The following is a 141,330-nucleotide window of genomic DNA, read 5'->3' as shown; positions in this document are numbered from 1 at the left end:
CACAGTGCCTGGCTGCCTTGGTTTCATTAAACACCAGAGAAATGTGGCTTCAGACAGTCACTTCTGCCACCAACGTCACTACAGGTTGTAGCCACTCATGGCACACCTATGATATGTCAGATGCATCATTAATTCACACACTTTCTTGACAATTTTAAGCAAGCAGTACCATAGGACTTTGTGTACCAATGACAGAGCTGGAGAGAGAAAGCAGCACCGTTTTGCAAAACAGTATTAAGTGAGTGTAAGACAAGCCGAAGGATTGTATCTTGCTAGATAGTTCCTTCAGGACCCCTCTTACTCAACCTTAATTCCTTTTTTTTTTTTTTTTTTTTGAGATGGAGTCTCGCTCTGTTGCCCAGGCTGGAGTGTGGTGGCGCAATCTCAGCTCACTGCAACTTCCGCCTCCCAGGTTCAAGTGATTCTCCTGCCTTAGCCTCTTGAATAGCTGGGATTACAGGCATGCACCACCACGCCTGGCTCATTTTTGTATTTTTAGCAGAGATGGGGTTTCACCATGTTGGCCAGGCTGGTCTCCAACTCCTGACCTCAAGTGATCTGCCTGCCTTGGCCCCCCAAAGTGCTGGGATTACAGGCGTGAGCCACTGCGCCCGGCCGCTCACCATAAATTCTGTCCTTAAACTGGAGCTCACTCCTTCCACCCACTGGCCCCATCTAATGTTTCAATAACTCAAAAGATCTTTTTACTGGGCTGTTTCTATGAGGAGGCGGGGCCTGTTGACCAATGGCAGTCAATATTGACTTTCTCCAACCAGATGTCAAGCATACCCTCTGGGGTATGGCCCGAAGGAATTCTGGGGCAACCAAAATTAAATAACTGTATTAAGAAATGTTTAATAAAGCAGGGTGACAAAGTGATTAAGAGCCTGGATTTGGAGGCTGGGTGCAGTAGCTCACACCTGTAATCCCAGCACTGTCAGAGCCTGAGGCAGGTGGATGATCGCCTGAGGCTAGGAGTTTGAGACCAGCCTGGCCAACATGGTGAAAGCCCATCTCTAATAAGAATACAAACATTATCTGGGCAAGGTGGCTCACGCCTGTAATCCCAGCTACTCAGGAGGCTGAGGCAGGAGAATTGCATGAACCGGGGAGGCAGAGGTTGCAGTGAGCTGAGATCGAGCCACTGCACTCTAGCCTGGGCAACAGAGCAAGACTCCATCTCAAAATAAACAAGTAAATAAATAAATATAAAATAAAAATACAAAAATTACGGTGGCATGTTCCTGTAGTCTCAGCTACTCGGGAGGCTGAGGCAGGAGGATCACCTGAACCCGGGAGGCAGAGTTTGCAGTGAGCTAAGATCGCACCACTGCACTCCAGCTTGAGCAACAGAGCGAAACTCTGTCTCACACAAAAAAAAACAACCCAAAAAAACCCCATCACCACCACCAACAAAAAAAGAGCCTGGGCCAGGCGCAGTGGCTCACGCCTGTAATCTCAGCACTTTGGGAGGCTGAGGCAGGCAGATCACCAGGTCAGGAGATCGAGACCTCCTGGCTAACACAGTGAAACCCCGTCTCTACTAAAAATACAAAAAATTAGCCAGGCGTGGTGGTGGGTGCCTGTAGTCCCAGCTACTCGGGAGGCTGAGGCAGGAGAATGGCATGAACTCGGGAGGCGGAACTTGCAGTGAGCTGAGATCGAGCCACTGCACTCCAGCCTGGGCGGCAGAGCAAGACTCTGCCTCAAAAAAAAAAAAAAAAAAGAGCCTGGAATTCGACCCAGATGGCCTGGGTTCAAACCCTAGCTCCCCCACTTAGCCACTGTGTGACCTCAGATAAGTCACTTAACAGCTCTCTGTGCCTATATTTCTGTCTTTAATTTGGGGATAATGATATTTACCTAGGAAAGTTTAGCTGGCATCGTATATATATAGAGAGAGATATATACAATATTCGTGAATCCAGTTGTGACCTAGCATGGGGTAATGTTTACAGGCTTATTCTTTTGTTTTTACTTGGAAGAACTCCTATTTATCCTTCAAAACCCAGTAAAAATGTCCCCTCCTCCAGGCAGCTTTCCTGCATCTCCCCCCAGACAAAGCCCTGGCACACCTCTGTGTCCCCAACGTTCCCCTTCTGTTCCTCTCTCTGGTCCAGCCATGAATCCATGGAGCTAGAGTGTCTTTATCTTGCTCTGTTTCCACCAGCCTGAGGGCCTCCTAGGGATCAGGGCTTAGGGGCTAGGTCCTTGTGTTGTTTTTTTCTGCGTCCTGGTGCTGGCCTGGCACAGAGGAGGGTGCAAGGGTCTTTGCTGATGAACAGCTACCTAGTGGTAAAAGACCTCATGCTCAAATTCAAGCTCCTGACCCTGGCCTGGGAGCCTCCTCTACTTCCCCGCTACCCACATTTTAGACCTAAAGACATCCTTGCTCTCTCTCTTGCCTCTCCACACCTTTGCTCACGCTGTTGTCCTGCCAAGACCCCCCTTTCCCCAACTCCAGCTCCATTTTCCATTTGTGGTCACCACAAATACCCCCTCCTCCACGAAGCTCTCCCCCATGCCCCCAGAAAATCCCTCCTGCCACCCCGGGCCCCACTAGCCCTGTCCCTCCTTCTGGCCTGGCCCAGCCCCCATGTTCTGTCTCCTCGAGGGCTGAGAGGAGGGCTGAAGCTCTTGGGTCACATACCTGGGAGACCCTTGGATGGCCGAGGCCCTCGCTGTAGCTGTGCCAGTGCCTGCAGGAGCCTGGGTTTCGATTCATAGTCTGCACGTCAATGGGGCGGGGCTGGCTGCCCCAAGGCAGTTCCTGTTTCCTCAAGCAGGTGAGCCCTGGGGGCGGAACAAGGACAGCCCAAGTCACCCTGTCTGCAGTCCAACAAAGCATCTGGTGCCACAGGTGCAGAGACAGCTTGCTCCTGCCTTGCCCCCAGCAAGTTGTTATTGAGCACCTACTGTGTGCCTGCTCTTTGGAGGACACAGGGGTGACACGGAGACAGGTGCAGGCCCCCTGACTCCTGGCATCTATAATCTATCAAGCAGTGAAGAGGAGTCAGACGTCATTACAAAGGGGGAAGAGGGGATGAGTGCGGTGGCTCACACCTGCAATCCCAGCACTTTGACAGGCTGAGGCAGGCGGATCACTTGAGGTCAGGAGTTTGAGACCAGCCTGGCAAACATGGCAAAACCCTGTCTCTCTTAAAATACAAAAATCAGCCGGGTGTGGTGGTGCACGCGTGTAATCCTAGCTACTCAGGAGGCTGAGGCATAAGAATCGCTTGAACCCAGGAGGCAGAGGTTGCAGTGAGCCGAGATCGCACCATTGCACTCCAGCCTGGGCAACAGAGTGAGACTCCTTCTCAAAACAAAAACAAAAGCAACAAAGGGTGAACAGAAACTGGGTGCGGTGGCTCACGCCTGTAATCCCAGCACTTTGGGAGGCCGAGGCGGGTGGATCATTTGAGGCCAGGAGTTTGAGACCAGCCTGGCCAACATGGTAAAACCCTGTCTCTACTAAAAATACAAAAATTAGGCATGGTGGCGGGTGCCTGTAATCCCAGCTACTCAGCAGGCTGATGCAAGAGAATCGCTTGGACCAGGGAGGCAGAGGCTGCCGTGAGCTGAGATCACGCCACTGCACTTTAGCCTGGGTGACAGAGGGAAATTCTGTCCCCCGCAAAACAAACAAACAAACAAAAAAACACCAGCTGGGTGCGGTGGCTCATGCCTGTAATCCCAGCACTTTGGGAGGCCAAGGTGGGCGGATCATCTGAGATCAGGAGTTCGCGACCAGCCTGACCAACATGGAGAAATCCCGTCTCTACTAAAACTGCAAAATTAGCCCAGTGTGGTGACATATGCCTGTAATCCCAGCTATTTGGGAGGCTGAGGCAGGAGAATCACTTGAACCTAGGAGGTGGAGGTTGCGATTTGCTGAGATCGTGCCACTGCACTCCAGCCTGGGCAGCGAGAGTGTAACTCCGTCTCAAACAAAACAAAACCAACGAAAAAAAACAAAACAAAAAAACCCAAAAAACCCTAAACAAACAAAAAAACCCAAAGGGGGAACAGGATGTGGGAACAGCAGTTGCACAAACCCACAGAGGTGACCTAACTGACCTGGAGGAAGGGGCATTTGAGGGTGAGTAGGAATCATCTTGATTTGGGGAGTGCGCGGTGCAGAAAGAGTGTATTTTTTGTAGAGATGGGGTCTTGCTATGTTGCCCAGGCTGAGGGAGGGAAGAGCAGGCACAAAGGCCTTGAAACTGAATTGAGCCTGGACAGGCTGAGGTCTCATGGCACGCATAGGTCCACACCAGGACTTCCTCCATTACAAAATATTTAAAAATATTTTTATTAATTGACTAACTTATTTTAGAGACAGGGTTTCACTCTGTCACCCAGGCTGGAGTGCAGTGGTACGGTCATAGCTCACTGCAGCCTTGAACTTCTGGACTCAAGTGATCCTCCCGCCTCAGGCTCCCAAGTAGCTGGGACTACAGGCACACACCACCACACCTGACTAATTAAAAAAATATTTTTTTTAAAGATGGGATCTTGCTGTGTTGCCCAGGCTGGTCTCAAACTCCTGGGGCTCAAGCGATCCGCCCACCTTGGTTCAAGCGACTCTCCTGCCTCAGCCTCCCGAGTAGCTGGGATTACAGGTGCCCACCAACACGCCTGGCTAATGTTTGTATTTTTAGTAGAGACAAGGTTTCACTATGTTGGCCAGGCTGGTCTCAAACTCCTGACCTCAGGTGATCCACCGCCTCAGCCTCCCAAAGTGCTGGGAATGCAGGTGTGGGCTGCCGTGCCAGCTTAAAATTCTATTTTACAATTGTGTTGGCATTAAGATCGATGTGGTCCAGGCTGGATTCCTTATTATATATTTATTATTAGGATGTTCAGTTTTTTTTCTTCTGATTTTAAATAAGCTGAAGCCCTTTGGGAAGTCCTACACAGCACTTGGGTCCTGGGTGCAGGCCCCGTGTGCAGGCCCCGTGTGCCTAACAGACTGGCCAGCCCTGGCCGTGTGCTCGTACCCCAGGCAGACAAGCAAAACTACTTCCTCCTCTCCTTTCAGGCAGAAAGGACCCAGATCCTGCTGGGGGCCTCCCCACGGGCCTATTGCCCTGGCGCAGCTGGGCTAGATAACCCCAGGCTCACCCTGGGTGCCTCTCTCTCCCCGCTGCTCCTCCTCGGCAACAGCAGCGCCTCGTCTGCCCTCTGTGGTCAACAAGGTCTAAGCAGGAGACACATGGAGCCCTGCTTCTCACTCACCTGCTGTGTGTCCTAAGGTGAGTTGCTCAGCCTCTCTGAGCCTCAGTTCTGCATCTGTGCAATGGGCCTAATAGCCCTCCTTAATCATGTGAAGATGATAGGAGAGGCAACTCTCCAGCACAGCACATGGAGATGAGTTGGGAGTGAGGGAATCAGGACTCTTTGCTGTGACTTAATTCAAGCAAGGCCTTTGTGTTTGCCTGGGGGAGACTCTGGCTTGGGCCTCAGACCTCATGGGCTGAGCTGCCTTGGGCAACTCACTTCACCTCTCTGTGGCTAATCGATTTTTCTTTTTTCTTTTTTTTTTTTTTTGAGTAGGGTCCCGTCACTCTGTTGCCCAGGCTGGAGTGCAGTGGTGCAATCTCAGCTCACCACAGCCTCTACTTCCTGGGCTCAAGCGATCCTCCCATCTCAGCCTCCGGAGTAGCTGGGACTATAGGCGCACCACCACCACGCCTGGCTAATTTTTGGAGTTTTGAAGAGATGGGGTTTTGTCATGTTGCCAGGTTGGTCTCGTTCAAGTGATCCTCCCGCCTCAGCCTCCCAAAGTGTTGGGATTACAGGTGTCAGCCGCTGCATCCGGCCTTTTTCTTTTTGAGATGATGTCTTGTTCTATCGCCCCGGCTGGAGTGCAGTGGTGCGATCTCGGCTCACTGCAACCTCCACCTCCCGGGTTCAAGCGATTCTCCTGCCTCAGTCTCCCGAGTAGCTGAGGTTATAAGCGTGCACCACCACTCCTGGCTAATTTTTATATTTTTAGTAGAGACAGGGTTTCGCCATGTTGGCCAGGTTGGTCTTGAACTCCTGACCTCAAGTGGTCTGCCCACCTTGGCCTCCCAAAGTGCTGGGATTATAGGCCTGAAGTATTTATTTATTTATTTTTATTTTTTATTTTTTTGAGACGGGATCTTGTTCTGTTGCCCAGGCTGGAGTGCAGTGGCGCAAGTACAATTCACTGCAGCCTCAAACTCCTGGCCTCAAGCCATCTACCTGCCTGGACTTCCCAAAGTGCTGGCATTACAGGCATGAGCCACCGGGCCTGGCCTTCACTTCACTTCACTTCTCTGATCCTCCTGGGAAAGTCTGACCATCGGGGCTCTTATTTGCATGGGGTTTAGAGTTTCCAGGAACATGGGGGTACACTGGCCTAGCTCCAGCACAGCCCCCTAAGACTTCACCACAAACGGCCCAACCTTGCTTCCCCTGACCTGCTTGGGTGATGTGGTCTCCCACAAACTAACGTCTTCCTTTCAGATGTCGCAACAGAATCACCCCCACACCCCTCAGTGTCCGCAGGCCTCGGCCCACAAACGGACATGAGTCCCCCAGAGGAAGGAAGGGTGTGGAGGGGAAAACGAAGGTGCCCTGATGGGGAGATAACAGGGCTAGAATTCCAAGGCCCCCTCTCTCTGATATCAGGTTCTCCAGTGAGACAGATCTGGGCTTCTCAGCAGAGGCCGCAGCTGGTAAGTGGGCCATTCACAGACTCACGTGGGGTGGCTCTTGGGGGAGGTAGCCACAATGCCATCTTAGTGCCGGGAAAATGCTGGGCCCATACATGTCAGGGAGTGGGGAAGCCTTTAGGCTCTGCCAACACTGGGTTTGATGCAATTCTTTTTAGAGACAGGGTCTCACTCTGTTGCCCAGGCTGAAGTGCACTGTGCCATCATAGCTCCCTGCAACCTCAAACTCCCGGGCTCAAGCGATCCTCCCGCCTCAGCTTCCCAAGTAGCTGCAATCACAAGCTCACACAACCATGCCCGGCTAATTTTTCAATTTTTATTTTGTAGAGACAGGGTCTTGCTGTGTTGCCCAGGATGGTCTAGAACGCCTGAGCTCAAGCAATTCTCATACCCCAGGCTCCCAGTGTTGGGATTATAGGCACGAGCGACTGTGCCCAACCCTGGGCTCGATGTAATTTTATGGTTTTAGCTTCCTACAATGCCTTCATTCTATTCATTCATTGATCTCACAAACACTGGCTGAGCCCCAGCTCTGGATGGGCACCATGCTAGATGCTGCGGATGAAGCAGAAGGCAAGGTCGGGCCGGGTGCAGTGGCTCATGCCTGTAATCCCAGCTCTTCGGGAGGCTGAGGTGGGCAGATCACCTGAGGTCAGGAGTTCAAGACCAGCCTGGCCAACATGGGGAAACCCTGTCTACACTAAAAACACAAAAAGTAGTCGGGCGTAGTGGCTCATGCCTGTAATCCCAGATACTCGGGAGGCTGAGGCAGGAGAATTGCTTGAACTGGGAGATGGAGGTTGCAGTGAGCTGAGATCATGCCACTGCACTCCAGCCTGGGTCACAGAGTGAGACTGTGTCTCAAAAAAAAAAAAAAAAAAAAAAAAAAAAAGGCAAGATCGGCATGGTCCCCACCCTTCTAGAGCCCACAGTCTATGAGGAGACAGATGCTGAATGAGTTCACATGCAGGACAGTCAGGCAGAAAAGAAAATAGCAATGGCAGGCTGGGTGCGGTGGCTCAAACCTGTAATCCCAGCACTTTGAGAGACTGAGGCAGGCGGATCATGAAGTCAAAGGATCGAGACCAGCCTGGCCAACATAGTGAAACCCTGTCTCTACCAAAAGTACAAAAATTAGTTGGGCGTGGTGGTGCACGCCTGTAGTCCCAGCTACTCGGGAGGCTGACGCAAGAGAATCACTTGAACCCGGGAGGCGGAGGGTGCAGGGAGCTGAGATCTTGCCACTGCACTCCAGCCTGGGTGACAGAGTGAGACTCCATCTCAAACAAACAAACAAACAAAATCAGCAAGGGCAAAGGCCCTGTGGTAGGAATGAACTTGGCATGTCTGAGGCACAGATGATGACAGCTAAGGTGTCCAAATGGTGGAAACAACCCAAATGTCCATGAATGAATGGATGGGTAAACAAAACATGGTTCATCATCCACACCATGAAATATGATTCAGCCACAAAAAGGAAGGAAGCACTGCTCCATGCTACAATGTGGATGAGCCCCAAAAACATGATGCTGAGTGAGAGAAGCCAGACACAAAGGCCACCTAGTGCATTGATATGAAATGTCCAGAACTGGCTGGACACGGTGGCTCACACCTGTAATTCTAGCACTTTGGGAGGCCAAGGTGGGTGGATCACCTGAGGTCAAGAGTTTGAGACTAGCCTGGCCAACATGGTGAAGCTCCGTCTCTACTAAAAATACAAAAATTAGCCAGGCGTGGTGGGGGGACCTGTAATCCCAGCTACTCGGGAGGCTGAGGCATGAGAATTGCTTGAACCCAGGAGGCAGAAGTTGCAGTGAGCCAAGATTGCACCATTGCACTTTTCTTGGGGAACAAGATGAACAATGGTGATCATAGTAATAACAGGATGGGTGTGGTGGCTCACACCTGTAATCCCAACACTTTGGGAGGCTGAGGTGGGAGGATCACTTGAGGCCAGTTCAAGACCAGCCTGGGCAGTGACACACCATCTCTACAAAAAAGTAAAACAATTAGTTGGGTGTGGTGGTATGCACCTGTAGTACCAGCTACTTGGGAGGCTAAGGCAGGAGGATCGCTTGAGCCTGGGAGGTTGATGCTGCAGTGAGCCATGATCCCACCACTGCACTCCAGCCTGGGCAACAGAGCAAGACCTTGTTTCTTTTTTTCTTTTTTTTTTGAGACGGAGTCTCACTCTGTTGCCCAGGCTGGAGTGCAGTGGCGTGATCTAGGTTCATTGCAACCTCCGCCTCCCCGGTTCAAGTGATTTCTGGCTAATTTTTGTATTTATAGTAGGACGGGGTTTCACCATATTGGCCAGGCTGGTCTCGAACTCCTGACCTCAAGTGATCCGCCCACGTCGGCCTCCCAAAGTGCTGGGATTACAGGCGTGAGCTACCGCGCCCGGCCGGAAGACCCTGCTTCAAAATAATAATGATAATAACGATGATGATGGTGATGAGGACAGTAATGATGCCGATATCAGCTTACTCTGTCTCTGTACCTCCTCTGGGATCCACCATCTCCCTGGCTCTTCATAGCCATCCTATGAGGTGGAAACTATGATCACCCCTATTTTGCAAGAGAGAGGAGACTAAGTTCAGTTGGTGAGGGCATGTGTCCAAGGTTGTGCCATTGAAACGGCCTCATCTGGGGTAGATACCCGAGATTTGTCATCTCGTGGCCATGGAGAACAAGGACGTGGACACACAAGAGTGAGGTTAAGAGAAGCTTAATTGGCGAAAGAAAGAGAAGAGTTCCCTCCTGCAGAGAGAGGTCCTGAAAAAATACATTGATGGATGCACAGTGAAATGCAGGGGGTTTTATAGATGCCTGGTGAGGAGGTGGTGTTTGATTTACATAAGTTGTGAAAGATTGGTTGGACTAGGTGTTATATTTGCATAGGGTGCGAAAAACTGGTTAAGACTAGGTGTGCCATTTGCATTGGGTGCCAATTTCTGGCCACCCCTACCCTAATCTTTTATCATGCAAGCGGGTCCTCTACCTGAGCTGTGCTATGTTGCCCATCCCTTTACTGTACACGTGGTAATAAAAAGAGGGAAGATGGAGTCTCCACATTGGTCTTACCTGGCTCCCAGGCAACTCTTTTCTATAGACGCAGCTGCTGGCATCTCCCCATGCAAGCTTCTAGCTTGCTTATCTGTTTGCAGCTCGATTTCTCAGACTGCTTTTTGTTAGAAAAAATAATTTCTTGGGCTGCTTTTTGTTAGAAAAGAAATTCCGCCAAGGACTCTGGTGCCCTCACTGTCTGCCTAAATAATTTCTTTCTAGCTCCTCTATCACCGTGGGTCTTGAGTGGTGCTGGGATTCGGGCCCACGCAGCTCCCTCTTATCCGTGACCCATTAAGGGCTTAGAAGAAAGCCAGGCACAGGATGGGCTCCCAGTCAGGATCTGCTATTCATTGCCATTGGCTGTCACTCTCTCTGAATTTTGCAGTTTTGGACAGAAACTGCAAAGTTTCGTGGAAAGAAAGCAAGTTTCCCAAAGTGGCCGTTTATCAGGCATCCCTGGCAGGGGGTGACTTTGAGTTTTACTATCAGGATTCAGGGTCCTCCTGAGTGGGTGCTTGGAGGCTCAAGGATAGAGACGACAGAGATTGATGGCAGCTAAGCCAAGGACCACCAGGGCAGGCCTCTAGCATGGTCAGGTGGGAAGGGAGTTTGTTGCTGGGGGTTCCTAAACCCATTGAGTTTGCAGTGCCTGGGGAGCTGCCCCCTAGGCTGCAGAGGCTGCAGGATCAACCCTGGAAGCTGGTTTCTTTGAGGGAAGAGGATGTCACCACCCTTGTGCTCACCCTAGAGGCCATTTGGGTGTCCTTCATTAATTCAGTGGGTTCAGGCCACACACAAGCACACTATAGAAGTCCCTGTCCTCATGGAGCTTTTGGGCTGAGTGGGGACAGGGTTGGCAATGAAAACAGGTAACTTCTCATAAATGCTATGAAGATGAGCTAGGAAGAGAGAAGGGCATGGCTGGGAGAGGTCTCTGCAGAGGTAGCCCTGGATAACCATGACATGATGGACAGTGGGCTTTGCACATTTCAGGAGACTGCAAGACTAGGGTGTGGCAAGTGCAAAGGCCCCGGGGCCTTCTCAGTGATGAGTGTGGAGCGAAGGAGTAAGGAAGGAGAGGATTGGAGTGGAGTGAGCCAGGAAGGGCAACCAGAGAAAGAGGAAGGAGTAGGCAGGGCCATGGCTACAGTGTGTAGAGGCTTGTGCCCCACGGTGAGGGACGTAAGTTGTATCCCTAAGCCCAAGGAAGACCTGGGGAGGTTTTTTTTTTTTTTTTTTTTTTTGAGAAAGGGTCTTGCTCTGTCACCCAGGCTGGAATGTAGTGGTGTGGTCACAGCTCACTGCAGCCTCCAGCTCCTGGGCTCTAGTGATCCTCCCTCCTCAGCCTCCTGAGTAGCTGGGACTATAGGTGCATGCCACCACACTTACTATTTTTTATTTTTTTGAGACGGAGTCTTGCTCTGTCACCTAGGCTAGAGTGCAGTGGCGCAATCTCAGCTTACTGCAACCTCTGCTTCCCAGGTTCAAGCGATTCTCCTGCCTCAGCCTCCTGAGTAGTTGGGACTACAGGCGCGTGCAACTGTGCCCGACTAATTTTTGTATTTTTAGTAAAGATGGGGTTTTGCCATATTGGCCAGGCTGGTCTCAAACTCCTGACCTCAGGTGAACCACCTGCCTCAGCCTCTCAAAGTGCTGGGATGAGGCGTGCACCACTGCACCCGGCCGATTTTTTTTTTTTTTCTTAGAGATGGGGTCTCACTATGTTGTCCAGGCTGGTCTTGAACTGGCCTAAAGCTATTCCCCTGCCTCAGCCTCTCAAGGCACTAGGATTATAGGCATAAGCCACACACCCCAGCCCCTGGGGAGAGCTTTAAGCAAGGAGGTGACACTGATTTCAGTTTCATAAGGACACTCTGAAAATAGTTTGAAAGACAGAGGGGAGGACCAGAAACCCATGAAGAAGTGGTCACAGAGGTCCAGGTGGTCGTGGCTACAACTCGGGAGGGGTCAGCTGTGGGCACGATGGGGAAGGCAGGGATGGAGTCCAGGGTCAGGGCTGTGTTATGCTTAGGGTGCCGATGAGACATTCAAATTGGAATAGAGAGTGGCAGGTGAAACCCAGACTTGGGTCTGGCCTGGATTTGCAGCTTGAAAGCTACTGGCCTATCTAAAAGCATAGTATGTGCAGAAAAGAATGAACAGATCTGAGGCTGCTTCCCGAGAAAGGCCTGCTGGCAAGGTGGGCCTGCAGTTGGTAAAGTTCCCTATGGATATAAAACTTCCCTACATGCGTGGCTCATGACAGGTGCCTACACTTTCTGTACAAATGATGCAGTTTATGCTAAACCCCTGCTTTCTTTGTAGGAGTCTGGAATCCTGGTAAGTGCCAGGTAGAGGGTTCCTATGTGACTGGCCCCATAAACACCTGGGCACAGAACTGCCAAATAGTTTTCACGAGAGACACATTACACACATTACACATTAAGCATGGGGTGTGTGACCCCACTGTGAGAGGATTCTGGAAGCTTCTGTCTGGTTGCCTCTGGACTGCACTCTGCTTGCCTTTTCCCTTTGCTGATTTTGCTGTGATCTTGGCTGTGAGTACAGCTCTCTGCCAAGTCCTAGGGAATGGCTGGACCTGGGGGTGGTCTTGGGAAGGACCCTGGATAGAGTGGAAGGAACGCCCTGGCAAGCCAGCCACGAGAGGGCCCCTAGAAGGACCTTCCAGGGAGGCAGGAGGGACACAGTGGCCGAGCTGTGTGCCAGAAGCCAGGTGACGCAGGCTCTTGGGGAGGATGGAGTGCTCCTGAGAGCTGAGGGGTGCAGAAGCAAGGACTCAACTTGGCCAGATGGGTACCACTGGGGACCAAGGCAAGACAGTTTTGGTGGCATGATGGGGCTGATGTTGGCTGAGCAGGTCAAGCAGAGGAGTAAACAGCAGGGAGAGACCACCTTTCCATTTTCCTGCAAAGGAGGGGTGGAGGTAGGGCTGTGGCTGCAGGTGGGAAGGGCTGGGTTCTTTTTTTTTTGAGACAGGTTGTTACTCTGTCGCTCAGGTTAGAGTGCAGTGGTACGATCTCAGATCACTGCCACCTCAACCTCCTGACTCAAGTGATCTTCCTGCCTCAGCCTCCAGAGTAGCTGGGACCACAGGTACGTGCCACCATGCCTGGCTTTTTTTAAATTTTGTATTTTTAGTAGAGATGGGGTTTCACCATGTTGGCCAGGCTGGTCTCGAACACCTGAGCTCAAGTGATCAGCCCGCCTTGGCCTCCCAGAGTGCTGGGATTACAGGTGTGAGCCACTGCACCAAGCCAGGAGGCTTCTTTTCCCAATTTAGTCTTTTGATGATGGGTGGTATCTCCTCTGAGGTGGCTGCTCGATGGGGTAACCCATGGGCTCTACCATCTTGTCCAGACCCACCCCCAGCACCTAGCCATGTCCGTGTGGCCTACAGGGAAAATGTGGACATAAAAATCCTTGGACTTTAAGATGAGCTTTAATTTGTTTGTTTTCCTTAAGTGCATTTATCGATGTAAACAGAGCATGTTAGAGATTCCCGGGGAGAGCAGACTATTGCTGACATGTTGGTTTTAATTCAAAAGAAACGATGATGCCAATGGTTTGGATCGACAGCAGCTTAAGGAGAAAAAAAAAAAAAGAAAGAAAAAAAGAAAAGGCTGGTGACACCCCTCTGGCTTGGTTGACCTGGTCCCAATCATAGTCCCTGTGGGACAGCAGAGCTGTCAAAACAGAACCCAATGATGACGGCTGAAAATCAAGCCAGACTGCTATGCGGTCAGCCTGCCGCCGTGGAATGCCTCGTGTCTTGGCCATGTCCAGCCAAGGGTACAACGTGCTTGTTCCCGATCACCCAGGTTTGCCATTGGAAGTCAAAGACAGAATCGCTTCATGGCACTACAGATGTGGAAAAATTAAAATCTCAGCTAGAAAGAACGTCCAATTTGGAGACAGCGGGAGGACACGAAGGAGTGGGGGCCATTTTGGTGCTGAGAGGAGGGTGCTCCAACTTCAGGAGGACCATGTGACGGCTGTGGTTGTTTTCGGGGTCACTTATAGCACACACAGCGTCCCTTTGATGCTTGATGGGGACCGCAGACGGGCCTGCGGACCTAACCTCTGGCTGTGGACAGGAGAGGCTGCTCCAGGCTTCTTTCCTTCTCAACGCTTTACACAGGATTTCCCTCATTTGTGCTTTCCTTTGGTTTAACAGTTAAAAAAGAAGAGTGAGGGGACAAAATGGTCACTTGTCCAAAACTGAGAGAAGAGGTGGAAGTGGGTGCCAAATCTCCTGGGTGATGCTTCCCGGGCCTGGCAATCGGTTGCCTTGCTCAGGGTTTGGGACCTGTTGCTCCTGGAACCACCACTGGCCTTCTGGGACCTCGCTTCCGTGGTGGGGAACATGAACCAACCTCCTGGTGGAGCTTTGTGTTGCAGTGAGGCCACAAAGCAAAGGCCCAGAGGCAGAGGCCTGACACTGGCTATGGTCGACGGTCGCACCTTGACTCTCTCTCTCTGGATATACAACGTGTGGGTGGGCCCGTTCAGCAGACATTACAGGAAAAATAGCAAATTTTTAACTTATTCCATCTCCAAAGTTGAAAAAGATCAGACAGTTACTAAAATAAACGATTTCTCAATTGCATTCTGGTGGCCGTGGGCCCGGTGGCCACGGCATGGGCGGGGCGTTGGAGGTGGGAGGGCCCCGGCTGAGTGAGGGGCTCACTCAGAACAGGCACAGTCAGCTGGGCCGAGCGAGGCTCAGAGTAAGGCGGTGTTCCTCACAGAAGAACACATCGGAAAAAGCTGCTCCTCTTCTGCTGGTCCGGTGTGATTTTGACTCCCTGGTTGCTCCCCTGGGGGCTGTTGCCTTCCTGAAATCACAAGAGGTTTTCTGAGGTTATCACTGAGCATCAGCACTACGTCTCACAATCAACCAGCCATCCACCTAACCATCCATCCAACCATCCAACCAACCAACCAACCAACCAATCAAACAACCAAACCAATCAAACCAATCAAACCAACCAAACTAACCAACTAACCAACGAGCCATCCAACCATCCATCCATCATCTGCCAGGTCATCCATCCGTTCCCATTCCAACCATCCAACCAACCAGTCAGCCATCAAACCATCCATCCATCATCTGCCAGTCCATCCAGCTGTCCCCTTCCAACCATCCAACCAACCAACCATCCATCTATACCCTTTCAACCATCCATCCATCCACTCACCCATTCCCTTCCATCCATCTATCCACCTGCTTCCAACCAACAAACCAATCAACCAACCATCCATCCCTTCCAACCAAGAACCATCCACTCATCCATCCCTTTCCAACCATCCATCTTCTTCCAACCATCCATCCCCTTCCAACCAACCAACCATCCATCCCCTTCTAACCACCTCATCCAACCAACCAACCATCCATCCATCCCTTTCCAGCCATCCATCCACCCATCCATCTCCTTCCCCCCATCCACCCTCTTCCAACTAACCATCTCCTTCTAACCACCCCTTCTGACCAATCAACCATCCATCCATCCCCTTCCAAGCAACCACCTCCTTCCAACCAACCATTCATCCATCCCCTTCCAACCAACCAACAAACCAATCATCTACCTATCCAGCCATCTCCTTCCAACAAATCAACCATCAATTTATTCCCTTTCAATCAACCATCCATCCATTATCTTCTATCCATCCATCCAATTCTCTTACAACTGATAATTCGTTTTTCAAAAACAGATCTATTTTCCATCTGCTATATACCACCCCTTCCAACCACTCTCTCACTTATCCACCCACCCCATCATACCCTTCCCAGCACTTTGGGAGGCTGAGGCAGAAGAACTGCTTGAGCCCAGGAGTTTGAGACCAGCCTGGGTAACAAGTGAGATCCTGCCTCTTAAAAAAGAAAAAATGGCCAGGAGGGGTGGCTCAAACCTGTAATCCCAACACTTTGGGAGGCCGAGGCGGGTGGATCACCTGAGGTCAGGAGTTCAAGACCAGTCTGACCAACATGGTGAAGCCTCGTCTCTACTAAAAATACAAAAATTAGCTGGGCGTGGTGGCATGTGCCTGTAATCCCAAGTACTCGGGAGGTTGAGTCAGAAGAACCGCTTGAACCCGGGAGGCAGAGGTTGCAGTGAGCAGGGATTGCACCATTGCACTCTAGCCTGGGCAACAGAGCGAGACTCCTCAAAAAAAAGAAAAAGAAAAGAAAAAAAATTAGCCAGGCATGGTGGCGTGTGCTTATAGCCACAACTACTTGGGAGGCTGAGGTGGGAGGATTGCTTGAGCCCAGGAGTCGAAGGCTGCAGTGAGCTGTGATGGTGCCATTGCACTCCAGCCTAGGTGGCAAAGCGAGACTAAAAAAAAAAAATCTCTTTTTTAACTAATAAAAAAAACTAAAAGAAAAAAGAATCAAACCTTGACCACTATACTGAGGAAAAAAAATTACAAGAAAATCCCAAATTATTGTTGGTCAGTGCACTGGTTTCCATGAACTGTTTCCCATTTTGATTTAATGGCCAAAGAGCTGCTATTAAATCAATCGCATGCCTCATTGTTCAACTCACCGCATCTTAGAATTACAAAACGGATTTGCTTACATCAGATGTAAAACTTGAACGGCATTTCGTATTTTATGTGCATTCTCGAGTGACCAGACTTAACCCACAAATAGAGCGCCGTGTGCTCCCTGATTGGACAACCAATGTAACATGGCCGGGAAAGGGCAGTTGCTGGAACCAGGGCGAGGGAGGAACGGTCACTACGGTGTTTAGGCACTAAATGCCCCCAAAGTACAGGGAAGTGTTTGATTCCGTCAAGAAAGCACCATTTGATACTGAGCGCAGTGGACTAGGAAATCGCTAATGTGGCAAACAAAAAAAGCAAGAAACGAATGAGAGGGTAGATGGGTAGGGATTCATGCAGACTTCCCTGGAGGCCTCAGAGAACCCTGGGACACAATGAAGGTCTCAGAGCTGTCACAACTTGTAGCATCTGGGGCTGGGGTGGAGCGGGGGCAGGTTCTTGATCTGCCATGCTTGTCAAGACGATGAGCCAGCAGTTATCAGACACCAGCCCTGGCCCTGCCCAAGCAACCTAGGAAGCTTTTCTCCAAGACGTGGCTCTCTGTCCTTGCACACCGTGTTGTCTTTCTGGCCCTTCTCTTCAGTGGAATGGAAAGGGCCGTGTGCCCCCTGCTAGCCTGGGGATTCACCAGGCACGGCCTTGTCTGCTTGGGCAGCATCCCCAGGCCGGCACTGTCTGATGCTGATGCCCCAGCCACACCTGCAAACTCTTCCCCCTTTCCCAGCAATGTCCCATGGGGTCTGGCTGGGCCCTAAAAAGCAGGATCTAGGGCACGTCATGTCACTGCTGCTAACGACAATGGCTGGATCCCAGAGATCCACTCGGGGATCTAGGAAGGACACACACTCACCAATTTTTTGTCCATTTTTGCTTTGATGTCTCTGGCGAGAGTGAAAAATGCCTGTGGAATAAGCACATTGTGAGTCCTCGGGATGGCAGGACCCCGAGGCCTCAGCCACCTGTGTACAGCAGGTGTGGCGGGACAGCTTCCTAGGCGTGGGCCTCCCATTTGGCCCTTTGATGCCCGCCTCTGGCAGTGGGTTCATCTGGCCTGTCCGGCCCCAGCTCCTGTCCTTTCCCGGCTCCCTCTGCCTCCCAACCACCCTTACTCTCCGATATCAACTCTCACTTCTGCAGAGCACCTTAGCATTGACGGGACTTTACGCATGCGCCACGCCCCCTAAGCCCTGTGAGATGGGGCGACACTCAGTTGGCCAGAGAGGAAACTGAGGCTCAGAGAGGCCAAGTGACTTGTCCAAAGGCACCCAGCAATTAACTGACCAATCCAGAAGGATCTAGAAGGAGTGCCCAGTTCTTTGTCTCTGACTCCTAGGTTCTGTCAGCTCTGGCCTCCCTTCTGATGGTCAGGGAAAAAGGCAAGCAGCTCTGTGGCCAAACAAGCTTCACTCAGAGTCCTTGCCTCGCAGGGCTGGGAGCGGGAGCAGGTTCATCTCCCAGCACAGCCAAGGCTTGAGCTGCTGTCACAGCCTTGAGGAGGGGACATACACAGATGGCGGGAGGCGTGATCCCAACATACATCCCCATGATATGGTAGGTTCTGGAGAGGAGAGTGGCTTGGGGTGCAGAGGAAGGCCCAGGGGAGGCCGAAGGTGTTCTTGGGAAGAGGCCCCCTGGGCCGGGCCCTGACTAGAAAAGGGAACCCGGCAGGCAGAAAAGGGGGCACACAGGAGGGAAATGCAGTGATGTATTGGAGAAGGGAGCAGCCCAGGTGGCCTGGGGAGGGCAAGGCCCGAGCCCTGGGTGGCAAACACCAGCTGTAGCTGGTGAAGGAGGGCTTTCCATGCCAGGTGAGGAGTCTAGCCTTTGTTTTCACGTCAGCATAGAGACTTTAGGTCGGGAGTGATATGGAAGATCCGCTTTGGAAACATGACTAGGATGGGGAAACATCACAGGATCGGCCGCAGGGCTGGGGTCGCCCCGTGGAGAGGGGAGGGCGGCATGGGCCCGGGTCCCATCAGGGCTCCCTGCTGTGTCTGGGCTTTTGACAGGGGCCTCTCCAGGGTTAAGTGGTGTGGCTGAGAGGGTAAACACAGAGCTGGGTCTTTCTGAGCCTTAGTTTCCTCACCTGTAAAACTGTGCCTATTCCCCAGGGCTGCCCAAGAGCCTGTGAGATGCGTCCTAGGTGCCCTTTGTGGGGCCTGTCCCTGCTGATGGCACATTCCCAGGGGCTGCCTGTGCCTGGCACATGGCACTGCCCAGGAAATGTCCCTCAGAGGACTGACTGGCAGCCCTGAGCCTAAGGCTGGTCCCTCTGGCAGGACCTCCTCGGAGGACGCCAGCTCCCCCTTCAGCCTGAAGGGGCCAATCCTGCAGGCCCCGTGTCTCCCAGCAGGGCCCGGGACTCACATTTTCCACGTTGATGTTGGCCTTCGCGCTGGTCTCCATGAACTTGATTCCATAGTCGAGGGCCAGCTGTGAGAGAGGGAGGCACATGCATGAGCACACCAGCTGCTGGGCGCATCTGAGCTTGCCCAAAACAGGAGCTGAAGGCAGGGCCGGCGCCAAGAGGGAGCAGCAACGGGGCTGGGGCTGTGGGCGTGACTTCCTGGATCGCTCCCTCGATTCTATAGCGAATGCCCCTCCACAGGGCCGCACAGGGCATAGAGTGCTGCGGATGGCAGCTGAGATGGGAGGGTGGCGGGGACCTGCTGGGATCAAACCATGGCTCTGTTTCCCGCTCCTGTGGTCTTGAAAGCCTGGAGCGACGCCATGGTAGGTTTTGATGAGATGCCCGCGGAGTGCACCCAAGAAGCCCCGGCTGGGTGTGTGCTTCTGCCATCACAGGCACGTGCCCCACTGGGGTGACCAGCTCGTCCCAGGTCCCTGGGGCAGAGGAGGGACAGGGGAAGGCCTCCGCACAAGAACCCCAAGACCCTGAGGCCCTCTGCCCCTTGTGCCACCATGCCCACCTTTTCTCCTCGTTCCTTGGAAACTTGTCTCTTGTCATTCACATCACACTTGTTCCCGAGTATCATCTTTTCGACGTCTGCAGAGGCGTGCTGAGAGGGAGGGGGACAGACGGGGGATCAGACCGGATGACACAGGCCAGGTGCCTTTGCCAACACACAGCCTGTCCCCACAAATCAGAGCGGTGGGGTCAGGACGGCTAGGTACAGCCTGGTCTAAGGAACAAGCTGAAGCTCAGAGAGGCCAACAGCCAATGCCAGGGCTGGGGCCAGGGTTCTAGCTGCTACTCTAAGCAAATGCACATTTTCTGAAATGCTTTCTGGCAGCTTCTATGGCAATATCAATCAGGCTCCCGCACCTGGGCTGCTGGGCAGGTCTAGCCTATGGGAGGTGAGTGAGGCTGAGATATTTACCCCCCACCTTTGCTTTCCTCCCTCCCTCCCTGGTCCTCCGCAAGAGGCCCCAGCTGTTGACCTTCTGCTCTGACACTTTTTTTTTTTGTTTTTTTGAGATGGAGTCTCGTTCTGTCTCCCAGGCTGGAGTGTAGTGGCATGATCTCGGCTCACTGCAACCTCCACCTCCAGGTTCAAGCGATCCTCAACCTCCCGAATAGCTGAGATTACAGGCATCTGCCACCATACCAGGCTAATTTTTTGTATTTTTAGTAGAGACAGAGTTTCACCATGTTGGCCAGGCTGGTCTCGAACTTCTGACCTCCGGTGATCTACCTGCCTTGGCCTCCCAAAGTGCTGGGATTACAGGCGTGAGCCACCACGCCTGGCCCTGACATTTCAGCTCTTTTTGGGCTCCAAAAACAGGCCGTGCCTAAGGTGGTTGCAACTCGGGGCAGTCACCAGCCGCAGACACTTCACCACACTGTGTGACGTTGCCCAAACTCTGCCCTCATACCCAAAGGCAGCTCCTTCGTCAAGCCTCCCCAGGTCCCCATGGAGGGGACCACGCTTCTTGGAGGACGGGGACACTGGAAACTGCTGTCTTCTTCCACCAGCTCAGACTTGGTCTCTGGAACCTACTGCGCCACTCCCTGCCTCACTTCCCATGAACCAGAAGGTGGCTCCTGCCCACTGGCCAGAAACAGAGACTTTTCACAAAGACCAGGCTTTCCTCCTCTCCACAGATGAAGACAGCTTTCCCAGCTGGGGTGCAGCCCTGCACTGGCAAATTCGGCAGCACAGCCCTCTCAGGGTCACTGGGGAGGTGAGCCCAGTGCAATGACTCATAAACGATGGGGTGGCCTCTTGGCCTGGCCTGGGAGGTCCATGAGTCCTGGGTGGACAGTGATATGCCCTTTTGCTGTGGCTTTATAGATAGGAAAAGTTCTCTGGCTGTGCCTCCGACCTGAAGCCCCACCTGGTTAGTTATAGAAAGCTGCAGGTGCCGGCAGCCAGGAAGGCTTTGGGGGTGAGGTCAGCTCTTCGGGGAGCAGGAAGATGAAGATGCTGGCTTTGGGAGGGGAGGAGGGGTTGGCCTCCTTCTCACCCCTCTATGGTTCAAGGTCTGAGCACAGGTCGTTTGTACCAGGTCACGCCCTGCTCCGATATAGCTCAAAGTACAACTGACGCCTGCTCACCACACCCTCCAACTATAAGGGTCACACCTGTGCTAGACCCTTCCTTATCTAGAAAGCACCCAACACTCACGATGACCACAAGCTTGGATATCCTTTCTCTTATGACCATAACACTGGCCAGATCCAACAGCCTAGCTGGAGGGATGGGTTCCGAGGGGCTCTGGGGTGGGGCCAGGCCAGTGTGTGGTCCCTGGGGCCGGCTGACTGCATCTCAGTCCCTGCTCCCACCATGTCCCTGACTAGGAGGCTGTTGGCAAGTGGCCTGTATGTGTCTCTGCACCTTGCCCTTCTCATGAGTAAACCAGAGGGCTCCGGGACAAGGACTGAAGCAGGGACAGTGGGAGGAGCCGGCGGGCCTCACCTCCTCAATGTTGCGAATCCAGTTCCGGATGTTGTCGAAGGACTTCTCGTTGGTGATGTCGTAGACCAGCATGATGCCCTGCGTGGGCAGAGAAGACACAGGTGCCTGATCGGCTGCAGGCTCTGGAAGGGAGGCCTCAGCGGCACCAGAGAACAGTGGTGGGGAGCCCAGCACCCACTGCACAGCCAGGCCCATTAGCTGCCACCCTCCCCACCTCTGTGGAGCCCCGGAAGCCAGCCCCCTCCCCTCCATCCCTGTGGCCCTTCCTTCTGCTGGGTTATGGCACCAGCCTTGTCCTGCCCCGCCGGGCCGCTGAGGTGACCCTTCTGCCTCACAGGCCAGCCCCTGCCACGCCCTCGCTGACAAGCCCGGCTGGCTCCCCTCATGGCCCACGGGGTGGTGCAGCCTGACGGTGGGAGCTGCTCCACAGGTCCACTGCCAGCAGCACTCCCCTCACGCTGACCCTCCCCTGCAATCGGCCTCCTCTTCACCCCTTGCTCACCCCACGCTCTGCCTGAGCCACCTCCCAGGCACAACCGAGCCCAGGGAGTCCTGACCCGACATCCACACAACTTCCAGTGACCCCACCACAGAGGGAACCGGCTGTGTGAAGATGGAGCCGAGAGCGCCAAGGCCCTTGCAGTTCCCTAACCTAGACGTGAGCAACTGGGAGATGGCGCGTGGGTCCTGAAAGAGCTTCGGGGCAGCCCTGCCTCAGCCTGGGTCAGTGGACAAGGGCAAACATGCCCATGTGATGCAAGGGGAAACTGAGGCACAGAGACGTGACCTTTAAGATTCAAGCCCGGCAGGGGGAGGGCTAATTCCAAAAGCGCTGATGACACCTATCCTCTCAGCAATGTCCCTGGGCCTTTTTCAGCCCCAGAACCCACATGTGGGGGCCACCCTCTGACGGTCTGTGTGTGGTTCTCGATGTCCTTGTGGAGTGTCCACAGTGGGCCAGCCTGCAGTGCCATCACAAGTCCCCCTTTGTTGCCGGGCATACTGGGCTCCAAGGCACATGGCCTGCTCACGTCCAGGCCTGGCTTTCTTCCTTCCTCCTCGCTACCTGCTCCCCAGGCCCAGCCCTGCATCTGTGGCACCTGAGGGTACTGATGACTTCTGTTGCTGGCCAAGTTGTCTGGGGCCATCCAAGTTTGCAGAATAAGGACACGGGCCATGTGGTAATGGTGAGACAGGTGAGGGTGCAAGAGTGTGGGACAAAATGACACAGATGGGGCAAGAAAGTCACTGCAACCCCAAATCCCCCTGGGAATTCGGGGACATGAATAATGGCCTCACAGTCAGCCGCAACCATGGCGAAGAACCTCAAGGCTGCAGTGGCCCATGATGTCTGCCATGCCCCAGCCACGGTGGGCACACCCTGTGACTGTGACATGGTCAGGGACAGGGGGCGTGGGGCCCTTTATCCGGGGACCGGACCCTCTGAAGGCCCAGGATTCCTGCCTTCACCACTAAGTTGGCGACATGTGCCCAAGACTCAAATTCCTGGATTGTACCTATTTCAGGGAGCTGAGGGGAGAGAACCCGGACGTTAGTGGGGCAGTGGGTAGAGGTCTCTCTTAGAATCAAGCAGAAGCACCTGGAAAACACTGAGCCAGCCATCCTATTCCAGGTTTTCCTGGAAACGCCCCTCAGGGCTCCAAGTAACTATTTTCCAGGCCCCCGTCTGGGCAAACCTCACAATGGGTCTCTAGGCATCCAATGCTTCCCAAACTTGGGATTTTGAGGCCCAAGGGTCTAGGAGCATGCTGACAGAGATGAGGACACAGCTGCAATGGTGGCACTGTCCCATATGACTGCTATTGGCTACACAAGGCTCTAGGGCATCAGAAACATAGCTGCTTTGACCCAAGGAGCTGGATTTTCAATGTTTTTTAAAATTAATTAATTAATTAATTAAGTAGTTAAGTGACGGATTCTTGTTCTGCTGCCCAGACTGGAGTGCAGTGGTGCAACCTCGGCTCACCGCAACCTCCGGCTCCCGGGTCTAAGCGATTCTCCTGCCTCACCCTCCTGAGTAGCTGGGATTACAGGCATCCGCCACCACGCCCAGCTAATTTTTGTATTTTTAGTAGAGATGGAATTTCACCACGTGGCCAGGCTGGTCTCCAACTCCTGACCTCAAGAGATCTACCGGCCTCGGCCTCCCAAAGTGCTGGGATTACAGGCATCAGCCACTGAGCCTGGCTGGATTTTCAGCGTTCATTGGGTAAATTCAAATAGCCACATGCAGCCAGTGGTGGCATCTGTTCAGGTTGGCCTGGGTCTAGGGGATGGAAAGCCACAATCATCTTGGTGCTGGTTGAGGATGTGGGTGCTAGAGACAAACAGCCCAGCCCAGCCTAGCCATTTACCTGCTGAGTGAACTTCGGCAGGGCAGGCCACCGGGCCAAACCTCAGGTTCTTTGTTATAAAACAGGGATGACAATGGCGCCTGCACAAAGAGGTTCACAGCCAAAATGCAATGAGATAATCTGAGCTAAGACCTGGGCCCACTGCCTGATGCAGGGGAGGGCTTGGTGATCAGGGCAGGGTGGAAGGTGGCTATTTGGGCCCAGAGAAGATCGGGACAGGCCCCAGGTCACACAGTTTTCTCCAGAGGCTGAAGCTCCCCAAGACCCCAGTGCCCTGAGGCTGCCTGCCCACCCTCCACCAGAGCACTGTGAGGTGGGGGGAAAGAAATACATTAATTTTACTGAGGCACACTAAGGCTGCAACCCACACGAGTGGGTTTCCATGAGGTTTCGGATGCCGCGTGGGATGCTCTAAACACATAATGCCTCCATTCATCTCCACCCTCCACGAGTCTTTCCTGAGCAACTACTGCAGACCCAGCAGGTTCCCTGGGGCCAGGCAGATGGCAGGGACCAGGATGTGGCACTGCCCTCATCGTGGAAACAGGCAGCTGCCTGAGCAATTAAATGATGGGGTATGCCGAGGAAAGAGTGGGGAGCAGAGGGACCTGGGAATGGGGAGAGGCAGCCATTTATCCTCAGCACAGCCTGAGACACAGTGCTGTGCTCCGTTCCATTTTCCAAGTCAGGAGATGGAGCTCAGTAGGCAAGCCAGGGTCTCAGGCCAGGTCCAGGGGCTCCACCTCCTGCTCCCTCCACCCCTGAATGCCCTGCCATGTACACACAGGGCCCCTGACACAGGACCTCGTCCCATTCCTGGCCACCTTCTGCATCTAGTTAAGGCCTGGCCCAGAGAAGGTGCTTGAGAAATGTTTTGAGGGATGATGAGTGAGTCTTCCCATCACGTCATCCCGCCTCAGGCCTGGGTGACGGATATAACGGCCGACAGCCCAGGGCAGGTCAGCTCCTGGAAGATCTTCAAGCTTTTGGTAGCAAATTCCATAGAGACAGATGCAGGTCATGTGACAGCTCCTAAAAGTCAGGGCATGCCGGCTTTGACCGCACTGAGCTCACCTGGAAGAACTGGCTTCCTGTGTCTTCCTTCATTCCCCAAGAATTATGTTTCCACTTTATTTAAACCCTGCATTGTCTCTGCAGCCAGAAGGGGAGGTATGTACATGGGGTAGGCCGGGGCACAAAGCCTGTTCCTAAGACTAACTTGGGACCAAGGAGCCCTGAGGACTCGGGGCACAGGCGCCACAGAAACATCTAGGCTTCGGTAACCAATGCACAGTGACGCTCCCATGTTGACTTAAAAAGGAGATAAAAACAACCAAACAAAAAATCCCTACCATTGCGCCCCTGTAGTAGGCCGTTGTGATCGTCCGAAACCGTTCCTGACCGGCCGTGTCCCTAAACATGAAGAGAAGGGATATTAGCAACATTAAAGGAAAATAACTGTCCCCAGTAGGAGACAAGGAGCATCTACCCGGGATGCCTGGCTTTCTCACGGGTCAGCCGCTGTGATACTTTCTTCTGCTGAGGCAGCACTTTCTAATCTCCCTATTACTACAGGGAAGGCACTGTGGCCTGGAGGGGTTAAGGTCATTTGATGTGGCAGAGCTATGATGGGATCCCTGACCCATGCGCCTTCTCCTCTTCTGCACCTTTGCTTCCAGGGAATTCTCCCTGGAGTTTCTGGTTCACAGAAGAGCCAGTCATGTGGCTCAGGAACATAACTCTTGCTGTTGAGGGTGGCTGGGACTCAGGAAAAACTTTCAGGCCTGCCATCTTGGTTTGAATGATGGGGAAAGTCCCTCCTCATCTGCATGACAAGGAACACAGGGCCTATTGCCCGGGAGGTGATGCCTGGGTAAGATACAACCATGCCCAGCCCAGCTCCTGGCTTGAAGGGTACTTAGTGTTTGGTTTAAAGGTAGGTAACCTAACTGGCCGGGCGCAGTGGCTCACATCTGTAATCCTAGCACTTTGGGAGGCCGAGGCAGGTGGACCACCTGAGGTCAGGAGGTCGAGACCAGCCTGGCCAACATGGTGAAACCCCGTCCCTACAAAAAATACAAAAATTAGCTAGGCGTGGTGGCATGTGCCTGTAATCCCAGCTACCTGGGAGGCTGAGGCAGGAGAATCGCTGGAACCCAGGAGGCGGAGGCTGCAGTGAGCCGAGATTAAACCACTGCACTCCAGCCTGGGTGACAGAGCAAGACTCTATCTCAAAAAAAAAAAAAGGTAACCTAACTGGCCTGGTGCAGTGGCTTACATCTGTAATCCCAGCACTTTAAAGAGGCCAAGGCGGGTGGATCACCTGAGGCCAGGAGTTCGAGACCGGCCTGACCAACACAGTGAAACCTCATCTCTACTAAAAATAAAAAAATTAGGCGGGCATGATGGCATGGATCTGTAGTCCCAGCTACTTAGGAGGCCGAGACACAAGAATCGCTTGAACCGGAGGTGGAGGTTGCAGTGACCTGAGATCGTGCCGCTATATTCCAGCATGAGTGACAGAGTAAGACTCTCTCAGAAAAAAAAAAAAAAAAAAAGCCAGGCGTGGTGGCTCACTCCTGTAATCTCAGCACTTTGGGAGGCTGAGGCCAGTGGATCACCTGAGGTCAGGAGTTTGAGATCAGCCTGACCAACATGGTGAAACCCTGTCTACTAAAAATACAAAAGTTAGCCAGGCATGGTGGCAGGTGCCTGTAATCCCAGCTACTCGGGAGGCTGAAGCACGAGAATTGCTTGAACCAAGGAAGTGGAGGTTGCAGTGAGCTGAGATCATGCCACTGCACTCCAGCCTGGGTGACAGAGTGAGACTTTGTCTAAAAAAAAAAAAAAAAAAAAAAAAATTAAGGGTGACCTAACTGATTGGTGGCAGAGCCAGGGCAAGACTCTGGTCTTTTGTCTTCAAGCCCAGGGTTCCTCCCACGGCCCTGCCGGGACCCGGAGGGCTCTATACGTCTGGATTGTGCAGAAACACCTTGCTTGGAGCTGACTTTCTGACACCAGCAGCAGGAGACATGAGTGGTTAAGAACAGTCATTTTTGCCGAGTGCAGTGGCTCACGCCTGTAATCCCAGCACTTTGGGAGGCTGAGGCAGGTGGATCACCTGAGTTCGGGGGTTCGAAGCCAACCTGGCCAACATGGCGAAACCCCGTCCCTACTAAAAATACAAAATTAGCCAAGCGTGGTAGCAGGCACCTGTAATCCCAGCTACTTGGGAGGCTGAGGCAGAAGAATTGCTTGAACCCAGGAGGCGGAGGTTGCAGTGAGCCGAAATTGTGCCACTGCACTCCAGCCTGGGCAACAAGAGCAAAACTCTGTCTCAAACAAACAAACAAACAAAAAAAACCAGTCATTTTTTTTTCAACCACAGTCCTTAGAAGAGATTGCTGAGAGCAGAAGCAGGAAGGCAGGAGGAAAGTGAAACTTCTGCTTGCTGGTGCAGCGTCACTTTGGACTTGGGAACAAAGGGTGACATGGCACCAACGTGCTGGAAGTGGAGAAACTTCCATGGCTTGGAACTTACAAGGCAGCCAGAGCTTGACTTACTACCAATGTCTGCAGGATGGACTGCACGTTAAACCTACCCGACTCCCAAAGTCAGATTAAGAAGTGAACAGTAGGGCTGGGCGTGGTGGCTCACGCCTGTAATCCCAGCACTTTGGGAGGCCGAGGTGGGTGGATCACTTGAGGTCGGGAGTTTGAGACCAGCCTGACCAACATGGAGACACCCCGTCTCTATTAAAAATACAAAATTAGTTGGGCGTGGTGGCGCATGCCTGTAATACCAGCTACTTGGGAGGCTGAGGCAGGAGAATCCCTTGAACCCGGGGGGCGGAGGTTGCGGTGAGACAAGATCGCGCCATTGCACTCCAGCCTAGGCGACAAGAGCAAAACTCCATCTCAAAAAAAGAAGAAGAAAAAAAAGAAGAGGTGAATAGCACCTGCAGTCAAGGGTAGCTGTGGGGCTCCCTGAAACTGGCAAGTGGGGATGACCGGTCACACTTTGAGACTTGAGGGAGGATGGCTTCGTGGCCCATCTCCTGGCACACAGCTCCCACTCAAAGGCACTTGCCTGGTTTGGGTGACAGGGAAGTTGCACCATGCTCTTAAATGTGACTTCTCTTTGTTTTGCTCAGGGCCAGTGACTCTATGCAAGTGGCATGTGTGCAGAGCAGGACCCCACGATACCCGCCACCTGAACTCAGTCTCAGCAAACTAGAGTCAGGCCAGTGATGGCGACTTGGTGCCTCCCCACTTCCCTAATTGTATGTGCATGGGAAGTCACCCTTAGTTCTCAGGAATGGAAACAGGTCTCAACAAGGGGCCCAGCCCTCGGCTTAATTTCAGTTCGGGGTTTCGGTCTGCATGCTAGGAAGCGAGGCCAGGCCTGCCCCAGGAGAGAAAAGAGGAAGTGAAGTTCGACCTTTATGCTTCTGAGTGGGTTGAGAGGCTCAAAAGGAAACTCTCGGCTGGGGCATCTCACAGTCCGTGCAGGCGTCACCAGCACCTGGCACCGAGAGGGCTCTCTTCCCGTTCAACAGAAGCAGCCCACTCTGAAGCCCAGACCCAGATGGTGCCCACTGCGGAACACTGAGCTAGCCAGGGCTGGGCAGCTTTGTGCCTATGATGCTATAGGCCCTGGTGCCCTGCAGCCAGCAGAGGACAGCTCTCTGGGCCGGGTATAAACCTCCAGGAGCTTCTGGAGAAAGCCCCATGTGCCAGGACTGGGCACCAAGAAATGGAGGCCAAGGTCACAGGGACGGTGGAGGGAGAAGGCCAAGGGCTTCTGGCTTGAAGCCCTCGCCAGGTGGAGGGAATGACAGAGAACAATGACTCTTACCATATCTGCAGTTTAATTCTCTTGCCATCAAGCTCTATGGTCCTAATTTTAAAGTCAATTCCTGAAAGAGAAAAGAAAAAAGGCACGTCACTGTCAGCCCATTTCCCAAGTTGGGTCTGAGCTGGGCGCCACCAACCTATGCTGGTGACAGCTGTTGTGGCTTACGGAGACCCTGCCTGGCACTGGGCATGCAGGATGTCGGAATATTCAGATCTGGAAACACTTGGAGATACTTTCCCTCTCCAAGGGCCGATGGGAGCAGTGCAGAGCAAACCCAGGGGGCGTGGGTGGTCAAGCCCTGCTCTTGTCCCTTGCTGCCAGCCGAACCCGCCTCCCCCTCTGCAGGCAGTTGTACAGAGTGGGTCTCAACAGAGCCCTCTGCAGGCCTGAGTCCCTCGCTCCCCAACACCCTGCAGCTGACCCCCAAGCACACAGGGCCTTGGGCCCCACGATGCATCGATGCACATGGTCACGTTCTCTCCTGCCCCCAGCTTTTGTACACGCTGTTCCTTTTCTGTGGGTGGTCTGTGTCCCACTGGCCCGTCAGCTGGGCAAACTTCTCCTCCTTTAAGGTCCCCTTGAAGATCACCTCCTAATAAGCCTTCCTGACTCCATCCTCCTTGTCTCTCACCTCCTGCTTTCATCCCCTTTCCCCACGGTGACTTCGCAGCCACCTTGATGTTCCCCAGGCTCCCACTGTTCCTCCTCAGTCCCCTCCCCAGCCTTCAAAAATATAACCCTAACCATGTTACACAGCTAACCTCTGCTCCAAACTTTCTTTTTTTTTTTTGAGACGGAGTCTCGCTCTGTCGCCCAGGCTGGAGTGCAGTGGCACGATCTCGGCTCCCTGCAGCCTCTGTCTCCCGGGTTCAAGTGATTCTCCTGCCTCAGCCTCCCGAGTAGCTGGGACTACAGGTGCCTGCCACAATGCCCGGCCAAATTTTGAGTTTTTAGTAGAGATGGGGTTTCACCGTGTTGGCCAGGCTGGTCTCAAACTCCTGACCTCAAATGATCCGCCTCCCTCAGCCTCCCAAAGTGCTGGGATTATAGGCATCAGTCACCGCACCCGGCCCTCTGCTCCAAACTTTCTAGTATGTGCACCAACAGATGAATGGATGAACGAAATATGGTCCAACCACACAACGGAATATGACTCAGTCATAAAAAGGAACGGAGTACTCATCCATGCTATACAATGTGGATGAACCTTGAAGACAGGATGCTGAGAGAAGCCAGACATTAAAGGTCACTTAGTGTGAGATTCCATTAACAGACATGTCCAGCATAGGCTCATCCATAGAAACAGAAAGCTGATTAGCAGTTGTCTGGGGCTGGGGGGGACATGGGGAAACTGGAAGGGTTAGTATCTTTTTTTTTTTTTTTGAGACGGAGTTTCTCTGTCACCAGGCTGGAGTGCTGTGGTGCGATCTTGGCTAGGCTGGAGTGCAGTGGTGCCATCTTGGCTCACTGCAACCTCTGCCTCCCGGGTTCAAGTGATTCTCCTGCCACAGCCTCCCAAGTAGCTGGGACTGCAGGCATGCGCCATCATGCCCAGCTAATTTTTCTATTTTTAGTAGAGACAGGGTTTCACCATGTTGGCCAGGCTGTTCTCGATCTCTTGACCTCGTGATCTGCCCACCTCAGCCTCCCAAAGTACTGGGATTACAGGTGTGAGCCACTGTGCCACCGTGCGTGCCTGGCCTTGGGTTGGTGTCTTTTTGGCATAATAAAAATGTTCCCAAATTGCCTGTGGTGATGGTTGTGGAACTCTGTGAATGTACCCAAAGCCACTGAATTGTACACTGCAAATGGGTGAACTGTATGCGAATTCTATCTCATAAAGCTATTTTTTTTTAAAGCCTCTTTCAGGGGGTCCCTGCCCCCTTCCCTCGAATAAAGTGGAAACAGCTGCCCGTGTGTGTCAAGGTCCTGCCTAACCTGGTCACCTCTCAGCACTCTGGCTCATGACCTGCTCTCTCCGGCCACACCATCCACACAGTGATTTCCTCAACATTCCAAGCATGCTCCTGACTCGGGGCTTTGATGTTTGCTGTTCCCTGCCCTGGAAAGTTCTTTCTTCTGTGGCTACCTGGCTATCCCTTTGTTCAGGTTCCCATTCAAGTTCCCTCCTCAGGGGAGCCTTTCTAACCATCCTCATCAGTTCTCCCTTTACCTATTTATTAACATAGCTGACATACATTTATGTATCTGCTGCATGGACCTGGGCATAACACTTGCAGATCACAATGGCCCATGTGGATGAGAAACAGCCAGACCCAGCCTTTGCCACCAGGAGTTTGTTCAAATTCCTGCCGGAGAAGACTTAAGGCCCAGGCCTGGCTGGGCCTCTCTGAACCCAGGGTGGGGATGCTAATTCCATCCAGCCAGCCCCAGCACTGGACTTTCGCCCTCTCAAACGTAAGCTCCCTGGGGCAGGGACCTGACAAGTCTCATCCACTGCTATTACCTCCAGTGACTGAACACACAGGGGCTGAATACGCATTTGCTAGAAGCTGGTACCCCAGTCCTGCACGCACCTTGACTCACCTGCGTCCTCTCTGCAGCCCTCTTGCCAAAGCGGCTGCCTGGCCCACAGAAGACACGGGCAAAATATGGCTGGATCAAAGTATTAAAGCGCAACAGGGTCTATGCGGTGTTGAGCGGTTCACAAAGCACTTTCTCAAATGCCAACCCTCTCACTGGAGGAATCAATGGGCCCCTGAGGAGGCAGTGGCGCCGAGCCAGGCTGATGAGAACCCATTCCAGGGAGCTACAGGGCCAAGTTCACACCACAAATGATCGATGGGGCTTCTGAGAATAGGCTTTGGTGAAATGTAACTTTTGGCAAAATGTTAAGGATTGAGTGGCAGAAAATGAACAGCCACTAATCCTTGTCTAAAATAAAACCCAGAGGTACACTCAGCCAATATAGAATTGCTTTTTTTTTGGAGACAGAGTTTTGCTCTGTTGCCCAGGCTGGAGTGCAGTGGCACAATCTTGGTTCACTGCAACCTCTGCCTCCTGGATTCAAGTGATTCTCCTGCCTCAGCCTCCCGAGTAGCTGGGAATACAGGCAAGCACCACCACGTATGGCTAATTTATGGAATCACCTTTAAGCATTAAGGTGATTCTGCTTCAGGACTAGACAGCCCAGTGTGCCTAGGCTTCCTAAAACATTCCCCACTTCCTGTCACACGTGTACAGGGACACACAAAATTGAGGAGCACTGTTAGATTGGCCAAGCTCCACAGCAGCACTCCACCCCACACTCCTCTGGGTTTTATTAACATGCCAAATTTAATTAGGAAGCGTAAACTTTATGAGGCCTAAGAATTATGAGGCCTGAACTTCAAGGTCATGGTGAATTAGACTTTCCTAGAAGACAGAAGGCTACAAATGGAAGGAGGGGAATGAAGGGGTGGGAGGGAGGGATCTTGGGGTCAGGTGCCACCTCCACCTTGCTAGGTAACTTTCACCAAGTCACACCCTCATCTGCAAATGGAAGACAGCCTCTTTAAAGCTCACAGTAACTCTAAAGAGGGGGGTTGGGCTCGGCGTGGTAGCTCATGCTTGTAATCCCAGCACTCTGGGAGGCCAAGGTGGGCGGTCACGAGGCCAGGAGTTCGAGACCAGCCTGGCCAACACGGTGAAACCCTGTCTCTACTAAAAAAAAAAAAATACAAAAATTAGCTGGGCATGGTGGCGGGCGATTGTAATCCCAGCTACACGGGAGGCTGAGACAGGAGAATCGCTGGAAGCCGGGAGGCGGAAATTGCAGTGAGCCGAGATCATGCCACTGCACTCCAGACTGGGTGACAGAGCGAGACTGTCTCAAAAAAAAAAAAAAAGCGGGGGGTTTGTGGGGAAGGCTGGGAAACTGGGATCTCAGTGAATGCAAGCCAGTCTGCTCACAATTAACATCATTTCTTTCTTTCTTTCTTTTTTTTTTTTTTTAAGACAGGGTCTCACTCTGTTGCCCAGGCTGGAGTGCAGTGACACCATCACAGCTCACTGCACCTTGACCTCCTGGGCTCAATCGATCCTCCCACCTTGGCCTCCCAAATGGCTGGGTCTACATGGGGGAGCCACTATGCCTGGCTAATTTTATTTTATTTGTTGTAGAGATGGGGTTTTGCCATGTTGCCCAGGTTGAATTAACGCCACTTCTTGATTGGTTGGAGCACAAGAGTTACCCTAAAGTTTGGCCTTGGAGTGTGGGAGGGGGAAGAATTCAGAAACATCTGTCTTCAGAGGCTGGATGCTGTCACCGCAGGAGCCATTCATTTGCTTCCTCTAGATGGCCTCTGGTTGTGGTGACAACCCCTTATTGTCTAATTCTAATCCTCAACCACCAGGGCACTAGGCTGGGCAGACAGTGTCACTCCTGCTCTAAAGACAGCAGGGCTGAGAGAGGGGTAGTGCACATTCAAGGGCAAACAACAACTGGAAACCAGACGTAATGATTTCCAGTCAATTCTCTCTATTTTACATCTGGCATATAACTGTTTTATAAAGCACAGCTCCGCTGGGTGCGGTGGCTCATGCTTGTAATTCCAGCACTTTGGGATGCCAAGGCGGGCAGATCACAAGGTCAGGAGTTTGAGACCAGCCTGACCAACACAGTGAAATCCTGTATCTACTAAAAATACAAAAATTAGCTGGACGTGGTGGTGGGTGCCTATAATCCCAGCTACTAGGGAGGCTGAGGCAGGAGAATTGCTTGAACCCGGGAGGCGGAGGTTGTAGTGACCTGAGATCGCGCCGCTGGATTCCAGCCTGGGCAAAAGGGCTAGACTCCGTCTCAAAAAATAAAATAAAATAAATAAAGCACAGCTCCTGGAGGGGGGGCAAGAATAGAATTAGCACATTATCGTGGGGTTCAGGGAGATAACATGATTCTGTTGAACTGACACAGTAAAGCAAAGGCCATTCCCTAGGTTTTCTTGAGTCGGAATAAACTCCTGGACTTAGTGACCGTTCCCCCACTTTCCCCATCCCTAGCAGGGCTACAGAGCTCACAAGCCACTCAGATCGGTGTTACTCCCAGGTCAAAACTTTTCACTGTGGGCCAGGACTGCTTTTGTGGCACTGAGAGAGGTCAGCTCCACTTCTGTGGACGTCACAACTGAGATGCAACAAGCCAATTCTGTTCAACCACAATGTGGGCTGGCCCTACGGGAAAAGCTGTTCTAAAGTGACAGCCGAAGTCTTGGGCCCTTTGATAGGGAAGTCAAGGCTGTCTGTGGCAGTGGCTGATTTAGTTTCTCGCTGAGGCTTTTATCTTGCATCTTCTTGGGGATGACAGGTCCCAGGGCAGGCAGTGCTGTCACTTGCCATTGCTGTCATTCCTGGAGCAGGATGAAAGGTGGGCAGGGAAAAGGTCCTGACTCCTCTTATCATTCCTTCTAGAGGAAAATACACTTATGAGGGGAAGCATGGTCAGGGAGAGGGGCTCAACCTCTGAACGCTCCAGAGAAAAGAGCAGGAATGGTGTGGGTTAGAGTCCCGGCTCCAAGGTGCATTAGCTGAGCTTGTCATCAGCTGGGAGTGTGCAGTGGCATCTCTCTAGGAGAGCTAAGCCTGAAGTTTTGGGTTGAGACACAGCCAGGTTCAAATTCCATCAAATCCCATTCTCACCACCTACAGACTGTGTGGCCTTGGGCAAGTTCCATGCCCTCCCTGAGCCTCAAATTCCTCATCTGTGAGACGGGCTCATAACAGCACTTAACACCCAGAACTGGAGAGTGTGAAAATGCACGTGAAGCACTTGGCATATAGTAAATGCTCATTAAGCTGAGATCCACTGTCTTTTTCCCATGGCCAATTCCCCATGACTCAGTTTCCACTTCTGTAAGGCAGGAGCCTCAAAAGAACCGCTTCGAGGGCTGCTGCTAGGACAGATCGAGAGGACGGCGCGAAGACCCCAGCCCAAGACATAACACGCCCTAACGAGCGGGCTGAGGGTCCGAGCCTCAGTCTCCCCATCTGCAAAATGGGCACCTGGTCTCCCCCACCATGGCCCAGGAACCCCCGAACGGCGGTGCAGGCGACTGCTCTTCTCCCTTTAGGCCCCCTCGACCCTCTCAGCGCCCTCGGCCCGTCCAGCCCTGTAGATCCCTCAGCCCCAGCCCCTCAGGGGCGCGCCCAGCCCGGGCCTCCGGCGCCCCCAGCCACTCCCCGGTCCCGCTACCTATGGTGGAGATAAAAGTGGAGTTGAAGGCGTCCTCGGAGAAGCGGAACAGGACACAGGTCTTCCCCACCCCCGAGTCCCCGATCAGCAGCAGCTTGAACAGGTAATCGTAGGTCTTCGCCATATTACACTCTCTCCCCGACGGGAAGTGCGGCCAGCGCCTCTCCACTGGCTACCAGCACCGTCCATCAGCACTGAGCCCGCCCCCTATTGGCTCCAGTCCCGCTGCGCGTCACCGCGGCCGACGCCCGCCCCTGCGTCCCGCCAGTCGCGGGGAGACCTTTGGAGGGGGCGAGCGGAGCGCGGAGCCGGAAGCAGCCCGAGCGCACCTCCCATTGGCCGGCACTAGGGAGAGCACGGGCTCTGATTGACCAGCAGTGAAGAGTCGTGGGGCTTCAAATGGGGACGAGGCGGGGGCGTGGCATTATGTGGCCCCCGCCTTCCACCCCCGACTCGGGCGGCCCGGCCCCGCCCCACTATAGGAGAGGGAAGGCAAGGAGCGGCGCCAACCGCTCGCGCGCCGGCAGCCTGAGGGCGGGGCTTGGGGTGCGTGCGCACGCGCGCCCGGAGTTCCGTTAGGCGACAGCAGAGGGCGCACGCCCGTAGTTGGGGCGGGTATCTCTGGGTCCCACCCTCACAGCTCGCGCAGGCGCAGTAGGCACCGAGGCGAGCGCGGGAAAGCAAGGGAGCGCTCTCAGTCTTGTCTGCGGCCTGCGAGTCGGAGCAGTGGGGGCCTAGGGAGGAAGGAGAGAGGAGGCGCTGTATACTCGAAAAGTGACCCAAGCCGGGCGCGGTGGTTCACGCCTGTAATCCCCGCACTTTGGGAGGCCGAGGCGCGTGGATCACGAGGTCAGGAGTTCAAGACCAGCCTGGCCAACATGGTGAAACCCCGTGTCTACTAAAAATACAAAAAATTAGCCGGGCGTGGTGGCGGGCGCCTGTAATCCCAGCCACTCGGGAGGCTGAGGCAGAGAATTGCTTGAATCTGGGAGGCGGAGCTTGCAGTGAGCCGAGATCGCGCCATTGCACTCCAGCCTGGGCTACAGAGCGAGACGCCGTCTCAAAAAAAATAAATAAAAGTGACGCAAGACGAGCTCCGAGGTCTGTGGCCTAGCGACCTGCTTAGAGACACCCAAGGCCTCCGCCACCTGAGCGGCTTCACCGCCACAAGCTGTGCCCCGAAGCGCGCGCCGGCCTCCTCAGGGCCCGCCCTTGGCCGCCTTAGGGGTTGTCCGGGCCAGCCCGGGGGTTGGGGGGCGGGGAGGGGTTAGAGCAGTGAGGATGCTGGGTCCTATCTAGGGGCCAGGGGCTCTCAACATTGAAAAAACTGGCCGGGCGGTGGCTCCCGCCTGTGGTCCCAGTGCTTTGGGAGGCCAGGAGGTTGAGGGTGCAGTAAGCCGTGATCGCCCCACCACTGCACTTCGGCTTGGGCGACAGAGCAAGACCCTATCAAAAGAAAAAAAGGCTGGGCGCGGTGGCTCACGCCTGTAATCCCAGCACTTTGGGAGGCCGAGGCGGGCGGATCACGAGACCATCCTGGCTAACGCGGTGAAACCCCGTCTCTACTAAAAACAAAAAATTAGCCGGGCGTAGTGGCGGGCGCCTGTAGTCCCAGCTACTCGGGGGGCTGAGGCAGGAGAATGGTGTGAACCCGGGAGGTGGAGCTTGCAGTGAGCCGAGATCGCACCACTGCACTCCAGCCTGGGCGACAGAACGAGACTGTCTCAAAGAAAAAAAGAGGAGAGATACATTTGGAAAATCGGGCATGCAGCTGGGTGTGGTGGCTCAGCCTGTAATCCCAGCACTTTGGGAGTCAGCACTTTGGGAGGCAGGAGGATTGCTTGAGCTCAGGAGGTAGAGACCAGACTGGACAAGATAGGGAGACCCCCATCTCTACAACAAATAAAATTAGCTGGGCGTGATGGTGCACGCTTGTAATCCCAGCACTTTGGGCGGCTGAGGTGGAGGTTCACTGGAGGCCAGGAGGTGGAGACCAGCCTGGGCAACATAGCAAGACCTCCATCTCTGCAAAAGAAAAAAAAAAGGTTTTTTGGCCAGGCGAGGTGATTCACGCCTGTAATCCCAGCACTTTGGGAGGCCGAGGCGGGCAGATCACTTGAGGTCAGGAGTTCGAGACCAGCCTGGCCAACATGGTGAAACACCATCTCTGCTAAAAATACAGAAAGTAGGCGGGTGTGGTCATGCGCGCCTGTAGTCCCAGCTACTTGGGCGGCTGAGGCACAAGAATTGCTTGAATCCAGGAGGCGGAGGTTGCAGTGAGCCGAGATTGCGTGATTGCATTCCAGCCTGGGTGACAGAGCAAGGCTCCATCTCAAAAAACAAAAAATGTTTTTAAAAAGGTAGCCGGGTATGGTGGTGTATGCTTGTAGTCCCAGCTACTCAGGAGGCTAAGGTGGGAGGATCCCTTGAGCCTAGGAGGTCAAGGCAGCAGTGAGCTGTGATCGAACCACTGCACTCCAGCCTGGGTGACGGAGCAAGACCCTGACTTTTTTTTTTTTTTTTTGAGATGGAGTCTCCCACGGTCACCAGGGCTGGAGTGCAATGGCACGATCTCAGCTCACTGCAACCTCTGCCTCCTGGGTTCAGGCGATTCTCCTGCCTCAGCTTCCCAAGTAGTTTGGATTCCAGGCACCCACCGCCACGCCTGGTGTGGTGTATTTTTTTGTATTTTTAGTAGAGATGGGGTTTCACTGTGTTGGCCAGGCTGGTCTCGAACTCCTGACCTCGTGATCCGCCTGCCTCCACCTCCCAAAGTACTGGGATTACAGGCGTGAGCCCCCGCGCCCGGCCCCTGACTCTTAAAATTTTAATCCCAGTACCAGCCCAGCAAAATGACGTTATTGTTCTTTTCCCGTTTGATGGTGAGAAAACTGAAGCCAGAGGAGGTTAAGTGACTTTTTTCCCCTTTCCTGCTCAAAAGTGGGAATTTGGTATCTGAACTCAGAGTGCCAAGCTTCCCAGGCTGCAGTTTGATCACTAGGGCTCTCTGCTTCTTAGAGATGGTCCAGTCTGTTCTAGGTCACTCTGGGGCCTCCGGGGCCTTGAGGCTCACTTAAGGATCTGCAGAAGGAGGGCCCAGCCTTTCCTTCTCTCTTCCACTTCAGCTCATTCTTCTGCTAATCTAGCTCTGGTTAAAAAAGCTTCAACCAGAGGCATTGACCACTTTACAGGCCTCAGCCTCTGTGGTATTTGATAGTCTTGATCACCTCTGAATATTCTTTTTTCTTGGTATTATCCTCATTTTATTTATTTACTTATTTTTGAGACAGGATCTTGTTCTGTGGCCCAGGCTGGAGAGCAATGGTGTGGTTTCACTCACTGCAACCTCTGCCTCCCAGTCTCAAGTGATTCTCCCACCTCAGCCTCCAGAGTAGCTGGAACCACTAGCATGCACCATCACGCATGGCTAATTTTTGTTTATTTTTTGTAGAGATGGGGTCTTGCTATGTTACCCAGGCTGGTCTGGAATCTGGAATTCCTGGGCTCAAGCCATCCTCCCACCTCAGCCTCCCAAGTAGCTGGGACTACATCTGCATGCTACCATGGCAGGCTAATTTTTTAATTTTTTGTAGAAATGGGGTCTCCCTATGTTGCCCAGGCTGGTCTCAAACTCCTGGGCTCAATCGATCCTCCAGCCTCCACCTCCCAAAAAGCTGGGATCACAGGTATGAGTCACCACGCCTGGCCCTAAACCATTTTTTTTTTTTTTGAGATGGAGTTTCGCTCTTTGTTGCCCAGGCTGCAGTGCAGTGGTGTGATCTTGGCTCACTGCAACCTCTGCCTCCCAGGTTCCAGCGATTCTCTTGTCTCAACCTCCTGAGTAGCTGGGATTACAGGTGCCCGCCACCACATCTGGCTAATTTTTGTATTTTTAGTAGAGACGGGGTTTCACCGTATTGGCCAGGCTGGTCTCAGACTCCTGACCTCAGGTGATCTGCCCACCTCGGCCTCCCAAAGTGCTGGGATTACAGGTGTGAGCCACCACCATGCCTGGCCCCTATCCCTATCCCTTTTTTTTTTTTTTTTTTTTTTTTTTTGAGACGGAGTCTTGCTCTTTCGCCCAGGCTGGAGTAAAGTGGCATGATCTTGGCTCACTGCAACCTGTGCCTGCCGGGTTCAAGCGATTCTTCTGCCTCAGCCTCCCAAGTAGCTGGGATTACAGGTGCGTGCCACCACGCCTGGCTAGTTTTTGTATTTTTAGTAGAGGCAGGGTTTCACCACGTTGGCCAGGCTGGTCTTGAACTCCTGGCCTCAAGTGATCCACCTGCCTCAGCCTCCCAAAGTGCTAGGATTACAGGCGTGAGCCACCGCACCCGGCCCTTTTTTTTTTTTTTTTTTTTTTTTTTGAGACGGAGTCTCGCTCTGTCACCCAGGCTGGAGTGCAGTGATGTGATCTCGGCTCACTGCAACCTCCGCCTCCTGAGTTCAAGCAATTCTCATGCCTCAGCCTCCCAAGTAGCTGGGACTACATGGTGCACGCCACCAAACGCCCGGCTAATTTTTGTATTTTTATTTTTTGTATTTTTATTTTATTATTATTATTTTTTTTGAGACGGAGTCTTGCTCTGTAACCCAGGCTGGAGTGCAGTGGCACAATCTCGGCTCACTGCAAGCTCCGCCTCCCGGGTTCACGCCATTCTCCCCCCTCAGCCTCCCGAGTAGCTGGGACTACAGGCGCCCGCCACCACGCCCCGCTATTTGTATTTTTAGTAGAGACGGGGTTTCACCATGTTGGTCAGGCTGGTCTCGAACTCCTGACATCAAGTGATCCCCACAAAGTGCTGGGATCACAGACATGATGAGCCACTGTGCCCGGCCCTGTCCCTATTTTATTTGCTGGTTTCTTCTCCCTACCACCTCTGCCTCCCCTTCTTTGTTTTTTTTTTTCTCAGACCCCATTGCAGTCTTTTTGCGGGGCGGGGGGGATTCTGCCTGTCCCTTAGCATTTGTGTTCCTCGTTGTTCTGTCTCTGTTCTCACTTTCTGGGGGCTCCTAATCCATGCTGACCATTCTCAGTTTTTTATCCTTAGCCCAGCCGTCTCTTCACTTCCACCAGCGTTCAGGACGTCTCCTTTTGGATTTGTCAGATACTCCTAGCTCAGCATGTTCACAACTGAACTCATCAGCTAATACCCAGACTGGCTTGTCCTGATTTTCATTAGGAGTGAAACTTAAGCCGTCTTTGACAGCTGCCTTTCATCTCTCATTGGTCACATCCTGCTTTTTAAGGAGGTTCTAAATAGCTCTTGAGGGCCGGGCACAGTGGCTCACGCCTGTAATCCCAGCACTTTGGGAGGCCGAGGTGGGTGGATCACCTGAGTTAGAAATTTGAGACGAGCTTGGGTAACATGGTAAAACCCCATTTCTACTAAAAATTAAAAAAATTAGCCAGGTGTGGTGGGCACGTGTAATTCCAGCTACTGGGGAGGCTGAGGCAGGAGACTGGCTTGAATCCGGGAGGCGGAGGTTGCAGTTGAGCCGAGATCGCACCACTGCACTCCAGCCTGGGTGACAGAGCAAGACTCCGTCTCAAAAATAAAAAACAAAAAAACAAATAGCTCTTGAATTGTATTCTTCCATTTCCATTGCCACAGTGGAATCATTACATTTCTCCACTGGTCTCCCTGACCATTTTCTCTAACCCAGATTCCACCCTGTAGTGTGCTTATTTATTCTAAAATACTTTAGGCTGGGCACGGTGGCTCATGCCTGTAATCCCAGCACTTTGGGAGGCTGAGGCAACCAGGTTATTTGAGGTCTGGCATTTGAGACCAGCCTGGGCAACATGGCGAAACCCTGTCTCTATTAAAAATACAAAAATTAGCTGGGCACACATCTGTAGTCCCAGCTACTCGGGAGGCGGAGGTGGGAGGATTGCTTGAGCCCAGGAGGTCGAGGCTGCTGTGAGCCATGATCGTACCATGGCCCTCCAGCCTGGGTGACAAGAGTGGAACCCTGTCTCAAAAAACAAAAAAACAAACAAACAAAAAAACCACTTCCTTTAATAGCCATCTGTGGTCTCTGGGCAGGATAAAGTCCAAAATTTTCCTCTTAGCGTTTGAAATCCCTCACAATCTGGTTCTGACCTCATGCTGTGTTCCAGCCATACATCATGGCATTGGGAACTCCCCAAAAGTTGGGACAGGTCCATTGAACACAGTGAAGTGTGAAGTGCTGAGGCCATAAGCATGACTAAAACAGCATCCCGAGATGAGATTACAACCCAAGTGGGGAGGGAGGAGGGAGAAACAGACACACAAAGGGGAAACTGTGGTCAAATCATGGCAGGGCCTTTATTGGAGGGGGTGACTTTACTCATTCACATTCTCTGCACCAACCATCTAAATCAGCCCAGTGTCCGTTAAAAGGCTGGATTGGTCTAAAGGAAATGCTTTAATTGTATACTTTTATTATAACTGTACATTTTTGGTTATTTATTTTATTTATTTATTTAGAGACAAGAGTCTGTCACTCAGGCTGGATTGCAGTGGCGTGATCTCAGCTCACTGCAGCTTCCACCTCCCAGGTTCAAATGATTCTCCTGCCTCAGCCTCCTGAGTAGCTGGGATTATAGGCACCCACTACCACACCCAGCTAATTTTTATATTATTAGTGGAGACGGATTTTCACCATGTTGGCCAGGCTGGTCTCAAACTCCTGAATTCAAGTGATCTGCCCGCCTCGGCCTCCCAAAATATTGGGATTACAGGTGTCAGCCACCGTGCCCAGCCAGTTATTTATTTTTTATTAATTTATTTTTGGAGAATGGGGTCTTGCTATATTGCCCAAGCAGGTCTCGAACTCCTGGCTGGGCTCAAGTTATCCTCCCTCGTCTCTGCCTGCTGTTTTTTTTTTTTTTTTTTTTTTTTTAAGACAGAGTTTTGCTCTTGTTGCCAAGGCTGGAGTGCAGTGGCAGGATCTCAGCTCACGGCAACCTCCACCTCCCAGGTTCAAGTGATTCTCCTGCCTCAGCCTCCCGAGTAGCTGGGATTACAGGCATGCACCACCACACCCGGCTAATTTTGTATTTTTAGTAGAGATGGGGTTTCTCCATATTGGTCAGGCTGATCTTGAACTCCCAACCTCAGGTGATCTGCCCGCCTCGGCCTCCCAAAGGGCTGGGATTACAGGCATGAGCCACCGTGCCCGGCCTGTTATTTTATTTTATTTTGTTTTATTTTTCAGACAGAGTCTTGATCTGTTGTCCAAGCTGGAGTGCAGTGGCACGATCTTGGTTCACTGCCACCTCTGCCTCTTGGGTTCAAGCAATTCTCCTGTCTCAGCCTCCCAAGTAGCTGGAATTACAGACGTGCGCCACCACGCCTGGCTAATTTTTGTATTTTTAGTAGAGACAGGGTTTCACCAAGTCGGCCAGGGTGATCTCCAACTCCTGACCTCAGGTGATCTGCCTGTCTGTGATCTCAGATGATCTGCCCGCCTAGGCTTCCCAAAGTGCTGGGATTACAAGCGTGAGCCACAGCGCCCGGCTTGTTATTTTTTCGATAACAGAAAGTTGCCTGCAGACTCCATTAATGTTTTAAAGGCTTTCATTTCTCTTTCTGATTCACTGCCTCCCCTCCTCAAAAGAAGATCTTGAGGCAAAATATCAAAATTCAGGTAGTGAAACTGTAGTGATCTTTGACACTCTGTTCTAAGTTCTCTGCCATCCAGCGAGCTAAGTTTTAAGATTACTTCTTTCGAATCACTTCTTCCCTCGTATTTCATGGCAACCTGTACTGAATTATTGAAACCTTTTCCTAACTGGGCTCCCTGCCTTAGTCCACCCCAATGCTAGACCTTCTCGAAGATGAATGCTAAGTGGATTTTCCTAATGTATTGCTTGACTTGTTTCCTCCAGTCTTTTGTTTTTTTTTTTTTTAGATGGAGTCTTGCTCTGTCACTCAGTCTGGAGTGCAGTGGTTTGATCTCGGCTCACTGCAACCTCCGCCTCCTGGGTTCAAGCGATTCTCCTGCCTCAGCCTCCCGAGTAGCTGGGATTACAGGTGCGTGCCACCATGCCCGGTTAATTTTTTGTATTTTTAGTAGAGATGGGGTTTCACCCTGTTAGCCAGGATGGTCTTGATCTCCTCGTGATCCACCCGTCTCGGCCTCTCAAAGTGCTGGGATTACAGGTGTGAGCCACCGCACCCGGCCTCTTCCAGTCTTTTTAGTCTTTATTTTTTATTTTTGGAGACAGAGTCTTGCTCTGTTGCCCAGGCTGAAGTGCAGTGGCATGATCTCAGCTCACTGCAACCTCCAGCTCCTGGGTTCAAGTGATTCTCCTGCCTCAGCCTCCGGAGTAGCTGGGATTACAGGTGTGCACCCAGCTAGTTTTTGTATTTTTAGTAGAGACGGGGTTTCACCATGTTGCCCAGGCCGGTCTTGAACTCCTGAGCTCAAATGATCCACCTGCCTCAGCCTCCCAAAGTGCTGGGATGACAGGCGTGAGCCACCACACCCGGCCTCCTCTAGTCTTTAGTGGCTCTCCACTCCTGACTAAATTAAGTTCAGGCTGTCATCAGTGTGGGCTCAGCCTACCTTCCAGCTTTTCTGCTTCTGCTTTGCTTTATTTATTTACTTATTTTGAGACAGGGTCTTGCTCAAAGACGGTCCCCCAGGCTGGAGTGCACTGGCCAATCATAGCTCACTGCATCCTCTGCCTCCTGGGCTCAAGCGATCCTTCTTCCTCAGCCTCTCGAGTAGCTGGGACTTATAGGCATGCGTCACCACACCCCACTAATTTGTGTGTGTGTGTTTGAGACAGAGTCCCACTCTGTCACCTGGGCTGGAGTGCAGTGGCGCGATCTCGGCTCACTGCGACCTCTGCCTCCTGGGTAGCTGGGATTATAGGTGTGCACCACCATGCCCAGCTCATTTTTGTGTTTTTAGTAGAGATGGGGTTTCACAATGTTGGCCAGGCTGGTCCTGAACTCCTGGCCCTAAGTGGTCTGCCTGCCTCGGCCTCCCAAAGTGCTGGGATTACAGGTGTAATCTGGCCACTGCACCTGGCGAAATTTTTGTTATTTTTTTATAGACTCACTATGGGTCTCACTATGGTGCCCATTGCTGGTCTGCTTTCCTTTATATGTGTAACTCAGAAAGCCTTAGCCAGGCAGGTCTTCCTAACTCAGGCAACAGAGATGATCTTCCCTGCTCTTATCTCTTAAAATCCTATTCGTTCTTCACACCCTGGCTCAGGAAGGGTAGGGGATAAGGAAGGCCAGGAGTTTTCCAGTGACCGAGGCTGAGTGCTCTCGCCTGCAATGAGATTGTAATATCCTTGTATCATGAAGTCACAGCATAAAGCAAATAGATAACCTTGTCTACATTCTTGGCTCTGCTATTTTCCCTTTCCATCCCTTTAACATTTGTTGAACCAAAATGCTCTGTGTACCCCCACACATTCTAAAATTCACACAAATTGTAGTTTATGTAAAAATTTATTTGACCAAAATGTAGAAAAAGTGATACTATTACATATGATACAGTTGCAAGAATCTAAAGTAAAGTGTGGATTTTATTCCATTGCACAATTTGCTAGTGTATTTCCTGGGTAGTGTGGTGCTGAATAAATAGGAGTGGGGTGGTGGGGTGGGGTGGGTAAGGGATTCAGATGAGCCAGAAGCAGGGTGATTTTTAGTCGGAATTGTAAACTTTAGTCGGCCCCCACACGCTGCTGGGGAATGTGGAATGTTCCAGCTCTGAGATGTTAACTGAGAAAAGAGAAGTCAAACAAAGCCGATACATGCAGCCCTGTCTACAGAATCCTTCATTATCCAGTTTAATCAGGAGTTTCTTGGTCTTTTATTAACTTGGTCCCAAAGAAGGAATTCAAGTCCTAGATAAGTAAATCTTCAATTTGCTATTCCCTGAAGTATGGAAATGAAGTTGGGCCAATTTTTAATCTCTGCTGCCAGAGAGACCCTTTCTGCTAATAGATAAAAACTCTTTTGCTCAACTTAGTAATGACTTGTAGTCTTTTGGATATGGCTGATCTGAATTGGACTGAACTCCACCATATTCCTGCTGAGTGGGTCATTACTGGAATGAGACATTTGCTCTTCAGAGAACAACTTTATTTTTATTTTTTCTTGAGATGGAGTCTCAATCTGTCGACCAGGCTGGAGTGCAGTGGTGCGATCTCGGCTCACTGCAATCTCCACTTCCTGGGTTCAAGCGATCCTCCTGCCTCAGCCTCCTGAGTAGCTGGGACTACAGGCAGGCGTCACCATAGTTTTTGTATTTTTAGTAGAGGCATGGTTTCGCCATGTTGGCTGGGCTGGTCTCGAACTCCTGACCTCAAGTGATCTGTCCTGGCCTCCCAAAGTGTTGGGATTACAGGCGAAAGCCACTGCGCCCGGACAGGGAACAATTTTAGAATGAAGGAAATATGCAAAAGAACATCACATCAAGGATCTATTAATTACCATCTATTAATTACTATATGTGGGTAATTATGACTATTTCCCAAGCATTCTACATTGACTGCTTGAGAGGATGTTTGTTCTGCATGGTGGAGTGTGGAGAAGGGCCAGGATTCTTAGGTTAATCTATCTGTGGGTTATGACTTCCCACAATAGCCACCCCCGGCCCCCACCAGCCCTTTTATTGGCTCTGGATGGAAAATCCCTACCCATGTGATAGTCCCTGGTCTCTCCTATAGTTTGACCAACAGTTGACCCAAAAGGTTATGGTCTTCAGCGTTTTAATTATATCCACGACTAGATACTGGGGTCTGTGTTCTTCAAAGTGTGGGACTGCCTATTCTCCCAGGAACCAAATGGCCTCCATCTTAAGAAAGTATGCTTACTAGGAAATACCCTGCCTACCTTAGGAATAAATGCAACTTACGGAAAAACTAAGAGAGCTGAAAAAGCTGGTGCCATTTGAAAAAAAAAGGGAAGGAATGAGATTTAACTGGTGCTCAAAGCTTCTCTGATACAAAATATTTGGTCATGTATTCATAATTTGCTTGACATTTCCAGCAAAGCGAAGATGGCAATAACAAAAGGAACTTCTTACAAGAGAAGAGAAAGACCCACGGAGCTCCGGAGTTTCTGTTGGAACAAGACTCTTCTGTTTTGCTTATATACAGTTAAGTTCATTTAGTGTCTGATCCAGTGTCTGATGTAAGCCCACGTTCTCTTCTTTGGCCTGGGCAAGTTTCTCTGGTGAGGATTAAGAGTACGGGGAAAGATAAATTAATAAGCATCTTTGTCAAATGAAAGAAAAACAAAGATTTCTTTTTTTTTTTCTTCTTGAGACAGGGTCTCACTCTGTCACCCAGGCTGGAGTGCAGTGGCGCGATCTTGGCTCACTGCAACCTCCGCCTCCCAGGCTCAAGCAATTCTCCTGCCTCAGCCTCCCGAGTAGCTGGGATTACAGACGCGTGCCACAACCACCTGGCTAATTTTTGTGTTTTTAGTAGAGATGGGGTTTCACCATGTTAGCCAGGCTGGTCTTGAGCTCTTGACCTCAAGTGATCCACCCACCTCGGCCTCCTAAAGTGCTGGGATTACAGGTGTGAGCCACCATGCCCAGCACCCCCCAAAGATTTCTAAACCTGAAACTGCCAGGGTGAAAGTCACAACAGAGAAAGTACTTTTTTTTTTTTGAGACAGGGTCTCACTCTGTTGTCCAGGCTGAAGTGCAGTGGCGTAATCACAAATCACCGTAGCCTTGACCTCCCTGGGCTCAGGTGATCCTCCCACTTCAGCCTCCCGTGTAGCTGGGACTGCAGGTGCATGCCACCACCTGGCCAATTTTTGCATTTTTTCTAGAGACAGGGTCTCACCATGTTACCCAGGCTGGTCTTGAGCTCCTGAGCTCAAGGAACCCATCTGCTCAGCCTCCCAAAGTGCTGGGATTACAGGTGGGTTATAGCCGCCACACCTGTCCAGTACTTTATATTTTTAATTACAGCAGAACATCACAGAATACTAAGCAACAAGCATCAAATTTGGGAGTCACAGTTATAAGATAAAATGCAGGGTGCTCAGTTAAATTGAATTTCAGATAAACCACAAATACTATTTTAGTGTAAGTAGATCTCAAATGTTGCATGAGATGTACTTATGCAAGAGATATACTTATGATTAAAAAATTATTCATTGCTTATCTGAAATTCAGATTTAAGCTGGTGTCCTGTATTTTTCCTTGTGAACTCTGGTAACCCTTGAGTCAGAATACCTGAACTTAAGCTCCAGTTGTATCACTGAAGTAAGCATCTAACCTTCCTAGGTCTGTTTTCCCCATTTGTCAAATGGGGGTAACGATATCAATGTGTGGTATGAGGGTTATGATGAGGAATAAATGAGAAATACTTCAGAACCTATGACGTGCTACATGAAGATAAGATTTCAGTCCTAGATATGTGGGACTTAATATAAATTTCCACCCAAGTGCTAGTTAATTAGCCCCTGAGCCTTTGATAGTTAAATCTAATCCTGTAACCCATCTTTCCTTCGGAGCTTCTGGGAATGGCTGTTTAAATTATACACATAATTGTGTAACTGTTTACATATCCAGGAGAATGGAGACAAACCCCAGGTAAATGTGAAATTTAAGCCATTCTACAGGCATGTTATTAAGTGACTGAGCTGATGAAACAATTTAAATTAAAAAAGAAAGAGAGAGAGAAAAAATACGCCATTTAGAGCTATGCGTGACAGAGCACGAGAGAGAACTTAGTTTGCAGTAAGTGATGGCTGATAAGGGACAAGGCCAAGACTCATTAAAATGCTGGGGGAAAGCAAAATGCCTCATAAAATGTGATATCATCAACCTGGAAATTTACAGAAAGAAAAAAATGACTGCAGAAGATAGCAGCCTTTCTTATTTATTTATTTTTAAACAGGGTCTTGCTCTGTTGCCCAGGCTGGAGTGCAGTGGCATGATCATAGCTCACTGCAGCCTTGACCTCCTGGGCTCAAGTGATCTTCCTACCTCAGCCTCCCAAGTAGCTGGGACTACAAGTGCGCGCCACTACACCCAGCCAAGTCTTGTATTTTTAGTACAGATGGGGTTTCACCATGTTGCCCAAGCTGGTCTCATGCAATCCACCCACCTTGGCCTCCCAAAGTGCTGGGATTACTGGCATGAGACACCATGGATCCTTGATGTAAGGAGTTCGAGACCAGCCTGGCCAACATGGCGAAACCCCATCTCTACTTAAAAATACAAAAAATTAGCCGGGTGTGGTGGCGCACACCTGTAATCCCAGCTACTCAGGAGGCTGAGGCAGGAGAATCACTTGAACCCGGGAGGCGGAGGTTGCAGTAAGCCGAGATTGCGTCACTGCACTCCAGCCTGGGTAACAGAGTGGGACTCCATCACACACACACACACACACACACACACACACACACACACACACACACTGCACTCCAGCCTGGGTAACAGAGTGGGACTCCATCACACACACACACACACACACACACACACACACACACACACACACACACACACACACACACACACACACACACACACACACACACACACACACACACACACACACACACACAGTCAAGTGACTATGACCTGGGAGGATTCTATCAGACAGATCAGTGACCTGGGCCTATCCAGTCTGGGTGAGTAGATGTTAACTGAATGCTGACTATGTTGTACGAGCCAGTTTCTCCATTATCTCATTTAATCCTCATAACAGAGATATCACCTTTATTTTGCAGAAAACCTAAGCAGCTTGTTCACGTTGGCATGGTTAAAGTAGTAGAGCTAGGATTTTAAACCCTGGTCTCTTTATTTTTTTTTAATTAAAAAAATTTTTAAAAATAAAATATTATGAATAATTTTAGAGATGGGGTCTTGCCATGTTGCCCAGGTTGGTCTGAAACTCCTGAGCTCAAGTGATCCGCCTGCCTTGGCCTCCCAAAGTGCTGGGATTACAAGTGTGAGCCACTGCACTGGGCCTTAAACCCTGGTCTCTTGACTACAAATCCTGACTTCGCTTCATCTTGTCACTCAGATGCTTTAGCATCTATTTTGTTATTAGGTCTGAGATAAAATGACTTTCCCTGAAAGTGTTAATTGCCCTTGAGAATCACGACAAGGCTCAGACTATCAACAGATAGTGTAGACCTCCATAGCGCTAATTTCTTTTCTTTTCTTTTTTTTTTTAAGGCGGAGTCTCACTCTGTCGCCCAGGCTAGAGTACAATGGTGCGACCTTGGCTCACTGCAAGCTCCGCCTCCCAGGTTCAAGTGATTGATTTTCCCACCTCAGCCTCCCCAGTAGCTGGGAATACAGGCCCCCATGACCATGCCCGGCTAATTTTTGCATTTTTAGTAGAGACAGGGTTTCACCATGTTGACCAGGTTGGTCCTGAACTACTGACCTCAAGTGACCTGCCTGCCTTGGCCTCCCAAAGTGTTGGGATTACAGGCGTGAGCCACCGTGCCCGGCCATAGCACTAATCTCTGAAATTCCACTTATGTGCTTAGGTAGGTAGAATAACTGGATGGACAGGCTGCATAGTTACTTCAAAGGGTGGAGTCCAGAAATGCCTGGAGAAATTCCAGGGACAAACACACAGACTTCAAACAAAAACCAGCCCCCTACACAGTCTGTAATCTTTCCAAAGGCATATATATGGCAATGTGTGAGGGGAATGGTTTTTGCAGAAGTTCAGGATGGACGGCAGTTAGGAGCAGGGAGAGGCCGAGGGTGGAAAGGTGGAGGTGGTTTAGGGGAGGTGCATTTTGGAGGAATGAATGAATAGAGAGAGTAATGGGGACAGAGCTTCCCACCTGGACAAAAAAATAGGATGAGGAATAACAATGGATACCGAAAATTCAGGATCTAGTTGGAGATTTTCATGCCATTTCCAGGTTCAAGGGGTAGTCTGGAAGATGTGGCTTGAACATCTAAATGTCAATTATCTGTGATAATGTGAGGTGGTAGTGGTGGTAGGATGCAGGGGAGAACCAGATGGACTATTTGAAATTTTGGGACAAATTGGTGTGTTTTTGATCATTAGAAAAGCATAGCTTGGGCCGGGTGCAGTGGCTCACACCTGTAATCCCAGCACTTTGGGAGGCCGAGGCAGGTGGATCACCTGAGGTCAGGGGTTCGAAACCAGCCTGGCCAACATGGTGAAACCCTGTCTCTACTAAAAATACAAAATTAGCCAGGCATGGTGGCGCATGCCTGTAATCCCAGCTACTTGGGAGGCTGAGGCACGAGAATTGCTTGAACCTGTGAGGCAGAGGTTGCAGTGAGCAGAGATGGCGCCACTGCACTTCAGCGTGGGCAACAAGAGCGAAACTCCATCTCAAAAAGAAAAAAAAAAAAAAAAAGCAAAGCATAGCCTGGGCCGGGCACAGTGGCTCACGCCTGTAATCCCAGCACTTTTGGAAGCTGAGGTGGGCGGATCAGTTGAGGCCAGGAGTTTGAGACCAGCCTAGCCAACATGGTGAAACCCCATCTCTACTGAAAGTACAAAAATTAGCTGAGTGTGGTGGTCCGCGACTGTAATCCCAGCTACTCGGGAGGCTGAGGCATGAGAATCACTTGAATCCAGCAGGCGGAGGTTGCAGTGAGCCAAGATGGCGTCACTGCACTCCAGCCTGGGCCACAGAGTGAGACCCTGTCTCAGCGAACAAAAAAAAAAAAAAAAAAAAAAAAAGAGTGACCCTGTTTTCTCCATATCCCTCATGTCGGAAAAAGCATGACCTTTTATTACCCACAGGTCAATCTTAAGAGATATTCTAAACTAAAGCAAGGTTCCTGTTATAACTAACTGAAATATGAATGGAGATTGATGTTAGTGTCTCAGGCAATTTTGGAATTCGGGAAAGAATTCTAAATTCATTCCTTCTGACGTCACAGCACTTTCCCTGTTCACGGAGGCCCGTTCACTCCTTGTACAGTCAGTTTTCTAAGGGCAGGGCGTGGAGGTGAACTTCCTCCCAGGACTGGGAGCTGGATGAACAGTGAAGAGTGAAGCCACGGGAAGCCCCAGTCACCACACTCACAGTGTAACACAGAGAAAAGACACAAGAAAAGGAGGAAATGGAGATCAAAATGTCACTGCTGCTATTTGAATCTGTAGCTCAAGCCCCATTCAAGGGGAGCCTCATTTTTGACACAGGCTTGCTGGTTTTTCCAAATCCCTGTTGACTCTTAAGCTGCCTAAGCGGTTTATAAGGATGAGTCTCCATTCACAACAATTTCTATTTAAGGAAAAACCAATGGGGCTGGGCTCGGTGGCTCATGCCTGTAATTGCAGCACCCTGGGAGGGTGAGGTGGGCAGACTGCCTGAGCCCAGGAGTTCAAGACCAGCCTGGGCAACATAGTGAAACCCTCCCGTTTCTACAAAAAGCACAGAAATGGCCGGGCGCGGTGGCTCATGCCTGTAATCCCTGCACTTTGGGAGGCCAAGGCGGGCAGATCACCAGGTCAGGAGTTTGAGACCAGCCTGGCCAACATGGTGAAACCCTGTCTCTAATAAAAATCCAAAAAAAAAAACTAGCTGGGTGTGGTGGTGCATGCCTGTAATCTCAGCTACTTGGAAGGCTGAGGCAGGAGAATTGCTTGAACCCGGGAGGCAGAGGTTGCAGTGAGCCGAGATTGCGCCACTGCACTCCAGCCTGGGTGACATAGCGAGACTCCGTCTCAAAAAAAAAAAAAGTACAAAAATTAGCCTTGTGTAGTGGTGCACACCTGTAGTTCCAGCTACTTGGGAGGTCGAGGTGGGAGGATAGCTTGAGCCTTGTAGGTGGCGGTTGCAGTGAACTATGATGGTGTCACTGCACTCCAGCCTGGGTGACAAAGCGAGACCCTGTCTCAAAACAGAAAAACACTATTGGCATGCAGATGCTGTTAGCTAACAGCAGTATCTGAGAGCACATGCCCAGCTCGCTTTTGTTTTCACGTCTTCAGAAAAGCATCCTGTAGGCATAATTTTCTTTTTGTGATAAGCTTTTCATTTGTGAGGGAGAGAGGCTAACCACCCACTTTGTGTTTCAGGCTGTGGTTAAGGGCACACAGCTACAGCTCAAAGGCAGCAAGTGGAGAAAATGAGAATGAGGGGGCATGAAGAGGAGGACTGCCCGTCTTTATTTCGGTTGTAGAGTCACAGACACATCAGAAGGCTCTGACGTTCAAACCAGGAGGCAGGCCACCGGAGCTCCTAGAAGCCCACAGGGGCGTAGGAGGCACCATGTGAGAAGGACAGAGGGCAGCGACCTGGCTGCCTCTTAGAGAGAGGTCATGTCGTTGAGAGCGTGGTCCAGTTCCTCGCTGATAGCTTTGTACTTGAGCTTCTGAGCGTATAACTCATCTAGAGGGCGGAGGTCCCCAGGGAGACAGTTCAGAAGAAGTACAGGGGACAGAAGGCAAGGGTCGGAATGGAGTGCCACAGATGAACCACAAGAGGAAGAAAAAAAAAACGTGAGCAAACAAAGCACAGACTAGGAGAAAGTTGTGTTCCACGTGAAACAGATGAAGAAAACCAAAGATCTATGGAGTGATCTCTAAGTGGTTTGAGGTTCTGCAGGGGGATTAGCCACAATGAAGCTTCAAAACAGTGGTAACCAGAAGTGACAGAGCTTCCCCCCACTAGTCCCCACCCCTCAGTTTATTTCGGATTTCCAATGACGTCACCCTGTCCAAAGGTCGTATTTTGGAATGGGGCACTTTCCCTTATATGGGAACCTCACTTCCCCAAAAAAACATTGGAACACATGGTCTGAAGAATGTGTCCTTTCTGGGTGGGATGGGCAGTTTGGAAGATTCGATTTGAACCCCGAGATTCTGGAATTTCTGAGGCTGAATGTTAAACACTGGAACTCTTGAAGAAATTCTGGGAGATGTGGGCCCCAGACTTGCAGACTAGAGTCTTTATTGCAGTCCCTACACTTTCTGTATTTCTGTTTTTTTTTTTTTTTTTTTAATACTATGCTAAGCTTTGAGCTCCCTGGGACAGAGCTTCTGCAAAAATGCAAGGCATGTAAAAAAAAATGCAAGGCATCTATCAGAAATGAGCAAACAGAAGGAAATTGTGAAGATTTTTTTTTTTGAGACGGAGTCTGGCTCTGTCACCCAGGCTCCTGGAGAGCTGTGGCGTGATCTTGGCTCACTGCAACTTCCGCCTCCTGGGTTCAAGCGATTCTCCCTGCCTCAGCCTCCCTAGTAGCTGCGATTACAGGCGTGCACCACCACACCCGGCTAATTTTTTCTATTTTTGGTAGAGATGGGGTTTCACCGTGTTGGCCAGGTTAGTCTCAAACTCCTATCTCAAGTGATCCACCCGCCTCGGCCTCCCAAAGTGCTGGGATTACAGGCTTGAGCCACTGCGCCTGGCCTGAGAATTTTTATTTATTATTAATATTTTTTTAATGAGAGAGAGCCATACTTGTTTCTCTATACTTGCTCATGGGACTAACTAAGCAGAGATATTTTACCTCCTGAAAGTGGCAATTCAATTAGCCAGGTGTGGCGGCGCACGCCTGTAGTCCCAGCTACCTGGGAGGCTGAGGCAGCAGAATCACTTGAACCCAGGAGGCAGAGGTTGCAGTGAGCTGAGATGGCCTCACTGCACTCCATCCAGCCTGGGAGACAGAGCCAGACTCCATCTCAGAAAAAAAAAAAAAAAGGCCATTCAAGCCTGAATGATTTGCATTATCCTATTCCAGTGTTCCAGGACATCCAGATGTGACATCGCTACACGCTTTACTTTCCTAAGGCAAACAAGGCCCAACCCAGCCCCTCCACAAACATTCCCCAACTGTCCGTGGATGTGTCCCAGAGGGTGAGGCAGGGCAAGGCAAACATTTAGATGGTAACCTCATACCTTCCAGGTCATCAATTGTCTTTTCCAGTTTTGCAACTGTTCTCTCTGCAAATTCAGCACGGGTCTCAGCCTAGATAAGAAGAAAGGAGTTACTATCATGGCTTCAGGACCAGCCCCAGGAGAAACCAGAGCTCGTTGGGTGCAACCACACTCACCTCTTTCAGTTTGTCAGACAGAAGTTTAATTTCTTCTTCATATTTGTCCTCCTTTTCAGAATACTGTGGGAGAAACCAAAACACTGCTTTAAGAAAAGGAGGCCCAGCCGGGCATGGTGGCTCATGCCTGGAATCCTGGCACTTTGGGAGCCTGAGGCTGGTGGATCACAGGGTCAGGACTTCGAGACCAGCCTGGCCAACATGGTGAAACCCTGTCTCTACTAAAAATACAAAAATTAGCCAGGCGTGGTGGCACGCACCTGTAGTCCCAGCTACTGGGGAGGCTGAGGCAGACGACTCGCTCGAACCTGGGAGGCAGAGGTTGCAGTGAGCCGAGATCACGCCACTGCACTCCAGCCTGGGTGACAGAGCAAGACTCCATCTCAAAAAAGCAAAACAAAACAAAACAAAAAAACAAAAAAAAAGAAAAATAAAGAAAGAAAAGGAGGGCTGGGTGTGGTGGCTCTCACCTGTGATTCCAGTGTTTTGGGGGACCAGAGTGGGAGGATTACTTGAGCCCAGGAATTTGAGACCAATCTGGGTCACATAGTGAGACCCCGTCTCTACAAAGAATTTAAAAATTAGCCAGTCATGGTGGTAAGCACCTGTAGTCCCAGCTAATGGGGACGCTGAGGAGGGAAGATGGCTTGAACCCTGGAATTCAAGGCTGCAGAGAGCTCTGATTGGACCACTACACTCTAGCCTGGGCAACAGGACAGGACCTCATCTCAAAAAAAAAGAAGGAGGAAGAAGCATAAAAAGAAGTAAGCAGGCCAGGCACGGTGGCTCACGCCTGTAATCCCAGCACTCTGGGAGGCCAAGGCGGGTGGATCGCTTGAGGTCAGGAGTTCGAGACCAGCCTGGCCAACATGGCGAAACCCTGTCTTTACTAAAAATACAAAAATTAGCCAGGTGTGGTGATGGGTGCCTGTAATCCCAGCTACTCAGGAGGCTAAGGCATGAGAATTGCTTAAACCCAGGAGGTGGAGGCTGTAGTGAGGCCAGATGTGCCACTGCACTCCAGCGTGGGCGACAGAGCGAGACTCCATCTCAAAAAGAAAAAAAAAAGTAGGCAGAGTAGAGGCAGGCACCTTTCCCCAGCAGAAGAAATATGTGTGAAATGCGGAGGATGTGGGGGACAGTCCTCTAGGATGGTATTGATCAGAAGGCCTGAACTGATAACTTGAGATAAAAAGTATGGCGAAGAAAGGGAGATAACTGGGAATCTGTTACTCAAGGCCCCCTCTGTATTTCCAACCCCATTCTCCACCACCTTCCCCAGGGTGACAGGCATTCCCTGATCATAATCTGTGGACTCCTGAGTCCCAGTCCCTGTCTGTGAATGCACCCTTTAGCACGGAATGTTCCCCTCCCCATAATGACCCATCGGAAATTATACTTTTCTTTCCTATTTTTTTTTCTTTCAGACAGAATCTTGCTCTGTCGCCCAGGCTGGAGTGCAGTGGTACGATCTCGGCTCACTGTGACTTGCGACTTCTGCCTCCCAGGCTGAAGCAATTCCCCTGACTCAGCCTCCCAAGTAGCTGGGCCTACAGGCGCCCACCACCATGCCCAGCTAATTTTTGTTATTTTTAGTAAAGATGGGGTTTTGCCACGATGGCCAGCCAGGCTGGTCTCGAACTCCTGACCTCAGGTGATCTGCCTGCCTCGGCCTCCCAATAATAATTAACACTTATTATTAGCTGCTTACCATGGGCCAGACATAGTTAATGACATCACAGCCTGGTATCTGTAATCACATTTTATAGGGGAGGAAAGGGTCTCAGAAAGGTGAAATTATTTTGCCTATGGTCACATGGCTATTAAGTGATCAAGTCATGACTGAAGCCTGACTCTGGAGTGCAGTGGGGCAATCTTGGCTCAATGCAACCTCCACCCTCCGGGCTCAAGTGATCCTCTCACCTCAGCCTCCCGAGTGGCTGGGATCACAAGCATGCGCCACCATGCCCAGTTAGTTTTTGTATTTTTGGTAGAGACGGGATCTCTCCATGTTGCCCAGGCTGGTCTCGAACTTCTGAGCTCAAGCGATCATCCCACCTCGGCTTCCTAAAGTGCTGGGATTACAGTCATGAGCCACCGTGCTGGACCTACAGCTGTTTTAAATGTCGCCTCCTCAGTGACACCGTTCACAATCTACCAAGGTCCCTCTATTGTATTCCCAAAGCACTCTGTGACTTTGTCAATCCCTTCCACTAGACTAGACTCTGAGCTCTTCAAAAGCAGATGCCAGGCTGGGCACAGTGGCTCCCGCCTATAATCCCAGCCCTTTGGGAGGCCGAGGTGGGTGGATCACTTGAGGTCAGGAGTTTGAGACCAGCCTGGCCAACATGGTGAAACTCCGTCTCTACTAAAAATACAAAAATTAGCTGGGTGTGGTGTGTGCGCCTGTATTCCCAGTTACTCAGGAGGCTGAGGCAGGAGAATTGCTTGAGCCTAGGAGGTGGAGGTTGCAGTGAGCCGAGATCGCACCTCTGCACTCCAGCCTGGGCGACAGAGCAAGGCTCCATCTCAAAACAAAACAAAACAAAAAAAAGCAGCTGCCGTATTAGTGGTGTTACATCTATCCCCCTGGCCCGGGGCAGTGTCTGGCACACACACACCGACTGCATGCCAGGGCTGGCACATATGGGAGACAGAGGCAGGTGGATCACTCGAGGCCAGGAGTTTGAGATCAGCCTGGGCAACATGGTGAAACACCGTCTCTACTAAAAAAAAAAAAAAAAAAAAAAAAATTACACACACACTACAGATATATGCCAGGCACAACGCTAGTACTAGGGACACAACTCTGAACAAGACGACATGGTTCCTGTCCTTACAACTTACAATCTAGCAAGGAAGGCATGCAATTAATGGAGTAACTATAATAAATGTAAGAAATCATAATGCCAGCAAAAGTATAGACAGGGCTACACAGGAGAGAAATACCTAACCTAGATGAGAAATCAGAGAAGGCCTCTCAGAAGTGATGTTTAAGCAGAAGCTCAAAGGATGAATAGGAGGCCAGGCTTGGCGGCTCACGCCTGTAATCCCAGCACTTTGGGAGGCCGAGGTGGGAGGATCACTTGAGGCCAGGAGTTCAAGACCAGCCTGGCCAACATGATGAAACCTCATCTCTACCAAAAATTAGAAAAATTAGCCGGGCACGGTGGCCCATGCCTGTAATCCCAGCACTTTGGGAGGCTGAGGTGGGAGGATCACTTGAGGCCAGAAGTTTAAGATCAGCCTGGGCAACATAGACTGTGCTCTATGAAAAAAAAAAAATACAGTTTTGGAGTAGTGGCACATGCCTCCAAGTCCTAGCTACTCAGGAAGCTGAGGTGATAGGATTATTTAAGCCCAGGAGTTTGGGGCCTGCAGTGAGCTATGATCATGCCATTACACTCCAGCCTGGGCAACAGAGCAAGATCTCATCTCTAGGCCAGGTGCAGTGTGTCATGCCTGTAATCCCAGCACTTTGGGAGGGCGAGGTGGGCAGATCACTTGAGATCAGGAGTTCGAGACCAGCCTGGCCAACATGGTGAAATCTCGTCTCTACCAAAAATTATAAAAATTAGCGTGTAATCGAGAGGCTGAGGTGGGAGAATTGCTTGAACTTGGGGGTCGAAGGCTGCAGTGAGCTGAGATCACGCCACTTCACTCCAGCCTGGGTGACAGAGTGAGACCGTGTCTCAAAAAAAAAAAAAAAAAAAAGGCTGAATAGGGGTTTATCAAACAAAAGGAAAGCCACACCCAGCTGAGTGAATAGCAGGTGGTGGCTGAGGTGGGAGGATCGCTTGAGCCTGGGAGTTCAAGGCTGCAATGAACTATGATCATGCCACTGAATTCCAGCCTGGGCAACAGAGCAAAGCTCTGTCTCAAAAAAAAAAAAAAAAAAAAAAAAAAAAAAAGTAGGGGGTGGAGGTGATGGGAGAACAAAGAATGTCTGTGAAACTGCAAAAGCAGGAGCAAGAATGAGGAAGAGGCTGGGAAATTCAGTGGGGTTCGGCCATGGAAGTGTGTCCTTTGTTCCCGATGTAGCTGCCACGTAGCGACTGCTTTGGGTGCTGTTTCAAACTAAAAAGCCCAATTCCACCTCTGATCATTGCTATACCTTTGAGATGGTATTTCTGGAGGAACCAGGGGAATCAGATGAGAGGGAGGCTCTGTATTTATTTATACGACTATGCTCAGATCTCGCTAAGAAGAGCCTCATGTTCTATCTCTATCCTCCTGAGATGGATATCAAAGATGGTGCTCAGACCCCATGGAAGAGGACCCAAGAGTGTGCAGGAGAAATCCAGCTCTTTCTGTAGGGGAAAAACCCTGGCTGCCAGGCACCAACGCTACTGTTAAATAAAGGTCAGATTCCCCATACCCTGACAGGCTCCTGCATCCCTCGGGAGAAGAAAAGAACAAAGTCCAGCAAGCCACCCTCCAGCTCAAGCCAACCACCAACCTTTTCAGATGCAGCCTCCAGAGATTTCAGATTGTTAGTAACATTCTTGAGTTCTTCTTCAAGGTCACCACATTTTCTGCACAAAGACAAAGGATTTTTGTGTCTTATCTTCCCTTACAGCCAGCAATAATAGCAATCTCCCTTACAATAAATTTTCAAAAGGAGAAACCTACACAGCCCCCCCGGGGGGGCGGGGCGCAGAAGGAATGTGGGTGGAAAATGTTAATGGATTTTTCTGCAGTGCGATACTATGGGCTTATCAAAGCCTTATCATACCAGGCAGAGGCGAGGCGTGCCCGAAGAGTATTTGGAGGGCTTGGAAAACACTCCTGGTCTTCTGCCAAGGGTGAGGCTGCAAGGACTTGTGAAATCTATGATTGATGAGGCCGACTCCGGAAGGTGTAAGAATGGGACCGAGGGCAGAAGGCGGGCAGACAGCAATGAGAGTTTGCAGGGGACACTCCGGCAAGGAAGCCCGGAGTGGATTTGTGAAACCAGATCTCTCTCAGCACTCCGGGATGCTCTGTGGAGCTGAATTCCTCACCGGGGCCAAGAGGACAGGCGTTTTGTTTTTCGGTGCTTGCTTGTGGGATTCTGGTTAAGCTTCTCACCTTCCCCCCAGGAATGTGTCACGGCCAAACACTGACAGGAGCAAAGCATTTACATACTGACCGGGGGAGCCTGCCTTCTGGAGCAGGTCAGTGTTCTGTTAAGATGGCACAGCCCCCTGAGATATCCTTTCTGGGAAAATGGGACTTCTGGGCTTCCCTGCTGCCTCCTGTCTCACTCCTATTTCCTCATATCTTTGCAGAAAGGGTCAACACGTGGGCAGTGCTTCCCATGGCAGTAAGAACAAGTCACCACCTCTCTTTGTCACGGAAGCCAAGAGAAAGGATGAGCCATGAGCCCCTGATGCCCATCTACTTGAACAGAGGCCCCCGGTCAGAGCCAATTCCCAACACAGCCAGCTTCCTCCCACTCCGCCCCAGGAACCGAGCCAGCCTCGCTCAGTCCTGTTCTGCCACTCACAGTTCAGACACCTCCGCACGCTCCTCTGCCCTCTCCAGCTCACCCTCCAGGATGACCAGCTTACGAGCTACCTGCAGAGACAGAAAGGCCCAGCTGAGCCTGATCCCCACCAGTCGTGTCCTCTCCCACCCACTGCAGACAGCCCCCAATGATGCCCCACCCAGACCCCTAGACCAGCTGCAACATGGGTTTTTCTGGTGGTTTTTTTTTTTTTGTGGGGAGACGGAGTCTCCCTCTGTTGCCTAGGCTGGAGTGCAGTGGCGCAATCTGGGCTCACTGCAACCTCCACCTCCTGGGTTCAAGCGATTCTCCTGCCTCAGCCTTCCAAGTAGCTGGGACTACAGGCGTGTGCCACCACACCCAGCTAATTTTTGTATTTTCAGTCAAGACGGGGTTTCACCGTATTGGCCAGGATGGTCTTGAATTCCTGACCTCCTGATCCACCTGCCTCGGCCTCCCAGAGTGCTGGGATTATAGGCATGAGCCACCAAACCCGGCCTCTTTTTTATTTTTTTGAGACAGAGTCTCGCTCCATCACCCAGGCTGAACTGCAGTGGCTCAACCTTGACTCACTGCAACCTCCGCCTCCTGGGTTCAAGTGATTCTCCTGTCTCAGCCTCCCAAATAGCTGGGCTTACAGGCATGCGCCACCACGCCCGGCTAATTTTTGTATTTTTTGTAGAGACGGGGTTTCACCATGTTGGCCAGGCTGGTCATGAACTCCTGACCTCAGGTGATCTGCCTGCCTTGGCCTCCCAAAGTGCTGGGGTTACCGGCGTGAGCCACCATGCCCAGCCCCTTTTTATGTTTTTGACACAGGGTCTTGCTCTGTCTCTAAGGCTGGAGTGCAGTGGCGCAGTCAGAGCTCACTGCAGCCTTGACTTCCCAGGTTCAAGCGATCCTCCTGCCTCAGCCTCCCAAGTAGCTGGGACTACAGGTGCCCGCCACCACACCCAGCTAATTATTATTATTATTATTATTTTCAGAAATGGGGTCTCACTATGTTGCCCAGGCTGGTCTCAAACTCCTGGCCTCAGGTGATCCTCCCGCCTCAGTCAAAGTGCTGGGGGTTACAGGTACGAGCCACCGTGCCTGGCCTTTTGCTGGCGCTTCAACTCAAAGAGCCATCCTGGGGCCTGGAGGAAATCCTGATTCTCTTCCTCAGGCCCGAGAAGCGAGGCAGACAAGAGGCGGGAGGGAAGAGCCGAGCCATCGAGGGAGGCAAAGGAGGGCCTGAGCTTGCATGGTCTGAAACTCCATGGCTTGGGACCACAATCCTCCATTTTTGCCCAACTTTGCCAAAACTCCCAGCTAACGACACAAGTGAGCTGATCATTCGGTTTTCCCATTACGTTAGACAAGCGTCCGCGGCACTTTCTGGCATCGCGTGAGATAGTTTCCTAGCCAAGTGGTTGTCTCTGGACAAACATATGTTCACGCAGGAGGACAGCTGACCTAACCGAGAGCTTCCTTTCGTTGGCCCCGGCGTCCTGCCTATCTCAGCAGATGCATTTCCTCCCACCTCCTGCTGCGGCGCCATCTGCCAGCCCCACTCACCTCCTCGTATTTGCGGTCAGCCTCTTCCGCAATGTGCTTGGCCTCTTTGAGCTGCATCTCCTGAATCTCCATCTTCTCCTCATCCTTCATGGCCCGGTTTTCTATCACCTTCATTCCTCTGCAAGGAGCAATCTCATCAGGACGGCCGTTCACTCACACCCCTCCACCCACCTCTCATCTGTCTTTTCCTTCAGACGGAGTCTCGCTCTGTCGTCCAGGCTGGAGTGCAGTGGCACGATCTCAGCTCACTGCAACCTCCGCCTCCCGGGTTCAGGCGATTCTCCTGTCTCAGCCTCCCAAGTAGCGGGAATTACAGGCACCCGTCACCATGTCTGGCTAATTTTTGTATTTTTAGTAGAGACGGGGTTTCACCATGTTGGTCAGGCTGGTCTCAAACTCCTGACCTCAAATGATCTGCCCATCTCGGCCTCCCAAAGTGCTGGGATTACAGGAGTGAGCCACCGCGTCCGCCTATCTTTTTTTTAAAATTTTTATGGAGATGGGGTCTCACTATGTTGTCCAGGCTGGTTGCAAATGCCTGGGCTCAAGTGATCCTACTGCCTTGGCCTTCCAAAGCATTGGGATTACAGGCGTGAGACACCACCCCTAGTCCCATCTCTCATCTAAATCAGTCTCTGAATCTACTGAGCACTGTAACACACTGCCAAGATGGAACTCTGTGCACACATTTCCTTCATCTTGTTTTTTTTGTTTGTTTGTTTTTGAGATGGAGTCTCGCTCTGTCACCCAGGCTGGAGTGCAGTAGCGTGATCTCAGCTCACTGCAGCCTCCATCTCCTGGGTTCAAGTGATTCTCCTGTCTCAGCCTCCAGCATAGCAGGGACTATAGGCGTGCACCATCATGACCGGCTAACTTTTATATTTTTAGTAGAGAGGGGGTTTCGCCATGTTGGCCAGGCTGGTCTGGAACTCCTGACCTCAAGTGATCTGCCCGCCTTGGCCTCCCAGAGTGCTGGGATTACAGGTGTGAGCCACTGCACCCAGCCTCCCTTCATCTTTACTGACTACCAGGCACTTTTCCAAGTGCCTTCACTTTCACAACTGCCCTATGGAGCGGGTACATTACCCACATTTTACAAATGAAGAAACTAAGGCATAGAGAGAGGGTAAGTAACTTAAGGTTACAGAGCTGGTAAGTGGTAGAGCTGAGGCTCAGCCCTTGGCAGTCTGACTCCAGAGTCTGTGTCCCCTTTCTTTTTCTTTTGTTTTGAGACATGGTGTCTCATTCTGTTGCCCAGGTTGGAGTGCAGTGGTGCCCTGAGAGCTCACAGCAGCCTTGTCCTCTCAGGCTCAAGTGATCCTGTTGCCTCAGCCTCCTGAGTAGCTGGGACTATAGGTGTAGGTGTGCACCACCGCACCTCGCTAAACTAAAAAAAAATTTTTGTGGAGGTGGGGGTTTTGCTATGTTGCTGAGGTAGGAGGATCGCTTGAGCCCAGGAGTTCAAGGCTGCGGTGAGTCGTGATTGCACCACTGCACTCCAGCCTGGATGACAGAGCAAGACGTGTGTATTTTTTTTTTTCTTGAGACAGGTTCTCACTCTGTTGCCCAGGCTGGAGTGTAGTGGTGTAATCATAGCTCACTGTAGCCTTGACTTCCTGGGATCAGGTGATTCTCCCACCTCAGCCTCTTGAGTGGCTGGGACTACCAGCAGGCACTACCATGCCTGGTTAATTTTTAATATTTTTTTTGTAGAGATGAGGTCTCACTATGTTGCCCAGGCTGGTCTCAAACTCCTGGGCTCAAGCGATCCGCCTGCCTCCCAAAGGGCTGGGATTACAGGTGCGAGCCACCGCACCCTGCCAAGACCTTGTGTATTTAAAAAAAGAAAAGAAGAGGCCAGCCTGGGATAATGTGTCATTGATATGTATCATTCCCACCCAGCACAGGGACCATATGCTTCTTGCTGTCCAATAAATATATCCACATGGGGTGTCACCCATTCTCAGCTAAGTCTCAAAACACCCTCCCCCACCTGTACGAGGTCTCACCTTCTGCATGTGAGCAAGCTTGCTGGGTTATTTATTGCCCCAAAACCCCTTGTAGCACCCAAGAGATCAAAGTGACTTGCCCAAGTCTCCATAGAAAGTGCCAGTGGAAGAAGCTGACTCTAGATCCCCCAGCTTCAAGTATAGAATTCTTTCTACTGAGACACAGCAGTCTCTAACAGGGGTGTCACCAAAGGCCTCTGGGGACATGGTGCAAACAAGAGACTGGCCTTCGCAGCCTCTCTTGGTTTGCCAATATGGGGGCCCTCAACGTCAGCATCCAGCCAGGCTGGTCTGACTGTGAACAGCAGCTAACCCAGGCCAGAGGCACAGCCAGGAACTCTCGTGACTGGGTCCTTCCACTGCCCCGTGGCTGCCCGAGCTGCCACTCTTTCCCTCGATTCAGTAGCTGAAGCAGAGTCTGCAGTAACATCTGTTCCCTCTGCCCTGGCTGTTCCACTACTTGGGAAGAAATTTCCAGCTTGGGCAACATGCGATCTCCAAGATTCCCTAGCTGGTTTCTAATCTCTGGTTAGTGGTCACAACAGCACAATCAGAAATGCATCTTAAATTAGCCAGGCATGCCTGTAATCCCAACACTTTGGGAGGCCGAGGCGGGTGGATCATGAGGTCAGGAGATCGAGACCATCCTGGCTAACACAGTGAAACCCTGTTTCTACTAAAAATACAAAAATTAGCTGGGTGTGGTGGCACATGCCTGTAGTCCCAGCTACTTGGGAGGCTGAGGCAGGAGAATGGCGTGAACCCTGGAGGTGAAGCTTGCAGTGAGCTGAGATCGCGCCACTGCACTCCAGCCTGGGCGACAGAGACGCTGTCTCAAAAAAATATTAGCCGGGCATGATGGCATGTGCCTGTAGTCCCAGCTTTACTCTGGAGCTCTGGAGGCCATGGCGGGAGGATCGCTTGAGCCCAGGAGGTCGAGGCTGCAGTGAGCCGTGATCGCACCACTGCACTCCAGCCTGGGTGACAGAGTAAGACCCTGTCTCAAAAAAAAAAAAAAAAAAAAAGAAATGAATCTTTGGGAGGCATTTATACTGCAAAAGCATGGTGGCTGGCTCAAGTGAGAACTCCAGCGTGAATGAGGGGCAGACGCGATGATCGCTGGTCGGGCTCACACCATTGCCACACAAGGAACTCCTTTTCCACCACACAGAGACTGCTGCTTCTGTGAATTACACAATCTACCCTCAGTCTTCCAGAGAGCTGGGGCCAAGGCGTGCCAGAGAATGATCCAGCTCCCAAGGAGAAGGCACCCTACTGGTGGCTGGGATGCAGCACAGATACCATGAGGGGGCGAGGAACATGGTCAGTTTCTTTTTTGAGACGGAGTCTCACTCTGTCGCCCAGGATGGAGTGCAGTGGTGCGATCTCGGCTCACTGCAACCTCTGCCTCCTGGGTTCAAGCTGGGGGATCTTGCCTTAGCCTCCTGAGTAGTTGGGATTACAGGTGCCCGCCACCACGCCCAGCTAATTTGTGTATTTTTTAATAGAGATGGGGTTTCACCATGTTGGCCAGTCTGGTCTCAAACTCCTGACCTCAGGTGATCCACCTGCCTCGGCATCGCAAAGTGCTGGGATTACAGGCGTGAGCCACCACACCTGGTGCGTGGTCAGTTGCAAGTACATTAACCATGCTGGTTTGAAACTGTCCCTGAAATAGTTGTCACCGTCCAAAAGCCTAAAGCCTACCTGACAGCTCTGCTAACAATCACCTATGCATCCCAAGTTTTCTTTGCTCCTTTCCACAGTACTCTGCTTTTTTTTTTTTTGAGACAGAATCTCATCTGTCACTGAGGGTGGAGTGCAGTGGCGCAATGTTGCCTCACTGCAGCTTCAAACTCCTGGGCTCAAGTGATCCTCCCACCTCAGCCTCTTGAGTAGCCAGGAGTACAGGCATGCACCACCACACCCGGCTAATTTTTGTATTTTTTGTAGAGACAGAGTCTCACTAGGTTGCCCCAGTTGGTCTTGAACGCCTGAGCTCAGGCGATTTGCCCACCTCCGCCTCCCAAAGTGCTGGGAACACAGGCAGGAATCACTGCATCCGGCCTACCCTGAAATTCGATATCTAGAGAACACTGAGAAGAGGCACCGTGGCTTTCAGAGAAAATACAAGAAGCAGCGCTTTGCAAACCGACCACCATGGACAGTCATACTTGCAGTCTCACTTCTGCCCGTTCTGTTTGCCTTTCTGTCTGTCGGAAATTTCTTTTCATGGTTAGCATAAGGATAAACACCCCTCACTTTATTTTGAGATGGAGTTTCGCTCTTGTTGCCCAGGCTGGAGTGCAATGGCATGATCTTGGCTCACTGCAGCCTCTGCCTCCTGGGTTCAAGCGATTCTCTTGCCTCAGCCTCCTGAGTAGCTGGGATTACAGGTGCCCGCCACCATGCCAGGCTAATTTTTTTTGTACTTTTAGGAAAGACGGGGTTTCACCATGTTGGCTAGGCTGGTCTCGAACTCCCAACCTCAGGTGATCCGTCCGCCTCGGCCTCCCAAAGTGCTGGGATTACAGGCGTGAGCCACCACGCCTGGCCACGGATAAACATCTCTAACCACGGAGTGACGGTTTACAAAGTGCTGTCATGCATTTTTTTGTGGACACGTGCATGTCCCTGTGACCTTGTTTACTTTCACACCAGCTCTGCGAGGTCAGCAGCATAATCCCCATTTTCCAAAAGCAAACACGGATACCACCAGATTCAAAGCGTCCTTACCTCTCACTCTCATCTGCAGCTTTTTCTGCCTCCTCCAGCTTCTGCAGGGCCGTGGCCAGTCGTTCCTGAGCCCTGTCCAACTCCTCCTCAACAAGCTGGATGCGTCGGTTGAGGGCGGCCACATCACCTTCAGCCTGGGGAGGTCGGAGGTGCAGCCATGTTAAGTATCAGGCCAGCCACCAGTGGGAGCCTCCCCTATGTCCTGCCCTCTGTTAACCTGATTTTCCCCATCAAAGCCCACCCAGGAATCCAGGCCATAGGGAATTTACACTCATACCAAAATTTCAGTTTGATCTTCCCGGAAAATGTCCGGGAAAAACATCTACCACTCCATAGCAAAAGACGAGCATCGCCAGGTGTGGTGGCTCACGCCTGTAATTCCAGCACTTTGGGGGCCGGGTGCGGTGGCTCACGCCTGTAATCCCAGCACTTTGGGAGGCCGAGGCGGATGTATCACAAGGTCAAGAGATCGAGACCATCCTGGCCAACATGGTGAAACCCCGTCTCTACTAAAAATGGAAAAATTAGCTGAGCATGGTGGCACGTGCCTGTAGTCCCACATGCTCAAGAGGCTGAGGCAGGAGAATCGCTTGAACCCGGGAGGCGGAGGTTGCCGTGAGCCGAGATCGCGCCACTGCACTCCCGCCTGGTGACAGAGAAAGACTCCGTCTCAAAAAAAAAAAAAAGGCGAGTGTCCCAGTACAAGATGGGTAGTTGAGTCAACATAGGAGACAAACATACCATGTGCTTTGAGATGAATGTCAGTGCTGGTCTCTCCAGCAACACAATAGACCCAACGTTAGGCTAAGATCTAAGATAGGCTCTTCTCTGAAAAAGGCACACAATATTACCACATAGAGAGTTCTAGGGCTCACTGCGAGATTCCTAGAAAGCAAGGCCATCAGTCACCCGGCTCATTGTGTCCCGTGAGTTCCGCTCCCATTCACCTGAATGGCAAGATAAATGCAAGACTATGGAGCCCTCAGTTAAATGTTGGCCACGCAATTACCAAGGTGGGATGAGGCGGGGGAGCCTCGTTGGAATTCCATCCTTCAATCAGCCTGGCTGAGAGATGGCAGGACAGAAAGATACAAGAAGGGAAAGAAAACTTGGTTGCAGGCATGGAAGACATACCCCAATAGTGTTATTGGATTTTCAAGGTGTTTTTACCTACAAGGAAGGAAGTACAACAGGAAGCATTAAAGCAGGAACTCCAGGGCCAAAAAGTGCTGGGCTGGAATCCCCGCTTTGTCATTTTCTTTTTAATTTTTTTTTTTGAGATGGGGTCTCGCGCCATCACCCAGGCTGGAGTGCAATGGCATGATCTCGGCTCGCTGCAACTTCTGCCTCCCGGGTTCAAGCAATTCTGCCTCAGCCTCCTGAGTAGCTGGAATTACAGACGGGCACCACCACCCCTGGCTAATTTTTTGTATTTTTAGTAGAGACGGGGTTTCGTCTTGTTGGCCAGGCTGGTCTCAAACTCCTGGCCTCACGTGAACCACCCGCCTTGGTCTCCCAAAGTACTGGGATTACAGGCGTGAGCCACTGCGCCCGATCATGCTTTGTCATTTTCACAGCCACGTGGTGTTGAGAAGGTTACTTCCTCATCCTGGCCCTCTCCATCCCAAAGCCTGATTAGTTACAGGACTGCCTTGAGGCTGTAACTCCAGAGGGTGGCGCCGCTTACCCCCAGCAGGTGGGATGTGCCAGAGAAAAGCATCTCTTACTGCCATGGTTTTATTTTACCGCAATTTCATCCTCACACATCGCACCCATTTTACAGGTGAAGAAACCAAGGGGCCCACTGGGGGAAGTGGTTTTATTCAGTGACTCAGAGTTGGTAAGAAATGAATGGCCTCTTAAGACCCGCCCAGGGCTCTTCCTTGTCAGAACCTGTCCCCTAGGTCCTTCCAGGGCTACGAGGCCAGGCGAGTTTTCCAGCGATGCCCACTCTTTGGAAGGAATATTGAGAACGGGTCAAACGGGCCTCAACCGAGAGGAAAAGGGAAGCCACGCTAGCTTTTTCCTATCAGGACAAATGAAGAATCCCTGAACTGGGGAAGGCTATCAAAATTACTATGAAGGCCGGGCGCGATGGCTCACATCCGTAATCCTAACACTTTGGGAGGCGGAGGCGGGTGGATCACATGAGGTCAGGAGTTCGAGACCAGCCTGGCCAACATGGTGAAACCGCATCTCTACTAAAAATACAAAAAAATTAGTTGGGCGTGGGGGCGGGCGCCTGTAATCCCAGCTACTTGGGAGGCTGAGGCAGGAGAATTGCTTGAACCCGGGAGGCGAAGTCTGCAGTGAGCCGAGATCGCGCCACTGCACTCCAGCCTGGGTAACAGAGCAAGACTCCGTCTCAAAAAAAAAAAAAAATTATTAGGAAACCACTCCCTCTCCTGCCCTGAGTTCATACTAGGGGAAAAAAAATAGAATGAGGCTAACGTGGCTGAAAAACAGAAGTAGAGTCAGGAAGGTTTCTCAGCCTCAGATTCCTAGAAGCAGAAAGAGGGCACTCCCACAGGTGTTTCGTATTGCAGCGTCCTCTGAAACACCAAATGCAGAGAATTGTGAAAACCACCGATGAAACTGTCTTAAGAAACGTCACTGAGGCCTTCCCATGAATGGGTGCCTTTCATTCTTTTTAATTGCATAGATCTTAACTCCTCCTACCACCTTCAGTAACTGGGCCAGGAACTGATGTTGCAAAAAAAACTCTGCAACCAACACCATTATCGAATTCCAGGACATTTTCATAACCCGCCAAAGACAAACAAACAAAAAACTGTGTACCCATTAGCGGTCGAGGAATTGATTTTAAAGATCAAACAGAGGTGCTTGATTCATGAGCTGTCTTTTAAGAAGTGAGAATTCCCTTATGTGGGAAATTCTGAATCCTGGCAAACAACGCTTTTGGCAGATTTTCAACTGTCTGGAGTTGGGAGATACACGCATATCTGTACATGCATACATATATATGTATTTTTGAAAAACTGCTAGTCACGGCCGAGTCATTTTGGGTTCCACCCCTTCCTACAATCAAAGCCTTCCATACGCTACAAAGGATTTCCCTTATAAGGTAAAAGAGGCTTGCTAGATACATGTGGCAAAGGAACAGGAAGATGTCAGTTAATCACACAAAAATCTAAACGAAACCAGCTGTCGGGAAACAGGCCCAGAAGTCTACCACACGCCGGCTCCTGGCTTATTCCACAAGAGTGAAAGGGTTTTTTTTTTTTTTTTTTTAACCCACCCCTGGTCTTAGTTCCTTTTGCCCTGGGAGAGGTTTTCCCTCTCCCAGACCGAAAGAAGCATCCTTTGCTTTTTCAAGAACTTTCTGAACTTTTTCAAGAAGTCTTCAACTCTCCGAAAACATCTTCTCTCCCAACTAGACGGTCCTGCTCCTAAATCTTGGCTCCAGGCTGAGGGCCATTTTGAAGCCGAGTTAATTGTCCTCCAGCGAGATGACTTGGGATGAGATCAGAGCAAGAGCTGTGTCGGTTAAGTGTGAGAAAGAGGCCAGACCGGCTACCGATAGAGGCTTACACCGGGTTTCTAAGGCCTCTCGGGCCAAAGCAGCCCTTACAGGATTAGAGGCTTCAACCAAGGCCCATGCTGTAGCCCCCATCTGGGCTCTTTCCAGACCTGGCAATTCACACCACCAATTCCATCTGGCTGGGCATCTTTTGCCCCTCTAGGGTTCCCACCCTGAGCCTCAACACTGAACTTTCGGGGCTTTTGGGCTTCAACCTCTACCCGCACACACCCCCACCCCCCCACCCTCACCATACAACTTTCTTGCCTCTGAGTCTGTGCACACCCATGTCTCTGGTCCCAGCAAACTTATTTATTCTATAAGACCCTGCTCAACCTCCATTTTGGAGCCTCCCCTGTCATGCTCCCATAACTGCACAGAAAACCCGTGGAATGCAAACCTGGCTCCATCAGTGAGTCAGCTCCCTTGCCTCCATTTGTCTATGAGCTCTTCCCAGGGCAGAGAAAACACAATTGAGGCTGTGCGCGGTGGCTCACGCTTGTAATCCCAGAACTTTGGGAGGCCAAGGTGGGCAGATCACGGGGTCAAGAGTTCGAGACCAGCCTGGCCAGCATGGTGAGACACCGTCTCTACTAAACATCCAAAAAAAAAAAAAAAAAAAATTAGCTGGGCGTGGTGGCGGGCGCCTGTAATCCCAGCTACTCGGGAGGCTGAAGCAGGAGAATCGCTTGACTCGGGAGGTGGAGGTTGCAGTGACTCGGGAGGTGGAGATCGCACCACTGCACTCCAGCCTGGGCGACAGAGTGAGATTGTCCCAAAAACAAAACAACAAAAAACAACACAATTGAGCATTTACAAAGCGCCAGGCTCCACGCCTGAGATTTTACTCCTGGGACCCTCCCTGCTACTCTGGGGGGTCGGGATTCTTATCAGTCCTACTCGCAGATGGGGAAACAGCTCCTAGAGAGCAAATACCAAGTCGTGCAGCTGGTGAGTGGCATGACATGGGACCAGAATCCAAATCTGTCCCCAGCCCCTGGCGGTGCCACCATCTGTCCCGAGGGACAGCCAGGAGGATGATGCAGAGGGGATGGTGAAACTCCCTCCTTTTTCAGACCCATTGTCTATCTCGGGCCCTGCGACTCGCGGCGGATGCGCACAGCAGGCGCTCAAACGATCGTGGGTTCAGGGCCTCGCGCTAGCGTTCCCGGGGCCTTCTGGAGGGAGGCAGGGTCCCGCCGCCCCGGTTCCCGCAGGAATCAGCTGGAGAGAGAAAGGCGGGCGGCTCGGGGCTGAACTTCCGCCACCCCCATCCCCCCCGCCGCCTGGAGCAGACACGTCGCCGCCGCGCCCCTGGGAACCGTCAGGGAAGTCCAAGCAGGAGCCGGGAAGCCGCGAAAGAGGCGAGAAAGTGCGACCCCCTCCCCAAATACCCGGACCCCTGTCGAAATCCCTGTCGGCCGGTCAAACCCCAGACAATGGAAGCTCCACGTTTCCATCCTCACTCCCCCCTACAAATCCGGTCGCGGGTTCTCCTCGGCCCGGGACCCCGGCGCCAGCGCCGAGTCGGAGCCTGTACGATACGCCCCCTCCCGCCGATCCGCCTCTCCACCCGGAGATCGCGCACCCCCTCCGCCCCATGCCCCCATTTCCCGCTCGGCCGGCCCCGCTCGACCCGGAGGCGGCGCCCCCTCCCCTGTCCCAGGCCCAGGAAAGAGGACTGCGGAGGAAGTAGGGGGTCCCGGCTCCGGGCGCAGGGATGTGGGTCCGCGATCGGCGTCCGAGGGCGTAAAAAGGCGGCCCGAGGACTGCGCGCGGGCGGGCAGCGCGGGAAGCCGGGAAGAAAGGAGGGCGCGCGGGGGAGGAGGCTGCGGGCGCGGGGCCCGAGGCCGGGGCGCTCACTTTCTCGCGCCGCTCGCGCTCGCAGTCCAGCTCCCGCTGCAGGCCCTGCGCGCGGTCTTCCGCCTCGTCCGCCTGCTGCTGCAGGGCCTGGATCTTGCGTTTCACCGCCTCCAGGGAGTTGAGGCCGGCCATGGCGCGGAGGCGCGGAGGCGCAGAGGCGCACGGGCAGCGGCGGACGCTCGGCTAGGCTCGGCTCCGGAGAGAGCTGCACGGCCGCGCCCCGGCCCCCCAAGCCTTTGCCTGCGCGGGGGCCGCCCCCGCCTCTCCCCGCCCCCCGGGCCGGCTGCCGTCGGGGCGATGAGGTCACCCGGCCGGACCGCAGACGTCAGCACCGCTGGGGGAGGGCCTGACGTCGGCACCGCTGGCCACAGCTGCTGGAAAGTGCCCCTTTTCGGGACTTATTTGGAGAAAGCGCTGGGAGGCGCCGCCTTCTCCTCCTCCTCTTCCTCCTCCCCCTGCGGCTCTCTCCGCCCTCCGGGCCCCGGGGCTCCGGCCTGGCCCCGCCGCGGGCTCCCGCATCCCTGCACACGTACGTCGGAAGCTTTCTTCTCCGTGAGCTCCAGCTTCTCCTGCGCGTCCTTCAGTTCCTCGGAATATTTATCCAGCTCGTCCTCTGTCCCTTTTAGTTTCTTCTGGAGGTGTGTCAGCTCCTCCTCCACCTGGGGACGACAGAGCGGGAGACGGGTCAACCTGGGGGGAGTCACGTCCCCGAGGTGCAGGGGTGGTCCCCCCCAGTATTCACAAGAGTCCTCCGTCTCTCTCTGGGCATCAGTTTCCTCATATGTAGAACAGGGGTTACAATAGCATGCAGCACGCCATCCATGCTACCTGATAGTGGGATTTTCACATCTTTCCCGCGTCTTGAGGACCAGCTGTTTTAGGCTTATTGGGGTCCCCAGTACTCTAGGGAGATCGATGGCAGCTTTTGGGAAACTGAAGACCCCAAATGTTTTCCAGAAATACACACATTCCTGTTTCAGAGGTGCAACCTCACCATGATCTGGAGTTAAGCAGTCTCATTCTCCGCGCCTGGATCCCTCCGCCCATCCCTGTCCCCAGCCTTTCTCCCTCTGGTTCTGACCCCAACACGGGGTCAGAGAAACTTTCTAACAAATACGCCTGCCCTCTTTCTGCGTAGAACCTGCTATGGCTCCCTATGGCCCAAGGCGGTGGTTCTTAGACTGTCTTACCAAAATACTCTGAAGGGCTGAAGGGCTCAGACCTAGCTAGTCCCTCATTTCTGGGCTTTGGGGGGCTTGGCTAGAAGAGACTCGCCCCTACAGGATCACTTTCTTTGAAGGCTCGGGTTAAATCTTTAAAATTTTTGCATATAGGCCATGTTCATTTTAATAAAACTGTCCCCTACTTTCCCTAAACTTTCAGTCCTCTGTTTATCCCAAGAGTCCACCCCCATCCTCCCTCCACTCCTAGTTTGAGAAGCTCAGGCCTATGGGATACAAACCACAGACCCCATCACCTCTCTATCTTTGTCACCCCCCACCACACCGGTCTAGAGTTGGCTCAAGAAGCCTTTTCTGTCACCTCCAGGCTGAAACTCCCTCCCTGGGCCCCCAACTCTGGATTAGGGTGATCATATCCAGCTCATGCCTGGATCTGACTTTTTTTTGAGAGTCTCGCTCTGTCACCAAGGCTGGAGTGCAGTGGCACGATCTCAGCTCACTGTAACCTCCGCCTTCTGGGTTCAAGTGATTCTCCTGCCTCAACCTCCCCGGTAGCTGGTACTACAGGTGCACACCACCACGCCTGGCTAATTTTTGTATTTTCAGTAGAGACGGGGTTTCACAATATTGGCCAGGCTGGTCTCAAACTCCTGACCTCAAAGTGATCTGCCCTCCTCGGCCTCCCAAATTGTTGGGATTGCAGGCGTGAGTCACCACACCTGGCTTGGATCTGACTTTTGCTTCAGATGGTTTGACACTGATCTTGTTCCTACTCCCAGGGTGGGCAGGCAGCCCCCACTGAGCCCCGCTTCATTCTCCTGCTTCCTCCCCACAGCAGGAGGCTCGGAGAGGTGGGATGACTTTCCCCAGGTCACACAGCACAGGGTTTGAGCCCAGGTCTTCTGAATATAAGCCAATTATGAACTGAATGCTTGCTTCTGCTCGCTCTCCAATTCATATGTTGAAGCCCTCATCTCCATGTGAAGGTAATTGGTGATGGGGCCTTTGGAAGATGATGAGGTTTGGGTGAGGTCATGAGGGTTGACCCACCATGATGGGATTAAGGCCCTTATGAGAAGAGACCGGAACTTGGTTATCCTCTTCCAGTGTGAGGACACAGCAAGAAGGTGGCTGTCCGCAAGCTAGCTAGAGAGCCCTCACCAGACATTTAATCTGCCAGCATCTTGATCTTGGCCATCTAGCCTCCAGACTGTAAACAATAAATGTCTATTATTGAAGCCACCCAGTCTATGGTGTTTTGTTATAACTGCCTGAGCTGACAAAGACAAAGCCCTTGGCCCTGTTGCTCACACTAGGCCAGCTTCCCTTCCTCCCTGACTTGCTTCTCTTCTTTTTTTTCCTGAAGTGGGTGTGTTAAAAAAGCTGTTGTGCCCGTGGCTTCTAGACTGAGCTCTGAATCCTGTCTGGGCTACATGCTCACCCCTGAGTGGATGTGCAAAATGTACCAGGTGCCCCATATGTGTGTGTGTGTGCATGGTTTTTTTTGCTTTTTTTTTTTTTTACATGATCTTGCTCTGTGTGTGTGTGTGTGTGTGTGTGTGCATTATTATTATTTTTTTTGCGTTTTTTTTTTTTTTTTTCACATGGTCTTGGTGTGTCTCCCAGGCTGGAGTGCAGTGGTGTGATCATAGCTTACTGCAGCCTTGACCTCCTTGGCTCAAGCGATCCTCCCGCCTCAGCCTCCCGAGTAGCTGGAAATTGTGAACTCCAGGCTTCCCATCTTGTGACCTGCTGGGTGTCAGCTGGAGGATGGGGTGGAGGCTGGCAGCTGGGGGTTCAGCTGATGTCACTGAGGTGACCTGCAAGGGTCTCTAGCTGAGATGGTACAGAGAGCAGGGAGGGCTATCCTGTCTGAAGTCCTCAGGAGCATCCTAAGCTATGGGGAGATGACAGGGCCCAACCCAGGGCAGCCAGCTGATCAGGGCAAGGTCAGAGTCTATAGGGCCTGACCTTGACCTCCAGGTGGGGAGCCTGGAAGCCTGACTTCAAATCCAAGCTCTGCAACCCCCTTCCCCTTTTCTGGCCTCGGTTTCTCCATCTGCAGAACAGAAACCTTGACATGCTGGTCTCTGAGCATTCCAGCAGCTGCTTTTGAACTTCTGCCTTGACTGAGAAAATGAGCCAGTTTCCTTAAAGACGTTTCATCGGTCAACCCTGACCTATAGTGTCCACTTGACTTCCTTCTAGATCTGTGGATCACAGCATTTATTGGGTGCCAACTGTGTGCCCAGCCCAGGACTCTCCTAACATGTAGGAAGAGTGAGAGCAAATCTGACAGCATTGGACTCATCAGGGTATGAAGATGGTTTGGGTGTTTTGTTTTGTTTTTGTTTTTTTTTGAGATAGGATCTCGCTGTGTTATCCAGGCTGGTCTTGAACTCCTGGGCTCAAGGGATCCTCCCACTTCAGTCTCCCGAGTAGCTGGGACAACAGGCATGAGCCACCCCACCTGGCTGGTTTGGGGTTTTGACTACTTTTCTGGGGGAAATGTTTGGGCAAGAACAGGTGAGGACGGGGATAAGGCCGACAGGAGTCTATTTGGCATTTAGAATGTGTTGGGCGTGTTACAATTTGTTTTGAGTTATTTTTTGAGACAGAGTCTTGCTCTGTTGCCTAGGCTGGAGTGTAGTGGCCGGATCTCGGCTCACTGCAACTTCCACCTCCTGGGCTCAAGTGCTTCTCCTGCCTCAACCTCCCTAGTAGCTGGGATTACAGGCTCATGCCACCAAGCCCAGTTAATTTTTGTATTTTTTGTAGAGACGGTTTTGCCAGGCTGGTCTCAAATTCCTGACCTCAGGTGATCCCCCACCTCAGCCTCCTGAAGTGCTGGGATTACAGGTGTGAGCCACTATGCCTGGCCAGGGCGTGTTACAAATGTTGTCTCAGGAAGCCCCATACTACAGAAGGGCATACTGAGTCTCTGAAAGGGGAAGGGACTTGCCTGATGCCACACAGATGGGGGATTTGAAACTTTGTTAGCCTGATTCCAAAGCTGGTTTGCTTGACTTCTAGACCATGCTGGACCCACTGCTAAGAATGACTTTCTACTTTTCACTGGGAGGGCTTCTACCGTCCCTCCATGCTCAGTCCCAAGGCTCCCCAACCCTGGTGGCCTGCTCTGCTGCCCTGAGCAGAGCTTTCGCCACGCCTACAGCTCTCCCAGCCTCTGTCCCTCCCTCTGGTCCAGCCCTGACCTCTGAGCTGGAGGTATTCATGGTCTGTCTCCCTCAGCTTGGAGTTTCTTGGGGGTCAGGTCTGGGACTGAGGCCACTATAGGCCCCAGCATTAGAACACTGTAGGAAGTGTTTGGGATGAATCGAAGACACAACCCCAAACCCTTCAGTGGTAGGCAGTGAGTATAAAAAGTAAATGAGAGCTGGGTGCGGTGGCTCACGCCTGTAATCCCAGCCCTTTGGGAGGCCGAGGCGGGCGGATCACGAGGTCAGGAGTTTGAGACCAGCCAGACCAACATGGTGAAACCCTGTCTTTACTAAAAATACAAAAATTAGCCGGGCCTGGTGGCGCGTGCCCGTCATTGTCCCTCTGTGAGCCTCAGTTTCCCTGCCTGTCATAGGATTACGTTAGTCCCTGCAAATGGGGCCTTGGGGCAGGGCTGAGGCAGGATGTGGGGTCAAAGGCCAGTGGTGGAGGATGTTGCTGCCCTGGGAGGGGAGTGGGCAGGAAGCGGCCGGGCTGGGCCTCTTTGTCCTTTTCCCACACTGGGTAAGCAGGGCCAGAAATCAGTGCTTGGCTGCTGGGATCAGGCTGGCCCGAGAGCAGCTCTTTCTGGCCTCCTGCAGTGTCAGGCGCTCTAAGTGCCTCTATTCCCCAGCAGGACTGGCCATTAGCTCCTGTGGGGCTCTGGCTTCTGCTTCGGAATTCTGGGATCTTGAGTTCCACACCTGAACTTCAAAGGCCTCATGTGTTCCCATTTCACAGATGAGGACACTGAGGACTCAGAGATGTGCAGGAACGTGTCCTCAGTCATGAAGCTAGGAGAGTCACAAAGACCAGGCTCCGTGGCTCAAGTCTATGATCCCTGCACTTTGGGAGGTTGAGGTGGAAGGATCACTTGAGCCCAGGAGTTCAAGACTAGCCTGGGCAACATAGTGAGACGCTGTCTCTACTAAAAATAAAATAACTAGCTGGGCGTGGAGGTGTGCACCTCCACTGGGGAGGCTGAGGTGGGAGGATCGCTTGAGCTTGGGAGTTCGAGGCTGCAGTGAGCTGTGATTGCACCACTGCACTCCAGCCTGGGCAACAGAGTGAGACCCCCATCTCTAAAAAATAAAAATACATTTAAAGACTGACATACACAAAGTATGTGCTAGTCTATGAAGGCTTGCCTCAAAGCTAGTCTGTGGAGACTTGCTTTGAGCCCAAGTCTACTCCAATGGGCATCTTTGTGGGACAAAAAAGGCATAACCTCCTTGGCCACGCAGCTGGCTGGAGGCTTGGAGGATCCTTCCTTTTAGAACTAGTGGCTGGCCTGGGAGATAGCCACTCACACCTTAGTAAGAATTAGTGCTATAAACTTGTTTCTCTCCGAATCTGGCTAAGTCCCTCATGGTGCGGGCTAAATGATGGCCAGAAGCTGGCCCAGCACAGGATGAATGTCTGTGTTTGCCAGGGAGGGGCACAGAGAAGGTAGAGGGAGCTTGTGGCAGGGAACACTGGGGTAGGGCTTGGCCTGCATGAATGTGCCACAGACTCTTAGGGCAGCCCCGGAGCATGGGGGGCTGGGGAGGCCCAAAGGGGAAGTAGGGCGGGGCAGGAAATCAACCTACATTTATTGAGTGCTTACTCTGAGCTAGGCTCCGGGCCAAGGGTTCCACCTGTACAGTCACCTCTAATCCTGTCATGGGGTGGCGAGGGAGGCCCTACTGTCACTTCCGTATCTCACTCATGCAGGCGTCCGGGACACCTAGCGACTGAGCCATGACTCAAACATGGTCAGTCTGAGCTCCGAGCTTTCGCCTTTAGCTGCCAGGCTGGCCTGGCTCCTGGCCTGGGTGGGGCTGGGCACTCGGTGCCATGGTCCTAGGCATCTCCCAGGGCTTATCGGAGACCTGGATGCTCCCCAGGGCTTGGCAGTTGACCTCGGGGTGTGGATAAGCATTGTGGGGAACATGGCTCTGTGGGAGGGGACTCCCTTCCTTCCTCCCACCCACTGCTCCTGTCTGCTCTGCCCCCAACCATGGCCACGGCCTTGGAACTCCAATGCATTCTCATTGCCAGGGTTCCCAGGACTTTTGTCTCCAAAGTTCTGGGTCTGTGTGGGCTCCTGGCTGCCGGGAGATGGAAATGGCCTCCCTGTCCTCCGTCTACCATGGGCAGCCCACCTACCCTGGCCTCCAGGCTTTTAGCAGGGACACCTCCACATACACATTGAAATTCTCAGACTCACTCTCAACTCTACTCCCATCCCAGTCCCCAGACCCCACCCAGTCACCCCCTGCAGCAGATCACAGCCCTGGGCCCCCACCACACACACACACGCGCGCCCTGCCATTCTCCCAGGCAGCTGCCCATGAGACCGCGGGCTTCTGTCACAGTGGAGGCTTCCTGATCCAGGGGCATAGTGTCACCTACATGCACACACAGGTCTGCACAGCCCCCGTCACATCCACACGCACACGCCAGCAGAAACAGTCACTGACACACACACTCACCCCGACAGAAACACACATTCACACACACACCAATAGAAACACACATTCATCCACACACGCACACCAATAGAAACACACACTCATCCACACACATACACACCAACAGAAACACACACTCATACACACACACACCAATAGAAACACACTCATCCACACACATACACACCAATAGGAACACACAATCATACACACACCCCATCAGAAACACACACTCATCCATACACATTCACACACACACCAACAGAAACACACACTCATCCACATACACACACCAACAGAAATACACACTCATCTAAACATGCACACACACCCCAACAGAAACACAGTCACCAACACACACACAACAGAAACACACATCCAAACATGTGCGAGGGTGCACACACACATGCCAGCAGAAACCCATCATCCTGATACACAGATGCCAACACAAACATAGCCACATCAATGTGTACTTTCAATCACTTGTCATGCCAGCGTTGGCACAAGCACACACACAGCCAGCCTCTCCCGCTACCCTCACAGACCCCCACCATCTACACACAGACTCACAAACACACCCACACTCTTTCACACCTACTTTCCAACAGCCGCATACAGCGTCCCACACACTCATAGCTCTCCTAGTACACACTCATTCTCACAGTCACCTTTACCCCTCCGCACTATTTTCAGCTGAAACATAGGCGCATGTACAGATAGACACGTAAAACAGACACATTCAACACATGTGCACACACAGAAAGACTCAAACACACACAGATACAGTCACACACAGACACACAGAGAACTGCTCACACACACACAAATATGTGTACACACACAGACACGCAGAAATGCTTAAACACAGATACAAGCACAGAGAATTGCTCAAACACACAAATATGTGTACACACACAGACACATGCAGAAATGCTTAAACACATAGATACACACACACAGACACACGCTCAAACATACACAATACATGTACACACACACATACAAATGCTCAAACATGCAGATACACACACAGACACACAGAAATGCTCACACACACACAGAGAATTGCTCAAACACACACACATGGCCGAGTGCAGTGGCTCACGCCTGTAATCCCAGCACTTTGGGAGGCAGACGCGGGCGGATCACTTGAGGTCAGGAGTTCGAGACCAGTCCGGCCAACATGGCGAAATCCAGTCTCTACTAAAAATACAAAATTAGCCGGGTGTGATGGTGGGTGCCTGTAATCCCAGCTACTCATGAGGCTGAGGCAGGAGAATCGCTTGAACCCAGGAGGCGGAGGTTGCAGTGATCCGAGATCGGGCCACTGCACTCCAGCCTGGGCCACAGAGCGAGACTCTGTCTCAAACACACACACACACACGCATCCCAGAGGCAAACACACACACGTACACACACATACGCTCAAACACACCCAAATACACACACACAGCATGTCCCCAACCGCCCTATCTAGTACACAACCTCCCAGTTCAAACAACACCTCTACCTCTCTCCTAAACGTTCTCACTCTCCCTCCCCCGCCAACTCTCTCTCTGTCAAACTCACTTTGTTCGCACTGGCCCTGCTGGGGGTGGGTCCGATCGTCACCCCCTTCCAGCCCAGGACCCCATCCAAGGAAGGCAATGGTCCCCTCGCTCTTCCTCCGCCAAAGCATCAGCCTCCTGTCCTCCGGCAGGTGTCTGCGACCCCCAACTGGGCTCCGGACCCCGGCCTTCCGAACAGAGAGGACGCCCAGCAGCCCGGCGCGGCCCAGCGGAGGGCACCTCACCTGCTTGCACTTGTCCTCAGCGGCTTTCTTATCCGCCTCCGCCTGCTCCGCGCGGTCGATGGCATTCTCCTTGTCCAACTTCAGCATCTGCATTTTCTTCTTGATGGCCTCCATGGCTGGGCGCTGGCGTGGGGGGCGTGGGGTGCGCGGCGGGCTCTGTGGGGGCTGCGGCAGGCAGGGGCTGTGGCTGTGGGGCCGAGTGAGCCTGGCAGGGTGGAGGAGAGGGCCTTATAGCCTCCCGGGGTGCCTCCGCCCTCCTGCCAGGCGAGTCTTGGAGGAGGCCCAAGCCCAGGCCGGCCGGGCCAGCCGCCACTCGCTTGCTCAGGAGGACTTGGCCAGCTCACCGTGCTCCCGGCAGCCCTCGCCTTATTTGGACCTAGGATTTTCTTAAAGGAAGAAAAAAAAAAGATCCTAGCTGTTTCCATTTTTAACCTGGTGACACAGGTCCCGCGTGGGCGTGTGGGCACGGCACAGGCCCAGGAGAAGCTGCCCGGGCAGGACCTAGGGTGGGGCTGCTCTGGGCTGCCTCAGTTTCCCCATCCATCGTTGGGAGGAATGAAGAGGGTTGTGGGTGGTCTCGGGGTCCCGGTGCTGCAATGTGGGGAGGCGCCTGTCTTTTCTGCCTTGGTCTTATCTGTGGCCCCCTGAGTACCTGGTCCCCTGAAAATGGGAAAGTACTTGTTAAGTAAAATGAGCAATTCTCTGTTCCCCCCCTCCCCCGCCACCCACACACACACTTTTCTCTGCCTAGGAAACGTAGGAAACGTCTATTTATCTTTCAAGGCCCAGATCCAATGGCCCCTCCTTCAGGAAGCTGTCCTGGATTCCTAGACAGACTTTTGGACTTCCAGCCTACCATCAAGCTTTCTCCTCCCCTCTGGGTCCTACCTCTCTAGTATCAGGGATTAGGCCTCCACCCCATTTTCTGCCACCACCCTCAGGGAGCCTTCCTGGATTTCTCCCACCTCTTTCTGCCATGCCTCTGTCTCTCTTTTGATGACTGTCTCTGTGTTTCTCTCCATCTCTCTGTCTCTCCTGCCCCCCTGTGGCTTCTACTGCCCCCCTGTGGCTTCTACTGCTTGTAGCTCATGACAGGGAGAAGGCCACTTAATCAACTGATCTGGGCCATCTCTGAAACTCTTGGAGCCCAGGGCAGGCTCCTGCTGTCCTCTTTAGATCTCAGGTCTTCCTTCCCTCCCTCTTGTGCTGGGAATCAAGGTGTGGCTCCCCAGTTCACAAAGAACAGGAGACGGCCTTAGTGCCTTAGCTCCCCGCTTAAGACTCTGCCCCCGACTCTCTCCACACTGGACCCGTGTACCCCAGTTTTCCCACCCCCAGGCCTTTGTGCTGTCCGTCTCCTTGGCCCTACTATGCCTCCCTTCTCCCCTCCAGCAATCGGGGGCAGGATTTGCTGACTCCAGAAAGCTTTTTCCTTCCTTAGAGAGTAGAGCTAAAAGAATAAAACAAAAAGAATTTTTTTTTTAAAGAGAAAGTTTAATTTATTGGCTCATTCATTCAGGCACTGAATTCCTGTCACATGCTGTGTCCTAGCAGCGCACACTCAGCATGTGGGAGCTGTTACTATTATCGTTATTATTCAAGCATCATTTATGAGATGTGAACCCTTTGGGGCAGGCCATGGGGCTGGGTCTTGTCTGTGGTCTTCTGAGTACCTGGCCCCTAGAAGATAGGAAAGTGTTTGTTAAAATGAACACACACACACACACACACACACACACACACACACACACACACACACACACCTCTCTGCCTAGGAAACTTCTATTCATCCTTCAAGGCCCAGATGCAATGGCTCCTCCTCTAGGAAGCCTTCCTGGATTCCTAGACAGACTCCTGGACTCCCATCCAGCATCAAGACTCCTGTGTGGGATGAAGTGGAGGTAGGGAGGCCTCCTTGTTTTCTGCCCAAGGCTGTAGAGGAAACAGGATCGTGGGAGAGATGGGTAGTGGTCAGTGCCACTGGGGACTGTTGGTTCAGGCCAAGAGTGTCCAGCTTCCCCCTGCCCCCTCTCAGCTGCCTCACTGTTCATTAAGCCAGCTTCCTTCTCTTTGTCACGGTGAGAACTTCACCCCTGTTGGTGCAGGGGCTGAAAAGGTAGCAAATCGAACATTCTAGAACTTCTTTCATGTGCTAAAGACATTGACTTCTCCCTGTGTTCCGGAGTTAAGGGAGCCCAGCCCAGACCCCTCCCCAACTCCGTTCTTCATCCTCCTCCCTTATCCCACCCCTCCCCCATGCTACACAGACAGTTTCCTCCTGTGACAAAAGGAGACCAGAATAATTGCATCGCGAGGGACGTCAGTCATGATGAAAGGACCCTGGGTGGATAATGAAGAAATGCCGTTCATGGACTAAGCTTAGCAGATGACTCGCAGATCCCACTTTGAGCCATAAGCAGTTGGGGGGACTGTTTTTATTCCCCCCTTTTTTTTATGAGACGGAGTCTTGCTCTGTCGCCCAAGCTGGAGTGCAGTGGCATGATCTTGGCTCACTGCAACCTCTGCCTCCCAAGTTCAAGTGATTCTCCTGTCTCAGCCTCCCGAGTAGCTGGGACTACAGGTGCCTGCCACCACCCCTGGCTAAATTTTTGTATTTTTAGCAGAGATGGGGTTTTGCTATGTTGATCAGGGTGGACTCCAACTGCTGACCTCAAGTGATCCACCCACCTTTGCCTCCCAAAGTGCTGGGATTACAGGCATGAGCCACTGTCCCTGGCCTTTTATTCCCATTTTTACAGAGGAGGAAGTTGAGGCTGGCCCTCCACGTCAGAGGCCATCCAGCCAGGCGAGGCGGCTGCAACGGAAGCCCCTTTGCCTTTACAATGAACTCCAGGAATGAGCTGCGGTTATAAGCCTCTCCCCGTGTTACAAATGGGGAAACTGAGGCCCAGAGTGGCTCACCCACAGTCACCCAGCTTGTGAGTGGCCCAGCTGACTCTAGGACCGAGCTGGCAAGAAGTCCTAAGACTCCCCCACCCACCCAGCTCTGCCACAACCAGGCCTCCATGCCCACCATTTCTCATTCTCTTCACTATCTCAGGCTGAGTCATCAGAGGTCAGTCCTGATGTCCTCTCCACCCCTGCTGTCCCTCGCTGTCCCCAGAGACCCTGGGACCAGCCTCGCCGCAGGTGGTGTGGCTAATTCCAGGCCTGACACCACCGAACTCGGAAAGAGATCCCTCCCACAGGAGATGTCGGCGTGCTCCATGGCCTTGTAGGGAAGACCCTTGTCCCTGGTACGGTTTCTTGCAAAGGGAGCTCCCAGAGGTGGAGTCTGATGCGGAGGAGGGGAGAAGCAGGCTAGGAATGGCGCTAGGACTAGCTGCACGACCCCATCAGCATCTTTAGTGTGTCCTTTGCAGCCTTGGTAATGGGCTTACATCCCCTCTGGACATGAGCTCCAGGGAACACCCCAGGAGCCCTGGTAAGGGCTGGGAGGGTCATTTGGGGTCCCCAGACACTGGGGGCCCTGCCCCAGCTGTTCAGGCTGTGTATTCTGGAGCATGAGGCAGGTGGAGGCTGCCATTTATAGCTTAGGAGTGAGCTTCCCTCCTGCACTACAACCTCTCCAACTGGGGGCTTCTAAGGACAGGATGGGGGAAAGAGAACAGCCCATCAGCCTCCCAGCCACCTCCCAGTCATGAGACCCAGAGTCATTTATCAAGCATCTACTACCATGTGCGTGTTTTTGGAACACTGTGGTGGACATGACTCATCCCAGTGGGGCGAGACAACCAATAACTGCAATTATGGAATGAATTACAATAGGGTAAATGACTGTCTTTTGATACAAAAGTTCAAGGAGGTCAGGCAAAATGGCTCACACCTGTAATCCCAGCACTTTGGGAGGCTGAGATGGAAGGATCACTTGAGGTCAGGAGTTTGAGGCCAGCCTGGGCAGCATAGCAAGACCCCATCTCTACAAAAGATACAAAAACTAGCTGGGCATGGTGGTGTGTGCCTGTCGTCCCAGCTACTCAGGAGGCTGAGGTAGGAGAATCACTTGGGCCCTGGAGTTTGAGGCTGCAGTGAGCTTCTTTTTCTCTTTCTTTCCTTCTTTCTTTCTTTCTCTCTCTCTCTTTCTTTCTTTCTCTTTCCTTCTTTCCTTCTTTTCTTTCTTTCTCGAGACAAGGTCTACTCTGTTGCCCAGGCTGGAGTGCAGTGGCACAATCATGGCTCACTACAGCCTACATCCCCCAGCTTCAATTGATCCTCCCACCTCAGCCCCCTGAGTAGCTAGGACTACGGGCATGTGCCACTATGCCCGGATACTTTTTTGTTTTTGTAGAGGTGGGGTCTTGCTATGTTGCCCAGGCTGGTCTTGAACACCTGGGTTCAAGTGATCTTCCTGCCTTGGCCTCCCAAACTGTTGGGATTACAGGCGTGAGCCCCTGCGCCTGGCCTGCCGTGAACTATTATTGCACCACTGCACTTCAGCCTGGGCATCAGAGACCCCATCTCTTAAAAAATGCAAGGACAAATAGTTTATTTGGGAAGTGACCCAAGGAGATACAAGTAGAGGATGGGAAGTGAAATAGGGAAAGGAAAGTAACCATTAAGCATGCATTATGAAACCAGTTACTGCCATGGACAAACAGGGTGCAGTCCCACTGAGGGCCTCTGGAGGCAGCAGAGAGCACACTCTTTGGAGTTGTCCCGGCTGAGGGGCGAAGGAGCTGGGGTATTTATCCACCAATTCTATGCTGCTGTTGATTGAAGGCTGCTCTTAGGGGCTGTTGATTCTGCTGATCTGCCCTTGTATGGGCCACACTCACTTCAGCAGCTGGAGGAAGACCGCCTCTCCCCCTAGCAGAGAGATGAAACTGCTAGAAGTAGCCCTTGGTGTGGAGAGAAACAGTAGGAACCCAGTGGATCTGGGCAGGCACCCAGAGTGTGAGCTAATTTTTTTTTTTTTTGAGATAGTCTTGCTCTGTTGCCCAGGCTGGAGTGCAGTGGTGCGATCTCAGCTCACTGCAACCTCCGCCTCCCAGGTTCAAGCAATTCTCATGCCTCAGCCTCCCAAGTAGCTGGGATTACAGGCACGCACCACCACGCCTGGCTACCTTTTGTATTTTTGCAAAGGCAGGGTTTCACCATGTTGGCCAGGCTGGTCTCGAACTCCTGACCTCAGGTGGTCTGCCCGCCTCGGCCCCCCAGAGTGCTGGGATTACAGGCATGAGCCACCACACCCAGCCTAAAAATGTTAATGAATGCAAAATGCAGGCACCTGATTAGTCTTGGGTGGAAGTCAGGGAAAAGCCTCCCTAAGGAAATGGCAATTGAGGGAGGTCTGAACGGTGGTGATGGGGTCTATGCGAAGGTCATAGGAGGAAGGGACTGAGGGCAGGTGAGAGTGTTTGCCGTTGAATGCAGAGGTGAGGATGTGGTGTGGTGTGGTGGGTGGTGAGGCTGCAGAGATCAAACAACAGAAGAGAGGATGGGGACTGCCCCCAAACATGTCTCCTGCAGTTTGAGACATGCAGAGAGACCAAGGCAACAGGTGAGTTTACTGAGTTCCAATAGAAAAGAGCAAAAATGTTCTCAGCTTGCACTCTATGGAGTTTCATTTCATGGGGTACAATAGAGTAATAAGACGACAAGGATGACAATAAAAATGACCCTGAAGCTGGGTACAGTGGCTCACGCCTGTAATCGCAGCACTTTGGGAGGCAAAGGTGGGAGAATTGCTTGAGCCCAGGAGTTCAAGATCATCCTGAGCAACCGAGTGAGACCCCATCTCTACAAAAAATTTAAAAATTAGCTGGGTGTGGTGACATGCATCTGTAGTCCCAGCTACTCCAGAGGCTGAGGCAGGAGGATCACTTGAGCCCAGGAGTTTGAGGCTGCAGTGAGCCATGATGGTACCACTGCACTCCAGCCTGGGCAACAGAGTGAGACCCTATCTCTTAATAAAAGAAGAGTTTCCAGGCCAGGTGCAGTGGCTCACACCTGTAATCCTGGTACTTTGAGAGGCCAAGGGGTTGGATCCCTTGAGGCTAGAAGTTCGAGACCAGCCTGGCCAACATGGTGACATCCCGTCCCTACTAAAAATACAAAAAAATTAGCCGGGCATGGTGATGCACACCTGTAATCCCAGGTACTCGGGAAGCTGACAAGTATTGCTTGAACCTGGGAGGTGGAGGTTGCAATGAGCTGAGATTGCACCACTGTACTCCTGCCTGGGTGACAGAGCAAGATCCTGTTTTTTAAAAAAAATTATCCGGGAACGGGCAAACCAGTGGTGGGGCGGGCAGGGAGAAAATGGCCCTAAGTCCTCCCCAAAGTCTCTGAGCTGCACTCCGAGGGAACTGTGTGGGTTAGAGAGCTTGGCCATTAATCCCATAAAACAGGCATGACCACAAGCTTGGTGGCATCGTCATGATAATTAATAATAATTATAGTTAACAATGACATGTCTTTAATGTGTCCATGCTGTTCTACGTGCCTTGCACACATCAACTCACTTAATTTTCACCATAACCTCGTGAGATAAGTGCTATTGTCATTTCCATTTTATAAAAGGAGAAATTGAGGCAGAGAGAGGTGAAGTAACTTGCTCAAGCCAGCACAGCTAAGAAGTGGTGGTGTTGGGAGTTGAACCAAGAGTGGCTGACTCCAGATTCTACACATTGACCCACAAACTATAACCTGAGCAGCCTCCCCTATTCAACCTCCTACCTGAGTTACCTTCACAGACAGCCACTGCCTGTTGGGTGTCAATGGTGTCATTGGAGAACAATTCTCCATGGGTCTCTTGCATTTCTGTACACCCCAGAATCAGGGGCTCAGACAGCTTTTATTCCAGCTATCTTTTCAAGGATGTTTGTATAGCAAACAGCCTTGGAAGACAGAGTTTCTTCCTGTGAAGCAGAGGGCAGTTTCATTTGCTGTCCATATAATAAAGATAATGTCTCCCTCTGGTATTAAAATAAACCAGGTTTGTTTGCAGTCGACTATAAAAATCGAGATCTTTAAGCTCAGAGTTCCTCGGCTGTGGAGCTAACCCAATGTGGGCTAGTGCAAACACAAAGTTCATGCTGACTGCTGTGCCACGAGTAATAAAGTCCTTTGTCTCTGATACCGGAGTCTCATGTCTTCTGCCCACATCCATAAAACTGTAGCAGGTTCAATTGTCCACTTGCAAGTAGGATGAGATCCCAGACTCTTCACAGTTCTTGACAACTACTTGTGTCTCTGGGATGACAACTGTCACCAAGGTGTTTCTCTTGGGATCCTAGATTTGGCCTGATTAGGTCTCACTTTTACTGCTACCTTTCTTTTTTTTTTTTTTCTTAAAGAGACAGGGTCTCACTCTGTTGCCCAGGCTGGAGTTCAGTGATGCAATCATAGCTAGCTCATTGCAGCCTCCAACTCGTGGCTCAAGCGATCCTCCTGCCTCAGCCTCCCAAGTAGCTAGGACTACAGGTGTGTGCCACCACACCTGGCTAATTTTTATTTCTTTCTCTTTTTTTTTTAAATTAATTTTTACATTTTTGGTAGAGATGGGATCTTGCTATGTTGCCCAGGCTAGTCTTGAACTCCTGGCCCCTCAAGCTGTCCTCCCACCTTGGCCTCCTAAGTGCTGGGATTCCAGGTGAGATCCTCCATGCCCAGCTAAATGCACTGCTTTTTATTTATTTATTTATTTATTTTTAATTTTTTAATTTTTAATTTTTTAATATTTTTTTGAGATGGAGTTTTGCTCTTGTCACCCAGGCTGGAGTGCAATGGCATGATCTCGGCTCATTGCAACCTCCGTCTCCTGGGTTCACGTGATTCTCCTGCCTCAGTCTCCTGAGTAGTTGGGATTACAGGGGCCTGCCACCACATTCGGCTAATTTTTGTATTTTTAGTAGAGATGGGGTTTCACCATGTTGGCCAGGCTGGTCTCGAACTTCTGACCTCAGATGATCCACCCTCCTTGGCCTCCCAAAGTGCTGGGATTACAGGCATGAGCCACTGTGCCTGGTTTGTAGCTACCTTTCAAAGTAGGTGCAGAGTGGGATGGCATACCTTAACTCTTTGCTGCCTGAGTAATTTTTGTTTTTTTTTTTGAGACAGAGTCTTGCTCTGTCACCCAGGCTGGAGTGCAGTACTGCAATCATGGCTCACTGCAGCCTTGACCTCCTGGGCTCAAGCAATCCTCCTGCCTCAGCCTCCTGAATAGCTACAGGCATGGATTACAGGCATGCACCACCATGCCCACCTAAGTTTTTTGGTTTTTAGCAGAGTCGGGGTCTTGCCATGTTGCCCAGGCTGATCTTGAATTCCTGCGCTCAAGCAATCTTCCTGCCTCAACCTCCCAAAGTGTTGGGATTACAGGAATGAGCCACCACGCCCGGCCTCATGGATTGTTCTTTATAGCACAAGACTTTCCTGTGCATTGGAGGATGTTGAGCCACATTCCTGGCCTCTACCTGTTACATGCCAGTAGTATCCCATCCCTAGTCACCACAGTCAAAACAGTTTCTGGACATGGCCAAATGTCCCTGGGGCTGGAAGCGAGTGAAATCATCCCCCTTGTTGACAATCACTCCTTTAGGGAAGGACCACGATCTTAAGACATCCTTCAAAGCTGCCTCCTTCGGCTTAGGGGGTCTTTTTAAAAATAAGAAATCCCTCTACACTCCCAAATCACAGTCAACCCTCGGTATCCACAGGGGATAGATTCCAAGACCCCCTGAAAATTCAAAAAACCCAGGATGCTCAAGTTTCTTTCTTCTTTCTTTTTTTTTTTTTTTTTTGAGATGGAGTCTTGCTCTGTTGCCCAGGCTGGAGTGCAGTGGCATGATCTCGGCTCACTGCAACCTCTGCCTCCTGGGTTCAAGCGATTCTTCTGCCTCAGCCTCCAGAGTAGCTGGGACTACAGGTGCACGCCACCATATCCAGCTAATTTTTGTATTTTTAGTAGAGACGGGGTTTCACCATATTGGCCAGGCTGGTCTTGAACTCCTGACCTCATGATCCACCCACCTTGGCCCCCCGAAGTGCTGGTTCTTTCTTTCTTTCCTCTTTTCTTTTCTTTCCTTCCTTCCTTCCTTTCCTTCTTTCCTTCTCTCCTTCCTTCCTTCCTTCTCTCTCTCTCCCTCATTTTTTTTGAGACGGAGTTTTGCTTTTGTTGCCCAGTCTGGATGTAGCGGCACTATCTTGGCTCACTGCAACCTCTGCCTCCTCAGTTCTAGCGATTCCCCTGGCTCAGCTTCCTGAGTAGCTAGGAATACAGACATCTGCCACCACGCCTGGCTAATGTTTTGTATTTTTAGTAGAGACGGGGTTTCACCATGTTGGCCAGGCTGGTCTCGAGCTCCTGACCTCAGGTGATCCACCCACATCGGCCTCCCAAAGTGCTGGGATTACAGGCGTGAGCCGCTGGGCCCAGCCTCAAGTTTCTTATATAAAATTGTTGGCTGGATGCAGTGGTTCACGCCTATAATCCACCCTGGCTGAAAAAGTGAGACTCTGTCTCAAAAAAAAAAAAAAAAAAAAAAAAAGATTACCTAGAACACCCAATATAATGTATGTACTATGTAGATAGTTGTTATACTGTATTGGTTTTAAAATTTGTATTATTTTTATTGTTGTATTGTTATTTTTATTTTTTTTCCTGGATATTTTGGATCCATGGTTGGTTGAATCTGAGGATGTGGAACCTGCAGATGTGAAGGGCTGACTATATATGGAAACTATCACTGAAATGACCTCCGTTTGAACATTGGCATATCAAAATTCCTGGAACTCTGAATGAATGAATAAGTGAATGAATGAAAAAAGGAAAAAAAATATCATTTACCATGTTCATTGCAGGATTATTCATGATGGCCAAAAGGTGGAAGCAGCCCATGTCCATCAATGGCTGAATGAATGAACAAAATATGGTCTATCCATGTAATGGAATCTTACTCAGCCTTAGAAAGGGAAGAAATTCTGGCCAGGTGTGGTGACTTATGCCTGTAATCCCAGCACTTTGGGAGGCCGAGGCGAGTGGATCACTTGAGGTCAGGAGTTCAAGACCAGCCTGGCCAATATGGTGAACCCCTATCTCTACAAAAATATGAAAATTAGCTGGCATGGTGGGTGCATGCCTGTAATCCCAGTCTCTCGAGAGGCTGAGGCACAAGAATCACTTGAGCCTGGGAGGGGGAGGTTGCAGTGAGCGGAGATCCAGCTACTACACTCCAGCCTAGGCGACAGAGTAAGACTCTGTCTCAAAAAAACAAACAAACAAAAAAAAGAAGAAATTCTGACACATGTTACAACAGGGCTGCACCTTGGATCATACCGTATGATTCCACTTATATGAAGTAACTAAAGTAGTTAAATTCATAGAAAGAGAAAGTAGAATGGTGGCTCCCAGGGGCTGCAGGGAGACATAACGGGGAATTGTTTAATGGGTAGGGAGTTTCAGTTTTGCAAAATGCAAAGGGTTCTGGAGGTAACTGATGGTGATGGTTGCACAGGAATGTAAATGTGCTGAATGCCACTGACTGAACTGTAAACTTAAAAATGGTTAAATGGTGGCTGGGCGCGGTGGTTCAAGCCTGTAATCCCAGCACTTTGGGAGGCCGAGGCGGGCGGATCATGAGGTCAGGAGATCGAGACCATCCTGGCTAACACGGTGAAACCCCGTCTCTACTAAAAATACAAAAAATTAGCCGGGCGTGGTGGCGGGCGCCTGCAGTCCCAGCTACTAGGGAGGCTGAGGCAGGAGAATGGCGTGAACCCGGGAGGCAGATGTTGCAGTGAGCTGAGATCGCGCCACTGCTCTCCAGCCTGGGCGACAGTGAGACTCGTCTCAAAAAAAAAAAAAAAAAAAAGGTTAAATGGTAAATTTTATATTATGTGTGGTTTCCCAAAGTTAAAAAAAGTAACAACAATGGACGACGTTTGTTGAGCACTTACTATGTGCCAGGTACTGAGCAAGTGTTTTAGATGCTTTGTCTCAGGGTTGACAAACTTCCGTCATTCCCACATCACCTCCAACTTTTGTCCATGTCTTAGTTTGGGTTTCCCCAAAAAGTAGACCTCAAAACAAGGATTTGTGGGAGGTGGTCCCAGGAAGCATGAGGAGTGAGGAAAGTTGATGGCGAGGGGAGATACATTCATGAGTGGGCAACTTGTGCTTGTTTCCACTCAGGATATTCTGAGCAGCTGAGTAAGAGACTGCAGAGTCATCCTATGGAAGGGTTAGGACACTGTGAGTGAGTTTCCCACCAATTCATTTATTATTTTTTTTTTTTGAGAAGGAGTCTCGCTCTGTCACCCAGGCTGGAGTGCAGTGGCACAATCTCACCTCACTGCAATGTCCACCTCCCAGGTTCAAGTGATTCTCCTGCCTCAGCCTCCCGAGTAGCTGCGATTACACGTGCCCAACACCATGCCCAGCTAATTTTTTGTATTATTAGTAGAAATGGGGTTTCACCATGTTGGCCAGGCTGGTCTCGAACTCCTGACTTCAGGTAATCCACCTACCTTGGCCTCCCAAAGTGCTGGGATTACAGGCGTGAGCCTCTGTACCCGGCACCCACCAATTCTTGACCCTCATTGGTTGATGGTTACTGATATGGTTTGGATTTGTGTCTCCACCCAAATCTCATGTTGAATTGTAATTCCCAATGTTGGAGAAGGGCCTTGGTGAGGGGTGATTGGATCATGGGGATGGATTTCCCTGACCCTTGCTGTTCTCATCAAGTGAGCAAGTTCTCACAAGATCTGGTTGTTTAAAAGTGTCTAGCAGCTCCCTTCCCCTCTGTTCCTCCTGCTCCAGCCATGTAAGATGTGCCTGCTTCCCCTTCCGCTGTGATTGAAAGTATCCTGAGGCCTCCCCAGCCATGCTTCCTCTACAGCTTGTGGAACCATGAGCCAATCGAACCTCTTTTCTTTATAAATTACTAAATTACCCAGTCACCCAGTCTCAGGTAGTTCTTTTTTTTATTTATTATTATTTTTTTGAGACAGGGTCTTGCTCTGTTGCCCAGGCTGGAATACTGCAGTGGCGTGATCTCGGCTCACTGCAACCTCCACCTCCCAGGTTCAAGCGATTCTTGTGCCTCAGCCTCCAGAGTAGCTGGGATCACAGGTGTTTGCCACCATGGCCTGGCTAATTTTTTTTTTTTTTTTTTTTTTGAGACAGAGTCTTGCACTGTCGCCCAGGCCGGAGTGCAGTGGCACAATCTCAGCTCACCACAACCTCCACCTCCTGGGTTCAAGTGATTCTCATGCCTCAGCCTCCCAAGTAACTGGGATTACAGGCGCATGCCACCATGCCTGGTTAATTTTTATATTTTTAGTAGAGATGGGGTTTCACCATGTTGGTTAGGCTGATCTCGAACTACTGACCTCGTGATCTGCCTGCCTTGGCCTCCCAAAGTGCTGGGATTACAGGTGTGAGCCACTGCGCCTGGCCAGCCTGTCTGATTTTTGTATTTTTAGTAGAGATGGGATTTCATCATATTGCCCAGGCTGGTCTTGAACTCCTGACTTCAGGTGATCCACCTGCCTCAGCCTCTCAAAGTGCTGGGATTACAGGTGTGAGCCACTGTACGCTGCTCAGGTAGTTCTTTATAGCAGTGTGAGAACAGACTAATACAGTTACCTTTTGAGCATTCCACTGGCAGTTTTAGTCTTCCTTGTGTGGGGCCAAGAACATTCTGTGCTAGAAGTCTCTGGTGTGTATGAGAACTATCTGCAGATGAGCTATGGGGTGGGCTGAAAGAATATTGAAGGGGTCAGCAGCAGCACCTGCTAAGGCTACATCTGTGTACCAATGGTATTATTATTTCCTTGATGTATATTTTTTGAATCATTAAGAAAATCTCAAGTAGCTTCTTTAGCCTCATCCTAAGTGTAGTCTTGAGATACTCGTTGTGTTTTTCTTCATACACGTTTAAATAAAACATGATTATCCATTTAACATCTCAAATCATCTTGCTTGCTAGTATACAGGTAGCACATTGTCTCATTTAATCCTCTTAACATCCCTAGGCTGTAGGTAATAGTATCTTTGTTTTACGTATGAGACCACTGAGGTTCAAAGGGGTGAAATGACTCTGCTCATGGGTACATGGGAAAGAAATAGCAGAATCATGCTTTGGAGAATATTAACTGTGTACCAATTCTATTCTCCCATCTTTTATAGCAGACAGAATTGTGACCTTGCAGGGACATCACATTCTCCAGCCTCGCTTGCAGCGAGGCCGTGTGGGTGGCTAAGTTCTCACTGATGGAATATGAATGTAAGTTATATGTGCACCACCTGAGTGAAGCCTCAAAGACAGTAGATTTACCTCCTCCATGCTCTCTTTTTTCCTTGTTTGCAAGCTGGTATATGGACTTAGCTAAGACACAACCTACAGACAGGGCAAATGCCTTATCTATTAATGGAGAAATAAAATGAAAGAAACTTGGGTCCATAGAAGGTTGCATGAAGCAGAGTTGCATGTTGAACCAAAACTAGAGAGAGAAATAAACTTCTGTCTGTTTAAAATATTGCATTTTGGACTTCTCACTTCTTTTTACTGAAGCTTAGACTTTTGTCCTAATAAACACAGTAACTGGTTCCAGAAGTAGGGTGTAGCCATAAGAATAGATGGCATTTGATTAATGGCTGGGTTGTGAGGGCACAGATATTTCAGGCTGGAAAGCTGGGTATCCTCCTTAGGCCAAGGCAAAATGTATAATCTTAAGAGAACTAGGAAGATAGTTCAAATGGTAATTGAACTTGAATTTCTAGATGAAGTGATTAGAAAGAGGCAGAACATGGTTGTAAGTTGGTTGCTTCCTGCTGCTTTTAGCAAAGTGTTATAAAAAAGATGCGGACTTAGTGGTCAAGAACTTGGCCAATATGCAGAGATGGAAGAATCCACAGATAAAAGTCCACAAAGAGTTAGAGAAGTCATCTGACTCTGATTTCTCCAACAGTGAGTGGTAAATAGGCTTTTCACTTAAGGTATTTGTTTCAAATGTCCTCAGGCAGCCACCATTATCGTGCTAGAGAGGTTTGGGTAAACTAAGGAATGTAAAAATCTGATGTCTTCAGAAGAACTTTTGGTGTGGTTACTGATTGGAAGCAAATAGCTCACTAAGTGTTTTAGAGAATTATCTTGAAACCATGAACCCAGCCTGTGTATCAGCCTTAAGGAAATCCCTAATTTGCACCACAGGAATCAGGCTATGGTAACTGCAGAGTTCCCAAGCAGGGCACCCCCCTCAAAACTAACTCTAGATGTGGCCATGGAAGATAAGTGGACAAGGAAGAAAACCCCGGATAGAAAAACCAGTGAACAATAGACGATGGAGTTTCCCGGAGAGATCCACCAGGGTCTCACCAAATGATTTATTCTACTTAACAATCAGAGAGTTAAAAAAAAAAATCCTGTCCAGCAAGATTTGATCATTACTCTGTGCTAGCAACTGGTATAATATTGTGTATTCAATGAGGAGAGGGCCAGAAAAATTGACTTTTAGTTTACAAATTATTGGATCATGAGAGAAACAGTAAGACCTGCCTGATGAAGAAGACTGTGTTTTAGCCAGAGATTTTGGACTCTGAGCTGGATGCATCAATAACACGAGATATTGCCTTCTTCCAGGAAGTGTATAAAGGTATTTTATGGTGGGAAGAGGCATGTTTTCATATATTTGGTGGCTAGAGGATGGAATGTGGACTGCTAGCTCTCTACAAAAACCCATTCTCCCCTTCTATAATAACAAAATCACAGCCTAGCAACTTGGTTGACCATGTTTTACCAAATGTTTTGCCTTGGCCTAAGGAAGATACTCAGCTTTCCAGCCTGAAATATCTGCGTCCTCACAACCCTGTCATTAAGCAAATGCCATCTATTTTTATGGTGTACCCCACTTCTGGAACCAATTACTGCGTTTGTTAGGACAAAAGTCTAAGCTCCAGTAAAGAGAAGTGAGAGGTCCGAAATTCAATGTTTTAAAATTTACTTTTCTCTCTAGTTTCAGTTCAGCATGCAATTCTGCTTCATGCAATTATTTAGGGACCAAGGTTCCAATATTATATTTCTGGGCCTCTCTTGCAGCTAGGTGTAACCCAGTGTGGAATGTGAAAAGCAGGTGGCATTTCCAGATAGTAGGCTTGCCTCCTCTGTGCACTCTGATTATTATTATTTTTTGTAATCCAGAGTTCACAGCTTTGCTCTTATAGACAAGAACAATGTTTAGGAAATGGGTGGGAAACAAGATGCAGGAAACTTGGGTCTCTGAGTGACTGAGAGGAGTAGAGCCATGCACTGACCTAGGATTCTGTTATGGGAGAAATAAGCTACTACGTTGCTTCAGCTATGAATCCACTCACTAGAGTCTTTTTTTTTTTTTGAAACGGGGTTTTGCTCTTGTTGCCCAGGCTGGAGTACAATGGCATGATCTCGGCTTGCTGCATCCTCCACCTCCTGGGTTCAAGCGATTCTCCTGCCTCAGCCTCCCAAGTAGCTGGGATTACAGGCATGCGCATGTGCCACTATTCTTGGCTAATTTTGTATTTTTTTTTTTTTTTTTTTTTTTTTAGTAGAGATGGGGTTTCACCATGTTGGTCAGGCTGGTCTTGAACTCCTGACCTCAAGTGATCCACCTGCCTTGGCCTCCCAAAGTGCTGGGATTACAGGTGTGAGCCACTGCACCCAGCCTTTTATTCTTTTTATTTTTAGTAAATCTTATGAGTTCGATTATGTCTCTTCTCCCAATTCATATGTTGAAGTCCTAATCCCCAGTATCTCAGAATGTGACCTTATTTAGAAATAGGATTAAGTATAATAACTAAGATGAAGTCATACTGGAGAATGGTGGGCTCCTAATATAGTATAACTGGTGTCCTTATAAAAAGGTGACATTTAAAGACAGATGCGCACACAGGGAGAATGCCATGTGAAGATGAACGCAGAGGTCTACAAGCCAAGGAACATCAAAGATTGGCAGCAAACCACAAGAAGCTAGAGAACAACATCATATGGAACATGAAAAAAATTGAAGCATTCCCTTTGAGAACTGGAACAAGACAAGGATGCCCACTCTCACCACAACTGTTCAACATAATACTGGATGTGCTAGCCAGAGCAATTAGGCAAGAGAAAGAAATAAAAGTCATCTAAATAGGAAAAGAAGAAGTCAAACTATCTCTCTTTACTGACAATATGATTCCATACTTAGAAAACCCTAAGGACCCCACCAAAAAGCTATTAGAACTAATAAACAATTTTAGCAAGGTTTCAGGGTACAAAATCAACGTACAAAAATCCGTAGCATGTCCATACACCAGTACATCCAAGCTGACAGCCAAACCAAATACACAATCCCATTTATAGTAACCACACAAAAAAGTACCTAGGAATACATCTAACGGAGGAGGTGAAAGATCTTTACAAGGAGAACTGCAAAACACTTCAAAGAAATCATAGATGACACAAACAAATGGAAAAACATTCCATGCTCATGGATTAGAAGAATCAATATAATTCAAATGGCCATACTGCCCAAAGCAACCTACAGATTCAATGCTATTCTTATCAAACTACCAAAACCATTTTTCACAAAATTGAAAAAACTATATTAAAACTCTTATGGAACCAAAACAGCTTGAATAGTCAAAGCAATCCTAAGAAAAAAGAACAGAACTGGAGGCATCACATTATCTGACTTCAAACCATACTATAGGGCTACAGTAACCAAAACAGCATGGTACTGATACAAAAACAGACACACAGACCAATGCAATAGAATAGAGAGCCCAGAAATAAAGCCACACACCTACAACCATCTGATCTTCAACAAAGTTGACAATAATAAGCAATGGGGAAAAGACTTCCTATTCAATAAAAGGTGCTGGGATAGCTGGCAAGTCACACGCAGAAGAATGAAACTGGACCCCTCCCTTTCACCATATACAAACATTAACTCAAGATAGATTAAAAATTTAAATGTAAGACCTCAAATCATAAGAATCCTGGAAGAAAACCTAGGAAACATGAATTTATGACTAAGTCCTCAAAAGCAGTTGCAATGAAAACAAAAATTGACAAATGAGATCTAACCAAATTAAAGAGTTTCTGCACAGCAAAAGAAACTACCAACAGAGTAAGCAGATAACCTACAGAATGGGAGAAAATATTTGCAAACTGTGCATCTGACAAAGGTCTAATATCCAGAATCTACAAGGAACTTAAATAATTGAACAGGCAAAAAACAGATAACCCCATTAAAAAGTGGGTAAAGGACATTAACAGACACTTCTCAAAAGAAGTCGTACAAGTGGCTAGCAAACATATGAAAGAATGATCACCATCACTAGTCAACAGAGAAATGCAAATCAAAACCACAATGAGATACCATCTCACACCAGTCAGAATGGCTATTCTGAAAAAGTAAAACAAACAAACAAAAAACAAAAACAAAACCCACCAGACATTAAAGAGACTGCAGAGAAAATGGAATGTTTATCCTGTACTGATGAAAATGTAAATTAGTTCAGCCACTGTGGAAAGCAGTTTGGAGATTACTCAAAGAAATTAAAACAGAGCTACCTGGCCGGGCACGGTGGCTCACACCTGTAATCCCAGTACTTTGGGAGGCCGAGGTGGGTGGATTGCCTGAGGACAGGAGTTCGAGACCAGCTGGGCCAACATGGTGAAACCCCGTCTCTACTAAAAATACAAAAATCAGCCAGGCCTGGTGGTGGGTGCCTACAATCCCAGCTACTCAGGAGGCCGAGGCAGAAGAATCACTTGAACCCAGGAGGCGGAGGTTGCAGTGAGCCAAGATCATGCCATTGCACTCTAGCCTGGGTGACAAGAGTGAGACTCCATCTCAAAAAAACAAAAACAAAAAAAACCCAAAAACAGAGCTACCATTCGACCCAGCAGTCCTGTTACTGGGTGTATACTCCAAAGAAAACAAAAATCAGTCTACCAAAAAGGCACATGCATGCATGTGTTCATTGCAGCACTATTCACAGTAGCCAAGACATTGTGACACAGAGGTGCAAAGTCAGAGGTCAGGGTGCAATGCAACAGGTTCCTTCCATTGAACTGGACACTATAGTGTCCGATGGTGCACAGCTCTAATGTACGTCATATACAGAAGCTTGTTTTCCAAACCTTACAGCTCAAAATTACATAAACTTGATAGAATTCTCCCCCAATTTGACAGTCATCCTGAACATTTATTTTTACATTTCCAGTAATAAACTGTCAAGTTCAAATAATTTTTCCAGCAGGCTGGGCGTGGTGGCTCACGCCTGTAATCCCAGCACTTTGGGAGGCCGAGGTGGGCTGACTACTTGAGGTCAGGAGTCTGAGACCAGCCTGGCCAACATGGTGAAACCCCATCTCTACTAAAAATACAAAAAAAGTTAGTGGGGTGTAGTGGTGCGTGCCTGTAGTCCCAGCTACTCAGGAGGCCGAGGCAGGAGAATCACTTGAACACAGGAGGCGAAGGTTGCAGTGAGCCGAGATCACCCCACTGCACTCCAGCCTGGGTGAAAGAGTGAGACTTCACCTCCCCCCACCCCCCCCACACACAAAAAAGCCCTGGAGGAGCTTGTTTGCCCCTTCCACCATTTGAAGGCATCATCTATGGGCTCTCACCAGACACTGAATCTGCTGGCACCTTGATCTTGGACTTCCCAGCCTCCAGAACTGTTAGCAGTAAACCTCTGTTGTTCATAAACTATTCAGTCTAAAGTATGTTGTTCTAGCAGCTAAAACAAACTAAGACATTGGTACCAAGAAGTGGAATGTTATTGTAAGAAATACCCAGAAATGTGGTAGCAGCTTTGGAACTGGGTAATGGGTAGAGGCTGGAAGAGCGTGCAGGTGCATGCTAGAAAAAGACTGCATTATTGTGAACAAAGCCTTAAAAGTGATTCTGGTGAAGTCTTAAAAGAAAAGGAGAGAAAGCCTCAATCTTTTTAAAGTTTACTTAGGTGGCAGTGATGAGAATGTTGTAGCAATATGAATAGCAAAGGCCATTCTGAGGAGGTCCCAGATGGAAATGAGGACCATGTTGTTGAAAACTGGAAGAGGCCAGGTGCGGTGGCTCGCACCTGTAATCCCAGCATTTTGGAAGTCTTAGGCAGGCACACTTGAGCCCCAGAGTTTGAGACCAGCCTGGGTTAATATGGAGAGATCTCATCTCCATAAAAAATACAAAAAAATTAGCTGGGCATGATGGCACACGCCTGTGGTCCCAGCTACTCGGGAGGCTGAGATGGGAGGATCATTTGAGCCTGGGGGGTTGAGGCTGCAGTGAACTACGATCATGCCGCTGCAGTGAACTACGATCATGCCGCTGCAGTGAACTACGATCATGCCGCTGCGGTGAACTATGATCATGCCACTGCAGTCCAGCCAGGGTGACAGAGTGAGACCCGTTTAAACAATAACAACAACAACCACAAAAAATGGGAGGAAAAGTGATTATTATTACAAAGTGCCAAAAGAATGTGTGGCTGAATGGCATTCATGTCCTTGTGTTTTGTGTAGGGGTTGCGCCCTCACATTGTTGAGAGCGGCATCTGAGCAGGCCAACTTCAGCAGCTGGCTGAGGTTGCAGAAGACATGGCTGACCCACTCATAGGTGCAGAGTGAGAGGCGGGTCAGTAACCCTGGGTGAGTCAGGGCATTCCTGAATGCGAAGGTCCAGGAGGCCACCACCAGGAGGCCACAGAGCTGTGGTGTCACAGACCTGATGGAGTTCAGAGAGTGACAGATGGCCACACAGTGGTCATTGGCCATTGCAGTCAGCAGGAAGCTGTGGATGACTAAGGATGAAGAAGAGCATCTGGGCCAGGCAACCAGCGTAAGGAATCCCTTTGCATCCTGACACGACATAAGGGATCTCTTTGCACGCTCAGCGTCCTGGGGATGGTGGTGGAGGTGAAGCAAGTGACCACGAAGGCCAGGTTGGCAAGGGAAAAGTGCACGAGCACGGAGAGCCGGGTGTCAGTGGCAATGGCTGGGATGATGAGCAGGTTCTTTTTTTTTTTTTTTTTTGAGCCAAAGTCTCGCTCTGTCGCCCAGGCTGGAGTGCAGTGGTGTGATCCTGGCTCACGGCAACCTCTGCCTCCTGGGCTAAAGCAATTCGTTGATGAGCAGGTTCTTCAGCCCCGTGACCGAGAATATGCTCAGGAAGAGGATGAGCATGAGTTCCTCCAAGAGGCCCAAGAGCAGAAACTCAGAGACCCAGGCAAGATGTTACCAGGTGGAAGGTCTTGACTGTGAGTTGTCCAAGTTCTTGGCGTGTTGAACAAAGTAAAGCAACAAAAGAAAGAAGCAACTAAAGACAAGCAACAGAAGAAGAGAGTCATGAAAGCACTGATTTATCAAGGCAAAAGTACATTCCATAGAGTGGAAGTGGGCTCGAGCAAGTGGCTCAAGAGCACCCCCAACTGAGGTTTTTATTAAGATAGAATAATTTGGCAACATCTCAGGTGCCCTTTGGAGGCCTCTAATTGGTTACACCCTATGAAGGGTGGCCCTGTGACCAATCAGAGGCTGAAGTGGAGACAGCCCAGGACCAATCAGAGGCTGAAGTGGAAACTTCTGTCTTGTTATTATAGGAGGGAGGATGTAGCCTGTATGCTGCCTAATGTTGCGGAGAAGTGGCTGCACCTGCTGTTCTTATGCTTGTGCCTTAACCCTTGGTTATCCTAATTCCCTATTCTGCCTCAAAAGTTCATCCCTGCCATAGCTAACCTGGGTCAACTAGAAAGGAAACGGAGGAGCTGTCCACGGTTCTGGCTGAGGCCAGCCCCCGACCCCATTGCATCCCGATCTCATCCCCTCTTTTTGGGTTCAGACATTCAGCAATTCTCCCAACTCTTTCCTGCAATAGGATTTCCTCCTTCCTATTGGCTCAATTATTCCTTTTTTAAAATTTAAATTTTTATTTGTAGAGACAGGATCTTTCTGTGTCCCCCAGGCTGGAGTGCATTGGTGAGATCATAGCTCACTGCAGCAGCCTTGACCTCCTGGGCTCAAGTGATCCTCCCACCTCAGGAAGAGCTGGGACAACAGATGCACGCCAGCACACCCACCTAATTTTGAAATTTTTTTAGAGATGGGGTCTTGCTGTGTTGCCCAAGCTGGTCTCGAACTCCTGGGCTCAAGCAATCCTCTTGCCTTGGCCTCCCAAAGTGCTGGGATTACAGGTGTGAATTACCGCACCTGGCTTGCTTCTTCATTTTTATCAGCAAACACACTGAAGCAACACTGTTTATTTTCCCCCAGCCCATGTGCAGGGTGTCATCTGGGTGGATGGCTCCCAGGCACACTGACCCTTTACCTCTACCACCATGTGTCTCTATGCCCGAAGGCTTCATCTGACCACAGGAGCAAGCTCAGCCTGCACATGGGGGTAACGTGGATGTGCTGGGAGTTCCCACTCCTAGGAGTGACCCTTGGCTGTTGAGGGACAGGGCTTGTTGGGTGAGGCCCTGGCTTCCTCACTCCTGAGTGGGGGCAGTTCTGGGGTGTTCTATAGTATTATATCTCAGGGATTACTCCTTTGGATTGCCCAGCCTGGAGTGCAATGGTGTGATCATAGCTCACCGCAGCCCTGACCTCCTGGGTTCAAGCTATCTTCCTGCCCACAGGGGAAGGTTTAACTGCACCCTTCCTTCCCATTTCTCTTCTCCAGGTGCTCACTGGGTCTCTGGAGATTATCTCCTGAATATTTACACTCAATTCCTTGACTCAAAACCTGCTTTGGGGAGAATCCAACTCCAGATGTAAGGATTCTATAATTTCTTCCAGCTTTGAAAAAATCCCTTCTTTATTCCAACTACCTCCTTTTCTCTGCTCCTTGGCTTTCAATGCTCCTCAAAAACATTGTCTGTCCTTGCACGTCAATACTTTCTTTTGGCTTTATAAGAAGGAAATATTCCAGTCCTTAAGACTAACAATAATGTACATAGCAATCATTTAGTAACTAGCAATATGTGTTAAATGATACCTAAAACGTGGTTGAACACATAATAGTAAGTTACGAGAATGATGAAACAGAAGTGTAATTGTAAGATATTATAGAAGTAAATGTGATATACCATTTGAAAACCAATAGGATCTAGCCTTGGCAACATGGCAAAGCCCTGTCTTTGTAAAAAATACGAAAATTAGCCAGGCATGGTGGCGTGCACCTGTAGTCCCGGCTACATTGGAGTCTGAGGAGAGAGGATCACCTGAGCCTCAGCAGTTGAGGCTGCAGTGAACTACGATCATACCACTGCACTCCAGCCTGGGCAACAGAGTGAGACCCTGTCTCTAAAAAACTAAACATTAAAAAAAAGAAAGAAAAGAAAAGATAACTACCAGAATTAATATCAATCTTGAGAGAAGAGTGGTATAAAGAAACTCTCAGAGGGTCAACTAAATTTTATAAAAATGAATTTGTTATTTGGTGAAGAAAGTAAAAAATGTAAATTTATTGAATCCTAGAAATCAGTTAAAGGATGGCTGTAAAGCTCTGTGGAACAAATATTAATAAAGTCAAACTGATCAAATAAATATGATGATTAAATAATTTCTGGGATTTAATCAATGGGTGAGGTGTTCAATACATAAAACCTCAGACAGGTCTGGCACAGTGGTTTATGCCTGTAATCCCAGCACTTTGGGGGGCCAAGGTGGGTGGATCACTTGAGGTCAGGAGTTCAAGACTAGCCTGGCCAACATGGTGAAACCCCGTCTCTACTAAAAATACAAAAATTAGCCAGGTGTGGTGGTGCACACCTGTAGTCCCTGCTACTTGGGAGGCTCAGGCAGGAGAATCACTTGAACCCTGGAGGCAAAGTTTGCAGTGAGCCGAGATTGCACCACTGCACTCCAGCCTGAGCGACAGAGTGCGACTCTGTCTAAAACAAACAAACAAAACCTCAGACAGTATTATGAGAACTAAGACTTTGCTTTTAGTTATAATTCTGTTAGTTCAATAGAAGCTAAGAGAAGACTCAACACTTGGATAAAGATTATTGATATTAATAGAAAATCTCTCCCTACAAAAATTAGCTGGGTGCAGTGTGCCTGTGGTCTTAGCTACTCAGGAGGCTGAGGCAGTAGGATTGCTTGAGCCCAGGAATTCAAGGCTGCAGTGAGCTATGATCAAGCCACTGAACTCCAGCCTGGGTGACAGAATAAGACCCTGTCTCAAAAAAAAAAAAAAAAAAAAAAGAGGAAAAAGAAAATATCCCTTTTTTTTAAGGATGCAAGAGACCTGGTGATTATCTCAGTAAATAGCAGCTCCATCTTTCTGGTCATTCTCATCCAAAACCTTTAAGTCATGTTTGACTGCCTTTCTCTCACACCCACATCTGAGCCTTCATCAAATCCTGTTGTCTCCACCTTCCAAAAATATCCATGTATCCAAACAGGCCTCACTATATTTTCTACACCCATCCTGTTCCAAGCCCCTGTCTTTAGTACCTGGCTCTAGCAGTTGTCACCTGACTGGTTTGTCTACTTCTAGTCTTGTCCCTGATGGGCTTGTCTCCATGTGACAATTGGGGAAAATACATTTATTTATTTATTTATTTATTTATTTATTTATTTATTTATTACTGAGACAGGGTCTCACCCTATCACCCAGGCCAGAGTGCAGTAGCGTGATCTGCACTGCAACCTCCACCTCCCAGGCTCAAGTGATCCTCCCCTCTCAGCCTCTGGAGTAGCTAGGACTACAGGCATGCAACACCATGCCCAGTTAATTTTTGTGTGTGTATATATATATATGTATGTGTATATATATGTATATATATATGTATGTGTATATATATATATAATTTTTTGGTAGAAATGGGGCATATTAGTCTGTTCTCAGGCTGCTAATAAAGACAGACCCGAGACTGGGTAATTTATTTTATTTTATGTTTTTTTAAATTTTATTTTATTTTTTTTGAGACAGTCTTGCTCTGTCTCCTAGGCTAGAGTACAGTAGTGTGATCTTGGCTCACTGCAACCTCCACCTTCCAGGTTCAAGTGATTCTCCTGTCTCAGCCTCCCTAGTAGCTGGGACTATAGGCGTGTGCCACCACACCCAGCTAATTTTGTGAATTTTTAGTAGAGATGAGGTTTCATCGTGTTAGCCAGGATAGTCTCAATCTCCTGACCTTGTGATCCACCCGCCTTGGCATCCCAAAGTGCTGGGATTACAGGTGTGAGCCACCACACCCAGCCTGAGACTGGGTAATTTATAAAGGAAAGGTTTAATTGACTCACAGTTCCACAGGGCTGGGGAGGCCTCAGGAAACTTACAATCACGGCGGAGGCGGAAGTGGAAGCAAACACGTCCCTCTTCATATGGTGGCAGGAAGGAGAAGCACCTAGCAAAAAGGGGCAAAAGCCCCTTATAAAACCATCAGCTCTCCTGAGAACTCACTCACTATCGTGAGCACAGCGTGAGGGTAACCACCGCCATGATTAAGCTACCTCCCACCGAGTCCCTCTCATTACACGTGGGGATTATGGGAACTACAATTCAAGATGAGATTTTGGTGGGGACACAGCCACGCCATATCATGGGGTTTCACCATGTTGCTCAGGCTTGGCTTGAACTCCTGGGCTCAAGCTATCCTCCTGCCTCAGCCTCCCAAATAGCTAGGATTACAGGCACGTGCCACCACATCCAGCCACAATTCTATATAGTGTTCATGAATACATCCCATGTTGTAAAGGTAAAAAAAAATGTGCATGGCAATGATAAATGCTAAATGAGAGGGAGACACACAGAGAGAGAGGTAAAGGGAAGTGAAGTGGTGTATATACAGCATCAATTTTATCTGCGATTTTTTTCTTCTTAAGTTGGGTGATGAATACAACTGTATTCATCACGTGTATTCATCATGTATTCCAGCATGAATTATTATCTATGCTTTTTAATTTTTTATTTTATTTTTATTTATTTGTTTATTTATTTTTGTAGAGACAGGGTCTCTCTATGTTGCCCAGACTGGTCTCCAACTCCTGGGCTCAAATGATCCTCCTGCCTTGGCCTCCCAAAGTGCGGGGGTTACAGGCGTGAATCACAACACCTGGCCCCTATCTATGCTATTTATTTATTTATTTATTTTTGAGACAGTGTCTTGCTGTGTTGCCCAGGCTGGAGTGCAATGACGCAATTGGCTCACTGCAATCTCCATCTCCTGGGTTCAAGCAATCCTCCTGCCTCAGCCTCCTGAGTAGCTGGGATTACAGGTGTGCACACCATACCTGGCTAATATTTGTAGTTTTAGTAGAGATGGGGTTTCACCATGTTGGCTAGGCTGGTCTGGAACTCCTGGCCTCAGGCCATCCGCCTGCCTTGGCCTCCCAAAGCGCTGGGATTACAGGCATGAGCCACTGCGCCTGGCCTACTTTTATTTTTTAATATATAGAGACAAGGTCTCACCATCTTGTCCAGGCAGTTCTCAAACTTCTAGGCTCAAGTGATCCTCCCACCTTGGCCTCCGAAAGTGCTGGGATTACAGGTGTGTGCTACCACGCCCAGCCTATCTACGCTTTTTTATGCCTGAAATATTACATGCACGTGCACACACGTACAAAGACACACACACACACACTCAATGTGGCTCCCACCCTCAAGGAACTACTAGGAGAGGGCTGTATGGGTGGATAAGTAAATTGCAGATTCCATCACCATTCTCCCGTCAAGGTCACTGTGTCCTTCGAGCTCCCATCCTGAGAGTTCCGACACCTCCTGGGTGCCCTTGTTTCCTGGCTGGTCTTGCTTTTGAGCCCACAGACTCTATATCAAACCCAGTTCGGCGTCTATCCCCAGTTCTTTTTTTTTTTTTTTTTTGAGACAGAGTCTTGCTCTGTCCCCCAGGCTGGAGTACAGAGGCGTGATCTCCACTTACTGCAACTTCTGCTTCCTGGGTTCAAGCGATTCTCCTGCCTCAGCCTCCAGAGTAGCTGGGATGACAGGCGCCCACCACCATGCCCGGCTAATTTTTTGTATTTTTAGCTGAGACTGGGTTTCACCATGTTTGCCAGGTTGGTCTCGAACTTCTGACCTCAGGTGATCCGCCTGCCTCGGCCTCCCAAATTGCTGGGATTACAGGCGTGAGCCACTGCGCCCGGCCGACATTTATTTTCTAAGTGAGGTGAGATTCACATAACGTAAAGTTAACCATTTTGTTTTATTTTTAATTTTTATTTATTAATTTTTTTTGGAGATGGAGTCTTGCTCTGTTGCCCAGGCTGGAGTGCAGTGACGCAATCTCGGCTCACTGGTAGCTGAGATTACAGACACGCGCCACCATGCCCGGCTAATTTTTGTTTTTTTAGTAGAGATGGGGTTTTGCCATGTTGGCCAGGCTGGTTTTGAACTCCTGACCTCAAGTGATTGGCCCACCTCGGCCTCCCAAAGTGCTGGGATTACAGGTGTGAGCCACTGCGCCAGGGCAATTTGTCCATTTTTAAGTCAACAGTTCAGTAGTATTTAGTACATTCCTATTGTTGCGCAACTGTCGCCTCTCTCCAGTTCCAGAACATCAGATGATGCCAAAAGGAAAGCCCGTCCCCGTCAGCAGTCACTCTCATCACTCCTAGCTCCTGACAGCCACGAATCTACTTTCTCTCTGGATTTGCCTGTTCTGGAGGTTTTGTAGCAGTGGAATCATACACTATGTGGCCTTTTGTGTCTGGCTTCTTTCACTTCTTTCACTCAGCTTGTTTTTTTTTTGAGACGGAGTCTCGCTCTGTCCCCCAGGCTGGAGTGCAGTGGCGCGATCTCAGCTCACTGCAAGCTCCGCCTCCTGGGTTCGCGCCATTCTCCTGCCTCAGCCTCCCGAGTAGCTGGGACCACAGGCGCCCGCCACCATGCCTAGGTAATTTTTTTTTTTTGTATTCTTAGTAGAGATGGGGTTTCACCATGTTAGCTAGGATGGTCTGGATCTCCTGACTTCGTCATCCGCCCGCCTCGGCCTCCCAAAGCACTCAGCTTGTTTTTGAGGTTCTTTCACGTTGCAGCATGGATTAGAACTTTCGTTTTTTTGAAAGAACAAGATACTGTTTGTCTTCACCTGGAACATCATAAGTGCTCCAGAGATCGCTGAAACCATTGACCTCTGCAGTGAACTATGATCAGGCCACTGAACTCCAGCCTGGGTGACAGAATAAGACCCTGTCTCAAAAAAAAAAAAAAAAAAAAAAAAAGAAAAAGGAAAAAGAAAATATCCTTTTTATTATTATTTTTTTGAGGATGCAAGAGACCTGGTAATGATCTCAGTAAACAGCAGCTCCATCCTTCTGGTCATTCTCATCCAAAACCTTGAAGTCACCCTTGACTACCTTTCTCTCACACTCACACCTGAGCCTTCATCAAATCCTGTTGAGACTTATATTTTTCTTTTCTTTTCTTTTTTTTTTTTTGAGACAGAGTCTCGCTCTGTTTCCCAGGCTGGGGTGCAGTGGCACCATCTCAGCTCACTGCAAGCTCCGCCTCATGGGTTCACACCATTCTCCTGCCTCTCAGCCTCCCGAGTAGCTGGGACTACAGGCACCTGCCACCATGCCTGGCTAATTTTTTGCATTTTTAGTAGAGACAGGGTTTCACCGTGCTAGCCAGGATGGTCTTGATCTCTTGACCTTGTGATCTGCTTGCCTCGGCCTCCCAAAGTGCTGGGATTACAGGCTTGAGCCACTGCACCCGGCCGAGACTTCTATTTTTCTATTTAAGTATTTCTATAAATGTTGAGTCTTCTCTCAGGTTTTATTGAACTAACAGAATTATGATTAAAAGCAAAGTCCTAGTTCTCATAATACTGTCTGAGATTTTGTTTGTTTGTTCGTTTGTTTTAGACAGAGTCTCTCGCTCTGTCCCTCAGGCTGGAGTGCAGTGGCTTGAACTTGGCTCACAGCAACCTCTGTCTTTTGGGCTCAAGAAATCCTCCCACTTCACCCTCCTGAGTAGCTGGGATTACAGGTGTGCACTTCCATGCCTGGCTAATTTTTGCATTTTTCGTAGAGATAGGGTTTCGCCATGTTGCCCAGGCTGGTCTCGAACTCCTGGGCTCAAGCGATCCGCCCACCTTGGCCTCTCAAAATGCTGGGATGACAGGCATGAGCTACTGTGTCTGGCCAGAACTTTATTTCTGTATATCGCTGAGTAATATTCCATTGTCCCGGATGGACACGTGGATTGTTATTACCTTTTGACTAGCATGAATAGAGCTGCTATGATGTTGGTGTACAAATATCTATTTTTGTTCCTGTTTTCAGTTCTTTTGGGTATATCTCTAGGATTACCCAATTCTGGGAATTGTGGGGGCATGTGGGAGTTCTATATTTAGCTTTTTGAGAAACTGCCAGATTATTTTCCATAGTGGCTGCACCATTTTGCATTCCCACCAGCAATGCACAAGGATTCCAATTTCTCCACATACTTGCTGACATTTGTAGTTATATTTTTGCTTATAGCCACCTCAGGGAGTGTGAAGTGTGAAGTCTCTCTTTTTTTTTTTTTTTTTTTGAGATAGAGTCTTGCTCTGTCATCCAGGCTGGAGTGCAGTGGCGTGATCTCAGCCCACTGCAACCTCCGCCTCCTGGGTTCAAGGGATTCTCCTGCCTCAGCCTCCTGGGTAGCTGGGATTACAGGCATCAGCCACCACTCCCCACTAATTTTTGTATTTTTAGTAGAGACAGGATTTTGCCATGTTGGTCAGGCTGGTCTCAAACTCCTGGCCTCAAGTGATCCTCCTGCCTTTGCCTACCAAAGTGCTGGGATTACATACATGCCTGGCCTCACTTTGGTTTTGATTTGCGTTTATCTGATGGCTAATCATGTTGAACATCTTTTCATGTTCCAACATTAAAAAACGTTTTTTTCTTTTTTTGTGGAGATAGGGTCTCGCTATGTATGTTGCTCAGGCTGGTCTCAAACTCCTGGTCTCAATGGATCCTCCTGCCTTGGCCTCCCAAAGCACTGGGGTTACAGATGTGGGCCATTGTGTAACAGTTTTGTACAGGCATATTAATTTAAAAACTAAATATTGCACCACCATAGTAGTGTTGTGAACACTATACAACATGTTTTCCAAACTGAAATTAAAAGGGGAAGCTATTAGCATGCAATAAACTCTTGGGTGTGTCAAACCACCCTAATACTGATACTAAGAATAGCCAATACTTCGAGGCATCCCTTGGGGCAAAGTTCATGGTTAAGGGTCGTGGATGGGTCCCTAACAACCTGGCTCCAGTTTTCTTTGCCAGTCTCCTCTGTAGCCATTTCCCGCTCCCTACTTTATCCTGAAACTAGGTTTTCTCGAGCTGCAGGGCCTTTGCCTCTGCAGTTTCCTCTGCTTGGAATGTCTCTATTCCTACAGATGATTCCTTATACCCTGCTCTCCATACCAAGCCTAAGCGCCTTCTATGGGACATATTCCTGTCACTACTCCCCATTTCCGGGCCCTTGCTCTGGCCCATCCCTAAACATCCATTCACCCATTCATCTCTCCATCCTTCCTTTCATCCCTTCATCCATCTACCCATTCATCCACCCATCCCTCCATTCCTTCATTCATCCATCCATCCATCCACCCACTCATTCATCCCTCTATCCCTCCTTTCATCCCTTCATCCATTCATTCATCTACCCATTCATCATCCATACCTCCGTCCATTCGTTTATTCATCCATCCCCCACCCATTCATCCCTCCATCCCTTCATCCATCCACCCATCCATCCCTCCATCCCTCCCTCCATCCATTCATCCATCTACCCATTCATCCATCCATCCCTCCATTCCTTCATCCATCCATCCACCCATCCACTCCTCCATTCCTCCCTCCCTCCATTCATCCATCTACCCATTCATCCCTTCATCCCTCCACCCATTCGTTTATTCATCTATCCTCCACTCTTTCATCCATCCATCCATCCATCCATCCATCCACCCACCCATCCACCCCTCCTTTCCTCCCTCCCTCCATTCATCCATCTACCCATTCATCCCTTCATCCCTCCTTCCATTCGTTTATTCATCCATCCTCCACCCATTCATCCCTCCATCCCTTCATCCATCCACCCACCCATCCCTCCATCCCTCCCTCCATCCATTCATCCATCCACCCATCCACCCATTCATCCCGGCCTCCCTCCTTCCCTCCCTCCCTTCACTGAACACACAGTCCAGGGATGTCTGTGTCTGGCTCTGTGCTCCAACCCCCAGAGAGGAGCTTCTCAAGAGTAGGGTTTTGGGTTGAGCTTTCTCTGCTGCCCCGACACGGCTCAGCACAGGGCTGTTGTTGAATGTGCCTGATTTTGCAGGATGACTTTGTGAGCCAGTATTCATATTTTTGCAATGAGGTCATATGTATTTTGAGTGGCATGGGAAGGCCCTACAAGGACAAGCCTATCATGCTTATGCACCTGTGTTCATTCATTCATTCATTCATTCATTCATTCGTTATTGAGCCCTTAGGATGTTCCAGGTGAAGACAAACAGTATCTTGTCCCTTGGGACCAGGGAAGGTTTTCCTGAGGTGGTAACACTGAGCTAAAATATGAAGGATGAATGGGAGGTGAATTGGCTGACATGGGAAGGGAAGGGTGATGGAGGCCAAAGGGAACAGCGTAGGTGAAGGCAGAGGGCTGTGTGGCGCATCCCTGGGTACCTGCACTCGTGGGGGACTTATTTAATATCAAACATTAAAAGACACTCACATTGAATGTATTTCTTCCTGTTAAGAAGCTGGGTGCAGTGGCTAACACCTATAATCCCAGCACTTTGGGAGGCCGAGGCAGGAGGATCACTTGAGCCCAGGAGTTCGAGACCAGCCCTGGCAACATAGTGAGACCCTGACTCTAAAAAAAATAAAAAAATTAGCCAGGCATGGTGGTGTGCACCCTCCCAGCTACTTGGGAGGCTGAAGTGGGAGGATTGCTTGAGTCCAGGAGTTTGAGGCTGCAGTGAGCTGTGATTGTGCCACTGCACTCCAGCCTGGGCAACAGAGCAAGACCCTGTTACACACACACAAAAAGTTAAAAAAGTAGAAAGGATCGTTATCTTTTTGCTTTTGAAATTATCGGGGTCCCATTAAACTCATATGCTTCTTGTGCATGTACAGGCATTCTTGCCAACAGAAAACATCTAACCCACAAATAACTTTCCAACGTGATGACACCGTGGGGGGAATTCTGGAGCCAACCGTGAATCCAGGTGGCACTATGTCTAGCTAAGTAGACATTTCCTTCAAGCGTTTATTGATTTTGATTTTGCAGCCTTGCTTTTATGTTGTCAAATATCAGAGTGTGTGGCTTTACAGTTTTTTTTTTCCCTTCCAGGTCTTGAATGTTTTCGGGGACCTCTGGAAAACCTACAGGCGTGGCCCTGGGAAGCTCTGGGTCCCTAGGAGGGGAGGTGACTCCGCGGCGTCCCGGGAATGATCCTCGCGGGGCTCACGAGGTACTGGCGCCCCCCAGCGTCTGGATTGAGAAACGCACCCTGTGAGGGTGGAGAACCAGCCCAGCCCCAAAGAGAGGTGGCAGAAAAACGAACTCACGGCCAAGGACTGGCTGAGTTAGCCGGAAGTGTCTAAATGTGTTTTGTCTTGCTAGGCTGCCCCCTCTCCTGGTCCTTTGGGTAGGGAGAACAGGATTTTGTTTGGGCTTTTTCTTTTGCTTTTTTTGACTGTGCCTGTTGGCGTTCACGGGTTGCCAGCTTCTTCAGGTCCAAGCCTGGGCTGTATGTGGCGAAAAACAAAACACCAAAGAATTGACTTGTCATTCCTTGGGTCCTGAAATTCCCAGTGTGTCTGCCTTCTCTCCATCATTCAGAGTCTTATATTTTTCTAGTTTGATCCAATTTCCCAATCACTTTTTATTTTGACAAAATTGTAAATATGCATAGAACATGTTTTGATATGTGTACAGTGTAAAATATCTAAATCAAGCTAATTTAACACATCCTTGACATACCCGTGACCATACATCCATGCTTATCTCTTTTTCTGTGGTAAGAACACTTAAAATTTGCTCAGCAATTCAGTTTATATTAAAAAAAAAAAAAAAAAGAGATGAGGTCTCACTATGTCGCCCAGGCTGGTCTCAAACACCTGGCCTCAAGTGATCCCCCTCGGTCTCCCAGCGTGCTAGGATTACAGGTGTGAGCCACTGCGCCCAGCCTACTCAGCATTTTTCAAGAATAAAATACATTGACTAGAGCCGCCATGTTGAACAATTCCTCTTGTGCCCTTTGACCAACATCTGTTCAGTCCCTCCTCCCTCCCTCAGCCCCTGGAGCCACCATTCTGCTTGAGAGTTCAGCTTTTTAGATTCCACAAGTGAGACAGGAAGTATTTGCTTTTCTGTGCCTGGCTTATTTCACTGAACGTCTTTCAGGTTCATCCACGCTGTAAACACAAGCTTTCTTGTTTTTAAAGGCTGGATCATATTCAGAGTCTTATGTTTTTATGTATGATGTCTGGCCCAGGGTTTTAGTTGTGCTTCGTGGGAGGAATGGGGAAAATTAAGTATACTTCGCCCATTTGAATTTGAGAAGCGTGCATGATTACACAATCGTGTTTTGATCATATGCATAGAATCACAATGTATGTATTTTGGTCAACAGCTGCTTATTTCCTTTGTTCTACCTTCCTCCCTCTCCTCCTCCAAGTCCAGTTCTCTCCATCTTTCAAATTCAGGCTCACTCCTTCTCCCACGGATTACTCTAATTGTTCCCCCTTTTTGTCTCTGTTGGTCATGTCTGGACTTGGAATAAACCCTTTCTGTCCACATGGGCCCTGTCTGCCTGCTGACCTGTCTTCCTCTCACTCCTGGCCTCAACATCATCATTCATTCATCAAACACTAAGCGTCTCATTTTGGGGGCACCCCTGAACCTGTGATCCCTCGGAGTTGACCGGGCAAGAAGATCTCCTTACATAGCAGAGACAGCAAGTGGCGGGGATGGGGGTGGGGGGACCCAGTTGGCACAGGATTAAAATACAAGGGCACCCAACCTCACCAGTCATGAGGAACAAGAAGCCACCGTGAGGCATTTCAAACCCAACACCCAACATAAATGAAAAAAGTCTGGCAACACCAGCAGTTTTGGAGGCAGGTAGAAACCCTCAATTGTGGGAGAGCACATTGGTGAAATCACTGTGAAGAATGTGGAAATACCTGGAAATGTTGAAAACGCCCAGATTCTGAAGCTTAGCCTGTCCCCACTTGGCTTTATACCCTAGTGAGCTCCATGGAACTTAAGAAAATGGCTTTGGTCTGGGGCCAAACCCATTTTCTTAGGTGGGTTGACTTAAGATGATGGACCCTGTTCTGTGGGTAGATGGTCACGGGGGACCAGGTCAGTGGTGGCTTGGTCACTGGGGGTCCTGATCAGTGGGACCCAGCACCTCCCAGTGGGAGGTAGCTGTGGTGGGAACCCGGGTGTGGGCACCGACCCCTTCCATGCTACCCCCCTGTCCCTAGAGTGCCTCATGAATATATCCCAGTCTGGACTATAAGGATTGGTTCGGGAGCCGTTCTCCCAGGCCTGGGCCCTGGAGGACGATGCGGTTCTCATGCACTTTCGGGTTTGCATGAGGGAACTGACGAGGAGACACTGGGACCTGCCACCCCTAGGAAGGCTCCAGCATCAGGTCTTGGTCAGCACAGAACACGATTAGTCCGGCTTAGTCAACAGGACCTGGTGGGTGGAGATGTGGTGAGTGGGGGCCTGGCCAGTGGGGGCCTGGTTAGTGGGGAGTTAGTAAGGACGAGGTCAGCTGGCTGCTGGGTGACCTCAGGCAGGCGGTTTGTCCTAGAAGCCTCCTTTCTTCCATTTGTAGGGGAGATTAAATCAACTGCACCCCAGAGAGCTACTGGGAGGAGGAGAAGCGCATTGAATTTGGCCCTGCTATGCCGATTTAGCACCGTCCACACTGAGTCCCTCCCGAGGGAGGGGGTTTCACCCACTGCCCTGCCCTGCCCTGCCTGCATCCCCAGGACCACCCTGCCTGAAGGCAGAGACTGGGGCGCACCTGTGGATGCTCTGATGCTGACCACAGGTCCTGGGGTGACAGTGATGAGGACATGGGGGCACCCGTGATTGGGGAAGCCAGGGCTGGCCGGAGGAGAGACACACGCTCACACGCACCTGCACATATCCACCTGCACTCAAGTGCACAGACGCATTGCACGCACACGTGTCGACAGTTCGGGGGCAGAGGATGCCGTCTCTGGGCCCTGCTGACCCATGCAGGGCCCCGTTGTGATGGCTGCCATGAGCCCACAATGTCACCATTACCCAACGCCCAGGTACCCGCCCGGCTCTGTGTCGTAGAGCAGTTGGAGACACAGTGTGAGAGGGTTCTGCCCAAAGGACGCTTTTCTAGGTGAGAGGCACATCTCTGCACGGCTGCTTGATCAGACTTAGGAGAGCATGACCTGCTCTCCTCCCTCCCTGCTGACTTGGGGACAGTCACTACTGGGTGGGCGGCAGCTGCCCGAGGAGGGTTATCCTCGAGTGCTCACTGGGTGCCCGTTCTGTGCTGACCGGGCAGACTGTCATCCTGTTCATCCTCACGGTGACTGTGTTCCAGGAACATGCCAGGAAGACCCCCAGCCCCACTCCCCAGGACAGACCCGGACTGGCCCAAGGTCAGCACCCTCACACTGTCCCCACAACCCTCTGCTTCAGTCTGGAGGGCCAGGCTGGGCCTGTTGTGCTGAGCAGGACACTGAGCCCTCCCAGACATGGAGCCCACCTTGACAAGACCCAGATCAAAGGCAGGAGTGTGGTGGGCACCTCCCCACCCAGGCCTCCCCCTGGCTATGGCCTCCTGTGCACAGCTGGAAGCCAGGGGTGGCTGCAAAAGGACCCAGCACCTCCCAGTGGGAGGTAGCTGTGGTGGAAACCTGGGTGTGGGCACCGACCCCTTCCATGTTACTCCCCTGTCCCTAGAGTGCCTCATGAATATGTCCCAGTCTGGACTATAAGGATTGGTTCAGGAGCCATTCTCCCAGGCCTGGGCCCTGGAGGACGATGCGGTTCTCACGCACTTTTGGGTCTGCATGAGGGAACTGATGAGGAGACACTGGGACCTGCCACCCCTAGGGAGTCTCCAGCATCAGGTCCCCTCCTGAGTCATCCTCTGGGGCAGTTGATAGTAGAGGGGGCCTTGGTCCCTGCAGCCCTACTACCTGGACCTTCCTCCCACACCTCTTCCTCCTCTACACAGAGAAACTTCTACAAGTAGACGTGCTGGTTTTCAGGGGATGTGCTGAGTGCACGTGTACTGGACACGCTGCTCAAGACAGGCGGGGGTGCCCCCTGCACCTTTTACCCTCTCTCTGGTCTGTGCGAGCTCCCTGCCCCGCCTGTGAGCATCAACAGATGCCGGGAGGAGCAGGGTCCCCTCACTCCAGAGCGCCCCTTCAGGGATGCCAGGTGAACAGGAAAATCAGTGTTTCTGGCCCAGAGGATTCGGGGAGAGTACACGGGCAGGAGCTCTGGCCCAGGGCCAGAACCAAGAGTTCAGCCAGGTGTGGGAATGGTCCAGTCCCGAGAGAATGCAAGGGACCCTGTGCCCGGAGCCATCTCACCCACTGTGGAGACAGGCCCCCGTGTGAGGTGGCAAGGGGGCCAGGTGACAGTGAGAGCTTCTTCCCACCCGAGCTCCAAATCAGGGCTGCATCTCAGGCTGCACAGCCCTGGGATGAGGATGTGAGGCATAAGCCAGCCTGAAGCCTGTGTTACCTGTCCCAGGGGGGATACCCAGGCAGCTGCACACACCCCTTTCTCTGGGATCTGCAGCCTGCAGGGGTGTCCTCAGTGTCAGGCTAGGGTGGAGGACAGAGGGGCCCCAAGGACTCCAGAGACCCAGATATGCAGAACCTGGCCCTGCGAGGACATCTGATGGGTTTGGTGGAGAAGCTGGGTTCATCTGCATTCTCTTCAGCCAAACTTGAGGGAGGGACCCCAGCACCCAGGGCTCTTCGGGTATTTCCCGGCATTGAGCCTCTCTGCAAGGGGGATGGGCTGACCCTCCCTGGCCCACCTGCCCAGCTCCAGTAGCACATGCAGGCGACTCCTCTAGAATGGGAGCCTGGTCCTCCCCTACCCTGGCCTGGCCAGGCTGTCCCCGAGGCCGAGGCCCAGTGGCATGAAAAGGGGGTTTCTGCAGCGCCCAGGGCAGAAGGTTGCTCTCTGGGAACCTCCGGGGCTCAGGGTGTGGCCAGGCCGTCCCCAGCTCAAGACAGACCTTGGGTTAACTGGCGGTACCTCTGGTGGAATTCCATACCAAAGCTTCCGATGGAGCCGGCTGGCGTTGGGGGCTTGTGGTTCCTGTGGTATGACCTTGAACAGGGATGCTGAGCTCCTGTCACTTCCACATCTGCCCTGGATAGGCTAAACGGCTTCATCAGAGCCCAGACACCAGAAACTACTCTGCCCCATGATAACCAAGAGGCAGGTCCAGAGACATTTCTCTACACAATGGCACCTGCATCCGACTCCTCTTGGAGGGCAGTGACCAGCCGGTGTGGAAGGAGTTAGGGCAGCACCCGGCTAGCTGCTCCACATCCCTAGATGGCTTTTGGGCCTTGGGAAGTCATCTTGAATAAGAACGCAGTTCACTCTAAGACTTCCCCAGAGAGGGGTGAGTGTGGCACCCCTGCAGCCCTAGCCGTCAGTAGCGTGCCTTGCGGCCTCTGACTCAACCTGCAGGACAGAGCCCCACCCTCAGGGCACACTTCCCAGGACCAGGAGGGCCTGGCCTCAACCTGAGCCCTGGGAGGGGAGGGGAACTAGAAGTGTCACGTGCCTCCACAGTGGCCAGGATGACCACGCAGGGGACCCATGGCACTGTGGATTCAGTTGCTGTACCACTTGATGGCGGAGAATTTGAGAGTGATCTATGAGAACATGAAGTGCTGAGCCTGTGTAGTGAGCAGGACATCAAGGGCTGACTCGCAAGGGCTCATGGCCTCAGCAACCCTGGCCTTATATGTGCAGTGCAAGTGGTCTGCAACCGTGGACTGGCCCAGTGTGCCATGGCTGCCCCTGTGCCTTGACCCACTGTGCCATGGCCATTGTACCACCCAGAGGCTTCAAGGCCCTGCCTGGTGCACTGCCCGCCTCCTTGAAGCCGTCTCTCAGTGCTTTCCAGCTGCTACTGCAGCCGCAGCTGGTGCCACCACAGAGTGCCTTCCAGCAGCCGGCACAGGATTTCCAGGCGGTAGGGATGCCCTGAAGCCGTGGCCTCAGCAGCTCCTTGGTGGCAACTAGGCCAGCTAGGGCAGTGATGATGACTGGGACGACAAGTGGGATGGCAGCTCCATGATGGTGACCGAGCCAGGTGCACTGGGCAGAGGTGCATACCTGGAGCTCGACGGCTCCCTGGGTCCCCACGTGGGCAGGAGCTCGCTCACTGTGAGCCGCAACCTCAACCGCTACTCTGCCTTCATCAAGTCGGGAAGGGAGGCCTTCGTGCTTGGCGAGGTGTTGGGCTCTGTGAAAGACGGGGACAAGCTGTGTGCATGGTGCTCTTGGTGCTTGGCCCCATAGCCCCAAGTGGCAGGAAAATCCCTACCCCATGGCCCCAAGTGGCAGGAGAACCCAGTGCACCGCTTGCGACACCTCTCAGTAGAACAAATTCAAGGACATAAAGACCTACCTCTTCTGCAAGCTGGTACACGGTGCGACAAGCCCTTGGACTGGTTGGATGTGTGTCTAGTGAAGTTCCCAGTCGTCTCCATGCTCCACCTGCCCGAGAACTGGGCCACGGGCTGCCTCCGGGGGTCTCCATCTCCATGCACAGGAAGAGCCTGATCTGCGGGATGAGCCACACGGCCGGCTGCCTGGTGTTGGTGCAATGCCATGTCCTCCAGCACTTCCTGACGTGGCCCAGCAACACTGCAAGGAGGCCTGGAAACAGGGCAAGAGGAAGGGTGAGAAGGGTGGCATGGTGGGGGTCAGCTCCTTCCTGACTCTGAGCACTACCCCCACCACTGCCCTCGACCTGCAGGAGGTGGAGAGCAAGATGGGTAGCTGGAGATGCTTGCCCAGGAAGGTGGACAACAGCGCTGCTGCCCAGCCACAGGGAATGGAGCCCACGGCCAGCAGGTGAGGGGCTTCAAGAAGGAGCATCAGCAGGCGGCCAGCCCTTCTGTGGCCTCAGACAGGCCTTGGAGTGGGCCCAGCAGGCCTCTGGGTGGTCCTGAACCAAACCATCCCCTTCCCCGAGGTGCCTGTGATGCCACTGGCAAGCTCTTCCCGGATTGGCCCAGGCAGGACCTGGACCCCGTCTCGGACCTGTTAGTGCCGGTCCCAGGAGCACCGGGCCAACTTCCCAGACATCCTCCACGTTCACAGAGGAGCTCTTACCAGAGTCACGGGGAGCAGGCGACTCGTGGGAGGAGGGAAGATGGAGGTGCGGGGGCTGATGGCGTTCAGGAGCGTGGGACATGAGTTCTTTGGGCCCTCTGGCTGAAATTCACTATCTCTATCCAATTCCAGTAGAGACTTGAGGTCACAGATGCAGCACTGTTTACCACAACAGATATTTTTTCCAAAAAGCGACCCAGAATTCGGAACCAGCTCTTCACAAAGATGGAGTATTGAATTGGGGATTTTTTTTTCCGGTTCAAGGATAATTTCTACGGCAGAATAAAAACTGCTATCAAAGAGCCATGGCCAACTATTCGTGGTGGTACAAGGATGGTTTTGTGCTCAACTGAGGCCAGTTGAGTAGAGAATTACATACGAAATAAAGAGCGAACATGGCGATGGAGTAGAAACAGCACCACACGTTGTAATTTCGTAGGCATGGGTACTATGGAAGTTCCTTCCTTCCTTCTCTCCCTCCTGCTGTCTGAGCCTCCTCCCAGCATTGGGCATCCCCTGGGCCTGGGCCTGGGCCTATGCTGGGAGAGACACAAAGGACACCATTGGCTGCATGCCAGGGACTGGCATGGTCAGGGGAGCCTGGTGAAGTCAGAGTGGCCCCTGAGGATCAGTCCTGGGATGACCAGGTCCAACTGACCAGGCCCCTGCTGACCAGGGCCCCATCACCCAGGCCTTCCATGACCTGGCCCTCACTAAATGGGCCCTGATGACCAGGTCTCCACCGACCTGGTCCCCCATTGACCAATCCCCAATATCCAGGACACACTGACCAACCCTGCTGACCAAGTTTTCACTGACCAGGCCCCCGATGACCAGGCTTTATTGATTGGGCTCCCTCTGACTAGGAGCCTGCTGACCAGGATGTCACTGCCCAGGCCCCACTGACAGCCACCCCCCCCACCCCTCCCCCACCTCTGCCAGGCCCTGATGGATTAGGTCCAATGATCAGGCAGCCACTTGCCAGGGCTGCACTGACCCCTACTGATCAGTCACCTGCTGACCAGGCCCCTGAAGACCAGATTCACACTCACCAGGCACAAGGCCCCACTGACTAGGCCCCCACTCACCAAGCCCTCACTGACTCACTGACTAGGTCCCCCTGATGAGGCCCTCACTGCCTGGACCCCACTGACTAGGCCTCATCAATGAGACTTTCACTGACCAGATCCTACTACCCAGGACCCCAGTGACCAGGCCTCACTATCCAGGACCCACTGATGGCCTAGGCCTCCACTGACCAGGTCCCCACTGACTGGACCCAACTGACCAGGTCCTTAACTGACAAGGTTCTGACTGGCCAGGTCCTTAATTGGTGAGGTTCTGATTGGCCAGGTCCTTAACTGACAAGGTTCTGACTGGCCAGGTCCTTAACTGACGAGGTTCTGACTGGCCAGGTCCTTAACTGACGAGGTTCTGACTGGCCAGGTCCTTAACTGACGAGGTTCTGACTGGCCAGGTCCTTAACTGACGAGGTTCTGACTGGCCAGGTCCTTAACTGACGAGGTTCTGACTGGCCAGGTCCTTAACTGACGAGGTTCTGACTGGCCAGGTCCTTAACTGACGAGGTTCTGACTGGCCAGGTCCTTAACTGACGAGGTTCTGACTGGCCAGGTCCTTAATTGATGAGGTTCTGACTGGCCAGGTCCTTAATAACCAGACCTTTACTGACTAGTCCCCACTACCCAGGACTCCCACTGACTGGACCCAACTGACAAGGCCCCCACAGACCAGGCCCCCACTGACCAGGTCCCCACTAACCATGTCCCTACTGACCAGGCCTCCAGTGACTGGGCCCAACTGACAAGGTTCCAACTGACCAGGTCCTTAACTGACAAGGTTCTGACTGACCAGGTTCTCAATGACCAGACCTTTACTGACCAGGCCCCACTACCCAGGAATCCAGTGACCAGACCCCCAACTAACCAGTTCCCCACTGACCAGGCCCCATCTCTCCAGGCCCCCAGTGGCCAGGTTTCCCCCACTGACCAGGCTCCCACTGACAAGCACATCTTGACCAGGTCTCCACTGACTAGCCCCCAACTGATGAGGCCCCAACTTACTAGGATGCCACTGACCAGACCTCCACTGACGAGGCTCAACTGACAAGGCCCCCACTCAGCAGTCCTCCACTGACCAGGCCCCAGCTGACGAGGTTCCAACTGACCAGGTCCTTACTGAACAGACCTTTAATAACCGGACCCCACTAACCAGGATCCCAGTGACCAGGCCCCCACTGACCAGACTTCCAGTGGCCAGGCCTCACTATCCAGGACCCACTGATGAGGTCTCCACTGACCAGGCCCCCACTGACTGGGCCCAACTGACGAGGCCCCCACTGATGAGGTGCCCACTGACTGGGTCCTAACTGACAAGGTTCTGACTGGCCAGATCCTTAACTGACAAGGTTCTGACTGGTCAGGTCTTTAACTGACAAGGTTCTGACTGACCAGGTCCTCAGTGACCAGACCTTTACTGACTAGGCCCCACTACCTAGGACCCCAATGACCCAGACCTTTACTGAATAGGCCTCACTAACCAGGACCCCAGTGACCCAGGCCTTTACTGAATAGGCCCCACTCTCCAGGGCCTCAAAGACCAGGCCCCTACTAACCAGGTCTCTCTGAATAGACCCTTACTGACTAGACCCAAAAACCAGGACCTCAGTGACCAAGCTCCCACTGACCAGGTCCCACTGGCCAGGCCCCAGTTGATGAGGCCCCACTAACCACATCCAACACTGACCAGGTCCCACTGAGAAGGCCCTAGCTCTCCAGGCCCCCAGTGGCCAGGTTTCACTACCTAGGCCCCACTGACCAGGCTCCTTCTAACAAGGGTCCCCTGACCAGGTCCCATTGACAAGTCCCCACTGACCAGGTCCCCACTGATGAGGCCCCAACTTACCAGGACCCCACTGACCAAACCTCCACTAACCAGGCCCCACTAGCCAGGCCCCACTGATGAGACTCCCACTGACTGGGCCCAACTGACAAGACCCCCTCAGACCATGTCCCACTGACCGGGCCCAAAGTGACAAAGTTCTAACTGACCAGGTCCTTAATGACCAGACCTTTAGGGACCAGGCCCCCTTACCCAAGTCCCCACTGACCAGTCCTCCAGTGACCAGGCCTCACTATCCAAGACCCACTGATGAGGTTTCTATTGCCAGGTCCCCACTGACTAGGCCTCACTGACACGGCCCCAACAGATGAGGTTCTGGCTGACCAGGCCCTTAATGACCAGACCTTTACTGACTAGGCCTTACTACCCAGGACTCCAGTGCCCAGGTCCCTACTGACCAAGTCCCACTGACCAGGCCCTGGCTGACCAGGTCCCCACTGACTGGGCCCCAACTAACAAAATTCCAACTGACCAAGTCCTTACTGAGCAGACCTTTACTGACTAGGCCCCACTAACCAGGAGCCCAACGACCAGGCCCCCACTGCCAGGCTTCCACTGACCACATTTCTATTGAACAGGCCCCAGTGGCCAGGTTTCCACTATGGTCCCCATAGACCAGACCCCCAATAATCAGATCACACTGACCCAGCTCCCGCTGACCAGGCGCCCACTGACCAGGTCCCCACCGATGAGGTGCCAAGTGACTAAGTCCTTAACTCGAGGACCCATGATCAGTCTCCTCTGACCAGGCCACAGCTGACCAGGCCTCCCACAGACCAGATCCTCACTGAGCAGGCCCCTGCTGACAACACCCCCATTCACTAGGTGTTTTCTGACTGCATCCCCAAGGACCGTGTCCCCATTCACAAGGCCTCTGCTGACCGGGCCCCCACTGACTAGGATATATTGTTTAGGTCCCATTGATCAGGCCCCTGCTGACCAGGCCACAATGTCCAGGTCCCACTGATCAGGCCCCTGCTGAGCAGGCCACAATGTCCAGGTCCCACTGATCAGGCCCCTGCTGACCAGGCCACAATGTCCAGGTCCCACTGATCAGGCCCCCGCTGACAAGGCCACAATGTCCAGGTCCCATTGATCAGGCCCCCGCTGAGCAGGCCACAATGTCCAGGTCCCACTGACAAGGCCCCTATTGACCAAGCCACAAGGTCCAGGCCCCCACTGACCAGACGAGGCCTCGGCTGACCAGGCCACAATATCCAGGTTCCCACTGACCAGGGCCCTCAGCCATGGTGCTCAAAGTCCGTTCCTATGGCCCCCACTCAGCCCACAGACTCTCCCCTCCCCACGTCTGCACTCACAGGCCAGGCCCCTGAGGGTCTTTTTGGGACAGGGCCCCTCCTCCAGGACATAGGGAGGGACAGCTGGCCTCAGGCTCCAGGTGCCCAGCTTCACACTCGCCCCCCACAAGGCCCTATGGGCTCATCTCAAAGGGACAGTAAATTGGCATGGCACCACCTGGACCTTTTGCTGAGCTGCAGTCCAGGGAATGGAGGGATGTTTGTCACACCAGGCACCCTTTGTGCCAGGCCTCCCAAGCCTTTCCCGTGGAGTCTGGATCTAGAGACACAGCGCAGATGCGGTGTGGTGACCAGCCCAGGACCCTCGAGGCTGAGCTGAGGAACACATGAGGACTGTCCCCAGATGTGGGCGAAGGATTATCTAGGTGCCCAGGCAAGAGACTGAAGGCACAAACTGTTTCAGTGTAATAAAGAAAATAGTTAGAATAAGAATAGTCATAATACAAATTAGATATAGAGATGATCATGGACAATTATCAATCATAATATAAACATTATTAATCATTAGCTTTTAATATTACTCTTTGTTGCATTACTAATATAACCTGGGAATAACCGGCGAGTAGAGAGGGTCAGGTGCTGATGGAACAATGTGAGAAGTGACCTAGAAGGCAAGACGTGATTCCTCTGTCACACCTGCATAAGGGCCACTTCAGGGCTCCTTGGTCAAGCGGTAACGCCAGTGTCTGGGAAGGCACCCGTTGCTTAGCAGACCGCGAAAGGGAGTCTCCTTTCCTCGGAGGAGTCAGGGAACACTCTGCTCCACCAGCTTCTTGTGGGAAGGCTGGATATTATCCAGGCCTACCCGCAGCCTAAACAACTCCCTGTGGTGCTGTGCTCCAATGGTCATGACGCTCCTTGTCCACTTTCATGTTCCTCCCGTACTCCTGGTTCCTCTTTGAAGTTTGTAGTAGACAGCAGTAGAAGAAATAGTCAAAGTCTTAAAGTCTTTCATCTTTCTTATAAGTGCATAGAAGAAAATGCTGACGTATGCTGCCTTCTCTCTCTGCTTCCACTACCTAAAAGGGAAGGGCCCCCTGTCCTATGATCACGTGACTTGCTTGACCTTGTCAATCACTTGGAAGATTCACCCTCCTTCCCTGTGCCTCTTGTCTTGTATGCAGTAAATATCAGCACGCCCAGTCATTCGGGACCACTACCGGTCTCCGCATCTTGGTGGTAGTGGTCCTCTGGGCCCAGCTGTTTTCTCTTCATCTCTTTGTCTTGTGTCTTTATTTCTTACAGTCTCTCATCTCCACACACAGGGAGAACACCCGCTAAGCCTCGTAGGGCTGGACCCTACACCCAGACAGCCAGAAGACTCTGCTAGTTTATCAGTCCTTCCTTCCTTCCTTCCTTCCTTTTCCCTCACTATGTTGCCCAGGCTGGTCTTGCACTCCTGGACTCAAGCGATCCACCCGCCTTGATCTCCCAAAGTGCTGGGATTACAGGCGTGCGCCACCACGCCTGGCCTCAGTATGTCATCTCTTACCAGTTACCTTCCTCCACCAAGAAACCCCTAGATGCCAAGTCAGTGAGAAGAGGAAGACGGTCAAAGAATCCATGGAAAGAAAGTGACACAGGCTTAGGACGTGGGGGTGCCACATGCTGGGAGGAGGTGCAGGCAGAAGGAAGGATGGACAGAAGGAAGGAAGGGCTGCTGGAGCCCAGCCACCCAGGGACAGAGGTGACCACAGACCCTCCCAGGAATGCTTTGCACGGACCATCATGAATGTTTCAGACGTCACTGGAACCCCCGCCCTCTGCTCCTGTCCCAGGCTCCTCTGTGGCCTTTGGGAGATGGAAGCTCAGAGAAGCTGGGTGGAGCCTGGGTTGTGCTGCCCTCTCCTCTCGCCTGCCCCAGGGTGTCTGGGGCTTCGTGCAGAGAGCTCTGGCTTAAGTGATCCACCCGCCTTAGCCTCCCAAAGTGCTGGGATTACAAGCGTGAGCCACTGCGCTCGGCCTATTTAATCATTTTGACTCACCAATATTTCAAACTGACTTCCTTCTGTATGACCATTTCAGTCAAAAACAGGCAGGTCATAATGACAAAGAAGTGATTTGTGTTTTAACCAACGAGGGCGGGGACTTGAGGCCAAGGAGGGTGTCCTTGCTTCTGAGAGGGAGGCCTTCAAAGGGATGAAGGCATTGGTACTGGCAGCCCTGGTCCCCCCACCGCCCCCCCACTTTGGAGCTTGGAGCCTCCCTGCAGTGTGTGAGACCTCCTTTCCTGAGTTGTTGTTCCTCCTCCTCCTCCTCCTCCTCTCCTCCTCCCCCTCCCTCTCCCCCTTCCTCTTCCTCTTCTTCTTCTTCCTCTTTTTTTTTTTTGAGAGGGAGTCTTGCTCTGTCACCCAGGCTGTATGTAGTGCAGTGGCGTAATCTCGGCTCACTGCAACCTCCGCCTCCTGGGTTCAAGCGATTCTCCTCCCTCAGCCTCCCGAGTAGCTGGGATTACAGGCACCCACCACCACACGCCTGGCTAATTTTTACATTTTTAGTAGACACAGGGTTTCCCCATGTTGGCCAGGCTGGTCTCGAACTCCTGACCTCAGGTGATCCACCCGCCTCGACCTCTCAAAGTGCTGGGATTACAGGTGTGAGCCACCACACCCGTCTATTTCCTGAGTTTTTCTAACCGTGAAATGCAGCTGCCAAGAATGGCAGATGTAGGGACCTAGCCTCTTGGGCCCCCCTTTGCCCAGTTTTCTTCAGTCTTAGTAACTGAAGCAGGTTTTTTTTTGTTGTTTTTTAAAAACAGAACAATATATTAGGCTACAGTTCCACGTATCTGTAGTCAAGACAAAGCCATGTTAAATCAGGCTCTAAGTCACCTAAGGTAAAAAATTAGACAAAATATCAAAATTGTGATCATCTGACCTTAAAATTTAACCCATATGAAATTATTATGATTATTATTTTTGAGACAGAGTCTCACTCTGTTGCCCAGGTAGAGTGCAATGGTGTGATCTCAGCTCACTGCAACCTCCACCTCCTGGGTTCAAGTGATTCTCTTGGTTCGGCCTCCTGAGTAGCTGGGATTATAGGCTTGCACCACCACGCCTGGCTAATTTTTGTGTTTTTAGTAGAGACAGGATTTTGCCATGTTGACCAGGCTGGTCTCGAACTCCTGACTGCGGGTGATCTGCCTGCCTTGGCCTCCCAAAGTGCTGGGATTACAGGCGTGAGCCAGCGCACCCAGCCTGAAATTACTTTTAAGAGAGTAAATGTGCTGTGCTTTTGGGCATTATTTCACTTTTCTTTTTAAATAAACAGACCCGTTTTTTTAATCTTTTTTTTTTTTTTTTTTTTTTTGAGGCAGGGTCTGGCTGTGTCGCCCAGGCCGGAGTGCAGTGGTGCCATCTCGGCTCACTGCAGCCCTGACTTCCCAGGATCAGGCCATCCCCCGACCTCAGCCCCCTAGCTGTAACTATACAGGCGCGCACCACTAGGTCTGGATAAATTTGTTTTGTATTTTTTGTAGAGATGGGGTTTGCCATCTCGCACAGGTTGATCTCAAACTCCTGGACTCAAGCAATCTGCTGCCTCAGCCTCCCAAACTGCTGGGATTACAAGCGTGAGCCACTGCACCTGGCCTCTTTAATCATTTTGATTCACTGACATTTCAAACTGACTTCCTTACTTCTGTATGACCATCGCGGTACCCAGGGATTTCGGAGGCAGCGTTAAGTTTGACTTCACAGAAACAGTTGCTAATTTAACCTTTCAGTGACAGATTTAGAAACTGTCAATTACCATATGATTTAGCTCAGTAACTACAAAAACATTGAAAGTTTGGCATTGCAAGCCAGAATCCCTTCCTGCTCTTTCAATTGAGCAGCTTTTGAATCTCTGCAGCATTTTCCAGCCATTTGTATTTCTCTTACAATAATAATAGCTTAAAAATGATTTTTAAGGTTTAATGTCCTGGGGGACTTACCAGTAATACTTTTATTTAAAACACAGTATAAACCAATTATTCCTGCCTTCAGTATTTGAAACAGTAGAAATTATTTCAACCAACAGATCCGCCCACACCAGTTTTCATGACATATAACAATGAAATTTATAGACATCCCTGAGAAGTTTTTAAGTAAACCAGTGAATCTCAACAGAGTCTCAGTTAACAGTGTAGATCTATTAAAAAAAAATCTTCTCCAAAAAAAAAAAAAAAATCAAAACCAAAACTCTCCTAAGAACTGAAGCCGAGTGTGTGTTGTCACTGCCTCTATATTTTTAATCCCGATGGACTGACTCCCTCTTCTCTTCGCTGTAAGACACGTTTGCTGAAATCTTCAAGCTGAGTTTCAAGACATTTGCATGAAGAGGCGATGCTCTAGCCGCCTCTAAGGGAACAGACATCATTATCAGAGATGAGCGTTGCGTCTGCCTCCTCCGCATGCGCCAGCATCTATCCTATCATCCACTTGGCCGTGGCAATTGATGGCAGCTGCTCCTCCCGCCTCTCCCACTGCCAGTATGTGATCCTGAGTTAGTCATTCTGTGTGTTAGCCTTGCACCCTTTCAATCAGAAAAGTTGCGGCTTACTGGAAGGAAGAAGGGAGCGGGGAGAAATGCAAAACCAAGAGTCTAAAGGCACAAAGCTGCAAGGCTGCTCTTTGTGTCTGCAAACAGACTACAGGTGGAATGTAAATCACCCTGATCTCCATCCAGCCGGCTTCTTTGAGACCCTTCATGGATTTTGAGGTCTACAAAGTGTGCATAAAAATACTCGTACTTCAAAAAGCAAGAAGGCAAATGGTATAATCTCATGATCTCAAATTTATAATGGTGGTACAGGCCCAGCGAGCCTTTGAGGACCACCAGGTGCGCACCCAGCCTGTCCACCAGTGTGGAGCTGTCATCATTGCTGCCGTTGTTGGCCTGGCTGCCACCAAAGAGCTGCTGAGGCAACGGCTGCTGGGCGCCCCCACTGTCTGGAAAGCCTGCACTGGCCGCGACACCTGTTGTGGCTGCAGCAGTGGCTGGAAGGCGTCAGGAGGCAGCTTCCAGGTGGTGGAGGGTACAGCGGGCAGGGCCTCGAAGCCTCTGGGCAGCAAATTGGCCTGGCAGGCCGGGGGACCCAGGCTGCTGCTGCTTGCTGGGCTGGGCTTAGGAGCAGGCGTGGATCACTTGCACTGCACAGATGGGGCCGGGAAGAGGCTGCGGTGGCCGTGGCTCTGTAGACCCCTTCGTGCCAGGCCCAGATGAGTGCTGTTTGCTGCACAGGCTCAGGACCTCATGCACCTGCTTCAAGATCTTGCCTGGATTCTCCAATGAGAAGTACATTGCCCAGGTATGCAGTGCCACGGTCCCCCATGTGGTCATCCCTTCACAGGGCTCTGGTTGAGGTCGGGCCCTGTGTCCTGCGAAGTGTGCCCTGGGATCAGAGCTCTGTCTCATAGGTTGAGTCAGAGGCCACAGGACATGCCGCTGGCTGGTCGGGGCTGCAGAAACGCCTTGCTCACTCTTCCCTCTGGTGGCCTCTGAGGGAGCAGGTTTCCCCGTAGAAAGTAGAAAATGAGGTCCAGAGGCACTGGAGCCATCAGGGGCTACTGGGCAGCTGGCCAGGTGCTGGCCAGGTGCTGCCCCGGCTGCCCCCACACCATGCCAGTCACTGCCTGCTGAGAAGTTGGATGCAGGTGCCACTGGGCAAAGTGGATGTCTCTGGACTTGCCTCTTGGTTATTATCATAGTGCCCGGCAGGGCCGGGTTTCAGGGCCCCAGTGGGCTTGCTGGGTCGGTCCCCACCCCATGGTTCTGGGGTTGTCCAGGGCACACATGTAAGGTCCAGAATCCCTATTCAGAGTTAAACCACAAGCCCCTGACGTCCAGGTCCATGGCGGAGCTTGGGCAGGGAGTTCCAGAGGAGGTACCCGGGACAGCCCATGGTCTGTCCTGAGTTGGGGACAGCCTGGCCACACCTTGAGCCCTCAGGGGCCCCAAGAGAACAGCATGCTCCCCTGGGCTCTACAGAAGTCCTCTTGTGCCTCTGGGCCTCAGGCTCAGGGACAGCCTGTGGGGAGCAGGGTGGGGGAGGACCAGGCTCTTTTTCTGGAGGGGCTGCCTGCAAGGCTGCTGGAGCTGGACAGCCTGGGGTGGGCCAACCCGTCTACCTTGCAGAGGGGCTTGCTGTTGGGGGATGCTCGCAGAGGCCTGGGTGCTGGGGACCCTAGCTCCAGTTTCGCTGAAAGGAAAGCAGACGTGTGGGGTCCGCTTCTCCAACTGAGCCCATTAGGTTCTCACAGGGCGGGGCCCCCCAGACCTGGGTCTTTGGAGTCCCTGTGGTCCCTGTGTGGCTCCCTGAGTCTGATGCTGCGGACACTCCTGCAGGTAGCTGATCCTGGAGTGACACTTTTGTGTGGGCTTGGGCCGGGGAGCTGTCAGGGCACCTCAGGTTGCTCCTAGGACGGCCCTGAGGGTTTGGGCTGGCTCAAGGCTTCCTGCCTCTCTCTATCACCCCAGGGCTGTGCCAGCTGGGATGCAGCCCCTCATTCAGAATTCAGATGGGAGAGGCCTTTGCTGTCACCTGGCCCCCTTGCCACCTCACTCGGGGTCCTGTCTCCACAGTGGGTGAGATGGATGGCCCCAGGCCATCCACTCCATGCCAGGACTGGACCATTTCCATACCTGGCTGGACTCTTGGTTCTGGCTCTGGGCCAGGGCTCCTGCCTGTGTCCTCTCCTGGAATCCTCCCTGGGCCAGGGATACTGATTCTCTTGTCTCCAGGGCTCAAGGCTTGTTGTCCTGATGCACTTGGAGGGAGTTCGGGGGTAAGGGGACCCGCTGCTCTCTGAGGCTGTGGATGCCGCAGGTAGGGCTGTGGGCTTGCAGAGATGGGTCCCCTTCAGGGAGCTTCGAGGGCAAAAGCAGGACACTGTGGAAGGTGGCAGTGGTGGGGCTTGGAAGAGTCTTTCCCCTGGTCCCCCTGCCTGATCTGCAGCATGTCCAGCACACATGTGCTCAGCACCTGCCCTGAGGACCCACAGGCTTATTTCCAGAAGCTTCTTTTTTTTTTTGTTTTTTGTTTTTTGAGATGGAGTTTCACTTTTGTTGCCCAGGCTGGGGTGCAATGGTGTGATCTCGGCTCACTGCAACCTCCACCTCCTGGGTTCAAGCGATTCTCCTGCCTCAGCCTCCCAAGTAGCTGGGATAACAGGCACCCACCACCATGCCCAGCTAATTTTTTTGTATTTTTAGTAGAGACGGGGTTTCACCATGTTGGCCAGGCTGGTCTCGAACTCCTGACCTTAAGTGATCCACCCACCTTGGCCTCCCAAAGTGTTGGGATTACAGGGGTCTACCACCGCACCCGGCCCGCAGAAGCTTCTTAGAGGGGGAAAAAAGGTGCAGGAGGAAGGCCCAGGGAGTGAGGCTGTAGGGGCCCGGGCCGACTGCCCCAGGGGGTGACTCGGGAGGGGACCTGGTACTGGGGCCCACCTGGGGGTAGCAGGACCCAGCGCCTCCTCATCAGTAACCCCATGGAGATGTGAAGGCACCTGAGTGCCATGGCGTCCTCCAGGGCCCAGGCCCGGAAGAACTGGTCCTGGATGAGCTCCCCCAGGCTGGACTGGGACAGCTTCATGAGACACTCTAGGAGCAGGATGGGCATCAGGCTGGGAGGGGTCCCTGGGAGAGGTTGGTGTCCACACCCTGTTTCCACCATGGCCCCCTCCCACTGGGCAGTGCTGGGTCCTTTTTGGCCACCCCTGGGGTCCAGCTGTGCACAGGAGGCCACGGCCAGGGGGAAGCCTGGGCAGGAAGGGGCTCACCACACTCCTGCCTTTCCCCCGGGTTATGTCGAGGGTGGACTCTGTGTATGAGAGGTCTCATGGTGTCCTGCCCCTCAGAGTGGAGCAGAGGGTCATGGGGACAGTCTGAGGGTGCTGTCTGTCCCGCGTGTTCCCCTGGATAGCCTCAGGCACGCCAGGACTTGACTCTGTCACCTCTGGAGGTTGTGTGCCTTCGGTACATGCTAGCCCTCCAGAATGCAGCTGCCTGGCAAGCCCAAAGAGAGTCTTTCGGGACAACAGGCGTGGGAGGACCTGGCCCTTCTTAGCTGGGGGCTGGTGGCTTGAGCAGGGCCCATTGGGGTTTCAGTGCCCTGTAGCACCAGGGACCCCTCTCCATGGGATGAGATCCCCCACCCCACTCCCCTGTGAGGCTGGATCAGAAGAGGTCCTGTAGTTCCTCATGGGGGAGACTCATTTCAGTGGGGATGTGGCTCCTGGAAGGAGAGGCTCCCCAAGGGCTTGGGGCTTCCTTGGACTCTCCCAGGTTGAGTCCTGGCCTGTCTGCCCATGAGGCTGGGCTGAGTCCCGGCCTCTGCTGTGGGATGTCCCCTCTGGGGCATTGCCTGGCTTATGTGCCCTGCAGGGACACGCCTGTGCCTCCTGCCAGGTGGGGGTGAGCCAGGTCCTCCTGGGGAGCCAGATCTCTGGGCTGGGGGATCCAGGGAGTGGGGGACAGGGGGGTCCCTGGGCTAGGGGCTCCCTGCTTACTTCATTGATGTATGAATGTACCTGCTTACTTCATTGATGAGGCTCTGGAGGAGTCAGCGTAAACGTGGAATTATGGGCACGCAGCTCATCTTTGTCCTAATGGGAGCAGCAGAGGTCCTTGGGGCCCCCGGGCCTGCCCCCAAACCTCCCCATTCCAGGCCCCTCTGTAGACCCTTCCCTGAGGGACAGAACACCAGGTGGTGGCTGGGGCATCCCTGACACCTGCCTCCTGCACGGACCCCCGAGACATACTTCCCTTAGCCCTGCTCAGCCCGAGCTCGGCCCGGGTTGAGTGCCTCTGCCTGCTCCAGGGCAGGAAAAGGAAACTCAACTCCGAAGCCATGGAGAACTCCATGTCCCTGGCTGGGACTCAGCCTCTTGCCAGCCCCACCAGGGGCTCGAGCCGCCCCTTTACCCCTGGCCCATGGGACCCAGGGCCTCTGGGAAGGAGCCAAGGGGACTGTCTGTTCACCAAGTGCCACAGGATCTTTGGGAATGACGTTCATAACACGTGCTCCTCGTGGGCTGGCACAATTTGGGCTAAAGAATCCTGAGAAGCCCCTGACCCACCTTGAAATCAGAGCCCCTCCCAACATGTGGAGCTGTCAGCTGGAAGGGCTCTGACAGGGTTCAGGTGGAGGGGAAATTGGACCCCTGCCCATTTCTGATGAAGAAGAGGGCTTCTCGGATCCAAACTCATTTCGTGACGAGAGCCACGTCCATCAGGCACTTCAGCAACTTGTTCAAAATATTTCCTGGGAGGACCGTCCCGGGACACCACCAAGCTCCGGGGGACTTTGGGGCAAGTCTGGGAGGAGGGCGTCATTACTTCCTCTGTGAAATGGTGGTGAAGCTCAGGTCAGACCAGGGGTCTGGGCCTTGACCTCTTTCCATCTTCCTTTGACACCTTTGAGACCCTTCTCCTCCTGCTTGGATGCCCAAGCCAGTAGCGAGCTTGAGTCCTAACTACTGCGTCTTGGTGGGTGGCAAATGCTGAATTTTTTTTTTCTTTTTTTTTGAGACAGTGTCTTGGTCTGTCACCCAGGCTGGAGTGCAGTAGCATGATCTCGGCTCACTGCAACCTCCGCCTCTTGGGTTCAAGCGATTCTCCTGCCTCAGCCTCCTGAGTAGCTGGGATTACAACTGCACGCCACCACGCCTGGCTAATTTTTGTATTTTTAGTAGAGATGGGGTTTGACCATGTTGGTCAGGCTGGCCTCGAACTCCTGACCTCAGGTGATCCGCCCGCCTCGGCCTCTCAAAGTGCTGGGATTATAGGCGTGAGCCACCGCGCCCGGCAGCAAATGCTGAATTTTAAAGAAGCAACGACACCCCCCACCCGAGACACCTATGCCTGTGAATATGGGAAAGTGGCCCGGGAATATCACTGCCTGGGAATACTCACGGGGTTAGATGCAGAATATGCCACCAGGACCTGAAAGAAATCCTGCTGCTTAGGAAAGAGAGAAAAGATCGTTTTGCTTCAGGCAGATGCTGTTTCATTTTGTCTACAAGCCCCAATGACAAATCCAACTCAAGGTTGAGATGATCCGTCAAATAAGCAGTGACCTTTTCAGGGCATCTGATTATTTTGAGAAATTTCTGGGTAAAATCCGCTTTCAGTGAAATGCAAATATCTCAGGTGTGCAATCACTCTGGTTGATTATTTTTCTCCCCTTTTTGGCACAGGGTGAAACCTCAGTCTTTGGGATATGCGGTTCCACGTTTCTGAACCAGTGTGCGGAGTCTCCCACCCACCACTCTAGCACCTCCCAGAGCAGCAACTTCGTGCTCCAAGTCCCCGAGGTGTCCCCTCTGCAGCTGATCTCTCCCGTTCCACCAGCCCCTGGCCATCCTGATCTATTATCCATCCCTTTGGTTTGGCCTTTTCCAGAATGGCCCACGAGTTGGAATCCTACAGTGGTCGACTGTTAGGCATGGCTTCTTTCCTTTAGTGAAATGCATCTAAGATTCACCCACATTCCTATGGGGGTCAGGGGTTTGCTCCCTTTTCTCACTGAGCGGTCTTTTGTTTGAAGGGTGGATGCCTCCTTCCTCCCCTATTCCCAAGTCGAAGGTTCTCTTGGTGGCCTCCGGCTGTGAGTGAGGATGAATCAAGCCGTGAACGTGGCACGCAGGTTGTACGTGGACGTCAGTTTTCAAATCACTGGGGTCAGTCTCAGACTCTTCTGGGATGTGTGGCGCGAGTCCATGGAGCCTCATGGGCAGCTGCCCAACAGGCTTCTAAAGTGGCTGTGCCCTGTCCCACCCGCCAGGGACGAGGGTCCCCGGGGCCCTACATCCTCCTGGCATTTGGTGTTGCCAGTGTTGCTTGGGAAGGCTCCTGAGCCCCCTTATCCTGCAGCTCTCTTGTGGGTCCCTACCCCGGTCCCCAGAGTCACAGAGAGTACTTTCCACCATTCCGCATGATTTTGTTTGCTGCTGTCCATCTCCTTGGGAGCCACCCAGATTCTGGCCCCACATGTCCCAGCCAGGCGCAGGGCTTGGAGCCCAAGGGGCACTGAGTCCATGGGGCTGCATGCCCCCTGGGCCAGGAGAGCCCTTGGCCACTCTGTCACTCCTCCGGGGTGACCCCTGCCTTCGCTCTGGGGAAGCCCCCATCCCTCTGGATCACCCCATCTTCCCAGGGACCTTCCAACCCCCATATCTGGTGGAAGTTCCCAGGGGACCTCTTGCCCTTCTTCTTCATGACCTGTAGGGCAGGGCCAAGAGGATGAAGCAGCCTCCAAACAGAAGACTCGTTGCCCCACACGGCCGTCATCCACAGTCCACGCTTCTGGAAGGTAGGAAGGAAGGAAGGAAGGAAGGAAGGAAGGAAGGAAGGAAGGCAGGCAGGCAGGCAGGCAGGCAGGCAGGCTTCCTTCTGCAGAAAGCTCCTTCTTTGGCCTGTTTTCCAACAAGCCAAAGGGTCACCAGGAGGGTCGCTGGAGCCCAGCTCACCTGTGGTGCCGGCGTCACCGTCTGTGCCCAAGATGTGCATCTGATCCTCCATCTGGAGGCCTGGGGTCCCAACACGGCCTGGCCTGTTTGTCCGGCTCTGGCTGAGTGTGGAAGTGTGGTACCTGGTATTTTCCTAGGTTCTCAGCCTTCACTTTCTCGACATTCAGCAAGTGTGACCACACCAGGCCCCACATCTGCAGAGGGATTCCCTTGTAGAGCCCAACAGACAGCTACGGACAGAGGAACGCTCCAGTGAGACACGGGGTGATCCTGGGGAGGATAGGAGCCTGAGGATTCTGGAAATATCCGGCCTTTGGCCCCTCGTTTCTTGGGAGAGGTGGGGTCTACCTAGGACTGGGTCTCCCCTCCCATGATTCAAAGAATGAAGGAGCGCTTAGCGTCATGAACTCTGATCTTTTTATTTTTATTTATTTTTTTTGAGACTGAGTCTCACTCTGTCACCCAGGCTGGAATGCGGTGGCGCGATCTCGGCTCACTGCAACCTCCACCTCCTGAGTTTAAGCGATTCTCTTGCCTCAGCCTCCTGAGTAGCTGGGATTACAGGAGCCTGCTACCACACCCGGCTCATTTTTGTATTTTTAGTACAGATGGGGTTTCACCATGTTGGCCAGGCTGGTCTCAAACTCCTGACCTCAGGTGATCCACCCATCTCGGCCTCCCAAAGTGCTGGGATTACAGGTGTGAGCCACCGAGCCCAGTCATGAACTCTGATCTTGACCTATTCCTTCCTTCAGCTCACCAGGGGGTGTCGGGTGTCCCTACCCCTGAGCTAGGGCTGGCCCAGGCCCTGGCATCAGACTCTCTCCTGGCAAGATGAGGTTTGTAGGGAGGAACAGGAAAGCTGGTGTCCCAGTGTGGTGTCCACCCTCTGAGAGGCTGGCGGTGCCAGGACACAGCCGTGGGAGCCCGTCACCCTGACTCTGTAGAAAGTGGCCACGGGGCCCTTCCCTCCCCATGTCACCTCCTTGCTGCTCCTATATCACTGCCAGTTGAGAAGCACCTGGAGCCATTTTTCTGTGTCTCTCATCTCCTGACGTCTTCTCCGTCAAATAAGATGAAGTTAGTGGAGCTGCCAGGATGCCCCTTGGATGCTGGGTCCTGGGCTCCAGGGCTCTGACAGGATCAAACTGGAAGGAGCCAGGAAAGGGCCAGCCCCGGGGAACAGAGACCCTCTGACTGAATGAGCACCGGTGTCCTGGCCTCATGTCTTGGGACATGCCGTCCTCAGGCCACAGGCACCCCGGGTGTTAGTGGGGTCCCAACATTCAGGTGGGGTCTTGGCACAAGTGGGCAGAGACTGCTGAGCCACGACTGTGGTTCTTGGTTTGGAGTTTGATCAAACCACCACGGGGACAGAGTCTTGAGATCAGGTCCCGCAGGACCTGCCACCCCTCCCAGGGACAGCCTATCGCTCCCACTCATCACCGCCCAGGCCCACAGGCTGCTGACCACCCACTGGGTGCCCCTGTCCCTGGACCAGCCACTCACGCAGCAGGGTCAGGCTCTTACCTTTACTTCCAGGGCGCTGATGAGTGGCAGCTACGTCGCACTGTAAGGCAACCCAAGCAGAGCTGAGGACCTGTGCTGGGCCAGGAACTGTCCTCCTCCTCCCCTAGTGGGCCCCAGGAAAGAACCAGCCCTGTCCCCCACCCCCGCCCCAGGTCTCAGTCCAGGGGACACATGGAAGGGAGGACGGGTGCTTCCCTGCCAGCTGGCGCCTGGGAGGGGCTGGGGCCTGGGAGAAGAGGGAACTAGGGCCCACCCAACAGGGGCTGCCTGGGGCTTGTGGAGGGCGAGGCTTGGGTTGTACAATGAGGGTGCCCCTCCTGGGCTAGGCAGTACCCTCTGCGGGAGCTGAGAAAGTGCAGGCCTGAGGAGGGACGGGTGTGGCCCAGGGTGGGTGGTCCGGCCCCAACAGCATTTCCCGAGGGAGTGACCACATCACTGGCCCGAGGCCTGTCCAGGGCACTGAGGGTGTGCCGGGGCCCTGTCCCACTTGATGCCCCCAAGGGCCCTCGCGGGGCCTGAACTTCCAGCGTACACCTGCCTCTCCCTGCACCCCGGCTGCCGACCCTGCCTGTTCCTTGACTTTGCCCACCCTGTCCGGCCCAGAGACTGGACAGCCTGGCCCTTCTTCGACCCTCATCTGTCAGAACCCTTGAGCGAGGGCCCTGGATCCATCCACATGCCCGCCTTGACCGCTCTCTCACTGGGCTGCTAAGTGCTTGCCAGGGAGATGCCAGAGGTGACAAGGGTGAGTGAGGGCCCCGCAGGCAGCCGGGGTGGCCCCACAGTCCCGTCTCCAGCCTCAGCTGGCTCTCGGGGCTGTCGTCCATCCATCGGTCCTTGCCCTCCTCTGAGCCACTGTGGCAGCCATGCACTGGGTCCCTGATTGCTCCCCCACCGTCCTGCCTGCCCCTACTCGGCCTTCCTGCTCCTCCCTCTGCCTTTGTGCTGACGGATCCAGCGGGGGAGCCAGGGTCTCTGGAGGGCCAGGCAGAGCCCTGGAGACTGACTGAGGCCCCTCTGCTGAAGCCCCACTGCATGTGTTCTTCACCCCAGGCCATCAGCTCCACCCTAGGCTGGCTCCATTCAGGTGCGTCCCAGAAGCGGCACCTCCCGTGGGATCGTCCCCAATCAACCTCCCCCAGGCTCCTCCCTCTCTCTGTCCTGTGACTCCCGAGGGGCAGGCTCCAGGCTGGGCTCCCCTTCCCAGGACCCAGGCTCCCTCTCAGCACCAAGGCAGGTTCCTTCAGCTGCAAGTTCTGCTGCATCCCTGGCCTCACCCTGACATGACCTGGCTGACACCCTGCCGGTCTTCCCCGCCGCCCTCCCAGGGCCATGGCCCTCACTGCACCCCCACACCCATCCCCATAGGGTGGCTCAGCTGGGCCCCTGAATCCTCAGAGACCTGCTGGACAACTGCGCACAGGTGGGGCCAGGCACCCCTTTGCCCCGTGGCCACAACCTGCGGGTCTCACTGGGGCAGGGCCCAGGGTGACAGGGCCAGACCCTCAGGCTGCCCCCTACTCTTGTGCTGCCTTTGAGACTGCTCTGCTGAGAGCCTCTCCATCCCCACTTGCTCCCCCAAGATCCCTAGATGAGCCTCGCAGCTCTGGCCTGCCGCGGACCACCTGCAGGGTAGCCAGCTGGCGTTCCTACGCTGGAAAGGAGGTTGGCCCAAGCTGGGAAGACGTGTCCTGCCTCAGAGAGGCTTTTCTAAAAATAAAACTCATCCTCTGAGGTGAGTTTGGTGATGGTAGGGCAGCAGGGACAGAGGACTCACTGCAGAATCCCAAGGCGATCGGTAACTTTGTAAGCTGTCCACATCCTTGGGCCCCATCAGCGTCCCTGGGACCCAGAAGGGTCCAGAGTGAGGGGGCTGAGGTGAAGGGCTGTGGGGGCGCAAAGGCATGGGCAACCTGCTCCCGTCCTGCTTCCTAAGGGAGCCCAGGACCCTCCCACCAGGGCATAGTGGGAAAGGCGAGGCCCCACCTCTCTCGAGGGAGCAGCCCGATCTGTACCTGCTCACACTGGGCAATGATGCCCACTGCTGCTACGCAAGTAGGGTAGCTGCGTCTTCCTCCACGTCCATCCTGTGAGACAACATCGCCCAAAGGCTACGCTGCACCTGAGCGCTTCAGAGAACATCTGAACCGCTCCCAGGGGCTCTGAGACGCCGCCGGCTGGGTGAGCCCCATGCCACCACTGCCCTGGGTGAAAAAAGGGTCCAGACCCAGTGGTCCCATGCCTGCTGGGGTCCCTGGATTCTCTGCACCGGACAGGGGGACCTGGACACAGAGGCCTGTTGTCCCCAAACGCCCCGAGACAGGCACACACAGGATGAACTGTGTCCACCTGCCGAGGGTGAGGGGCCCCTGATGTGCTATCCTGGGCACCTGGAGGCAGACTGGGGTCAGGGACCAGAGAGCTCCATATGCTCAGCCTCCCAGATCACTCAGGGACCACCAAGAGGCCCACTTTCCTACAGGGAACAAGACACCTTGTGACTGTTCCATTTCACCCCCATCTCCACTCCCTCTGCCCAGAGAAGCTGCGTCAAGAATAATACCAGCCAAACGGGAGGGTGCTTGGTTTGGGCCAAAGCAGCTTCTGTGCTCAGGGAGATGTCTCAGGTGGACGGACGGTGGATCTCACAATTCTGAGCTGTCAGTACAGGAAGGGGCCTCATGTTCCCGGATCGCCAAGAAAGAATGAGAGAACTCTGGGGACTTGGTTCTGGAGAACCCCAGAGGGACTCCTCCCGTGAACAGTCAGAGCAAAGAAAGGGCGAGGCCTCTAGGGAACCAGGCAGAGAAAGGGCCACGTGGGGAAGAGCTCCAGACCCGGCGAACAGGAGGAATGATCATTACCCTCTGGCCAGCCCTCTGGGGCTCCTTCATTTTCCACAACTGCCCAAGGACGGAGGGCTCCCCACCCCACTCCCAGACTAGAGACCCTGTGTGTCCAGTGGGTTTCATAGCGACCCCCACTGACTGCACCCGAAGTCTGGGTTGATGAACTCTCCCCCTGCGGGGACCAACCTTAGAGCACAGACTTGGAAGGAGGACCACCCTCCATCCCACCCACAGGGGCTCCGTCCGTCCTGGGGGCTCTTCCAGGGTGAGGCTCAGCCCCACTGGGGTCAAAAACCGCAGGCAGATGTGCAATCCAGAACAGGGAGGTCACAGAGGTCAAGGTTTGAGTTCAGCATGGCACAGGGCAGGGCTGAGAGCATGGCCCAGGGCCATATCTGGGTCTCTGGGCCAGTTACTGCCCCTCTGACCTCAGGTGTCTCACCTGTTCAGTGGGTACATTTGAGGATAGCACCCCTCCACCCCGCCGTGGAGTCGCCGTGAGGATGAAGGAGACAACTGTCTACATGGTCAACACAGAGTGGGCACCCGGTGAGTGCTCAGGGACGACCCTTCTCGGGTAGCTGCCACCCACCTGGTTGTGACTGTCCCCAAGTCAGCAGTGGGGAAGACAGCAGGTCATGCTTTCCTGAGTCTGATCAAGCAGCGGTGCTGAGATGTGCCTCTCACCCAGAAAAGGGTCCTATCTGCGCAACCACTTACAGCACCACTGTGTCTCCAACTGCTCCATGACACGGAGGTAGGCTGGCGGCACTTGGCACAGCGACAGCATGGGTTCACAGCTCCTATCACGACGGGGCCCTACCTGGCTCAGCAGGGCCCAGGGTCAGCGTCCTCTGCCCCCTGAATGGTCAACGTGTAAGCGTGCAATTTGTCTGTGTATGTGAGGTTGCATGTGTGTGGGTGAACACATCTCTCCTCCAGCTGGGCCTGGCTGCTCCACTCACGTGTGCACCTGGATCCCTGTCACTGTCACCCCCGGGCCGGTGGCCAGCATCAGAGCACCCATAGGTGCTCCCCAGCCTCTGCCCTTTCCATGCTGGGTGGTCCTGGGGATGCAGATGGGGCAGGGGCATAGGGCAGAGGGCAGAGGGCAGAAGCCAGGCTTCCCCCTTGGGGTGACTTGCGTAGTATGTAAAGTGCCAGCTCTGTGTGGCAGGGCTGGATTCAATGCACCTTCCACCTCCTCCTTCCAGAAGCCCACTGGGGTGCTGTGACTCACCCCCCACCCCATGGATGGAGGCAATCAAGGAGGCTTCAAGGACAAACCCGTGGCCTGAGATCACCCAGGATCCCACTGGCCAGGCCTCCAGTGGTTAAGCTCCCACTGAACAGGTCCTAGCTGACCACCCCCACAATGACCAGGTCCCACTGACCAGATGTGGACTGACCAGGTCCTACTGACTGGGCCCCACAGACCAGGCCCTGGCTCACCAGACACCACTGACAAAGGCCACAATAACAAGGCTGCAACTGACAAAGCCCTCACGGCCCTCACTGACTAGGCCCCAACTGATGGACCCCACCAAATAGATCTCACTAACCAGATCCCAGCTGAACAGGCCCCAACTATCAGACCCCCACTGACCAGGCCCTAACAACTGCTGGACTCCTGCTGGCCAGGCCCCAAATGCTGAACCCCACTCACCAGGCCCCAAATGCTGAACCCCACTCACCAGGCCCCAAAAGCTGAACCCCACTGACTGGGCCCCAAGTGCTGGACCCCTGCTGACAGGCCCCAACTATGGGATCCCCACCAACCAGGCCCCAACTGCCAGACCCCTGCCAACCAGGCCCCGAATGCTGGACTCCACTGACCAGGTCCCAACTACTGGACCCCACTGACCAGGCCCTAACAACTGCTGGACTGCACTGATCAAGCCCAAACTGCCAGACCCCACTGACTGGACCTCAACTCCTGGACCCCTCCTGACTGAGCCCCAACTGCCAGACCCTTGCCAACCAGGCCTCTTCTTATGAGACCCCTGCTGACCAGACCCCCACTGCTGGATCCCCGCTGTCTAGGCCCCAACTGCTGGGCCCCTGCTTACCAGGCCCCTACATCTACACCTCACTGACTAGGCCTCACTGATCTGACCCCTGCTGATCAGGCCCCAAATGCTGGGCCCAGATGACCAGGCCTCAGCTGCTGGATGACCCCCAACCAGGCCTCAGCTTCTGGACCACTGTTGACCAGGCCCCAACTGCCAGAGCCCTGCTGACCAGGTTCCAACTGCTGGATCCCCTTTGACCGGGCCCCAACTGTTGGACCCCTGCCAACCAGGTCCCAACTGCCAGATTCCGCCAACCAGGCCCCAACTGGTAGACCCCTGCTGACCAGGCCCCAACTGCGAGACCCATGCTGATGAAGGCCCAGTGTCCAGACCTCACTGCCTAGACCGCAGTGATCTGATCCTCACCTACCAGGCCCCAACCGCCAGACCTCACGGACCAGGCCCCAGCTGCTGCATCTCTGCCAAATAGCCCCCAGCTGCCATATCCCCTCTGACCAGGCCCCAACTGCTGGACCCCCTCCAACCAGGCCCCAACTATGACACCCCACTGACCAGGCCCCAACCGCCAGACGCCACTGACCAGGCCCCAACTGCCAGACCCCCATGGACGAGGCTGCAACTGCCAGATCTCTGCTCACCAGGCCCCAACTGTGGGACCCCTGCTGGCCAGACCCCAACTATGAGACCCTCACCAACCAGGCCCCAACTGCCAGACCCCCACCAAACAAGCCCCAACTACTGGACCCTTGCTGGCCAGGCCCCAACCCCCGGGGCCTAGTCAGTCAGTGAGACCTGACTAGGTCTCACTGATCAGATCCCCACTGACCTTGCTCCAGCTGCAGACCCCTATCGACTGTGGGCAGAGGATTACCCAGGTGCCGAGGTGAGAGACTGAAGACACAGACTGTTTCAGTATAATAAAGAAAATAGAATAAGAATAGTCATAATACAAATTAGATACAGAGACAATCATGGACAATTATCAATCATTACTATAAACATTATTAATCATTAGCTTTTAATATTACTCTTTGTTGCATTACTAACATAACCTAGGAATAACCGGCAGGTAGAGGGTCAGGTGCTGAAGGGACATTGTGAGAAGTGACCTAGAAGGCAAGAGGTGAGCCCTCTGTCATGCCCGCATAAGGGCTGCTTGAGGGCTCCTTGGTCAAGCGGTAATGCCAGTGTCTGGGAAGGCGCCTGTTACTTAGCAGACCACGAAAGGAAGTCTCCTTTCCTTGGAGGAGTCAGGGAACACTCTGCTCCACCAGCTTCTTATGGAAGGCTGGATATTATCTAGGCCTGCCGCAGTCATCCGGAGGCCTAAACCCCTCCCTGTGGTGCTGTGCTCCAATGGTCATGACGCTCCTTGTCC

General features: G+C 51.7%; 3 protein-coding genes, 1 long non-coding RNA gene, 1 other non-coding gene and 2 pseudogenes across 11 annotated transcripts in view; all 7 read right to left on the bottom strand.

The window, feature by feature from the left end:
- Positions 1–2,740, bottom strand: part of HSH2D (hematopoietic SH2 domain containing) — a 14,661-nt gene extending 11,921 nt beyond the window's left edge. Inside the window, exon 1 of the mRNA XM_002828855.4 lies at positions 2,651–2,740. Coding sequence (XP_002828901.3) covers positions 2,651–2,725 — 75 coding nt within the window. The 5' untranslated portion in view covers positions 2,726–2,740. The remainder of the gene's footprint in view (positions 1–2,650) is intronic.
- Positions 2,741–13,217: 10,477 nt separating this feature from the next.
- RAB8A (RAB8A, member RAS oncogene family) lies at positions 13,218–34,798 on the bottom strand. Its single transcript, NM_001133531.1, is given in 8 exon segments — positions 13,218–14,629; positions 17,209–17,259; positions 18,726–18,791; positions 19,289–19,378; positions 21,239–21,316; positions 24,966–25,026; positions 28,472–28,532; positions 34,662–34,798. Coding segments are annotated over 8 exon segments (624 nt in total). The 5' UTR covers positions 34,786–34,798; the 3' UTR covers positions 13,218–14,536.
- Positions 34,799–44,103: 9,305 nt separating this feature from the next.
- Positions 44,104–79,953, bottom strand: TPM4 (tropomyosin 4). Of its 3 annotated transcripts, XM_024238029.3 has the most exons (9): positions 79,492–79,953; positions 71,380–71,505; positions 65,443–65,576; positions 60,698–60,815; positions 59,141–59,211; positions 58,112–58,187; positions 53,653–53,715; positions 53,498–53,567; positions 44,104–45,850 (listed from the first exon to the last, which is right to left on the bottom strand). In XM_024238029.3, the coding sequence occupies exons 1-9, from the start codon at positions 79,603–79,605 to the stop codon at positions 45,768–45,770; spliced, it is 855 nt and encodes a 284-aa protein (XP_024093797.1). In that variant the 5' UTR covers positions 79,606–79,953; the 3' UTR covers positions 44,104–45,767. The 3 variants fall into 3 exon arrangements, with proteins under 3 accessions (XP_024093797.1, XP_024093798.1, XP_054395852.1); XM_024238030.3 differs by lacking the exons at positions 71,380–71,505; positions 79,492–79,953 and adding an exon at positions 70,847–71,195; XM_054539877.2 differs by lacking the exons at positions 71,380–71,505; positions 79,492–79,953 and adding an exon at positions 69,384–69,402.
- A 1,012-nt stretch (positions 79,954–80,965) lies between these two features.
- LOC129051896 (uncharacterized) lies at positions 80,966–81,670 on the bottom strand. Its single transcript, XR_008516428.2, has 3 exons — positions 81,536–81,670; positions 81,255–81,423; positions 80,966–81,171 (listed from the first exon to the last, which is right to left on the bottom strand). It is a non-coding gene; the product is annotated as an uncharacterized LOC129051896 (long non-coding RNA).
- Positions 81,671–82,561: 891 nt separating this feature from the next.
- LOC129052057 (olfactory receptor 7A10-like) lies at positions 82,562–100,293 on the bottom strand (annotated as a pseudogene).
- Positions 100,294–110,695: 10,402 nt separating this feature from the next.
- LOC103893077 (uncharacterized) lies at positions 110,696–121,683 on the bottom strand (annotated as a pseudogene).
- Positions 121,684–125,938: 4,255 nt separating this feature from the next.
- On the bottom strand, positions 125,939–140,172 carry LOC100438222 (uncharacterized). 5 transcript variants are annotated; one of them, XR_010138435.1, is made up of 10 exons: positions 138,512–140,172; positions 137,086–137,274; positions 135,071–135,110; positions 133,541–134,688; positions 131,985–133,376; positions 130,601–130,675; positions 129,851–130,076; positions 129,519–129,671; positions 128,709–128,955; positions 125,954–126,424 (listed from the first exon to the last, which is right to left on the bottom strand). It is a non-coding gene; the product is annotated as an uncharacterized LOC100438222 (transcript). The 5 variants fall into 5 exon arrangements; XR_008516426.2 differs by having other exon boundaries at positions 125,939–126,424; positions 130,601–133,376; XR_008516427.2 differs by having other exon boundaries at positions 125,939–126,424; positions 128,709–128,933; positions 130,601–133,376.
- Between the last annotated feature and the right edge of the window lie 1,158 nt (positions 140,173–141,330).

This window comes from Pongo abelii, chromosome 20 (genome assembly GCF_028885655.2).
Source record: "Pongo abelii isolate AG06213 chromosome 20, NHGRI_mPonAbe1-v2.0_pri, whole genome shotgun sequence".
Taxonomy (NCBI): domain Eukaryota; kingdom Metazoa; phylum Chordata; class Mammalia; order Primates; family Hominidae; genus Pongo; species Pongo abelii.
The sequence above is the reverse complement of the archived record's forward strand: the minus strand, read 5'-3'. Positions and strand labels throughout refer to the sequence as shown.

Coding starts and splice junctions, on each gene's coding strand:
- TPM4 (XM_024238029.3), bottom strand. CDS start 79,605: ATGGAGGCCATCAAGAAGAAAATGCAGATGCTGAAGTTGGACAAGGAG. Junction 59,212..60,697: donor CTGACCGCAAATACGAGGAG/GTGAGTGGGGCT, acceptor CTGTCTCTGCAG/GTAGCTCGTAAGCTGGTCAT. Junction 53,716..58,111: donor TGGAGGCTGCATCTGAAAAG/GTTGGTGGTTGG, acceptor TTTCTCCCACAG/TATTCTGAAAAGGAGGACAA.